This window comes from Cryptomeria japonica, chromosome 10 (genome assembly GCF_030272615.1).
Source record: "Cryptomeria japonica chromosome 10, Sugi_1.0, whole genome shotgun sequence".
Lineage (NCBI taxonomy): Eukaryota > Viridiplantae > Streptophyta > Pinopsida > Cupressales > Cupressaceae > Cryptomeria > Cryptomeria japonica.
In genome coordinates this window covers 119,257,660-119,401,838 of record NC_081414.1, presented here as the reverse complement: position 1 = coordinate 119,401,838, position 144,179 = coordinate 119,257,660, and the positions used below count along the sequence as shown (strand labels likewise).

The 144,179-nt window shown below is 35.6% G+C and overlaps 5 protein-coding genes and 1 long non-coding RNA gene across 16 annotated transcripts; 3 read left to right on the top strand and 3 right to left on the bottom strand.

The window, feature by feature from the left end:
- Positions 1-37,349: 37,349 nt before the first annotated feature.
- LOC131072628 (protein argonaute 1) lies at positions 37,350-99,416 on the bottom strand. Of its 10 annotated transcripts, none has more exons than XM_058008856.2 (24): positions 99,193-99,416; positions 98,971-99,094; positions 98,358-98,671; positions 98,066-98,262; positions 91,855-92,004; positions 91,613-91,746; positions 90,965-91,098; positions 90,768-90,865; positions 90,517-90,649; positions 90,295-90,411; positions 89,848-89,955; positions 89,687-89,746; positions 54,831-54,953; positions 54,492-54,651; positions 54,260-54,381; positions 54,032-54,169; positions 53,770-53,912; positions 39,320-39,382; positions 39,018-39,081; positions 38,655-38,841; positions 38,475-38,548; positions 38,180-38,274; positions 37,886-37,917; positions 37,350-37,780 (listed from the first exon to the last, which is right to left on the bottom strand). In XM_058008856.2, exons 3-24 carry the CDS (start codon positions 98,553-98,555, stop codon positions 37,584-37,586), a joined length of 2,727 nt encoding a protein of 908 aa, XP_057864839.2. In that variant the 5' UTR covers positions 98,556-98,671; positions 98,971-99,094; positions 99,193-99,416; the 3' UTR covers positions 37,350-37,583. The 10 variants fall into 10 exon arrangements, with proteins under 10 accessions (XP_057864839.2, XP_057864844.2, XP_057864843.2 ...); XM_058008861.2 differs by having other exon boundaries at positions 98,358-98,588; XM_058008860.2 differs by having other exon boundaries at positions 98,995-99,094.
- Positions 41,333-42,305, bottom strand: LOC131072630 (uncharacterized). Its single transcript, XR_009112733.2, has 2 exons — positions 41,874-42,305; positions 41,333-41,732 (listed from the first exon to the last, which is right to left on the bottom strand). It is a non-coding gene; the product is annotated as an uncharacterized LOC131072630 (long non-coding RNA).
- A 25,189-nt stretch (positions 99,417-124,605) lies between the features above and the next one.
- On the top strand, positions 124,606-125,698 carry LOC131072626 (probable carboxylesterase 17). Its single transcript, XM_058008852.2, has 2 exons — positions 124,606-124,990; positions 125,080-125,698. Exons 1-2 carry the CDS (start codon positions 124,974-124,976, stop codon positions 125,696-125,698), a joined length of 636 nt encoding a protein of 211 aa, XP_057864835.2. The 5' UTR covers positions 124,606-124,973.
- LOC131072624 (probable carboxylesterase 17) lies at positions 125,599-127,347 on the top strand. 2 transcript variants are annotated; one of them, XM_059213661.1, is made up of 2 exons: positions 125,599-125,712; positions 126,072-127,347. In XM_059213661.1, the coding sequence occupies exon 2, from the start codon at positions 126,177-126,179 to the stop codon at positions 127,110-127,112; it is 936 nt and encodes a 311-aa protein (XP_059069644.1). In that variant the 5' UTR covers positions 125,599-125,712; positions 126,072-126,176; the 3' UTR covers positions 127,113-127,347. The 2 variants fall into 2 exon arrangements, with proteins under 2 accessions (XP_059069644.1, XP_059069643.1); XM_059213660.1 differs by having other exon boundaries at positions 125,672-125,771.
- Positions 127,348-132,926: 5,579 nt separating this feature from the next.
- On the top strand, positions 132,927-134,186 carry LOC131072625 (probable carboxylesterase 17). The gene has a single exon (XM_058008850.2). It carries the CDS (start codon positions 133,065-133,067, stop codon positions 133,998-134,000), a length of 936 nt encoding a protein of 311 aa, XP_057864833.2. The 5' UTR covers positions 132,927-133,064; the 3' UTR covers positions 134,001-134,186.
- Positions 134,187-136,063: 1,877 nt separating this feature from the next.
- Positions 136,064-139,304, bottom strand: LOC131072627 (ras-related protein RABA5c). Its single transcript, XM_058008854.2, has 2 exons — positions 138,648-139,304; positions 136,064-136,725 (listed from the first exon to the last, which is right to left on the bottom strand). The coding sequence occupies exons 1-2, from the start codon at positions 138,958-138,960 to the stop codon at positions 136,421-136,423; spliced, it is 618 nt and encodes a 205-aa protein (XP_057864837.1). The 5' UTR covers positions 138,961-139,304; the 3' UTR covers positions 136,064-136,420.
- Between the last annotated feature and the right edge of the window lie 4,875 nt (positions 139,305-144,179).

The following is a 144,179-nucleotide window of genomic DNA, read 5'->3' as shown; positions in this document are numbered from 1 at the left end:
TATGCAAGTTTAGTGAGTAAGCTTTGGCACGAACCAGATGGTCATGTCAATTCAAGGTAAATGTAGTAGACGAACACTCAACTTCTAGTGATAGGACTACCTACTCAATTTCTTTAAAATATGGTGTTTGTTGAGGTTATGCCCTTGGGAAGCACCACCAAATTAGTTTCCTTCAGGTAGAGCCACATGTGTTAAAAGACACTTAGATTTTTTTCATACTGACATCATGTCATTCTCAATTCTTCCTTTCTAGGGGCCAAATATGTTCTTAGATTCATTGATGACTTCTCCATATATACATGGGTATACTTACTTGAGTGTAACAATGGTATCATTAATTCTTTTAAGATCTATAAGGTATTTGTTGGGAAGCAATATGGTCTTTTTATCAAGATTATATGCACAAACAATGGGGGCGGTATGTTAATTAGGAATTTTGAGACTTTTGTGATGAGCATGGAACTTAGCATCAACTTACAATTCCCTACACCCCTAAAAGGAATGGTATAGCCAAGAGAAAGAACATATTACTACAATAACTAGCTAACTATATGATTTAGTCTTGAGAAATATGGATCCTTCCTTTTGGTTTGAAGCAATGAATTGTGTCAATTACATTCATAATCGAACACCCGGATAAGGCATTATGGCATTTGACTCCTAATGAGGCATGGTCCCATGTCAATCCTAGCGTGTATTTATTAAAAAAATTTGATAGTGAGGCTTGGGGATTTATTCTAGATACTCAAATGAAATCAAGGGAGAGGAAAATCCAACCACTCTTTTATTTTGCTACTTTGAGGATGTTAAGGCATGTAGGAAATTTGATCATGTTTCCAAAGAGGTATTGTTTTGGCAGGATGCCTAGTTTAAAAGGCAATATTTTATGATGGACTCTTCATCACTAGCTTCTCCATTACTCCCTATTCATATGTCTTCATCTCTTGAGAATTATTTCCCTCTAGAGGATGAGGATGGTGTCCCAATACCACAATTAGCTCCACTTATACTTACTCCTAAGGGGGCCCATGATACTATTGATACAATTGGAGATTTGATAGGAAATCCTTCTAATTTCCATTATTCTCGTTCATAGAAATCTGGTTTTCTTTTTGAGTCATTCCATTTTAGATGGTCCTCAAAAAAATTCAAAAGTGGTAGGTATTCCTTAGTGAGACAAAGCTATGGAAAATGAGTCTTCATTGATGAAGAATCATATTTAGGATCTTGTTCCTCTTCCTATGATAAGAAAGTCAGTTTCGTGTAAGTTGGTGTACCACACCAAATATGTTGCAAATGGTTCCATTGATAAGTATAAGTCTCATCTTGTTGCAATGGTTTTTCACGAGTCAAAGGCATTGACTATTATGAGACCTTTAGTCATGTTGCCAAGATGGATTCTATTCATCTTGTACTTTAACTTGTAGCTTTACAAGGATGGTTAGTCTATCAAATATATGTGAAGAGTGGCTTCTTGCATGGCGATCATCATGAGAAGATCTATATGGAGAAACCATAGGGTTTTGTGTAAGACTTTCAATGGGTTTGTAGGATTTATCATTCATTATATAGTCTCAAACAAGCCCCTAGGGCTTGGTATGATAAGATGGGCACTTTTTTCTTTCCTCTAATTTCAACCATTGTTATTAGGATCCCATAGTGTACACTCAATGATAGGATGGTGATATTTTGATCCTCGTTTTTTATGTGGATGGTTTGATTCATATGCGTAGTTCTTCTTCTATGATCCAAAGTCTTCAAGAGCATTAATGGAACAATTTGACATGGCTTTCTACATTGTTTTCTTGGTTTACAAGCCATTCGTTCTTTGGATGGGATTTTTTTTTTTTAGAAGTATGTTGTTGACATTATTTAGAGATTTGGCATGATTGATTGAAATCCTACCCCCAAATCATTTCAATTAGGTGTTGTATTGTCTTTTAGTTGTTTTACTCCTATTGATGCTACATTATATAGGCAATTGGTTGACACTCTTTTGTACTTCATGAATTCTCATCCTAATCTATCTTTTGTGGTTGTTCACATCTCTCATTTCTCTCATGATCCACATTAGTGTTCAAAAATTGTCAAATGTATTTTATAGATACATTTGAGGTGCATCCCATTATGAAATTCATTATACATCAGTAAACTCACTAATTGTTGGCTTCACTAATACATATTAGGTTGGTGATGTTAATGATCATAAGTCTACTTCTAACTTTGTTTTTTTGCTTTGGTTACAACCCCATTACATGGTCTTGAAAAAAGTAATCTTATATTGCATTATCATCTACAAAGGCTAAGTATTGAGTTGCATTGTTAGCTAGCTAGGAGGTTTTTATGGCTTCATCAATTGCAGACAAAGTTTATTTTTCCTCTTGATGATCCCACTATTATTTGGTGTGACAATCAAAGTAACATTCATATTTTTCACAACCTAGTGGAGTATCAAAATACTAAGCATATTGAGATACACTTTCATTTCATTTGACAATATATTCAAGGTGGTTTTATCACCTTGGATTGCATACATACAAAGGAGTAGGTTGCAGACATTTCACAAAGCCTTTAACATCACCTAGTTACCTTTCATTGCATTTGATGCTTGGAATGAAGGAAACTGTCCTTGTGGGTCTTCAAAAGGCCTTCCTTTCTTCAATTTTTTTTTATATTTGCATCTCTTTTTTGGAGAGGATTTTTTCCCATGAGGTTTTAATATTTTCTTTGATTATGAGAGATTATTATTTATATACATGAGTACCTCATCAAGCCTTGGTAGTCAAGACCCATTCTTTTATTTTTTTAATTTTCTTTTAAAGGATTTTGCTTCTTCCTAACCTTCACTTCAAGGGGTTTTAGTGCTTTCATATTAAGGAAGCATGTTATATTTAGGTTAAGCTCACTTAGGGATTCTTGGATCTATTTTAGTTCCCTAATTATAGATTAGGTTTTCATTACTTTTTCTATAAAACAAGTATTTTTTCTTTTGAATAATATAAAAAAAATTCTATGTGACTCTTGTTTGTTGAAAGTGTCTTTGTTTTATCTTGGAGGTATGCTTGTGTTGCAAAATTTAATACTTCTTGTGATTACCACTTCTATAGACTCTAACACTCATATTCTCCCACAACCACCCATGTTTCTTCCCCTTTCAATTATTCTTCCCTTCATCTTGTGGTTACCACTTTGATAGCCTCTAACACATGTTATCCCTCAAGTGATCCCTTCCTCCCATTCCTCCCTATATTGTCACCACTACCTATTCCTTTAATAGAGTTTCACTTACTACTCGTTCTTCCACATTTAATCATACCCATGTACCTATCGGTGCCATCTATAGCTAAGTTTCTCATAACACCTAATCATAGGCAATTTTACCTTATAGTGTGATTTCTCCTTCTACCGCTATGTCTTTACTTCTTACCAATCACCCTCTCTATAGTCCACTCATTATTTTATATTATCCTTATTCCACTACTATTATCACTTCTACCTTAAATACACTATTGAATAAATTATCTTCAAATTGAGAATAAAGTCAATGATATGTCTACTATGACTCTATTACATACAACTATACACATCACACCTTGATTTGAATTATGCTACGGAAAAGGAGATCATAGTGTGCATTTAGAATCTTATGATACTACATGTCTAGATTTTGTATATATAGATAAAATATTTGTTAAATTATTTTCATGAACCTTTAAGTAACTATTTCATTCAATGATTTTCCCCTTCAATTCTTCATTATATTTATTTTTTTATGAGCTACCCACAACTTCATTATGGTGTTTTTGTGTAACTATGTGTCTTAAAATAATTGTAACTAATTCGATTAAATTTATCTAAGGGCACAATGAAATGAACCTATTAATGGTTGTGAGTTATAGTCTATCTTTCTTTAGGGGCTCATTCTCCCCATCAATGATAATATGTACATGAATAGATTTACTTCTTGTCTAGATGTGTGCTCATATAATCAATATTGAATTAAAGTTGGCTCATCTTCCCATTTTTCTTAAAATCCATTTTATTCTTCCAAATTCTAAAAGTTTCATACCTTTTCAAAATATAATAATTCTAAATAAAAAAGGATAATGCGAGTTATGTGGCTATTACTTCCCAAGGCAATATTTTAAACCGTATAGTTTTAAGAAGTTTAATAAGTTACAAGATACATTATAAATTGTACTTCAAATTTTGTTGAGCTCCAATTTAATTATGCTTCCACTTCCATGTCCATTAAATATAACTAGAGATCTACCTAAGAATGTAGAATTAATAAGCATCATACCCAAGGTTGCATGGCTTTAAAATGGGTACAAGATTTGATTCGTATAGAGGGTGTCACTAATCCAAATTTATCAATACAAAGTTATCCCTTTCTAAGTAATGTTAATAACATGATTGCATCGCATACACAAAATTCTTTTACCATTGCACATGCACAAGCTGAGAAAGATATTATGGATAATTCTCAAGCATAATCACATGGATTCTTTGGTAGGTATGAATCACTCAAGAGATATATTTTCTTCAAATTCTACTCAATTGATTGCTTTTCATCCAAAGAACTCAATACAATTAATATGGTCCATTATATGTGAATGGTAACATACATAAGGAGCTTATTGTGGCATTGCCGTTAATAATTCAAATCAATTGAACATGTACATTGAATAATTCTCATACAATACTCACATTCATTCAAGCACTCATATGCATTTAGGGTTAGCTTCGAAATAAACTATTGTTATACTGAATAACACTTTGGATTGCTTCATTTTACCTATTAAATTGAGTCCTAAAGAGGTAAACATGCGTATTTTTTCATGTTTTTTCTTCTTCAAATAGACTATGGTTGTCTTTTTGTTGTGCACCAATGTATTAAGAATGTTTATATGGGAAAAGTTATTAAGATTTCAAGAAATCCTTATAAACCTATTTAGAGATTAATCATTTTACTTTGGATACTTACATAAATATACCCCTAAAGAACCACATCGATTGAATATAAATTTATAATGTGTATAAGAGGTAATTAGGTGTACAAATAAATAAAAAGGACAAGTATACAATTACACATTATCATACTCAACAATATTACCTCATTCCACCTAGGAAAGATGAGAGTGTTATTTTTCTAAAACCCACATTTCACTTGAGCACTTCATCATCAATACCATAAAAAATGTCATCATTTAACAAATGCAAAATCTCCATGGAACCTTTCCAAAGAACAAGAAAAATGACTAAAGATGGATGTTTTGTCAATTCCACCAGTTAATGTTTTTAGAGTAACAATTTACAGCAAAAGGAAAGTCGTATAATTAAGGAGGAAAAGAATGTAATTAAGGATGAAGAACTTGATGTTAATCTCTTGGATGGTGATTTCTCTAATTTTAATCCTTGATTTTTTTAGCTTTCTTATGCATTATTTATTTATGTAATTATATTACCATTTACTTTTCTCTTTTCTTGTGTGTTTTGACACTTTAGCCTCTCTTTTTTTTGTTTTTGTCATTTTTATGATACATATTCTATGCTCACATTACCTATAATATCATGTTTAATACTTTATATCCCCCAATTGGAACATATTTCATTTTATTCTTTTATGTTCGACTCCTATATCATTCTATGTTCCATGTTTGTTACTTATGTTTTTCTTTTTAACTTTGATATGTTCATACAAGCCTTTTTTGAATATAATGCCCTCATATGCTCCATGTTTACCACATATACCTTATTACACCCCTAAGTGACATGATTTACGTTTATCATGGTATAAATGCTTCTCATGTTACATAGTATGCTATATATTTATGACATTTGCATGTTTTCATATGGTTATTGTGCTTCTATCATATAGTTTCATGTATATAATCCTTACTCGCATGTATAGATCTCTATTATATGTTTATTATCTTTAACCATTCTTATATACTTTAATTGTATGTTATAATCCTTGTTATGCTCACATCTTTTATACCTGAGTTCTTATATTATCCAAATCTAGCATTTATAGTAATCTTTATTATTTGCCTAAATTTGGGGCGAGGTTGGGTGGCATATTACCTTGTCACATGCTTTCACAAATATATCTTGACTGTGTCATTCCATGCTTATCATGTGATATCTTTTATCAATGTTGCATGCCTAGTCACAATTATATGTTTTTTCTTTTCTTTGATTCCTTGCATTATCTACATGCATCCAATCAAAAGGCAACATATCAGTTTATAGTGCCCCTTATGTAAGTTATAATTTATAGTGTTAAACTCATTGTCATTCCCATGTTGTAGGGAAATTTCTAAATCTTTCTATGTGACCAATTTCATTTTTTTCTTGCATACTTAGAGCTTCTTCTCATATCAAGCAAAATCTCTTCCCTTTTTACTTTTCTCAAGGATAAATTATTTTTCTAGCGAGTTGAAGTTTGTTCTTATTCTGAAGTTTGTCTAATTAATTAAGTAATTATTTAATTATTTAATTAAATTAATTATTCTTCTAAACTAACTCAATCATCACATTCAACATTTCTAATTGTCAAAATTATATTCTTTTAATCAATTCATCATTTAACCCTTTTTCAAATATTAATCAAATATTATTTATTTAATTAATTTCGATTATTTTCCTTAATTAAATAATCTTTATTATTTAATTTATCACATTTCTAATGTTTAAATAATTTAATTAAATTAATTCATTCATTCCTCCAAATCCCCAAATTCAAATTTCAAATAATTCCATTTAATTTCATTTCTCCCAAATTAAGATTTCACCAAATCTGAATTTCAGTGAATTTCAATTAAGTCCATGTGCATTTCAGCATTCGAAAATCTCAATTTAAATTCAATCAAAATAAAATTGAATTTCAATTCAATCTCCTACAACACATGTTGAAAATCATAATTGATTGATCAAATTAGTTGACTTAGCTCTCCAATCTCCCCTTTTCACTCCAAATCACTTTTTCTGACTGATCAATCAGTCCACTTATCTCTCCAATCCATTCAGTCATATCCTCAATCTATCCAGTCAATTGGCTAATCTATTCAGTTCACTATCCAATCAATCTAGTTGAATACTCAATCAATGTAGTTAACTACTCAATCAATCTAAGTTAACAAATCAATCAACTATGTTAACTAATCAATCTAATCGGTGAACTCCCAATCAGGACTTGAGTTCAAAATCTCTCCCCATCTCTCATGAAAATCTATATAAACAACATCAATTTCTCAAATCAATCTAGATCACACTCTTCAAAACAATTGTCTACTTTATGCAGGAATTTCGGTGCAACACCTGAGAGCCACCTTCATACACAATTTGGAGAAGAACAATGGAAGCAATAATGTGGAATAGGGAGTTTAATTAGGTTAGATCTTTTATTTCTTGCATTTATTTCATTGTCATGTTTTAAATCAGCTTGATTAGTTAAGGATCTGTGATCGTCCTTATTTCCTAATTAGCTTAGTTTTATGATTTCAAGCATGAAAACAATGGTGAACCTGATGTGAACTAGCCTCTGATTCTTTTTTTTGTGATTTGCAAGTGTCGTACAAAACAAGAAAAATGAAGTGTGCACTTGTATTGACAATAATTTGCAATTGCCATTATTAATGCACAATTGCTATCATTCTGATTCACAATTGCTTTAACTAATGCGCAATTGTAGGGAGAACCCAGAATTTCAATTTTAATTGTCATTTTGGCTTTATTTGCATTTGCAAGATTAACCCAGAAAGATCTTCCAATTCTAGAAAATTTGTTTCTTGTGCATACAATGTCTTTAACCCCATGGCAGGCATTGCAACTTTCAAAATTTCAGGTGCCAGGGGGAGGAAATAGCACAAGAGACAACGAAAAGCATATCAAAGACTTGTTAAGGCAGAAAAGAACATCCAAGAAATTTTAGCATATCATTGAATATCAGCGTACTATAGGCAAGATCTTGAAAAAGTTCAAGGTTTATGATGACATCAAAATTTTAGCCTGTCTTACCTAGAATGAATTCATCGAAAGCAAAAATAGACCTCTCTTCTGTTTAAATTAATTTTTCAAGTTCAATAAGTAATGTGCAATTGCTCTATCAGTAATTCACATTTTCTCTAACAATAATTTGCAATTGCTTAGATGGTAATTCACATTTGATTACACATTAATCCGCATTTGCTAGTATGTTAATTCACAATTGCTTAGATAGTAATTCACATTTGATTACACATTAATTCACATTTGCTAGTATGTTAGTTCACAATTTCTTAGAAGCTAGTTCACACTTGTTGGAAAATGTTAGAATGTCTCTCTTTCATTTTCTCTTTGTTTTTTGTCAGTAATTAGCTTTGTTTCTGCAAACAGAGAGGTCAAATTTGTAACCGAGAGTAAGAATTAGACTGGAACGCCCACCATGTTCTAACAACCTTTTGATTTTCTTGCAGGGGTAGCTTAGACAGACTTTTATTTGGTGTTGTCAAAAAGATCAAACAAACATTCGTCTTTTTATTTCTTTATCATTGCAATATCGGATAAAATGAACATCATGTTTTTTGGAGAAACATCTCCAAGTAGTATAGACAATTTTGTGATGAAGGTTTAAAAAGAACTTTGTTTTCTGTGTTTTCAAGGTGGTAGGCATATGCTCTCCCCTTAACTGGGTGACAAAAAAATCTAGACCCACCTTTTTTATGCTTTCTATCAATCTTGCATTAGGATAAAACCTTTAGAAGTCCTACCTCCCAAGTAGCCCATAAGGCCAAGTGAGAGGGAACGACTAAAGCCAAGTAATCTGAGCCACTATAAAATAAATGTGTTTGCAATGAAAATTGTAAGCAACAAGTGATACATGCTATCATAACAACTTTATGCCTCCCTCAATGCCTATATGGTATGAGAAAATATGTAGAGCATAACCTCTTCAGACTGGGAGACCTCCTTAACGAAGCGTAACATGTTGTTGATTATGACCACTTGAACGGAAGCTTGATTAAATACGTTAGGATCTAGAGGCCAAACTGAGTCAGTAACCAAACACTTATACTATCATAGTGCAAGGTTGGGGAAGAATCTTCCCCCAAGACACTCACCATATATCTCCCAAGATAACGCGTCAATTGAGAAGCGATCCTCTTTGGTTTAATTTCCGGATTAAGACAAAAAATGGGCGCACCTTAGGGTGTAACAGGGCTGTTTGAGCTTACAGAGTATCAAGATGTGGGTTGTGGTAATATTTGTAACCTTTTGACCTTAGGAGAGTCTACTTGATGTGCTATTGAATGACAAAAAAATTATCAAAAACAAATGAGGTTTTGAAAAAGATCTCAACATCCACAAGGGAATTTGAAAAAGTTCCTTAAACAATGCTCTCTCTATGTCATTTTGTTTCTTGATGTGTCTGCTATGTCTTTTGCTACATTTCACCAAGTTCAAACATTTAAAAAATACCAAAAACAAAGTGGAATCTCAATCAAGTCTTGTCAACCATCAACAAAGTCTCAAATTTCAAGAAAAACATCAAGTATCCACAATCAACAAGTTCAACAAAGTTGCCACATTCAGAGAAATGGAGAACATGTTACTTTTTATGATCTTAGGTCTTAAACATTCTCATTTGTAGTCCAAACCAATCAAGCAAACATCATAGAATGGCGTTATGCATTTCGTAGGGAAAGTGAAGTATTCATCCCTTCCATTCTTATTCTGTCACCATCCATAGAGATTTTAGCTCAACAAATCAAGACTTAGCAACAACAAATGAGAGACATGACTAGTCCTAACAACCATAGGGATTAGTTAGAGAAAATGATGAGGCAAGTGATAACTAAGAGGGAATCATTATCAAGCCAGCCTTCCTTATCTTGTGAGACCATTTAAACATGCCAACCTTCATTCTTTAATAAAATCGCTCCTACTTCAGTTCAACCAACATTAGAGTCATGTCAACCTTATTTTTCTTTCAACCCAACATATCAATCATACCAATCACATCAACCCAACATTCAAACCCCTTTCAACCAAAGTCCAAAACAACCATATCCATCCACCATTTCATCATCCCTTGAAGTCACACCAGAGCAATCCACACCATCTCTATCCAATAACATAATCTCCCAAGGGCTATCCATAGTACAAATCCAATCTAACTCAATTCATGATGCTAGTTCTTTCCATGCTTCATAAATTCAAGATCCAATGCCACCATATATTCCATTTCCAAGAAAACCCACTTTAGAGAGTCCCATTCAAAATCCTTTCTCATCAGGCCAAACTATTGAAACCTTCCAAAAATATCCCATGCATATCCAAACTTCTTCCTCGTGTCAAGAGGATAATCCAAAATTAGAGGAAAATCAGGCATGAAACAAATCAAGATCAAGAACAAACCCTTCCATCCTATCCAATTTTTTATCAAGACCCCACCGATCAATAATCTTATGATGATCCCCTCATTCTTTTCTATTCCTTTCATAATAACACCCTTTTATCTCAAGAGCAAAGAGTTCTTTCAAGTCCCATCCAACATCCACCTCCTAAGCAAGATTCAGGAAGGACTCAGGAATGTCTGGAGCTGTGTGCCAAATTGGGCATAAATGTTGGTGAGGATGACTTTAATAAAGATGTAAATAACTACAAGAAAACATATGCTCAGGGAGTGGGTAAAACAAAAGGTAATGATTTCAAAGCTTATGAGAATCCCTTGTTTGGTTGCAAAAGGAAAGATCATGTGCAATCAAGTGCACCACCAGTCCAGCAAAATTCACATACTCATAATCAGTACCCACCCCTTGGTCAATTTTATAACCAACATCCACCCCCTAATCAGTTTCAATATCAACACCAGAATCAATACCCTCTTCCTTATCAAAACCAAATACCCTTGTATGGTAATGTGAACCAAAACTTTGGGAATCCTCATGGAGGGCATGGACTGATAAATATGGAGCAAATGAGGCAGTTTGATTTTTCAGGAATGATAGTATACCCATATCCTATCCCAAATGAAATCAGGACAGCGATACCAAGGTTCACAGGAAGTAATGCAGTTTCAGGTGAGGCTCACTGTAAAGCCTTTGACGCAGTAATTGAGGATTTTGGGTTACCATATGAAGATGTCAAGATCAGGTTGTTTATGCAATCATTAATAGAGGATGCAAGAGATTGGTTTAGGACGTTGCCTGACGCATCCATTAGAGATCTTGCAGGATTCAAAGATTTGTTCCTTGAGCAATATGGAGACCATAACAGCCCTGAGTTTGCTTTGCACGAAATCATTAGTATAAAAAAGGAGCAAAATGAATCAGTGATATATTTTAACAAAAGATTTAACAGGGTTTTAAACAAAATCCCCAATAGGATGAAACCAGTGCCTGAGGTGAGCATTTTGTATTATATCAATGCTTATGACAGTAAAACAAACTATGAGCTAAGAACCAGAAATCCTAGAGACCTCCGGGATGTTATGAAGGATGCTATTATTATAGAAAACAACAGAAAGGCTGCTGGTAAAGTTGGAAAGAGAGAGGATGCAAGGTTATACAATCCTAGAGCACCCAAGGCTAATAGAGATGAAGATAAGCTTGACAAAGTTTTAAATGCCCTGAAGGATTTATCTGTAAGAGTAAACAAAACAGAGAAGCAGCAATACTACCGTCTTGAGAGACCTAGACTACATGACATGCCTTATAACACCACATGGAAGGATGGAAAACCAGTAGACAGGAACCACAGAGACAATCAACAAATTCCAGATCCTTTAAAAAGAACAGTAAATTATACTCAAGACGATGACATGTGGTGTTATGCTTGCAATATGCCACACGCTTCTTCTTTGTGTGCAGTAGCAAAAGGATTGCAAGAGGAAGAGGATAGCTATGAAGAACATGTGGATGATTCAACTATTAATATGATATCATTTAGTCAGGAAGGAAGGTCAGATTCTATCAATATTGATCAATGCTCTGTCTTGCCTGTGACCACCAGCAAAAATGAAAGTGTTAAGCTCAGAATCCCTACGGAGGAAGAAAAAAGAAAAATTACAGCTTATGCTGTTGCACAAGCAAAAAGGACTTATGATTTAAGGAATAGGGTGGTGAATCCAGAGCAAGGTAAACCTACTAGTCTTTTTATGAAAGAAACTAATGAGACACTCAAGCGAACGAACAAAGGAGCCATGATTAAGGAGGTTGTACCGAAGAATAACAAGAAGGGTCCTAATGTTCAAAAGGAAGAAACAGTAAAACTCCCTTCATCACAACACTCTACCTCATTTGATATCTCAACTGCATTAACACAATTAAAAGTTTCTGTTCCATTGATGGAAATAATGAGGTTTCCTGAGTATAGAGAAAAAACTTTGGAGATGATTTCAGGTGTCCAAGAAGAAAAGATTAATGAACAGAAACAAGAGGTCCCAACAAGTGACAACAATGAACAAATGGCTCCAGTTATATACTTAGGGTCCACTATAACTAAAAACCCAACACAAGTAGACCCATTTTATCTCACTCTGGTGATAAACAACAAAAGGGTGAAGAACTGTATGATCGATTCAGGAGCAGCCATAAATGTCATGCCTATTGGGGTGATGAAAGAATTAGGATTGGAAGTTGATACTACCTTTGGGAAGTGCTATGCCATGGACAATAGATCAGTCCCAGTGGTTGGTATCATGAAGGATGTAGAGTTCAGATTAGCAGCCTGTCCAGAAGCATCATATAAAACAGATATCACAGTGGTGGATGTTCCACCAAACTATGGAATGCTGTTGTCTAGACAATGGTCGAATATGATTGGTGGATATGTGCAGCTGGATTTATCCTATGCTACAATTCCAATAAATGGACAGGAAATAAAAATTGACAGGGAACCTCGGTCCACATATATCATAGAAGACATGAAAGAAACAGTGAACCAAGTATGTTTTTTGCAAACTGATATGGACAACTTCCAGGTACAGTTGACAAAACCTAAATTTAAAGAGTGGATCCCCATTGAGTCATGTCTAACTAAAAAGGATGGTCAGATATGGAAAATGTTCTTTGATGGGTCTTGCAGCAAAGAAGGGAGTGGGGCTGGAATCCTTTTTATTTCACCCACAAGGGAAACTTACAAATACTCTTTCAAGTTATTATTTGAATGTACAAATAACATCGCCGAATATGAAGCTCTACTCACTGGTCTTAACATAGCAGTCAAACATGGAATCAAATTGTTAAGTGTCTTTGGTGATTCAGAACTAATAGTCTCACAAGTAAAGGAAAGATATGCCTCAAAACACTTAAGACTGAAACAATACAGGAATGTTGTATGGGATACCATGGAGCTTTTTGATGCTTTTCAGATAACCTGGATAGATAGATCAAAGAACATCATGGTAGATTTTTTAGCAAATATTGCATTAAAAGGCAGTGATGTAACGCTAACTGGGATATCTGAAGTAGAGATGAAAGTAAGACCATCTGTTCCTGATAACTTGTATAATTGGCAAGTGTTTCAAGATGATGCAGATCTGCTGAACTTTTTACAGTGTGTTGATCATTATCAGGCTCAAGCTATAAATTTTAATGACTTTGTGGAAAAAACTGAAGGTAAGGAAACTTTATTTGGACATGAAATTATACAACTAAAGTCAAATAAATTACCAAGAGGCCTAGTGGCATTAGAAAGAACTTTTAATGCTCAAGATGTGATTGAAACCAAAGGGTCAGCTATTAAAGAGAGTGATGTTGAACAAATCAACCTAGGAAATGAAGGAGCCCCTAGAAATGTTTTTATTGGAAAAAAATTAACTCCTGCTATGAGGCAACAACTGATAATGTTGCTAAAAAGATACAAACATGTGTTTGCATGGTCTTATGAAGATCTCAAAGCTTATAGGGAAGATCTCTTTCAACATGAGATACCACTTAAGCCAGAGGCTAAGCCATTTAGGCAAAAGCAGAGACCTATTAATCCTACATTGTTACCAAAAATGAGGGAAGAAATTATAAAGATGAAAGATGCAGGAATAATTGAGCCATGCAGATCTCCACATGGGTTTCTAACTTGGTACCAGTCAGGAAGAAAAATGGGGATATTAGATTATGTGTAGACTTTAGGAATCTAAACATATCATCTCTAAAGGATAACTATCCATTGCCAAATATGGATAACATGCTGCAGAAGGTAACAGGGTGTGAGTTGCTGTCTATGATGGATGGATTTTCAGGTTACAATCAGGTGAAAGTTAGAGAAACTGAAAAATATAAGATAGCCTTCACAACTCCATGGGGCACCTATGTCTATGCACGAATGCCATTTGGATTGACCAATGCTGGAGCTACTTTTCAGAGGGCAATGGATGTGGCTTTTGCAGAATTGATTGATGTAATCATGGTAGTATACCAAGATGATCTGACTGCGTACTCAAAGAAAGCTGATGATCACTGTGAACACCTTGAAAAGATATTTAAAAGGGCCTTAGAATATGGGATTTCCTTGAATCCTAAAAAATGCCACTTTGGTGTTGAAGAGGGAAAGTTACTTGGACACATAGTATCCAAGGAGGGAGTAAGAATTGACCCTGAAAGAGTAGCAGCTATTAATGAGGTTCCCATCCCCCGAACTATCAAAGCCATTCAGTCATTCTTGGGACAAATTAATTTTGTGAGAAGGTTTATTTTGAATTTTGCAGACATAGTGAAACCTATAGTAAGGATGTTAAAAAAAGAGGCCCAGATAGATTGGACTGAAGAAGCAATTGATTCCTTTGTGGCAATCAAAAGGGTAATTGCCGAGGCACCAGTACTAATTTCCCTAGATTTTGGTAAACCTTTTATGATATTCTCATTCGCTTCTTGTCACACTCTAGCAGCAGTGTTGTTACAGAAAAATTCAGAAGGGTATGAGCAGCCCATTGCATATTTTAGCAAGTCTCTGAGCCCTTCAGAAGTAAAATATGAACTGAATGAAAAGCAGGCCTATGCTTTGGTCAAAGCAGTGAAACAATTTAGACCATACTTAGTAGGGGCTGAAGTCATTGCTTATGTCCCCAATGCAGCAGTAAAAGATATCTTCAGACAAACTGAGGTCACGGGCAAAAGATGCAAATGGATCAATCAGATACAAGAATTTAACATTGAGCTTAAAATTTCACAGGTTATCAAAGGACAAGGGCTGGCCAAACTCATGACAGGAACTGAAATTGAAGAGTCTGGTGTGAATCAGATTGGATGGGAAGAAGCTAACTTCAGTATTGAGAAAACAGCATGGTACACTGATATCATGTATTACCTTAAGCACTTAAAATGTCCAGATGCTATGACCGATAGTCAGAAGAGAGCTTTGAAGCTAAAATCAGCAAGATATGTGATTATCAATGGGGACTTATATTGGAAAAATAGAGATGGGATATTGTTATTATGTCTAGACAGCTACCAGGCAGACAAAGTTCTTCATGAAATGCATGATGGGGTTTGTGGTGGCCATTTCTCAGCTAAGACTACAGCACATAAAATATTGAGACCTGGATATTATTGGCCGTGTGTCTTCAATGATTCTTATAGATATGTCAGAAAGTGTGAAGCTTGTCAAAAGTTTTCAAACAAAACGAAGTATCAAGGATCGCTCCCATTGAGGCCAATGTTGGCTGAGGAACCATTTCAACAGTGGGGAATAGACTTTATAGGGGAAATATCAGAAAAGTCCAGTGGAGGACACAGGTGGATATTGGTTGCTACAGACTATTTTACCAAATGGGTGGAGGCAATACCTACCAGACAGGCCACTAGCAAGGTGGTGATAAAATTCTTAATGAAGAACATTATTACTAGATTTGGTGTTCCTGCAAGGATCATCTCAGATAATGGCATGTCCTTCAGATCAGAGGAATTCAACACTTTTTGTGAAGAATATGGCATTAAGATATCACATTCTTCTCCTTACCACCCCCAGGGGAATGGGCAAGCTGAATCAAGCAACAAGAATATCCTAAAGATCATTAAAAAGATGTTGGGACAGAACAAAAAAGCATGGGATTCGAAGTTGAATCTTGCACTATGGGCAGACAGGATAACTGTGAAAAAATCCACAGGAAAGTCTCCATTTGAATTGGTTTATGGCAAAAGGGCCAGATTACCTTTGGATAATCTCTTGCCTGTACATAGATTTATGATTCAAGAAGAGATAGATGTTGAAGATCCATCACAGGAAAGGATAATGCAGTTAGTGGAACTTGATGAAGTCAGGGCAGAAGCTCAAAGGCAGAATATCAGGATTCAAAATCAAATGAAGAGGTTGTATGACAAGAGGACATCAAACAGAAAATTTTGTGTAGGAGACTGGGTTTTAATGTGGAATGCCAGGAATCAAGACAAAGGCAAGCATGGTAAATTTGAAGCCTTGTGGATCGGCCCATATGTGATCATAGACAAAAAGGGGGAGGATTCTTATTTGCTTCAAAACGCGACAGGGGAGGTCCAAGAATTGCCAGTACATGGGCAGTTCTTAAAGAACTTCTTCTCCTGAAGCATTCTATATCACCTGTACAGTAGATTAGGATCCATTTCCATTGTAAATATCATCATGTTTGCGTTAACTAGAGATTCTGGATTCTTGAAGACATATTCAATATGCCTCCATCCTCAGTCAGAGCCGCTGTTGAGCACTATTTTTGAAAATAAAAATATATAAAAAATGTATGTTTCCATAAGCATGAAAACTAATGGATATTTCGACCAGCAAACTGTATCGAGCATTGCAGAGGAAGTTTCATCGAAAGAGGTGTTTTCATCGACACAAGCACCAAGCAAAGGTATTTCGGCAAAAGGTTACCTTCGATGAACGTAGAAAACCACTCATCGATACTCTAAGTTTCATCGAAAAAGTAAAAACAAAAAGGCAAAGGGGTGATTTCGAAGGAATGTCATTACCGAAGAAACTCAAAAGGCATTCATCGAAATACAAGTTTTCATCGATGAACGTAGTGTCGAACAAAAGTAAGGCTGTTTCATCGATAAAGAAGGATATCGATGAAAAAGGGATATCGATGAACGCGCATAGGCCTTCACCGAAGAAAGAAACTCATCGAAAGTATGACATCGATGAAACTTGCGAGCGACTTATCGAAAAAGGGGTCTATCGATGAAAGAGTGATTTCGATGAATCTTTAAAGCGGCCTCTCGACATGAGCTTTTCACCGAAACAATAATATCGAAGAAAATGAGCTTTCGATGGAAGATTCAAACACTCGGCCGAAGATAAGGGTTTCATCGATAACTTGAGATATGAGCATTTTGAGCGCACTGTACTTCCCGCGAAAGAGTTAAAGGCCCAATTGAAGAGTGTCACATCTGCAATTAAGTTTAAAACACTTGAGTAGCCGTTGTAGATGCAGAACATTAACTGTGCACAAGTTGCCCATACGATTACAGTTGAACTGAGTGAATTTTCGTAAGAATCAGATTGATGCTAAAAGATTGAAGGCTGCGAAGAACCTGCAGAGACTTGCAAGCGATAACCAGAGAAGTTGAGCATTCACCAAGTAAGTATTGTCTCTCTTATTTTACTGTGACTATGGAACCTTCATCTTTTTCTTCTAAAAAGAGTAGAAAAGGAAAAGAGTTGAACCCTAAAGAGAAGCCCAAAAGACAGAAGAAAGAAGGGAGAGCTCTGACTCAGGACTTATTAGACCAGTGTCCATCGTCTAGTGTAAGGTCAAAAAAGATCAAAAGTGAAGAAGAAGGATTAGAAGACAGATTTGAGAACTTAGGAGACATTTGGACTGAGATAAGAGGGCATGAATTATTTTTGTTTTGTTACAAAAGAAGGGATGCACCTGAACCCATAAGCAATCTATGGAAGAAGAATTTAGGCAAGTTAGTAGTCCCAAATGTGTTTGTAGATGTAGAATTAATGAAAGCTCTGGTAGATTGCTACAACCCAAGAACCAAAACCATATGTGATTACAGAGGGAATACATTAGTAGTGATTAATAAGCAAACTATTGATATGGTTTTTGATTTGGACTGGGAAGTAGAGGAGACTATCGACATGAAGAAACTTTCACAGGAATTCTTTAGTTTGGAAAATATCTACAGGACTTGGAGGCTACCTATTCACAGGCCAAAAGTGGGTGGGTCATTTGTTCAGTTTGGCAAAAATGACAAGGTGTCGTTTGATGTCAACCACTTCCATCCATATTTCAAGTATACGTATTATGCTGCAACCCAAGTACTAGGCCTAGAGGCTCATCCACTCATGGATATTGGGGTTATGGTTCTATGTGCTGATATACAATCAAAAGACCCTAGGTCATTTGATTTTGCCACTTATGTTGCAGATGCCTTGAATCATGGGCTGGAAAAATTGAAAGGAGACCTTGTGAATGTTCATTTTTCATTATACTCCATGTTAATGCATATTCTTTTCTATTGTGGACAAGAAATTAACTTCTGGCCAGAAGAGTTCAGCATTAGGTCTTATGATAAGAACGGTCTGAAGAAGCCGGTTCAGTTGTGGGTATCAGCATGGGACCAGAGGTTTATGAATAACCAATATTGGCATTTTCAAGAATACTTTGTGAAACCTCTCAATGCGGCTTTTGGATAGCACAGGGATTATACTTTGTCCCCTGAGATCAGGAGGTTCCTCAGGCCAAAGGATTTCTCTCCAGAATCACAGATTGAACATAATTGGGGTGATTGGTATTGCCAGGATAATCACACAGAAATAAGGGTATTTGGATTTGAAGGACGACCCCACATGCTTCCAATTACGGTACCAAACAGAGTGGCTAGCTTGGAGATTATAAGGCAATTGTCTATTGCCAGTGCTAAACATTTAACTGATTTTGGTAAACAATCTATTGTTCCAGGTTTATTAGTTTTCTCTGATTTCATTGTCAAAAGTTCAAAGAGTTATCATTTATTACAGAATAAATTAGATTACTATGGCATGACTCTGAGTGAGCCTAGGGAGAATTTTGATCCTGAAGGATATATAAGAGCTGCCAGAGCCTCACAGAAACTCAAAGCTGGGATACATATGGCCAAAATGCCAGATGACCTAATTAAGAACCTTGAACAAGAGGAGGCCAAAGCTTTAAAAGGAAAGAGTGAGTTAGTCTGGGAGGCCTACAAATGGAAAAGGGCAAGGGGAATGATAGATGGAGACCTAATTGGAAATCTCTGAGATCCTCTGGAAGTAGCTAAAAGGCTGCTTCAACATGAAGCAGAAATTATGCACAGAGTGCCTTCGCGATTCCTTCATTTTATTAATACTGAGAAGGACAGTCAGCCCCTAGCTCACATGTCACCAAAGTCGACTGCCAGTAGTATCCCACCTGATTCTCCTAGAGAGGATTATCCTCCTGGTTTCGAAACAGAAATGAACATGGACACAGGAGAAATCAACATCAAGGATGTTGTTGACATAAGAATGACTGAGCATGAGGACTTCGTTGCTGATGATGGATTCGCCTCCTCTAGGGAATTCCTTTCATTTTTATACCAATACAAAGGGGCTCATGTCAAACGAAGCATGGCTGGAAGACCAGAGGAGGAACAGATGAAGAGATTACAGGATGAAATTGATGTCCTCATGAAGGACATGACTCCTGAAAAGGGGAGGAGATTATTAAAAGAGGCCGGTGTAATCATCTTCTCTGGTTGGGATATCAATTCGGCACTTTTATTTGATGGCTTCTTAAAAAAACAAGATTTGAATCAACAAATGTTGCCCCAGGAGATAGACAAACTGTTCCTAGGCTCTGGATATGATCCAGACAAGAAAGCTCTCCTACAGTGGGCACTATATCCAAAGGGGAAGAGGCCTATCATTGTGGATATAGAAGAAACCTTTGGGCATCTCATGGTTCATCAGGTTGGAAAGACTGATCCTAGGGTCACTGCAAAGCTCAACCTGGATGTTGCAAGATTGAACTTGGACCAGACAGAGTTTTTGGTCAGAGAGAACGTTACATATAAGGGACTATATGAAAAATCCAAGGAGGAAAATCAGAAGCTGCAGGCAAAGGTATTTCAATTAGAGACGGGGACACCTATCAACGAATACACCTCATACCCCGCAGGACACAGCTTGGATGACGTCTCTGATGCTCTGTACTGGAAGTATCAGGCAGAAAAGGCCAATAAACGCGCAGACAATGTCCAACAAAAGATGGACAAATTGGTCAACGACATTATAGGACATCGGTTTAACACCATGCTCTTACAGGTCGAACCATATTGGACAGTTTACACTGGAACGATAAAAGCGCTAACAGAGCATGAACGGTTAAGAGCACGATTGCAGGAAGTACTAAGCAATGTCGATACCATGTCACCAGAGGAAAAGGCTGAGGGAAACGCGTATATGGACAATCATGTCAAACTCGAGGATATGCTGAGGAGAGACTTAAAAGAATTAGATGATGATAAACCCGTTGGAATGCCTTCCGTCTACAAGGAAGGAGAGGTGATATCCTTGGAGGATCTACGAAAAGAACTCATCAGCGTCAAGGATTGGGCCTTGTCAGAGATTGATCGGGGTAAGGATATGGCCCCTACTGTCAACCAGATAATATTCAAGTATCTGTCGCTGGGGGATGAATTGAAGAAGCAAACTCCTCGAATCAAAACATTCAAAGACGATGATTACATTCATCATTTGGGGCTCTTAAATCTCTTTTTACTTAAGTTTAGAAATTACCAAAGTTAATGATTAATATTGTAAAGGGTCGTGTCTCTTCGTGAAGAGCTTTCATCCTCATATATATATGAGAATGATTTTTTGTAATGCAAGGTGATAGATATTAGATAGGATTAAGAGCGAAAGAACGACAGCCTGTAAGTCTTCTGTGTACGAACTATAATGGAATACAAATCTTGATCAATTGTTTCCCTGCATATGTGTTGTGGATTATTTCATTTTCTTTTGGCAATCGTCTGTGATATTGTCTGATAAAGATAAGGTTATTCATGTTCTTAAGATCAAATCTATGCTTTATGTTATAATGTTGCAATAAAAGTTTTGCTCGCGGATTGTAATTGTTCCTTGCAAAGCTTAATTGACTGGTCCCTTAAGGGTAGGGTTAAATTCACTCAATCAGCATATAGTATAAGCATTCATTTGGTTTTAACAGAAATAGTAACTGACAGGTTCATAAGGGATGAATTAAAAATTGTCTCACAGATTCGCACCATAAGTCCTGAAGAAAATTGTAATGACTCTGCAACCCAATTAACGAAGAAGGCACTGGCTAAATTACAAATTACCCTCATCATTTCTTCATTTTGACAGCTATAGAAGTAATTAAGAAACATAAAGCAAACAATTATCATAACAACAATCTTGAACTCGTCTGCTATATCTCCATTCAAGGAACTCATGCCATTTCAAGATCAGGGGATATCAAATTAGGATAACATATCTGCTATAAAAAGCACCGTTTATTGGAGACATTCAGTGAATAGGTATACCCGCCTAGGTCCTGCAGAGCCTAAAGTGAGAGAGTAAGCAACCAAACAGGTTCACTCTACATGTTGGCCAAATCAATTGGAGGGTTTAACCATAGGGACTGGCATTTCCTTAGAACCTATCCAACCTATTGATTTGAGACCCAACAACTTCCATCCTTCCTAATAATTTCTTTCCAAGTCAAAATCCCTCCATCCCCTCATTTTCATGTCATAATCCTCCATGTTCCTCACAAGATTCCCTCTCAAATGAGCTTACCATTTCTCCTAGTGATCCCAATCCCTCTACACAAGTTGTTCATGAACCCCTTATCAAGGAAATCACCAATCTAGACCATACTGCAGAGAACAATTTATCAATGATTGTATGTGCAAAATTTTCACATGCTAATGTAGTGACATAATCAAACATAGCACTAGCTAATGAAATCAACACCCAAATTGTTTCATCATCTTCTTCAAGCACAAGCATAACACCAGCTAATGAGATCAACACTTGGTTGGTTTCATCATCCTCTTCAAGTGTATCAATAAAACAAACATAACACCTGCTCATGTCACAACTTCGGAACTAGAATCTATTTGCCTCATATACCCACACTTGAAAGACTGGGGGAAAGAAGATCTATCATAGTTGGTTTGAAAATAATGAGGCCATAGCAGAAACTGTACATGAAATACACTCAGCTGAATATCCTATTGAAAAAGACAGTTTTATCTAACTCTTCAAACAAAAACCAATGAACTATCTACATAAAATTCATATCGACCCTTTGAACAACATGCACCTAAAAAGATATTACATCTAAGGGATGGGTTCATTTAAGTTTTCAGTACTGCATTTGCATATTTCTTTATTGTATTGCATCACATATCTCCATTTCAGAGTGCATCATAGTTGCTTGCATATCACCATTTCACAACATATAGCTACATGTCATTATTACTTTCTCATATAGTTGCATCAATAAAACAAGGTGATTGTCTAAATCATTCACTTATCTGCATTGAAAGGAGAGAAAGCGGTCTCATTTCCTAGATACGTGTTCATGAAGTTCTTAGGAGGTCTTTAGTCATTTATCTTCAACATCACCTTGTGATTAAGCTTTATCCATGGGTGTGTAGACATTTCACTATTGAGTCTTATTACCCAAAAATCTATCAATTTCTATATCTCACGTACACATTAATCAAATAGCTCTAAGTCATTATAGATACCAAGTTGGTCATGTAGCTAGTGAAAAATCCAATATTTTGCTTCAGCACCACTGTAATCGTCATACCCAAGTAGGTTTCATTACTTACAAGTCAAGGCAAGAAAATAAAAGAAAAAATGTTATGCCAATATCCATATCAAAACATCAACGCAAAAGAGCAAAGATATATAACTGAAATATCATGCAAAAATGTGCAATAAAATCTTGACTAAGGGAACATACAAGTAACTCCATCAGGGCTATGGACGCATGTTGGCAGTGGAGAAATATTCGAGAGATTACAGTGTATAACCTCATCGGGGCTATAAATGTCTGATTGGAAATGAGGCTCTATCCAGGATGCTTTTGAAGTCAGAATAACTCACGTAGCTAGCCACATAGGATTCCAAGAGTCTTTAATGGTTATAAGAGTAAGAATAAATTCAATTGCACACACATGTGCAAAAGAGGATAAAAGTTTCAAGAATTGATGGAAAAGTTTTATACGCCTTCATTCATAAATATTAGTTACATATTGTGTTAGGTTGGATGGTCTAAGGTTTTTTGAGAATGGATTGAACTCCTATCTCTGAAATGTTTCACACCTTTAATCCAATTAGTGCATTTTAGAATGAAAGATGCATACAATCATCCTTATTCGAATAAGAATTGCATGTTCATCATGCATCATGCATTAGCATAACTCATATCAAAAATTCATTATCTCCATATGCATCTCCTAAATCACCATGTCATAATAGGTCTGCATATTGGGGCCATAGCTGAAAAAATCCTATAAATCAGAAAATGATCCTGAAAATAAAAAAATCAATATCTTTTTAGATGCATATTGTTCATGGGGTCTGGGATTTTTGTGTAGGTAGTTCATTGATTTGTGTTTGAAGATTTGGATAAAACTTTCTTTTTCAATCACTAAAAATGCTAAAAATCACAAAAATGTCATGAAAAAATCCTTAAAATCGTAAAAATATATATAAAAAAACATCAATAAATCTTTAAAAAAAACCTAGAAATCATAAAAAGATCCTGAAAAACTACCAACAACATTCAAATACGATCCTAAACAAATACCAAAAAATCAAAAAATTCAAAATCAAACAAAAACATTGAAAAATTCAAAATCAACAAAAAAACATCGAAAAATTCAAAATCAAACAAAAACATAAAAAAAATTCAAAATCAAACGAAAAAATTGAAAAACATCAAAACTCAAACAAAAACATCGAAAAATTAAAAATTACCAAAATCCAAAAATATCGGAAAAGCTCTTTGAAAAATAACTAAAAATCAGAAAAACAAAAATCGAAAAACAATACATCAATCACAATTCAAAATAAATTATCCTTTGTGAATGACAAGCATTTCAATGGACAAAAAACACAAAACAAATCAAAACATTGAGCTTAAAAAATCATGTATCAACAGACAAACTACCAAGCTAGTCTACAACCTAACCGATCAATGCCTATCAGTCGTCAACATCCTTATCAAACAACATGTCTTTACAGATACATCGTTCCTAAAACAAGTACTTATCAGATATCATGTCCTAATGGATACATCTTTCCTACAATGGGCATCCTATCAAACAATCATCCTAGCAACACTTATCCTTGGCAAGAAGATCGATATGATTGTTGGCTTGTATGGTCAAGTTTGTCTTATCTTTCATTGATTTATCTTTTATCGATTTATGTTAGATCATGTTACTATACTACTCAAGGATGTCCACAAGTGACTAGAGGAGTCGTGATGTGTTGGACATTGTTGTTGCTAGGATATATGTTGTTGTCATTGATGTCAATATATTCCTGCTTCGGTGATTGCAGATTGGTTCATTGTGATTATGGTTTGGTGTATGGAGTATCTTTAGTATCATTATATTCTTTTGTACTGGTGTTGGTAATCCGGGAAGCTTAATTGATCATATCATATGATCCGATTTTGTAGTTTGTTTATCTGATCAGTGCTTTGCAGAGTTCAGTATTTCCTCCGGTATATTCCAGTGTAATTAGATCTTGTGCTGAGATTTTGGGATATTGTTTAGGATGGTCTTGTGTATCTTCATTTCAGATGGTTCATGATCTGGTGCTCCGCAAGTTATCTTTCTTCGTGACAATTTTTGCTATTTGAGTGTTCTTGAGTTACAGATGTTGACAGATGAAGATTTGATAAGTGGTGTTGGTGCAGTTGTTACTAATGATTCTTACATGCTTTCTAGTGTTTCCTAGTTGTATCTCATTTGTTTGGATGATTCGCATTCATCGTTGTTCGAGTTTTTGATGTTTTTGCTAAATCAGTGATGTTCTTCGTATTATGCGATTTTCTTGGTGGTGTAGCGTGTTGTGGCTGATCTTGACGTGATTTCTGATGGTGTTGCGTATTTGAGCATTTGATTTAGGTCCATGTTATGTCATGTAAATCATTATATTGGTTTGGTGGCCATTCTTTATATCATGTGATGTAATCTTGTTATTGTGAGTTGAGGGTTTAGACGACCTTGTTGTCAAGGTTGATGAATTGTATAAATAGGTGATTTTGTCATGTAATTTTGGGTATCAAGGTTGTGTCTGCATTATCAGAGAGTGGTGTATGAGCGAACAAGAATTCATCTTTCGGTGTAGTGCATTGGGGAGAGATTGGTGTTGCAGAGCAAACAATTATGCTTAACTGGAATTGTCATTTGTCATTTGGAGATGCTATTATTGTAGTTCATTCATGTCAGATTGTAGTCCAAATCTTGTTGTAAGTCAGTGAGACTTCCCTAAGGGTTGTAGCCTTTCGGGTAATTATCTTTTGAGAAATGAGCTCTAGGCAGTGTGCCTAAATGTATGTGCATTCCCCATTGTAATATTTTCACATACTATTGCAGAGTGTCATCTTATTGTGGGCAGGTTCCAACCATGGTTTTTCCCTTAACCAGGTTTTCCACATCAAAATATTGGTGTTGTGTTTTGTGCTATCAATTTGCTTATCTCTGTTATTGCTACAATTTACCAGATCTATTTTTGTGGTTAATTTTGTAGATCCGATGAAAACTGATTCACCCCCCTCTAGTTTTCCTCCATTGTTATTGCTAACAATTGCTATCAGAGCTAGATCCTCTGGAAGAAGCTTAACCACTTGAGGAGATCTGGGATGGAAACTAAAATTGGAGGTGTTATCTTTAAGAAGGAGAGTCAGAGATTTGATGGTAGTAACTATTCTAAATGGAAGAGTCGGATGGAAGTGCATTTGAGATGTCTTGGAGAAGATTACTGGAAGATTACAAAGAATGCCTATTCTACTCCTCCGAATGGACCGGTTACTATTGATGAGATCAAGGAAGTTGGGCATAACATTAGAGCAAAGGAAGCATTGTTGAGTGCCCTGATTGATTCAGAAATGACAAATGTAATGGGACTTCAGACCGCACATGAGATCTGGGAGAAGCTTGAGACCTTGTATGAAGGAGATAAACAAGTCTAAGTTGCTAAGTTGCAAAGTTTGAAAGGGAAATATCAGATGTTGAAGATGGGAGAAGATGAGAACATAAATAAATTTATGGCTAAGGTGAATGGCCTTGTCCTAGGTATCAGATGTGTTGATGGAACCCTTGGAGAAGATGAAATTGTTGCTAAGGTGCTGAGATCTTTGCCTCTTGCTTATAAACATAAGGTAACTACTATTGATGAGATCCAAAGTAAGACTACTGGGACAAGAGATATGTTGGTTGGAAAAATTGTTGCATTTGAGCTGAGAAAATTTGGTGAATCAAATAGAAAGTCTGAGACAACATTTAGAGCATTTGTATCCGATAAACAAAAGTATGAATCTAAAGAATGCAGAATATCCAGATATGAAAGAGAAAGGAGTGAGATGGAAGAGCAAGAAAGAGAACTTGATGAGCTTGAAACATTGATTGCCCAAAGATTACCTAAGGGAGCTGGTAAGTATGATGGAAAATTGTCTTTGAAATATTTCTCTTGCAATAAGGTAGGAGATTTTGCTTCTAGGTGCCCGAAGAGAATGGCTAAGTATGACAGGCATGATAAATTTGATAAGCATGACATAAATGATAGATATGAGAAGAATAAAAAGTATGATAAGCCTCACAGGTCTAACTGGAAGTATAGGAATTAGAAGAACTGCTATTATGCTGCTGATGAAGGTGTCACAGATGAATAATCAGAAGGACATGAAGTTGTATTTCTTTCCATTAAGGAAGATGGACCGATACCTGTTAATCCCACTAGCTGCACTATTGAGGAGAAAGCTTTACCTACTAAAGTTGAGGAAACAAATGAATGGGTAATAGACAATGGTTGTTCACATCATATGATCGGTGATAAAAGCAAACTTGTGAGTATGAAAAGGTATATTGGTGGAATAGTGAGATTTGGAGATGACAAAGCCCATGTGATCCGTGGTAGAGGTTTTATATCCTTTTATGGTAAGCATAATACTGATGATGTTCTGTATGTTGAAGGTTTGAAGCATAATCTATTGAGTGTTGGACAGATGGTTGACAAAGGTTATGATTTACAATTCAAGAATGGTAAATGCAAGATCCTAAATGCCTCTAGTATAGAGATTGCATCTGGGACTAAGATTGAAGGTAATATTTTTTATTTAAATGTTGGTGAGAAAAGTTGTTTGATTGCTCATATTGATGAAAGTTGGTTGTGGCATAGGATAATGTGTCATGTTAACTTTGATTCAATGATTAAGATCAGTTCTATTCAAGTTGTTAGAGATTTGCCTAAAATTGTTAAGCCTGTTAATCCGATATGTAAAGAATGTCAATTGGGTAAGCAAACAAGAATTTCTTTCAAGAGAAAATAGTATACATCTGATGGATTAATAGATTTTATGCATACTGACCCATGTGGATCTACAAATGTGATAAGTGTGCAGGGAGATAGATATTTTATGTTGTTAATTGATGATTATTCTAGGATGATGTGGGTTGTCTTTTTGAAGGAAAAATATGAAGCAATAGACAAATTCAAGATATTTAAAGAAAAGGTTGAAACTGAGTCAGGATTTAAGGTGAAATGTCTGAGATCTGACAGAGGTGTAGAATTTTGTTTCGGTGAGTTTGATTCATTCTGTGAGAAGCATGGGATTAGAAGACAATTATCTGCTCCTAGAACCCCTCAGCAGAATGGAGTTGTTGAAAGGAAGAACAAGACTGTTTTGGATGTTGCAAGGACTATGCTGATTGAAGAAAATGTTTTGAAGATCTATTGGAGAGAAGCTATTAGCACTGTTGTTTACACATTCAACCACGTTCATATCAAAGGTGATACCAGTAAGACTCCTTATGAGTTATGGTTTGGTCATGTTCCTACTGTGATATATTTCAGAGTATTTGGTAGAAAATGTTATATCAAGAGAGATGATGACATAGGAAAGTTTGATGCAAGAAGTGATGAAAGAATTTTCTTGGGATATTCAATAAAGAGCAAAGCCTACCGATGCTACAACAAGAGACTGAGAACGATAGTGGAAAGTGAAAATGTGAAGGTGGATGAGAATATTAGGAAATAGATCAGATCGTGTAGATATGATGATGGTCAGCATATTGTTCTAAATCTTATTAAAACTGAAGAATCAAAGCAGAATGATCCGGTAGAAACTGTTAATCCAGATGTTGCTGCTACCGATGTAAAGATGCAGGAAGCTGAAAAGTAGAATAATCAAAAGACTCTGAGGTATGTAAGACTAAATCATTCAGAAAATCAGATTATTAGAGATAAAAATAAAGGTGCGATGACTAGAAGAAGGTTAGTTGTTGAAGAGGTATGTTTGATTTCTAAAATTGAACCTAAAGATGTTGAAGCTTGCAAAGATGAAAATTAGATGAGAGCTATGGAAGAAGAATTAAATCAGATTGAAAAGAAAAACACATAGGAGCGCTATGGAAGAAGAATTAGATCATATTGAAAAGAATAACACATGGGAGAGCTATGGAAGAAGAATTAGATCAGATTGAAAAGAATAACTCATGGGAGCTTGTGCCTAGACCTAAAGATAAGAATGTGATTGGTACTAAATGGATATTCAGTAATAAATTGAATGAAGTGGATGAAGTTGTCATAAATAAAGCAACACTGGTATGCAAAGGATATTCACAGAAAGAAGGAATTGATTATGAGGAGACTTTTGCTTCGGTGGCCAGACTTGAAGCTGTTAGATTGTTACTTGCATATGCTGCCTATAAATATTTCAAGGTATATCAGATGGATGTCAAATCTTCCTTTCTGAACAGTGACCTTGAGGAAGAAGTCTAGACATTGAGCAACCTGATGGATTTTTATTATCAGATGATGGAGACATGGTATGTAAATTGAAGAAAGCTCTTTATGGATTGAAACAAGCCCCTAGAGCCTGGTATGCTAGATTGGATAAGTACTTATTGAAATTGGGATTTAATAAAGGGACTGTTGATAGTAATTTGTACTTTAAGATTGAAAATGATAACATCTTAATTGTTGAAGTCTTTGTTGATGTTATTATCTTTGGAGGTGATGATGGCTTGACCATGAAGTTTGTCGGTGATATGCAGAAGGAATTTGAGATGTCTATGATAGGTGAGATGAAATTTTTCTTAGGATTGCAGATTTCACATATTGGAAAAGGTATCTTTATATCTCAAACTAAATATGTGAAGGAATTGTTGAAGAAGTTTGGGTTAGATGACTCCAAACTGGTTGGAACTCCTATCGTGACTAGCTGCAAATTATCTAAGAATGATGATTCTCTAAAAGCTAATCAGAGTTTGTATAGGTATATGGTTGGTGGACTGCTATATCTTACTCAGACTAGGCCAGACATTATGTGCATGGCTACTAGATATCAAGCTGATCCAAAAAAGAGTCATGTCACTATTGTTAAGAGAATATTCAGATACTTGAAGGGAACTGTGGATTATTGTTTGTGGTATCTGAGGAACGATGATTTCATGTTATGTGATTACACTAATGTTGATTGGGCTGGTGATGTTGATGACCAGAAGAGTACCTCTGGTGGTGCTTTATTTTTGGGTAAGAAATTGGTTTCGTGGGCTAGTAAGAAACAAGATTCGATGTCCTTATCTACTACTGAAGTTGAGTACATTGTTGCTGCTAGTAGCTGCACTTAGGTGGTTTGGATGAAGCAAATGTTGAGTGATATCAAAATTATCTATGATGAGCCTATTGTCATTTACTGTGATAATTCCAATGTTATCAACATGTCAAATAATCTAATGCAACATTCAAAGACTAAACATGTGTCAAACAAATATCATTACTTGAGGGAGAAAGTCAATGAAAAGGAAGTGAAGTTAGAGCATGTGTCTACAAACGAACAGATTGCTGATATTTTCGCTAAGCCTTTGCCTACAGATACATTTGTTTATTTGAGAGCCAAGCTAGGGGTATCCACCCCTCCTGATGAGAACTAGATGCATTGAGTTGCATCAATCTGGTGGACTTCACAGTCTTATCTCTTTATCTAGATTGATGAGTTGGTGTTTCTCCTCTGGTGGAGTAGTCTGGTTATGTGTTTAAGGGGGAGAGATTCATGATTTGCTTATCTATGAAGGAGAGTTTGGTTTTCTATTTTAAGATCTTTGACATTATTGTCAAAGGGGGAGAGATGCATGTGAAAAATTATTTTATCTGCTTGATCTTAGGGGGAGTTTGCTGAAGATATTTATTTCTTTGCATTGATTGTTTTTCACATTCATATGTTGCCATCAATACCAAAGGCAGAGATTGTTGGACATTGTTGTTGCTAGGATATGTTGTTGTCATTGATGTCAACATATTCCTACTCTGGTGATTGCAGATTGGTTCATTGTGATAATGGTTTGGTGTATGGAGTATCTTTAATATCATTATATATTTTTATACTGGTGTTGGTGATCCGGGAAGCTTAATTGATCATATCATATGATCTGGTTTTGCAATTTGTTTATCTGATTAGTGCTTTGCAGAGTTCAGTATTTCCACTAGTATATTCCGGTGTGATCAGATCTTGTACTAAGATTTTGGGATATTGTTTAGGATGGTTTTGTGTATCTTCATTTCGTATGGTTCGTGATCTAGTGCTCTGCGAGTTATCTTTCTTTGTGACAATTGTTGTTGTTTGAGTGTTCTTGAGTTACAGACGTTGACAGGTGAAGATTTGATAAGTGGTGTTGGTGCAGTTATTACTAATGATTCTAATGTGTTTGCTGGTGTTTCCTAGTTGTCCTGATGATCCGCATTGATCGTTGTGCGATTTTTTGGTGTTTTTGTTGAATTGGTGATGTTCTTCATGTTATGTGGTCTTCCTGGTGGTGTAGCGTGTTGCGGTTGATCTTGACGTGATTTATGGTGGTGTTGTGTATTTGAGCATTTGATTTAGGTCCATGTTATGTCATGCAAATCATTATATTGGTCTAGTGGTCATTCTTTGTATCGTGTGATGTAATCTTGTAATTGTGAGTTGAGGGTTTAACTGACCTTGTTGTCAAGGTTGATGAATTGTATAAATAGGTGATATTGTCATGTAATTTTGGGTATCAAGGTTGTGTATTTATTATCAAATAATGGTGTATGAGCGAACAAGGATTCATCTTTCAGTGTAGTGCATTGAGGAGATATTGGTGTTGCATAGTAGACAACTGTGCTTAACCGAAACTATCATCTGACATTTGGATATATTATTGCAGTTCATTCCTGTCGAATTGTAGTCTAAATCTACTTGTAAGTCAGTGAGACTTCCTTGAGGATTGTAGCATTTCAGGTCATTATCTTTTGAGCAGTGAGCTCTAGGCAGTGTGCTTGAATGCATGTGCATTCCTCATTGTAATATTTTCACATACTACTACAGAGTATCATCTTATTGTGGGTAGGTTCCCACCGTGGTTTTTCCCTTAACCGGGTTTACCACGTCAAAATCCTTGTGTTGTGTGTTGTGTTATCAATTTTCTTATCTATGTTAATGTTGCAGTTTATCAGATCTGTTTTTGTGGTTAAGTATGTAGATCCAGTGAAAACTAATTCAACCCCCCCCCCTCTCAGTTTTCCTCAATTATTGTTGCTAACATGATGAGCATGATCCTTTTCTTTGTTTGTTGTTTGTGGTGTGAGCCAATGAAAGTTTGGGGCAATAGTTCTAGTGGGTGTTTGTGATTGGTACATTTATTCAACAAGTATCTAATGCAAAAATTGAAGTCGAGGATATCCATGCTTGTGACTATCGCACATACCTCGACCCTGGCGCTATTCCCAGAACAGAGGGTTCACTCCTTGTCTGCTACGTGTTTGTTTCTTGCAATGAGATATCTATACATCTTGGATCCTTATACCTCAATGTACTAAGCTTCATTGTTACATAATAAGGCTCAATGATGATAAAGTGTTGCACTATGAATAATGGCAAAGAAGAGTATCCATCACCATCATTCACTATAATCATCAATCATATCAGTTCATTCCATCAAGATTGACTCGTGTATCATCATTAATCATATCATTTCATTTTTCTCATCTCATCATGTTGATTCTATCTCAAAGATCATTTTCTCACCTAACATATTCTACTATCAATCATTTCATTTCAATTTCTATTCACATCTTTCTAATTATATCTCAAATCATTTCCTCATATCAACTATTCTATCTATCAATCAATTATTCCTCACCTTCATCATATTTCATTATTCATCCAGTTTTGATATATCATTTGTCTTATACAGGATATGTCCTTCCTACAACCAGATATGATCATCTATCATTTGTCTTATACGGGATCTATCCTTCCTGAAACAAGACATTTTGATCATCTTTGTCTTGTACAGGATGTGTCCTTCCTAAAACCGGACTTTATCTTTATCAGATCAATCCTATCAATCAAACCAATCTGATCAATCCCATCAATCCTACCAATCTTATCATTCAGTCAATATTTAAATCATTCTAAACATTTCTTATTTTCAATCAAACACATTCGTGTCATCAAGTTAACCATTCTTCTTTTTTCGACATATCATTCATGTCTTCAATGCACAATCTCTCGAGGGTGCATTATACCCTAATATTACCAAAGCAGATTTTTTTCATTTTCTTTGAAACGTCGCTTCAACATTGTCTCAAAAAGGGGCAAATGTAGATACCTAAAAATGTCTTACTAATCATTGCTATTTATTCGTCTAATTAATTAAGTATTCATTTAATTATTTAATTAAATTAATTATTCTTCTAAACTAACTCAATCATCACATTCAACATTTCTAATTATCGGATTTCTATTCTTTAAATCAATTCATCATTTAACCCCTTTTCAAATATTAATTAAATCTTATTTATTTAATTAATTTTGATTATTTCTCTTAATTAAATAATCTTTATTATTTAATTAATCACATTTCTAACGTTTAAATAATTTTATTTAAATTATTTAATTAAATTCATTCATTAATTCCTCCAAATCCTCAAATTCAAATTTCAAATAATTCCATTTAATTTCATTTCTCCCAAATTAACATTTCACCAAATTTGAATTTCAATTAATTCCATGTGCATTTCAGCGTTCGAAAATCTAAATTCAAATTCAAATCAAATTGAAATTGAATTTCAATTCAATCTCCTACATCACATGTTGAAAATCATAACTGGTTGATCAAATCAGTTAACTCTTCAATCTCCCCTTTTCACTCCAAATCACCTTTTCTGACTGATCAATCAGTCCACTTATCTCTCCAATCCATTCAGTCATCTCCTCAATCTGTCCAATCAACTCGCTAATCTATTCAGTTCACTATCCAATCAATCTAGTTGACGACTTAATCAATTTAGTTAACTACTCAAACAATCTGAGTTAACAAATCAATCAACTCTGTTAACTGATCAATCTAAATCAGTGAACTCCCAATCAGGACTTGAGTTCAAAATCTCTCTCCATCTCTCATGAAAACCTATATAAACAACATCAATTTCTCAAATCAATCTAGATCACACTCTTCAAAACAATTGTTTACTTTATGCAGGAATTTCAATGCAACACCTTAAAGCCACATTCATACACAAATTGGAGAAGAACAATGAAAACAATAATGTGGAATAAGGAGTTTAATTAGCTTAAATCTTCTAATTCTTGCATTTATTTAATTGACTTGTGTTTTAAATCAGCTTGATTAGTTAAGGATATGTGATCATCCTTATTTCCTAATTAACTTAATTTTATGATTTCAAGCATAAAAAAACTAATCATTGCATTTTCTTTTTTCTATTTTACATTTTTTTGATAGTGTAAATTGTGGAAGGATTCAAAAATGTTCTACATACTTTACACATTCATATTCTTTTGAAATTTTAAAAAATATTTAATTTTATTATTAACTAATTATTTTAGTTTGACATCCATTTACCTTGTAATTTGTATACACATCAAAGAAATAATTAACATACGAGTTGCATATTCTTGATCCCATCATCACTCATTCTCAAAGAAAATTAGATTTTGTCCCTAAATCCCCTATTCATTGGGATCATCGCTCATTCCCAAAGAAAATTAGATCTTGATCCCTAAATCCCCTATTCACCTACTTGAATGACATTTTATGTATTAAATTGACCTGAATTCCCATATCAAGCAAATCTTTCCTTTTGCTTTTGTCAAAGGATAAAAAAAAATTCTACATATATATAGGCAATGAGTACGACCTATAACATTTAGAATAGAACCGACTTCAACTTGCTAGAAAAAGAGTTTATCCTTGATAAAAGTAAAAAGGAAAGATTTTGCTTGATATACCAATTTAGGTCAATTTAATACATCCAATGTTGTTAAAGTGAGTGAATAGGGGATTTCTAGGGATCGGGATCTAATATTGCATTTTTTGATACAGTGCTCTACATACTTTACACAAGTTCATATTCTTTTGAAATTTTAAAAAATATTTAATTTAATTAACTATTTATTTAGTTTGACATACATTTACATCAAAGTAATAATTTATATACAAGTTACATGTTCTTGATCCCATCATTACTAATCCCCAAAGAAGATTAGATCTTGATCTCCAAATTCCCTATTCACCTACTTAATGATAAAGAAGATTAGATCTTGATCTCCAAATTCCCTATTCACCTACTTAATGATATTGGATGTATTAACTTGACCCAAGTTACAATCACAAATTTGAACCTTTAACTTCCAAGTTATTTAAATTTCAAATTTGCATTCTATTGATTACCTTCTACGAGTAATTGTGAATAGACCCAACACACTATTGAATGAAATGATATTGGTTTGTATGATATCTTGTATATAGAGATATTCATTCATATTAAAAACATCTATGAATTCTAAAGGACTACTATCAAAAGAAATTCCACAAGTCATTTAAGAGATCATCATAACAACATTATCAAAACTTTACATCAGTATATATCATCCTTGCCTTATTACATATTCCTTATTTTAAAGTTGAATTAATCCAACCAAGGTTCTATTTGAGAACTTGACTCAAAAACACTTTAGAAACCCTCCAAATACGCATGTGAAGAGCACTAATCCTCACTCAAACTTAGATACTAAAAGGTTGAAGTTAGCAAAGTTTAAATAAACTATAGCAATTCATTCTTGTGGGTACTAATCTAGTAATGCATGCCAAATTTGATCTATAACTAAACCAAAGCAAAGTACAATTTGCTTGTCAAGGCACTCATCTAATCAAGTTCTAAATTTGCAATCATATAGCAACTCAATTCCCTACATCTTCAACATCATTTCCCTCTAGAATTCACGAAGTTTATAATTAATTATGCCAACTCATTATTGTGAGTACCAATCTAATCATTGCATGCCAAATTCAATCTACAACTAAATCGAAGCAAAGCTTTGCTTGTTGAGGCAATCATCTTAATCAAGTTTCTAGAATCCACAAAGTTTATAATTAATTATGCCAACTCATTATTGTGAGTACCAATCTAATCATTGCATGCCAAATTCAATCTACAACTAAATCAAAGCAAAGCTTTGCTTGTTGAGGCAATCATCTTAATCAAGTTCTACATTTGCAATTGTACGTCAAATCAGATTCCCTACATCCTAACGCCATTTTCCCCTCTATAACCCACAATCTAACTAAGCATTGCATCGAAATTCATCTGAATTTTGTAACATTTCCAATCTCAACTCCTAAAATCTAAACCTTTTACTATTAAGAGAGAAATCTATTGTCAAACTAAGCATTACATTTAAATTCATATAACTTTATCATTTCCAGTTCCAACTCTTAAAATCTTACTTTATTATGTTTAATCATTTGTACTAGGTACAAAGGATTTCAATCATATTATATTATCATTAAATCTATCAACTTTTCAATTGCATCAAGAAGCATTTTACAATGATAAATAAAACCCCTTAAATTTGATGTCCATTTTTAAAAATCAAATAATTAAATTAAAAAATCTAAATGATGTCATTTAATAATAAATATAATATTAATGATATCAAATTTCCACAATCCATGATTTTAATCAATGCTGAATTTCTGAATTAGATTGTGTTCATTTTTGCATCAATATTTTGGATCACTCCATGGTTCATCACCAAGATGATAGAAAGATGATGATGGATCATAGTGTGATCCAAAACCTTAATGCATTAGCACACAATCTAATCTGAAAATTCAGCATTGATCAGACCTAACATGACCACAACTTTATTAGATTTGAAAATCAAATAAAAGAGTAACAAAAATAATAATATAAAATATATTGAAAGTATTGCTTTTGAACACAGATATGCTGCATTTGTTGTTTTATTGCTATAGACGAATAAATTCTCTCAAAAACAAAAGTTTCAAGTATAGAATTTGATAAAAGATAATTCAATAAATAATTCTAAAATAAATGTCAAAATGATATTAATATAGAAAATAAGATAATTTTTAAATAATAGCACTTACCTTAAAAAAATTTAAATAAAAAATAATTTGTTTTCTTATATTTAAAAATAATAAATAAATAAATGAAAATAAAATATTCATAATTGTAAAGTAATAGAAATATATTTTTTTTAATGAAGTTATATAATAACCACCTCAAAGGTGATCACTATATCGATAATAAAATTGAAATGACGAACCAGCGTACATAAATTTGAACCCTTCATCAGGTAGTATGGGGGAGGGGCCACGCTCAGCAAACATCATTAAGCATTTTATCGTCTAGAAACCATAAACTAGAATCACTAAAGCATGTAATGCCTTGAAAATCGCCCAAAATGCTTTGACCAAATGTGTCATTAAACATTTTTTAGAGTACGAACAAAAACTATTAGGGCATTTTCCTCTCAATAGACTAGTCAGCCAAAAAGCTCCAGTAAAATGCGTCCTATTTGAGAAAAACACATATTTTAGATTTTAATGCTTCTGAAGAAAAAAAAAGTTTACCTTAACAAAGGGCCATATCTAGATTAATTTTAGATGTTCAGGCTTCTGAAGAAAAATAAGTTGACCTTAACAAAGAGACTTATCTAGATTAATTACAAGTTATCGAAATTAAATAATGTAGGCACTAAATGCATGAGCAAATCTACATAACAAAGTTAAGGGCAAGGAAGATGGGAATGTTGAAATATTAAAAGCTAAATATGGAAAATAATTATAAATAAAGAGGCATGTCTTCAATTATAATTTAACGTAGAAAAGCCAACATATCGATTTTCTATTGCAATGCAGAGAGGAATACAGCAGGAAAACATATTAAAGCTTGAGAAATAATTACAGGATATCAGCATGCTCGTCCTGCAAAAAATGCAAATACAAAAAACCTTTGGAACCAAAATTTTCTGCCTCACTTTTTAGAGTTTTCTATCGTCCTGTCACAATGTAACATTTGGAACCAAAAAAGATAAGCCGGGCCGAACATTATATGAAAAACATTGAATTCTTGATGCGATCGTGAATAGGAGGCAATGGCCTTACAAGAGGCCCCCCAAAAGCTTGACTTCCGGCACTTCCCGACATGCTTCCACCCCGAAAAGACCCACTCTCTGAAAGGTTTTCTGAATCAATCCACACACGAGCTCGCTTTGCAGCTAAGTGCGCATAGTAGCATGCAGGCACTGCCACAGAAAAAAATCTAGTAAGCATTTCAAACAATATATATTTGCAGAAAACAGAAACAGTCGAGAAATATAGTGCATATGGTCAGGGATGAGAGCATAAACCTATTGAAACCGACCGAGTGCACTTAACATATCTGAAACAGAGCCATGAACAAAATAATATTAACGGTTAACTAATGTAACATACACAAATCGGAACCAGAAGCTTGTTAAAAAACATTTCAGAAATTAAAACAGTTCCACAAAATAGTTAATATACTTTCAAACAATTTTTTTAAAAGATTGCAGTTGCAGAAACAAAGAAAACAGATGATACTTATGTTTAATCATAGGGCATTGCAACCCATCAATGCATTGATAATTAAACTAACATTAAAAAATCCACACTCCACTCACGTGAAACAAAGGTCGTTGGTCAATTTTTGAATTGCATCAGGTGAAAAGCCATTTTCATCCTTGAGTACATTGTAGTGAGCTGGCTTACTGGTGCCCTGCACGTTGGTCACAAGCATATTACAAATTCAGATAGAGAGGAAACATTGACATGATTACTGCAAATAACAAAATAAAAATATTAACATAATTTGAATAAGTTAAAATACTTGGCAGTAAAGATCAAATTAGAAGGGTACCTTTCTATGTATAAAGATTTCAATCAAAGTTCAACTTGTTATGTTCAAAGACGACATACCTTAATTCCCGCATGACTGCATAGATAGAAGTCAAAAAGTTTTGGTTGGCATATTACATCGTCTACAACAGTTCCTGTAGTTGTCAATACAAAATTAAAGAATCAGCTCGCATAATTGTTGCACTCATAAAATCTGTATCACTAAACCTCGTTGCAAAGCTCTAGAATAATATCTTTTACCAGGCGGAATATTTCCATTTCTCAGAATTGGGGGCTTTTCAGTAGTTGGAAAAAAACGTGTGTGATGGCGTTTCTGGACCACTATAAATGTAACCAATGGTGATTTGCCTAGTCTAGGCTTTTTCGATGATGGCCCTTCATCATCTCCTGTTTCAGGTTGTTCGGCCCACCCCAGAGCTTCAAAAGCCTGAACAAACACATATGAAGAGATTTCTTCAGTTAATATTTTGTATAATTTATAAGGGAGCAAAGTAAATTGACTATAGTAAAATAGCTTTGATTAAATGCCCCAATTTGGTATGCTTACGTACATGTCTAATCTATCCGACAGTGAACATTTACAACATGATTATGAAAACAAACCTTTTTCAAGGCTCCCAATTCATTGTTCAAAACCATCTCAAACTGACCATCACTGACGCCGTCCCTGACTTGGAAAAAACACATTAAGATCAAATAAAGAAAATAATAATCAAACTACAGTACAGAAAAATATTTATCTGCTTGTTCCACAATCAGTAATATGACTTCAGAAAGAAATAGCCCATAATTATTGAGAATTCAATTAAAACACCTACATTTTTTTCACCTTGGACACATGTAAAAGTACCAGCATATCATTCTACATTATAATTTCCAAAGTTAGACAGCTATGTATTTCTGACCTGTAATAAAGAATACGCTCCGGCTTCCTGTTGACCCGCTCTTGAAATAAGGCTAACAACTCCCTTCAATGGAAAATGAAAAAGGATGCAAAATAAATTATTTGGTTTGAAATAATTTGAGAAAAAACTCCAAAGATTAAACCATAAAGGCAAAACAGTTGGCAAGAAAAATCGACATTCAGACATCATTAATATCCACAATATCAGAAATAAAGAGTGGTGGTTATTTCGTTTGGCCATGCTTTGTTTTTGTTGCTTGCATTAGCTGTAGACACCTTCACTATCCACAAAATCAATAAAGAACAGCGGTGATTATTTTGTTTGGTCATATTCTGTTTTTGTTGCTTGCGTTAGCTGTAGACACAACCAGTAAGTTCCAAGTTTTATGTACTCCAAGTTTTTAGATTAATTAATCTCTACAAAATTTACTGGATCCTAAAAATTGTCTCTTCCAGGTCAGTTTGGAAAGCATTAACATATACAGGAATTAAACATTGCACACAAATACATCTAGTATATGCAAAGAAAAATTAATTGTGTTAAGATGCCTACAATTTCGAACCTATGAAAAAATAAATATGATAAAAGCTTAACATTGATGCTTGGCTAGTGCCAATAAATCATGACTGACTAACTCTGCGCTGCATCATAAAATTGTATGCAAATAAAAAGTATATGGAACATATGGAAGTACAACATAGTATCCTGGTTGCATAATGCCAGACCTAAAATCCTAACAATATATGACAATACTAGTGCAGCTTATTTATCACAACATTTCAAATCAAATAATGATAAATACCAACAGTCAACGGTACCCTTCAAAATCTTAACATTGGACCACTCTGCTGAAACTCCAGAAAGGACAACACTCATGATTTGTTGCCAAGTTTTATTTAACAGAATACAGATATGGACTCTCACTGAAGCATCTCCAGATAGATAATTCTCAAGATAGGGACCAACTCTCTGAAAAAGACGAACATTCTCAAAATAAATGCCACTTTCATGCAATTGCAAATTAGTAAATCGAATGATAACTTACCAAATAATTTGTGAGTTTTAATCTAACAACAGAAGAAAGATAGCCTCTCACTAAGGCAGAATAAGATACAAATTCACAAAATATCTGCGTTACTCTGTACTTAAAATTAGCCCAACATATTGTGAAAATGCAGTTCAGGTTTAGTACAGGTCCAAGACAGCTCTAGTTTCACCCATGGTCCAACCTGGGTACATCAAGTCTCCTATGGGTTTGTTGCTTTTAAAGCCACTAAGGTTTCAACATTAAAAATCAATTATCTTAATCTAAATCACCAAGAGAATCTGCTGCCACCATATAAATCAGCTACTTCGTGAAACAGTGGAAAGAGGGTGCCAATGACGAGTCCCCACAGGGCATCTATGCATCCAAAAGCAAACTCATTGCCAAACTGCAAGCTCACAAGAGACTGTCAGAAACCAACAATTCGTCCACCCCTGACTGATCGTTGGTTAATGTTTTATGCTTAGGATCACTGGAATGATGCAAAAAACCCAAAAAAAAATCCATCCCCATAGTTGGAATGTCGAACCCAATGGCTTCCATTCTAAGCTGTTGATCTTCATGTATATCATATTTGGACAAATTTTCCTAATGAATTTGGGAGCCAATGAATTTCCATATTGTATTTGGGTAAATTCTGGTCTTCATTAATATTTATATATATTAAGCTTGCACAATTTCTTCTATCCGAACAATATTATTGTTGATATTGAGACCAACAAATTAAGTGTATAATATTTATAATTTTATTCAACACATAATTTAGTTAAGTTTTGAGAATCTACCATGCATATTGATGTTCATTATTTTGTGTCAATCACTATATATTTTTTGATAACTATTTTTTGCCAATATAGAGAGAGAGGAAGAGAGAGTAATTACCAAAAATATATATAAACCAAGATCCAATTCTTGTTCGATGCTTGGTTCAAATTCATTGGTTGAATTCATGGATATAGACAAATTCGTTATTAAAGACACAATATTAAAAAATATAATGTTAAATAATAAATTCAACAATCGAGTTTCAAAGTCATGTCTTCAAAAACATCATCATTGACGTTACAAGATATACAAAGATTTGAAGAAACACGAGTGTCACCACCACTCACACTAAAAGTGTGCTCTATCTAGCTCCTCAAATTCCATATGTTGGAAAGTGGAAACTTTCAAGTTAATATGATATGGCTCTATATCCCACAAGCTCATGTCCCCTTCCTTGTAGCCATGTTAACTGTGTAAAGGCAATGCAAGTTAGAAGCATGTACACTAAGTACTCTTTATTCTTTTAGTGCAAACTGTTGCTATCCACTAAGTGGATGGAAGAATATGCGCTTTAATTCTGCTCAGCTGCAAACAAACTTGAAACTTTTGAGACAATGTGTTAGATAGTACCACCACCTAGAGCATACAAAAAAATCAATGAAATCCACATTAAGAGTCTACAAAATGTTGCCTTGTACCCTTGATGCAATCTTCAATGGCACAAAAAGAATCTCAACATTATACCATTTTGGACTCAATGCGAAGACGGATGTAGTAAGGTGTTTGTTACGTTCCATCTCTCTTCAATAATTTTGTACTTGTTTGAAGAAAGTTTCTTCGAGATCTTACTCTCATTTATGATGGTCTTCATCTTCTGAACCACTGAGTTGTTGCCTGATGGAAATATTGTCACTGATGTCAAATGAATCTGGTGATTCATAGAGATTGATGAATATATTATTATGGAGATCGATGAACATATCGAACTACTATGCTTACATCATGCCTCATCTCATACAGTGAAAGCGTAAGTTAAATGATCAATATAGTCTAAGTCTGATCATATGTATGCTTTACAGTCCGATTATTTTCAGTAAATGATACAGCAGTGATTAATTTTCCAAGAAGATGAATACTAATAATTAATAGCATTCAAGTTGATTAAAAACAAAAATGTGTTGATCAAGATCAATAAGACAATCTAACTTATGATCTAACAAAAATGTGTTTTTATGATCTCCTATGCTAAATCTGTATGTTAAAGAAAAATAAAAGGACAATGATCTCATTATTATATAAATACAGTGATAGAAAAGATGCAGCGATCTGTTTACAATATGTTTGACTTCAGCAAACGTTGCCCAGTTCAAGGAGGTTCGGATAGAGCTGAAACAAGTTTTATTTGTAAAGACAAACAAACGTGCATTGATCAACATTAAAGAAAACGGTTCATGCTTAAAAAATAAAGCATTACTATGGTGTTTTTATTTTATAATAAACAGATTTATGTGCGAAGACTCATTAACCAAGAGTTGCGTTTTACTTTGAAATAATACAATTTGTTTATTAAAACAAATATACAATACCAGAAGACACGTATTTTTGAAAGAGAGATACATTCTATGAAAAAAATTGAAAGATATAAAAATGGGATGTAATTTGTGGTGTGATGTTGAAGAATGTGTGGAGTATAATAAATCTGAAATTATTTCAGACTGAAAATATTGGAAAGAAATTATGCTGATATAGAAGACAAGATCTTGCAGAGATAAAGGAGAATACTTGTATGAAAGAGAAGGCAGAATTTGTGAAGATAGAACGTATATGTTAAGGAAGGTTCTAGATAAATTCTTGAGGCATATATGTGGCAACATGCTGTGATGACTATATCAGTTTAGAGGCAGTATTATTTGCTCATTCTAAAGTGAAAATTGTGACCAGTTTGGTGACTGATTTTAGATCAGACTATAGCAGAATTATGTATTGAAGTTGATGCCTCAACTTTGTGAAATTGGAGCTTCATTTGAAGGGGTCCGTGCCTCTTATAATTTTGTGCTTATGAAGTGGTAAAGTTGGTGCCTCTTGTAAGTTGGTGCTTACGAAGTGGAGGAATTGGTGCTTCCCGTGGGTTGGTGCTCACAAATCAGACTAGGGGTTGGTACCTCTACAAACATTGAAAAAGAAATTTATTGGCATTTACCGTGGTTTTCTCCCTTTTTGGGTTTCCACGAGAAAATGTGTGTTTATTGTGTTACTTGCAATGTGTATGGATTATTTAAGTAGCAGCATAGTTTTCAAATCATTCTAAGAGTAAAAATTTATTAATATATCGATTCACTCTAACCCCCCCACACCCCCGCCTCTCAGTATATTCTTGTGCTCTTCATTGCCGTCATATATCTATCCCAAGCAAGGCTTATCCATGTTTATTTAATGGATTATACTCAAAACAACTTCCTAAAACTAAGTAAATATTCCACTTATTCCCATCATCATCTACAATCATCTATATAATCTCTTCAATCTCCACATACATCTTTGTAATCCAATAATATGTTGGCAATCTTTTGTAACATAAGATTTAGAGAGTGGACAAGAAGTTGTCCAAAACATGTGTGACAACCAATAAATCAACCACTCTGCAATTCCTTGAATTTTTCATTATGGTGTGTTAACAAACTTCAGTTGCATGAATGACCCCAAACGCATGTATGGAGGTTAGAATTTGTTGAATGTCAAAAGGGGAGAAGGATTCCCACAAGTCACACCCAGAAGCAAGTTAACACAGCATATACATGAAAGAAAGCCACAAAACATACACTTACAATTAAGGTAAGAAAACATATACAACATGCATAAGTTGTAGGAAGGCAAGAATGATAATTTCAATTCATTCTAAGGCCAATGGCCAAACTTATAGTTGCAGAAATGCAAGAAATGTACAAGTCTTCAAGAGAAGCGAAAGAGCATAAGAATAGCTCAAGCCAGCAAGGAGAGAACTCTTTACAATGAGGCTTAACAGCCTATATATAGAGAACTAGTTGCAAAGAAGAGACCCATGGTCAAGGAGGGGAACCCTTGACTTTGGCATGCACAGAGGAGGAATGTAAGTCAGGGGCCTGAAATGGTGTACATGCAAACAACCCGCCCACACTCTGACAAAGCAATCCCAAGAAGATAAGTACTTCAAAAAGGTGTATTGCCTCACATTTCAAAGTCAGAGCATGCAGTCCTGACATGAAGGTAATCAAGTAACCATAAATAAGTATGGCCTTGTACGCCACTTGATGGCAATCCTATAAAAAGCATTTAATGCGTCCTTGTAGTTCCATGAAAAAAAGTAGACAAGTTGCAAGGGTTGGTGGAGCATTAAAGAGCCTTGAGTGCTGATCATGTCATTTGGAAGTGTCACAAGTCGTCGTAAGTTGGAAGTCGAGCCCTACCGCAAGGGGAAAGACTTGGAAACCTAGGATTCCGAGGTCATGAAGGCAAAGACTTGGGAGACCTAGAATTCGGAGATTCTGAGGACATAAGGCATAGACTTGGGAAACCTAAGATTTTGGTATTCGGGGGTCATGAAGGCAACGACTTGGTAAACCTAGTATTCCGAGGTCATGAAGGGAAAGAATTGGGAAACCTAGAATTCCAAGATTCCAGGGTCATGAAGGCAAAGACTTGGGAAACTTGGGATTCCGGGGTCATGAAGGGAAAGACTTGGTAAATTTGGTACTCAACAAGACAACACTACTTCATGATCATTGGCTTTGTCCTCGATCAACTAGGACAACGCTGGTCCATGGAACATATCTCTGATCGATTCTCACTGATGGACCAAGGGTGTCATAAAATGACAACGGATACTTAATAGTTAGATTAAATATTATAATAATAGTTAGATAATTTCAACATAACTTTGCCATATAAAAAGATAAGAGGTAAATAATAAAAAAATTAACATACAAATGCTAATTTATAATTGTAGGTTAGTTAATAGTTAGATTAAATATCACATTAATAGTTAGCTGATTTATATCACATTAATAGTTGATCATTGGCTTTGTCCTCGATCAACTACGACAACGCTGGTCCATGAAACATATCTCTGATCGATTCTCACTGATGGACCAAGGGTGTCATAAAATGACAACGGATACTTAATAGTTAGATTATATATTATAATAATAGTTAGATAATTTCAACGTTACTTTGCCATATAAAAAGATAAGAGGTAAATAATAAATAAAATAACATACAAATGCTAATTTATAATTGTAGGTTAGTTAATAGTTAGATTAAATATCACATTAATAGTTGGCTGATTTTAACGTTACTTTGTCGTATAAAAAGACAATTGTATTTATGAGAAAAATTAGAGGTTTTATAAGCCATTGCATTGTAATGAAAAATCAACTTGAAAATCCCAAATTCATTATAACATTATTTGCATACTATATTGATTCAATTGCTTTTGTACACCAAAGGAGGGATTTGGTTCTCATGGCATAGGAGGGATATTGACAATTTCAAAGGGAAGTGAACTCTTGGAGGAGAGTTGTTCTCTCAGAGGAGGGATTTTGACACACTTGGAAGAGTTGTGGACTCTCGAAGGAGAGTTATTATCTCATTGTGCAAAGAAGATGGGATGACGTTCCTTCATTGCTATTCCAAAAAAGCATTTTTTATCTTCCCATCGAAATAGCCAAAATGGTGCTTTCTAGCTTATGTTGTGTACCAATGTCTACCATTATAAATGAAGCAAATTAGTCAACCTACTAATTTACAATGTATGAGATAATAAGTGCTACCTAAATCGATTAAATATATGTTACCCTTTGCTTTTTTCGAATTCCCCTTACCTTGAGAATTTGAGAAGCAAGAATACCAAATAAGTCATGACAAACATGTTTACAAGGCTCGTACTTGGCAAGTTGATTTTTTAATCAAAGTCAACCGTAAAACTCCACAAGGACTCAATAATTGAAAAAAAATAAAATATAAAGATTTTTTAAACATTTTGAATGCTTTCATCATTCAATAAATCACCTCTAAAAACATAATAAACTATTCAATCGGAAGGTACATTGATCATGTAAACAACATAGTAAAAAAGTGTATTTGAGTTGAAGGAAACAACATTTTTAAATATAAAAATATTATCAAGTGTACAAACCCATGGATAATGATATCCACAACATCAACAAGATCGACATCATAAATCATGTCAAGTAGTCATAAACTATGGTAGAGAGGAGCCTATATCACTTGCCCAACATCACTGGCTCTATGAGAGTTGGAGCATGACTCGATATAAAGATTGATTTGACAAGCCAAAAGTAGGACAAGATTCAACAGGCAACACTCCAATTGCAATATAGAGCAAAGGCCCCCCCACCAAGGCCATATTTAGCCCTTTGAGACCACACAAACCTTCATAGTGCATGTTGTTTTTCAAAATAAGCTTCAAGAGTCCAAACTCCAAAATTCACAAAACGCAAGTGTCTCGATACCATTGAGCTTTTTCTCAAAAGGATCGTATTTTAGCTTTAAGTGTTCTTGTTTTGTCCTTGTTTGAGCTAGTGAATGAAATATAGATCCTTTTTAAGGTTTTCAGTTTTACTTTTTTTGCTTTTCCATCTATATTCTAATAGCCAAGTCTGCAACTCAAGACTCAACGAGTCTAAACAAACTCAACAAGGATCAGGTCCAAGCCTCTAGAACTCAGTCAACTCTCCTTGCCTTACAACTCACCGATTCTAGCAAATTTTAAACAAATCTTATAGCACCAATGACGAGATGTTTGCTTGATGGATGGGCCAAAATTCCCTAATATCCAATATATGTACGAATAGAATAAACCTTTGAGGTAGGGCAACACCATAGAATGCTTATGGAAGGAGCCACCCCAAGCTATATTGCCAAGAGATATCAAACACAAAAAATACTTTGCATATCCTTACAATTATACTCACCTCTTAAAATAATAATGGAGAGGTAAACCACTAAACTTGATGATGTAGGTGGCCTACCCATTACCTAATTAATTAATTATTCAAGCAATCCATATGACCCAAAATAACTAACTCAAGAGATTTGTGTCGAATGAGCATGTCCATCCACCTATATACATTAAAACATCATATCCTTGGGTACTGTTGTCACAAAAGTTTGCACCCTTGCTGAACTATCAACTCAGCAACCTCGGGAAACATGGAAACAACCCCAAAAGTGTGGGACCTTGCGCAATGGGGTTGAATATACGAAGAAGTCCACTTCCTTCTCAACCCTAGTGCAAGTGTTGAACCAACTCAACACTCCAAATTGTACTTCTAAACATATCCTAATAGCTGGCAGCAGAAAATGAGAGAAGGAAATGCTAAAAATGAAAGGAGGTGATGCACCAAGATAATAGATCTTCCTCTCCACACCCCGAAATGACACAAAGAATCAATTGAAATACCCTAGCTTCAATTGCATGAATGACCCCAAACGCATGTATGGAGGTTAGTATTTGTTGGATGTCAAAAGGGGAGAAGGTTTCCCACAAGTCACACCTAGAAACAAGTTAACACAAGATATACATGAGAGAATCTCCGGAGAAGACCACTTCCTTCTCAACCCAAATGCAGGTGTTGAACCAACTCAACACTCCAAATTGTACTTATAAACATATCCTAATAGCTTGCAACGGAAAATGAGAGAAGGAAAAGATCTAAATGAAAGGAGGTGATGCACCAAGATAATAGATGTTCCTCTCCCCACCACGAAATGACACAAAGAATCAATTGAAATACCCTAGCTTCAATTGCATGAATGACCCCAAACAAATGTATGGAGGTTAGGATTTGTTGAATGTCAAAAGGGGAGAAGGTTTCCCACAAGTCACACCTAGAAACAAATTAGCATAGGATATACATGAGAGAAAGCCACAAAACATACACTTATAATGAAGGTAAGGAATCATACACAACATACATAAGTTGTAGGAAGGTAAGAAAGATAATTTCAATTCATTTTCAGGCCAATGGCCAAACATACAATTGCAAAAATGCAAGAAAATATACAAATCTTCAAAAGAAGTGAAAGAGCAGAGAGTAGCTAAAGCTAGCAAGGAGAGAAACCTTTACAATGAGGCTTAACAACTATATATAGCAAATAGGTTGTACAGAAGAGACCAATGGTCAAGGAGAGGAAGCCTTGACCCTGGCGTGCACAAAGAAATGTCAGTCACGGAAGGTAGGGAGGTGCACAGACCTAACATAGTGTGTTTGCAAGCAACTTGGCCATACCTTGACAAGGCAATCCCAAGAAGAAAAGTACTTCTAAAAGGTGAATTAACTAGCACTCCCAAGTCAAAGCATGCAGTCTTGACATGAAAGCCATCAAGTAAACATAAATAAGCATGGCCCTGGACTCCACCTGATGGCAACACTACAAAAAGCATTAAATGTGCCCTTGTAGCTCCATGAATGAAAGTAGACAACAAGTCGCAAGGATTTGTAGAGCACTAAGAGCCTTGAATGTTGATCACATCATCTAGAAAAGGCTTGCAAACTGGAGATTTCAGGATTCTAGGTTCAAGGAGGAAAAGGCTTGGAAAATAGGAATTTCAGGATTTCGAGTTCAAGGAGGAAAAAGCTTGGAAACTAAGAATTCTAGGATTTCGAGATTTCGGGTTCAAGGAAAAAGCTTGGAAACTGGGAATTCGAGGATTTCAGGTTCAAGAAGGAAACTGCTTGGAAACTAGGAATTTCGGGATTTCGAGATTACGAGTTCAAGGAGGAAAAGCTTGGAAATTGGGAATTCTAGGATTTCGAGATTCCGAGTTCAAGAAGTAAACAGCTTGGGAATTGGGAATTTCAGGATTCCGAGATTCCGAGTTCAAGAAGGAAACGACTTGGGAACTGGGAATTTTAAGAATCCGAGATTCCAAGTTCAAGAAGGAAAAAGACAACACTTAGCACTCCATGATTCCATTGGCTTTGTTCTTGATCAACTGGAGCAGCGTTGGTCCATGGAACATATCTCTGATCAGTTCTCATTGATGGACCAAGGAGCTCATAAAATGACAACAGGGACATGGCATGCCATCTCTCCTTGACATATTCCATCCCTGAATCATGAGAAGTAGCCAAATAGTAAGATTTTTGTAAGGCATTACAAATATCAAACCATACTTTACCATTTTTGTTTGATAGTACCTAGATACAAACCTTGATCCACATGTTGGTGTACCACTCTAACTCCAAGCATTGCATAGTAACACCTCTTCTACCTCAAAGAGTCAACTTCAACAATGCCACATTGTTTTTGTCACTATTTTGATTCCATGCAAATCTATGATGATTGTGCAAATTCCATGTAGTACTATGCATCCATGATTGTTACCTCACAATAATGCCAATGTCTATTATATATTGCACCATTTGCTATCTCCAAATATTATATGGATCCTTCACCCTCTTTGCCACTTGTTTTGTTGGCTCGTAAGAAAAACGTATTTTTTTTCCTTTTCCATTAAACCTTGCTTCTCATGTTCTTTGTCTATTTCTTTATGCTTTTTGTAGTCGACTCTTGGAATTTTTTCTTTATCTTATACTACACATTGATAGTTATTGTCCAAGAAGAACATCTAACCCATCCATATCCAAAGCATAAAATTTGAATACAAAACATGTGTCCACGTAGAGCTCCAAATCCTCCAGAAGTTGAATAGCATTACCCACTATTTGATTATCCTCGATTTTCTATGCTTGTATTTGTAGTTGTTTGGCTGATTCCATGTTGATAAAATTATACTCTTTGCTCGAGTTTACAAAAGCAACAACATTTGCCTTTTGAATACATCCACGAAATTTAAGGATTGAATCTTAATTCCACGTTCGAGCTTAAATGAATGTAATTTTATCATCCTTCTCTACATCATCCATTTCATTTTCATCCCTTTTTATGTTTGTTCCTCATACTCATCCTTATCCACTATTGTTTACATTTGTTACCCAAATATATAATTAAAGTTGTCCAATTTCTCCCTCGAAAGGTATAAAAAACAATAATCACCTCCATGTAAGAGCTGCTCATCAAATGACTATGAGATTGCTCTACAAAATAAGCCCCCCTTTTGAATTGGAACCACCCTTCTCCACCATTACCATTTCGATCAAACATAGGTACCTCCATTAAAAGGACATCTAAAAAAGTTCTTTCAATAGATCACCCTTTCTACCACTCATCAATGACCAAGCTTTCAGCAAAACTAATTCCAAAATGAGAGGTGTCCCAAAATCCTAAAATGCAAAAATCCAAACCCCAAATGAATTTTGCTGAGCCTTTCAAAGTGCAAATAGATCAAAAAAAACCACAAATTCTAGCATGTAGAACAAATTAATGAATAAACACTAAAATCATAATAGCTCACTCAATATTGATCACCAAAAGCTGAAAATTGGAGTGTAGATTCATTGAATCATTCACCCACTTCAATAAAACGAACTGCTAAAAAGTTCAACAATTAGTAAGGTATAGGTAAATCTTCAAAATTACGGTTTGAGGTCCACACATTAAAACTCTCCATAGCGATCGAATTATTAAACCATCAAGAAGAAAATATACTAGATTGGAATTACCACCAGCAGGAAGGCTAAAATGAAATTTTGACGAGGCTTCAAAAGGTAACCCAAGAGAATAAGGGGCAAGATTTATTATTCGAAATGGTAGGGGTGTAGTCATACAAGCTGGATCAATAAAGCTCCCAAGAGGAACAAACAATGAGGCCAAATTTGCAACCCTATAGAAAGGAATAAAATGGCGTATGGACAACAACATCAAATGCATAGATGGGGATCCAGTGATCATTATAAATCCAATAGCCAAAAAGAATGCACCTAGTTGGAAATTATCAGCATGGGTAGACAAAATATATATGTTTCTGGAGCAGATGGAAGATTACTCTATATCACATATCTACAAAGAAGCTAACATAGCAAATTTATTATTTATAAATGTGATACATCATAAATCCAATAGCCAAAAAGAATGCACCTAGTTGGAAATTATCAGCATGGGTAGACAAAATATATATGTTTCTGGAGCAGATGGAAGATTACTCTATATCACATATCTACAAAGAAGCTAACATAGCAAATTTATTATTTATAAATGTGATACATCATACAAGGGATACAATCATTTCGAACATCAAAACTGCATGGCATACTATAGGAGATCATTGCTACAAAAGCAGCAATTGGAGGAAATTAGATAACCAAGATTACATTCAAAATATTAAAGATAAACACATGATTAATAAAGGGAACTACCCCCCTATGTAGTATTAACTTAAAAATAAATTAATCAATTAATTAAAAAATATTGAACTCTAAATAGACTATTTTAAATATCTAATATTATATTTAAATATTAAGAATATAAACTTAAAATATGAAATTTTAATATAATATTGTATTAATAAATTAAAAATATTGACCTTTGAATATAATTGTATGAAATATTTAAATATTAAAGTTTAATTCTAAGGATTAGCACTATTAATCGCGGGAGAGAAGGTAAGGCAAACATGAGTTTCCAATCTGTCCTAGATTCAAGAGGGGAACTTCCTCAAAGAAACATCAATGATGAGAGGAAGCCTACACCTAGACTGGGGTGACAGCTACCTACTACAACAATCCATTTGGATGCCTTGTCATTAATTAAGGCACGAGCTTTTTAATTTTAAAATAAAATTTGCAGGGTGTGTTTGGGAAGGGCTCCCAACTGTTTTTGGATTTTTTACAGCTGAGTTTAGGTTCATCCAAAACAAACCTATAGTAATTTGAATGTCATATCTGTCCCAAACCCTAATAAGTGCAAAAAAAGTCTTAGAAAGGCTTTTTTTCATATATTTTACATTAAAAAATAAATACTGCACCTTTTTATTCATACAAAAATGAGACAAATTTCAACAATTTTTCAATGATTCTTTGAAGTCCACCAAATTCCAAACTTAATGGCTAAAATTCAACGAACCTTGTGACTTAGAAATAAACACTTAACATCATATTGATCTTTCGCAGAAATAAACACTTAACATCATATTGATCTTTCGCAAGACCTTTATGATTCTTTAGAAAAATATTCCAAGTAGGCATTATATCTACATAAGGTGAAAAACTAAGAAACCGAATAGCCCAAGAATGTCTTCAATTATCTAAAACAAACATTGGCAACCAGGGCAAAATGCTTCCAGAAAGCATCCATCAACATTAGTAGAAAACATATCATTAGTTACTTAGCCTGGGTACGTGTACCCAGCTGCCCTAAAACAAATATTAAAATGGAGGCAAGAACAAAGAAAGAAAACTTGTGTTACACAAGGATGCATCCCCACACCTCAAACCCGTCCCCATTCCCTAAGGCATTTTGGGGACGGGAGAACTCTTGGGGACGTCCCCTAGCTGTCCCCCCAACTCAGAAATTTCGGAAACATCCCAAAATGTTCCTAAAAGTGGCAACGACCAGGCATCACCTGACGAAAAGCAATTTTTTATAAAGTTTCAAAAAGAAATCGTTCGTAACATTAAAAATGGCTGTTAAATATATCACAACGACACTATAACAGCAGTATAACATGACAACATCATAAAATCAGCAATAAAAATATCATCACAGCATTATAAAAGCAATTAAATTAATCATGACAGCAGTTACAGCAACAACTGTAGAATAACAGCAATAAATACATCATGATTTAAATTCATAATTAATGATATAAGTTATATAAGAGTTAACACTAACAGTAACAATTTGGACTTTTAATTTCACTGTTCAAACTTCAAAATTCCCGATATGGTGTTCGAGTCAATTATTATTGTCAGTTGAAAGAGAGATTAAAGGTTGCATTTGACATGCTTTGGTACAGTATGGTATTTTGCGAGAAGTACAAACTAAAAATTTCCTTTAACAAATTTCAAACAATTATTTCAACAATGCAGTTCGCATGCAGACTTCTACAGACATCATTTTACATCATTTTAACAATGCCACGTTATATTGCTGCTATTGAACTGCTATTCATTAACTTGTAGAAATCTCTCTCTATATATAAATATAATGTTTGTATATATATGTATATATAACTAGCATACCTATCTTTAGAGAAATATAGGTTAAGTACCCTGAAGATATCATATTTGTTCATTATTCCACTTTTAAAAAAATATAATATTATTATATTTTTGTTCAAATAATGACCAAAGCAAAAAATCAGCAAATCATCATTACAAAGATATCATATTTGTAATCTATACCAGATGTTATCTATACTCACTTTCATATGTATCTCAATTCCTTTGACATTGTAAATGACCTGTCTAAAGTTTAAACTACATTCACAATAGAACTGAGCATTATCATCAAGCACCAATGCCTTCACAGCAAACACGTCACCTTTCTTATTCTGAACAACAGTTTCCACAAGAAAATAATTTTATCAAATACGTTATAGATTCAAGAAGGCTCTTTCAAAATAAATGACACGGGATTTCCAGCTCATAGTCAAATGTAATAGTTGCAGTTAAACCATTGCTGAGTATTAACAATAAATATAGAACATTATTAAACTAATTTGGTATGGATAAGCAAATACTTGAAACATCCTCCTGTTTGTTTGCGGCCCTGCTCGTCCTCTTTCTCCCAGTATAGATCTTCAAATATTTCCGACCCTCGTTTTTGTGTGCGAACTATTGCTTCATACTTAGAGAAGGATGGCCAATCCATACTTGCAGCAATCTTTTGACATTATTGACATGAAATAACTTTCCCGTTAGAAGTTCTTTGGGCTATCACTAAATTAAGTTTTAGACAACACTTCATTATGAGAAAATAAAATTTGTGATGCAGATACTTACAGATAAAATTGATGGACCACTATCATCTCCAACCCTTGAATGTGAGATGTCAGCACCAATGATTAACGATGGTACTTCTGATATGAGAGGTAAAGTTTTCCTCTCCTCATCAACCAATAGTGAATTTTGTCCACCAAGCTGTTTAAAAAGAAACGTCAAATCATTCCAAATTAAGACCAAAGATGCTATTAAGATACAAAAATTATTTGTTTCTGATGGAACACCCACCTTCGCATTTATTTTTAATATAACATTGGCAATGTATTCAGGTTTACATTTTTTCACATGTTCCGCCAAGCAACACTGGGTCCAAATGCCCAATTCCAATTCACAAAGCTTCTTTACAGAAGCTACAGTTGATGCCAAAAATAAATCAGTATCGAGTTCCATTGTGACAAACCATTTTGCATTTGGTGATTAAAAAAAAAGATCTAAATCTTGAAGAAATTACATTACAAACCATATAGATGCTTGTTGTCTGTTTGGGGCATAATGCACACAAGCAGTTCAAGAGGACTCTTGTTTTTATCCATACAAACCCGCATCTGATGTCGTACCACACCGTCAACATTGCGATTTGGCTCGTCGGCATATGGTGCTGACATCTCAGGATTCATAGGCTGCAGACACAATTCAAGTACCATGATAAAATTTAACCTCAATGACAATACCCAATACACATTCAATGCCAAAGGTTGGCTCAAGCTGTGCAAAAAACAGCCACTTCTACAGAGATTAAAATACATTGTATACGGTTCATATGTATATGTGGTATAAAATCATGCCAACGTTGACTTACCACACCATATTGCTTGCAAAGGTCAGGTAGTTTTTCACAAAATGTTTGAACTGCTCCACGGGGAAGACCTTGAGCAAAGTTTACCAATGACCAATGAGAAATTTTTGTGCCCTTAAATATCCTCTGTGATACCAAAAAATAAGCCAAATCAGATATAAAATATGAATGACAGAGCCCGCTTAAACAGATAAATCATTACTAACATTTAAAATATTTTATCATTCCACTTTGCATTTGAAAATACTTCTCCATTGGCGTTCACAGCAATGCAAGATAATAAAAAACATGTATTCATCCTCAACTTCAATGATATCAAAGTCTAATTCCCAAATTAGATTTTTCACACTCAATAATCAGATTTCAAGAAATAGGTTATTTTCACCTATGTTAGTTTTCTGCAATAGCCATAAAGATTTTTCACCCTCTATGCTTGGTCTTACAAAATATGAAGAACCGATCCTGTACTTTCTTGGGTAAAAATGTAAATACTTGACAAAACTGAAGTACCACTTCCACTGTATTAATATCTTAAATATAAAACTGAAGTACCACTTCCACTTTCATATCTTAAATATTAATATTTATATTATTTAGTAATATCTCATATTTCATTTATTATTGAAGTCAATAACTATAAAAGGCAGCGCTTGGTATAAAAGACGGTGATTAGTATCAAGACTTAACGATCGATGCATATAGAATGAATAGAATACTGATCAAACATTAAACAATATTTGACTAACAAACTGAAAATATAAATCAGTATTTTAACAGCCACAAGTTGACTATTCAACAGCCACGATTTGCCAGATAAACAAATCAGTTAATTGTGAAGTGGCACCAGTTTAGGAAGAGACTAGTCTCTTGGAAAACCACATACTAAGTCAGAAACGGCAAGGTAATAAAATACGATTAGTCAGTAGCAAATCTGATATTAAAGGTTGTGGTTATAGTTAGTAATAACTTTCTAAATAAGTGTGATTAAGAATTAACGGAGAGTTGCATTTGTATGAAGAGATACATTCCTTCAAAGGATTGTTGCTGTTTGAATAAGTATAAGATATCATCTGTGATAAAGGAGGAAGGGGGGGAATTGTTGTCAGGCACAGCACCATTATTTACATACCACCAAGGAACGAACAGACACAGTAGTTATTACCATCACTATAGGTGACAAGAAGAAGACCGACAGAATAAGTATACAGTTATATCAGACAGAGTAGAAAGATATTTCATAGGTTACAGACATATCAGAAACAGCAGGAAGGTATTACACAGTATACGATCATTGCATAACTCCTACCCTAATATCAATACATAACAAAGATATTGCACCATATCAATTTGGTAAGGATTTTAGATATTACAAATTCTGAACATCATATACACTGTACCGAATAAAGTTGCAGAATATATATATATATATATATATTGTTCCAAATGTCAATTACGTCAAGTTAAAAAATAGATATATTCATATAGCGGATTGTGACTTATAATTCTTATTATAAGTGGTATTTATTATTATCTATTTCAAGGTTGGTATCAATTACTAAAAAAAAGTAATCACGTGTGAATAAAATGCTAGTTAATTGTCTCCACTCCCTAAGAAATTAAATAGGGGACATTACAGACTTGGTTCGTCTCAGTCTCAGCCTTCCTAAGGACAAAAAACCCTCTTGGAGAAGATTGGCTCTAGCAGCGAATGATCTATCCTAGAGAGATATTGTTCAGGTATTTCACAATGCATTCAAAGATTGAGGTTTTCTAATTTGTGAGCTATTCTCTTGAAGAAGGTGCAAACAAGTTACAAATTAAATAAGTGTTTGCTGATATTCAGAAGAAGAGGATGCCATTCCAGAAGTTTCCTTTTTAGGGTGCTAGAGATTTATGAACATTGAAGATCATCTCCTGTTGGTTTTGGACGCCTAAATTGGAAGCATTATTTTTTACTTGTTATGCCAAGGAATTAGTGCTTTGCCTTGGGCAATTTTGAAATATAAACTGGATACCATACTGCAGTTAAGGTGAAGAAGGAAGAATGTGGGCTTTCCTTACCACCTTGGTTATCTTGTATGTGGGGTTTGCTTCTGTGTGGCAAAAAGGATATAAGCAGTGATGACTTGCTTTAAGGACATAAGCATATTGGAGGGTTTGGGTGTGTCAAAAAATTCTTCCAGATGTGGTATTCTGTCTTTATTTCCCTTGCTCATTAGTTCTGAATTGAAAAGGATTTGAGAAGTTGCAGAGTATACAGTGCATGCTAACCAGTTTGCCCTAGTCTTTGGAGTCTATGAGCTGAGCATATCTTGCAATGCAGTTAGGAATTGAAGATTGGTAAGCTACAGCAATAAGGAAAGCTCTGTTCGAATCTTTTGGAGGCATTTTTTCAGTCTGCAACATCATTATTTTGACTGCTAAAGACATAGGTAAACTCACTAAAACCTCTGTAGACATGAACAGCGTATTTGCTCATTGATAATAGGCATATTGTTAATATTTTAATATCTGATGTAAACTTCTGTCATTCTAATGTTCAATCAGCAATCTGATAATGGATAAATATCTTCAAAACTTGATTGTGTTTTGAGTTTTCCTTTGTCTAAGCAAAGTGGAAAGTTTACAAGGGATTTGTATTTATAAGCTTAATTGCAAATGATACAACAAACAAATAAACAAACATCATCATCTTGAAAATCTGAAACCACTCACAAGAAGATAATGAATAAAAATCTTCCAAAATTGAATGTTTTTGAGTTTTCGTTTGCCTCAGCAAAGTGGCAAGTTCACAAAGGGATTTCTGTTTATAAGTTTAATTGCAAATGATGCAACAAACAAACAAACAAACATCCTCATCTTGAAAAACTGAAACCACTCACAAGAAGAATATCTGCAAACTGCTTGTTAAAATGACATGAAAAAGAGTGCAATCAGTAAAGTTGCCAACTGTTTGACAATATACCTTCATATTTGGGTGGGACAAAGAAGTGCAAAAAATTGGTGCAATGTCCCTTTTAGGGATATTCTATATTTTGACCTAAAAATCGCAAAGTTCAATTAAAATAAGAGATATAATACAATTAAGAGTATACATTTACCATTTCAAATGTCTTTAACAAAATTAATTCTGATTTAGGTCCTGCAATCATGTTAGTCAACACTTGAGACCAACTATTTTCATATGGGTTAGAAATCCATTAATGTATAATTGCTAATATTATCAATAGCACTATATATATATATATATATATATATATATATATATATATATATATATATATATATATATATATATATATATATATATATATATATATATATATATATATCTGTTTCTGCACATCACTGTCTGCATAACTTCTTCAGCATCTTTATGATTATTTCCATACAGTTCACGCACACACACACAGAGCAAATGTATACCAGACCATTATATTCTGCAGTTACTTCATATAATATATATATCCTCATACATTCTGAGTGTTTTCCATGCTGTGATAGAAGGAAGAGGGTTTGCAAGAGGGATATGGTGACGAGGCATTCCTCTATGGTACGCCACATCTATGAGGGGACCAGATGGTCCCATGAGGCCAAGGGATACAATGGGTACTACCCCTGGGCCTAGAGGAGATGGTTTTCAGGACACCCTGTTGCAACCTCTCTCTCCTATCATGATGCATAAGTACAGGGGGGACCAATCATAAAGGGAAGGAGAAGGTTGGCAAGATGAAGGGATAACGGAAAGGGGGCACCTCACTGGGTAAGCCACCCCATATGGATGGCATGGGCCACATGAGGCCAAGAGGGATGGTATATCCACTCATGGGCCCAGGGTAGAGGGTCTGAAACACCCCCATTGAGGTTCACTTGAGCCTCTTAAGACATTTAGAGTATTTAATGGATGAATCACAAATTCTGTTGCTGATTTTGATCTAAATATATATAAATCATTTCTTAATAATGCTGCTGTGAATTCACTAATCTGATCTCTATTCTGCTAATCTGATTATTGTTCTCCTATGATTTCACAAATCTGATTTCCAAGATTATTTTTGTAAGAAGTTTCTAATCTGCTGCAGGTATTCAAATGGGGAGAGGTATTCCCTAAATCCACTTATCCATTTGGAAACTAAGAAATGAGGGCAAGCTTAGGCCATACCAATCAGGAGGCATTACAATTAACCTTTAAGGTTCATACCCACAATAATAGCAAATTAAACCAATACAATGTAATTGAAATCCATGATAAATGAAGCTCCGACGTCACCCCTAAAAGAGACCACTCTCCCACTAAAGGTTTCCCTCCTTTGACTTTGGAAATCAAAGGATTTTTGTCTTGTAATCTCCACAATTGAACACAACTGCTCAATATGTTTCCAAATTGATCCGTGTAAATGATAGGTGATGCCCCCTAATGGACGTGTTCACCGTTTTTATATCCACTACTACAATAACAACTCAACAACAATGTGATTCTACACCTGCACATTTAAACAATGATCTTGGGGAAAAGAAATTCAACCTAGAGAAAGCTTGGTGCCAAAAGATGGTCGACCAATAGTGGCATTGCATGTGCTAGGGATTTGGAAAGAGAACAAAATCAAATGTATGACTATCGAAGTTCAAGGGTTGAAAATACCACAAGATTCATATCAGGACATCGATAAAAACAAGTCCATAAGTTTGCCAAAAACAAAGGAAAGAGTTGGTGAAGGACGGATGGCATGACAAGACGGAGACAAGGCACAATAGGATGGAGAAGTTTGAAACTTGAATAGAAATAAGTTAAAAATGGAGTTTAAAGTAAACACATACTCAAAAGGAAACTACGACAATTATCACAAACTTATAAGAATATACCTCAAAAAGACTCAACTAAATAAAGGGGAAGAACACAACAAAACAAGACCAAGAGAAACACAAGAAACAAACAATTAACCTAATACCTACATAATTAAATTAATTGAAATCATCACACGGCATGTCTACCCCACTCAAAATTGCTTGTTCTCAAGCAAGTGCAGATTTGGATGCTCCAATATCTAAGGGCCTTCCCAAATTGCATCTTCCATGTGGAGATCTCTCCATCAAACCAAATATTCCTTGGTGTTTTTGTTTCTCAATTTCATCACCCACACATCCATGGTTGCTTTGGGAATCAAAATCAACTTGCCTTCTTCATCTAACAAAGGTAACTCATATGAAGGTACAATATGCTTTTCAAGTGCTCCTTTAAGACAAAACACATGGAATGCATTGTGAATCTTACTTCCCTCTAGTAGCTCTATAAAAACAAGACTTGAGCATTTCAAACTCACTTGCCTTTAAACAAAATTGTTTGTATGGTTGCAATCTCACAAACACCATGTCTCCAACCTCAAATGTTCTCTCAATCCTATGGTGTTTTGCATACACCTTTTGTTGAGAATGAGACCGCTAGAGATTTTGCTGAGTTGGAGATAATTCTTGAGTGACTTCAAAATGGCTTAGCTTTGTTTAATCAAATCATTAGCTCCCAAGACCCTATTTTCTAATAAATGAAGGTCAACAAAAAAACTGAGCTTCATACTCATAAAAAGCTATGAATGGCGTTATCTTGATTGACATGTGATAAGTGTTGTTATCACAATGCTCCCCATGATGAAGCCATTTGATCTATGTCTCTTGCTGATCAACAACGTAATTTCCCAAATACTCTTCCACCCATTTTTCACAATCTCAATTTGGCCATCTATTTGTAGGGCCGTATACATCCTATCATAAACTTTCTTATGTGAAACCGCTCATCTTTTCCCAATACTTCACAGAGTCAGCTTGCCTTGATTTTTAGAAATCAATCAACATTTGTTCACAAGATAGTTGTAGTACCCACTGATTACAAAATATTTCCATTAACTCCTTCTAAATAAGTTTTAATAAAGAACTCAAGTTCCATTTTCTTGTTCATTCACCCATTGGATGCTTCACCAACTAATTGATAACTTCCAAAATAGCTTTGGTACTCCCTCAATATATATATATATATATATATATATATATATATATATATATATATATATATATATATATATATATATATAATTTTCCAGTGAGCCATGCTTCAGCTACATCACCTCTAGTGGTTCCTTCATACTTTAGAGGAATGACTTTCCTCATGTCATGGAATAATTCTCTTGCAAGATCTTTCCTTGTACTAATTCCTTCTCAAGTTTGTGATTCATCTTTATCATGATCACTTCTTGTGATTGTTCATGATTATTAGCATTTTCTTCCTCTTGCCTTTTTCTCAAGGTTCTCAATTCTCTCTACTTTCGTTTCATCATAGCCAAAATTCAATCTAGTTTTGGCTTTGAGTTTTCCACATCTTGGCCTTTCTCTTGGTTAACCTCCCAGTTGGTTCTTGCCCTAATCATTTGTTTCTCTTGGAGGTCTAATATTTCCAAAAAGTATAAATATTCGATCATGAAACTTTTTCACGAGTTTTTGCCTTATCATGATTTCATTTACTCTCATGAGTATTTCAACTATCCTTATATTTTCATAGAATGACTATTTAGATAGTCAAGGAAAGAATATCCCTCGGATTCACTTTCCGATACATGATCTAGTGGAACATATTCCTCAGATTTGCATTCACACTCGTGATTAAAGATAAACGTCCTATAGACTTATATTCAAATACATAATCGTGGGAAATATATCCCTATGATTCCCTTCAGACAATGTGGGTAAACGAGGGTCCCTACAAAATCATGTTATGACCAATACTCCATTCCATAGGCATTTCCCTGGAAAGTGGTCATAATTGGTTTCCTCTATGGTTTTGACAAAGGCTTCTTTTTCCTTCTTGCCCTTAAGGTAGTGCTCATTCTCAATTACTGACTTCCTTGCAATCATCTTGAGACACACCATCCCGGCATAAGAATTCACAACATTATATTCTTTTAATGTTGGAGGGAAAGAAAAGCGAGCTCATAGGCTCCAGTGCTAAACCTGGTAGCTCTGATACCACATGTAACATCTAACCCACAAGTAAAAAGATATACATTGCCAAAATACCAATAATAAATTTTTCTTTTCCTTTTGAATTCAAGATACATAATTGAAATAAATCACTTTTCATTTTCATTCATCATGAAAACATATACAATGTCATATTCATAAAAATATAAATGCATTTACAATATCCTTTTCAAACTTCCATTTGCTTTAGGAATATTTGATTACAATAAAGCTTCAACTGAGCTTAAAGAGTACATAAGTAAAACATACATACATCCTCAAATATCGGCCGCCAACTACATGAGGAAGAGCATCACTCAAGCGCTTTTCCACTCAACCAAGACTTTGACAATCCCATGTGCCTCTTCTAACTAAAGCGGCCCGACCCTTCAACGATGAGTTTGGTTTGGTAACCTCACAATATAATATAGCCTTTTGAGCATAGTGTTGTGTCCTACATAACTAAAGCTACCATACATAGGCTACAACCTACATGTATGACGTTCCCAGACTAGTATGTAAACCTGGATCACAATGAACTGACAACGTACACAGTGGCAACCTACACTACTAGGCCTAAGAATTCACACCCAGTACTTCGAGTGAGAGTCGTAGGTCCACCCACTTCATTGCTCTCTTTGGTAAACTGACCATTTAACTATCCCATATTTATCCCATGTGTGCCAATACGAAACATTAGGTTATCCCCAACCCTGGTTAATCTAACCCTAGATTACCAACTCATTCCTTCCTATATTCAACTTTCACATCGTAGCATAGTATAATTATGGTAAGCTGACCATTTATCTATTCTCATACCTTTCTGATAAGGTCAAATAATATTATGACTATCGAGGTTTATTCCCATCCATGGATTAACCTAACCCTAGGATTAACCAAATTAATCACTCCTATGTACTATAGATACATATCGTAAACTAGCTCTATCTTAGCTATTACATTCATAATGTAAATCTAATCATAAGGATTATCGAGTTTCTATCAACTCCAAAATGTATATCCTATAAGAATCTCAATCATTGCTTTAATAAAGCATAATTAATCACTTACATGAATCTAGTCAAAAGATTACAAATTTCCATCACTCAAAGAATACATTTACACCAAGTAACACAATTCCTATCATAGCTTCAATTGAGCCTATGCAACAACGTAATCTATATATAGCATATCAATATAAAAAGAGGTAGAATACTCATGCCTAGTTTACAGCGACCATGCATTACCGATTCCTTCCTTCATTAACACTGGCTTCACAACGTATCCACTAATGCAAACATTCCCAAGCTTTCCCCGATAGCAACTAGCCCACTTCCTAACAACTCTTGAACTATCTTCTCCTCTCAACGATGATCTTCGAAACAAAGAACAATAAGTAATGGAAAATATTATGGAGATGGATAACTGAGATGGAATGAGAGCAAAATGCAAGAGATGATATAATCTCTAGGCAATAAGACAAATGAGATAAATGAAATGGGATGGACTGGAATACAATTCTCCAAATGAGCTCATCTATTTATACAAAAGTATGAGAGATTTGAGGCTATAATTAAGCTCTCTACTTTGCCACATCTCTCTTACCTATACAATTAGAACTCTATCACTAACTCCAATTACTAAATACAAATCAACTAAGTCTTCCCTTATATTAGGAATACTTATTACTAACTTCCCATGAATATATTATTTCCCTATTAACTAGGTGGATGCCTAGCTGGCCTATTCACATTATCATTCCCTTATATTAGGAATAGCTTCTTACTATATTCCTACGAATTAACATCTTTTTTTTTTACATACCTAAATTCCACTTTCTATTCCTAGCAAAGTGGTTTGAATAGGTTTGACCACGACATTTTAAAAACATAGGGCTTGTTATCATTAACATCCCTTAAAAAAAGGGGGTCGATAACCAACATATGGCATAAAACACTTATGAGCCTCCCATATATTAGGCGCTCCTCTTTATTTAGAAGAACCACTCTCCCACATGCTAGCAAGGGTGGCGGCTTGTACATAGATGTTGGCCCTATCTTAAAGGTGGACTTATAAATACACAGCACTTTACCATAAGTGCTTCCCTATTGATGGGTTCAATGCATACTACAAGGGTCGCGCTAAGGTAAACGCGCCCCTTGGACTTGGTCAAACATAATAAAATGCAACCCGATTAAATATACATATATATATATATATATATATATATATATATATATATATATATATATATATATATATATATATATTAATAAGGTATTAATTAATACAATTAAACATTATAAAGATATATATATATATATAAAATTACATATACATATATATAATTAATATATCGATAGATAGATATTAAAGTATAAAGACTAAAACCATCATAGAGATTTAATCCAACATTTCAAACAAGGATATACAAACTAAGACATATCGGCATTTCCATTAATCATAACCAACTCGACAAAAGGCATCATATCTCTACCCAACTAATCCAACTCAACTTGGCCAACTAGGTTGTGAGTGTGTGATAGCTCAATAAGGCACATATATTAAGATTACCGAACCAAATTCCTCTCCTAAGTGATACTCTTCCTCCCCTCTGGAGGATCGTTCATTTCCTGCATCCAACTCAACAAATTACAACAATAGTCAGCTGTTATTAAAACATCAGATATTCCATCTTTAAATATTCAAAATATAAGAATGATTTCACATTCATTCATTCAATTTCCAAATATATTCAAAGCATATTCGTATGCTTACAGTATTTTAACCAAAACAAGTAAAAGTAAATAGTAATGTCAAAATGGGGTGTAACAAGCTCACTAGCTTCTCCAATTTGTCAAATGCTTGTTGTGCAACCTCATTCCATGCGAAAGCTCCCTTCTTTGTTAGATCCATTGAAAGAGCGGCCAATTGAGAGAGCTCCTTTAATAAATCTTCTATGGTAGTTGCAAAGGCCAAAGAGTCCTTGCAACTATATCATTGTCTTTGACAAAGGCCAATCCTAAATCTCTTTGATCTTCTCCATATCCACCCGCACTCCATTCGCACTTAGGATGTGCCCCAAATCAAAATCCATGTCATGGCATATTTGCATTTTTTGACTCCTTTGCAAAAACAATCTATATTTCCAAAATTTCTAACACCTCATCAATATGTCATAACTCTCCCTCCTATGTCTTGTAGATAAGTATGTCATCAAAGAAGATAAGAACAAACGTTCTCAATTGCTTGTGGAAAATTTGGTTCATGCTTGAATGGAAGATTGTTGGGGCATTTGTCAAACCAAATTGCATTACCAAACAATTAAATAGTAGTACCATAAAATTGTCTTATGAATTTCCTCCTCTTGGACTCGAATCTAATGGTAGCCCAATCTAACATCTATGTTTAAAAAATAAACTGCTCTACGAAGCTCATCTATCAATTCATCAATCTTGGGGATTGGGTATCAATTTTTTGTAGTCTTCTTATTTAATGCTTCAGTGTGCCATCTTTCTTCACTAGAACTATAGATCAATTCAAAGCACTTAAACTGGGTTTGTGCCCCAATGTCCAAAAGTTCCTTTATAACCTTTTTGATCTCCTTATGTCTCCTAGGATGGCAATAGAGAGTAGCAATGACAGTATTAGAACCTTCCTCCAGCTCAATGACATGCTTAAAGCCTCTATTTGGCAATCTCCCTAGAGTGATGATGTTTAAGTATTTGTCCTACTTGTTCAAGATATTTTGTACACCCATACGATATGTTTTATCATGTTCAAACAAGTTTGGCACGATCAACAACCACTAAGTTGCCCATTCCTATGCAAAATACAATCCTTGTTGCTATATATGTCATCCCTCAAAGTATCACTTCTCTCTCTTCAAAATGAAACTTCAGTTCCATCATCTAGAAATTCTATGATGTTGCCTAGAGTGCAACCATTGTGTACCTATTGTAACGTTTTCACGTATCGCCCCATTGCAAATGGAGAACCCTCTTTTTGTTGGCTAGGTTAGGTGTTTTGGTTAGTCTAGTATTCGCTTGACAACATTTTTGTGGTCTTTAGCCTTGGAATGAGAAGGTTTCGTCTTGACAAGTCCAAGAGTGAGTCTGGGATTGAGAGAAAGGACTTGAAAGAGGAGGTTGCAAGATTTATTGCTTTAGTTATTACAAGGATGGAAATGCAAGGTCTCCTTGCAATTTCGCCCAAATACTGCATTTAACCTTTGTATCCTTGAGTTGCACTACATAGTTGCTTAAACTCCTGAATGTCGAAAGTGGTTGAGTGCTAAGAACTGTACCTGAGCACTGCAAAATCCCTAAATCTTACATGAAGCGCTCAAAATCCCTATTCCTTGCATGAGGACCCCAAAATCCCTAAATCTTGCATAAGCAGCTCACAATCCCGAAATATTGCATGATATCTTGCAATACCCGATTTCTTACATGTGATGCCTATATGTCCGATTCCATGCTTGAAGTGACTTAAAATTCCAAAACCCTTGTGTGAATGCCTTATTATTTCAAGAAATCATTGAGTAAGGAGTTAAAATTTTCAAAGAAAACCAAAGGAATGATCAAAATTCAGCATTCATCAATCAATGCATAAGCAATCTTAAAATCTAATTTCTTACATGAAGTTGTGAAAATCCCAAAACTTTAAATAGAGATAACAAAATCCTGATTTATTACATGTTGAAGGCAAAATTCCAAAACATTACATGGGCATTTCAAAACCCGAAAATCTTTACCTAACTGCTGATGAAACCCAAAATCAGTACAAGTGCAGAGCTGAGGTATAAAATGATTGATTTGTATTGCTTGTTGATGATGATACCACCGCCTTGTTATTTTATGATGGAGGAGGCATGTCAAAACATGAAGTGGGCCGACCTTAACCAAGGAGGATGCAATCAAAACACGGAAAAAGGTGTAATAATGCCCAAGGCTGACCTACCTTAATGACAAGCTAAATTGTGTGAAAAGGTGAAATGTTGGCCGACCCAGACTAGTGGAAAATCAATCCAAATGTATAAAACAAAGAAGCCGACTTGATGTTGGAACAATTTGAAAATCGCTTGGAGAAAAGTAATAAAGAAAGATGAAATGTTTGTCGACCTCTTGAAGGTTATGCAAAGTGGTGATCAATCATTCTCACCAATTCAAATCAAATTCACTCAAAGGAGAAATAAGGAGCAGACCTGTGAAAGCGCAGAAGGTTGAACTTCATCAGCTATCATGAGGGTGAATGTGAAGGTGACTTAAGCCACAAGACAAAAATCTAGTCAAATATTTGTGAGCACAAAGTGTTGATGATCAAGGCCAACAAGGGAGCAGTTGGAGAGGAGTTAAAATCAGTTTCTACAGCAGAATGTTAAACATTTCCAGATCTGAAATAAGAATTTCAAGGGGCAAAAGTGCTATTTCCAGACTGAAGGGAAGTATTTGTGGAGCAATCTTGTGCGAATTAGTAATATTGTTTTGATATCGTTCCACACAACATGAATCTGTAGTGCAAGACTTGAACATTCATTCATCATAAGCCTTTTGCTTGCCTTGTATTTGCATATGATTACGATCTAAAGGCATTTGTCCTTCTTTTTGTCAAGAATGATTGCAAAGAATGGTGGACGAAAGGAGATCAAGTCATGCAAAAGTGGATTTCACAATGCAAGGGAGGAGATTACCACATTTAAGATAGTAGCAAGGATGAGCATTGCAGAGACCTCACCAACAACAACAAAAGGGAGATCAAAGTCAAGATCCAAGATCCAAGGAAGGTGAAGATGTTTCAACCACAACAAGAAGGACATCTCAACATGCAAGGAGCTGATGTCACAACATAAGGAAGCACTTCAGCATGTGAAAGAAAGATCAAAGCAATGCAAAAGGACTTGAATAATCCAAAGGAGGATTCATCTCAACCATGCACGGGAGGATTCATCTCAACCATGCAACAAGAGTTTCATTGCAAGCAGAAGATTTTACAACAATCTTGAATTTCCTTCTAAAATCCAAGATAAAAATCAGTACAATAAGGAAGTAATCCCGGCCAAGGACATCATGCATAAGTGATGACAAGATAAGGACAATATAAATGTGAATGGAGGATACACTTGCAACAACCTGTTGTGACCATTTCACACATCGCCCCATTTAAAATGGGGACCCCCTCTTTTTGCTCGTTTTTTGCTCGCCTTTCGCTTTGCTTTTTAGGGTTTTGGTAGTTTGTTAGTTGTCCGGATTAGGGTCAAGCCTTAGGGTTTACTTTTCGATCTTTTCAGGCCAGAGTCCAGTCAATCTTGAGAGCTTTTTAAGCTTCCTCTCGTAGGATGCAATTTTGAATGGAATGAATTCGCCAGAATGGTCTATTTTCAATTGGAATTTTGAGTGCAGAATCTTAATTTGTCTAAGTGTTGATGATGAAATGTGAATTTTGTCCAATTGAGTGATTTTGACCAAATTTTGAGTTTTTTGATATTTGATCCTGGGCATGAGGAATGATTTGTTTTTGCCTTGTGAAGTGATTAAACTTGTGAAATCATGATATTTTGGCCTGTAGGAGCAAAATCGCTCCTGTCCCTCAGTGAAGGACCGGAGCTTGTTTTCAAAAGTCTTACTGTCCCTGCAGGGTCAAGATGATTTTTCAGATGGAAATGGTAAAGAAAGGCGTGATCTTTCCGTTGAATATAAATTGAAGAATTTCACGAACACAGAAATGCCTCAGGAAGCAAATCGCTCCTATCCCTCAGTGAAGGACCGGAGCTTAAAATCAAATATTGCTTTGTCCTTGCAGGATTTTAACAACTTGACGATTTAAAAAGGTCCAAGGAGATGTGTTTTATCAAATGAATATAACTTGAAGTGTCGTCATGAAGAAAAATGAACCAAAAGGGAAGAATCGCTCCTGTCCCTCAGTCAGGGACCAGGGCGAAATCCATTGTAGCTCCCGTCCCTCTCCCAGGGACCAGAGCGAAATCCTTCATAGGGCATGTTCTGGGCAAAGATCAAGCAAGTTTTAAGTTTGAAGGCAAGAAAGGAGGTGAATTGAACCCGTTGAAGACAAATTGAAGATTATCAAACACCAACAAGGGACCCAAATGCCCAAGTTCGCTCCTGTCCCTCAGTCAGGGACCAGGGCGAAATGATGATTATTTTGCTTTCTACCTAAGTTCAAGACACTCCAAGAACGAAGTACTAGGTGGCGAGGATGTTTTAAGGCGTCTCAATTAAGGACGAAGTTACAAAGACCACTAAAATGAAGGATTTGCACCAAGACACTCAAGTTCGCTCCTGTCCCTCAGAGAGGGACCAGAGCGAAATCCTCATGAGGCTCTAAATTTTGAAGGATTACCAAGCATCAAGTATCCAAGGAGATCAAAGGGACTTTATTTTGCACGATGAAAGCAATTGCAAGTCAATAGAAGCAAAGACAAGCTCAAAACCTTGAAGTTCGCTCCTGTCCCTCAGGCAGGGACCAGAGCGATATTGACTATATTGGCCAAATCTCTCAAAAATCACGTTAAGTCAAGGTTATGCGAGATGATAAAAGGTCCAAGGTGTCTTTTGAAGATGATATACAAAGGTTTTAAACGTCAAATGAATACCAATTTGAACAAGGAAGCTATATCGCTCCTGTCCTTTGGACAAGGACCAAAGCGATTTTTATTAAATCCTTCATTTTCCTTCAAATGCATGTCGAAGCAAGGTCGCACAAGATCAAGATCGTCGTTTGGAAGCGATGAACGAAGAACAAAGGTTGAAAGATGACAAGTTTTGACAAGAACATGGAAATCGCTCCTGTCCCTCACCAAGGACCCAGGGCGATATTTGCTAAAACACTTGTTATCCTTCGAAGATCATGTCAAAACAAAGTTGCAAAGGGTTTAAAACGTCGTTTGGAAGGCAATGAACGAGAAGTTAAAGGTTAAGTACGAAGAATGTTGGCTAAAACACAAGGATCGCTCCTGTCCCTCTCCAAGGGACCAAGGCGATAATCCTCCAAACATCGAATATGCCTTGTAGGAGCCAAGTAAAACAAGCATGGAATGAAGAAATAACATTATTATTCGCCTTATAAAGAGGATTGGTGATTTTAAAAAGCAAGATCAAGGAGAAACTATGAAGTTCACTCCTGTCCCTCTCCAAGGAACCAGGGCGATATCACATCTAGAGGCACTCCTTAGCACAAGCAAGTCACTCAAGTTTGAAAATCCTAGCAAAAACGCCAAATTCAACGTAAAGATGAAGATTTTGAACGTCAAAATTGCAAGAATCAAGACCAAGTTGATGGATCGCTCCTGTCCCTCAGTCAGGGACCAGGGCGATGAGGTTTGCACTTATCCACTCTCCAATTTTGGCGCTCAATCAAATATTTTTGAATTTATTTTAAATGCTAAATTCGATAAGCTTTGAAAATTCAATTAAATAGCATTTAAAATTTGCGCTAGAACATTAATTAATTATTGCCTTGTAAAAAAAAAAAAAAAGATCGAATTTATTAATTAAAAAACGATGGCATTTAATAATTAATTATTAATTAATTTAAAAAAATTAAATGGAGTGCTTGGATTGTGAGGTCGGCCCTTGTTATTTATTTAAAAATCATTTTATTTGCTATATTTTGCCAAGGTCGGCCTAGTGGTAATTGTGGTATGAGCGCTTATAAAGGGGAGATGAAGATTGTTATTTTCACATTCTCATTTTACCATTTCAAGTGCGATTTGAGGAAGACAAAAGGAAGTGCGAACCTTAGTTTCATTTGTGCAAGTTTGCCAAGGATATTGGAAGATCACGTTAAAGACTTGAAGGGTGGCGAAGTTGCTAACTTGAAGAGGAAATCACGTTGAAGCCATCTAATATCGATTTTGCCTAGGCGATTTTATTCATTTTGCATTTTTGTGTTAGCTCTCAAGAAAGTTATGGCGATATTGATTTATTGTTTTGATTTTGAACATTGATGGTCATAGCTTAAATTTTGAATTTTGAATTTTGAATTCCAGTTGCTCGATCGTTATTTAGGAAATGATAACTCAAAGACTTATCATGAAGTTTCCTAAAATTAATCTAATCTATGTTATGCATTGCAATATCTAGTTACTTATTATGAAATGTTGTGTAGGTATGGCGACACCGAAGGCGGGAGCATCCACCAGTCGTCCAGCTCTCATGAAGGAAGATCAAAAGACCGAAGAAGTGGAGACCAAGATCGTGTCAAAGTGGAGCAACATTGGAGATACTAACTTGGGCAACTTCAGCACGAAGAAGTTTCGAGATGTCCCTTACATTGGCAAGCCATCACCTGTCGCCTGGAGGATAATTGAAAGTGGCATCATTAAGGCGGTCGGCTTCCCTCCAGCAGTACAGTGTCATGAGTTGATGATCGAATGTGCTCGTCATTATGATCCTCAATCCAGAACGATCGTGTCCAAGGAAGGAAACACTTTGGCTTATCTTTCAGAGGAAGCTATAAGTGAAGCTTTCCATCTTCCAGAGCACAGAGATATGGTCTACAAGAGCATAGAAGGAGCCAGGTCAATGTATGAAGATGATCCAGATGCTTGCCTAAGCATCATTAACAAGAACTGGTTACTCAAGAGTCGTCCTCGCCTGAGCAAGGTACCGAGCACACCACACAGGATTGATTTCCAGGAGGAGTACAAAGATTTGATTACAATGGTCAACCGAGTCACAGGAGCCCCTCAGGCTTTTTACTTTGAAAAGTGGATGTTCTACTTCATCCAAGTGATAGTTCAGGGTAAAGGAACAATTCATTGGGCTAGAATGATTAGCCATTGCTTAGACGTACAGTTGAGGAGACTCAAAGCTACCAAGTCCTTCCACATGAGTTCATACGTCATCTATGCCTTGATCAGGAGCTTCGAGTACGCAGGATTACCTCACAGAGGAGTGATTGGAAGAGGACCCGGCGAGGTCAGAGTTTGTGATTCCTATGTTCACTTGCATCATCCGCCAGGAAGCAACTACAAGTTAGTTAATGATACCTTCACTATGAACATCACAAGGACGTTGCAAGGCGGGATTCACAACAGATTATCTCAGGATGCACAGGAACTAGTAAAGAGGTACGGTGCTTGGTTTATCCAATTTCCGAAGTTTACTTATATCAGAGTTCATGGATGTCCTTCACCTCCATACATGTTGCCAAGATATCCGACAGACAGAATTGTGTTACTTGAGGTAACAAGACAATTGGCAGCTTATGCGAAGGCATTCAGACACAAACATGGAAATGGAGTTCCGGTACCTATCATATTGGGCAATTCAGTTGAGGTATGTCCTAATGCTTTAGCCATGGATGACACAGAGAAGGAGTTAGCTTTGTATTCTTTTTCATTCTTTGCCTTGAGGGAGAACTTTGATCCACATGGATATATAGAGGAGACAGTCGGTAGGAAGTTTAAGCATGAGTTTCAGATTGAAGATTTTATGATGAATCTCTTAGACGATCTTGAAGTAAAAGGAAAGATGCATTCTAGATTGCCTTTGGATTTCATCAGGAAATGCAAGATTTACAGAGTGGCCGACCAAGCACAGGACAGTGGCAGACATCTCCAGTCATCCTATGACCGAGAAAGCAAATCAATAAGGTTAGATTGGAATGAGCCCGAGGTCGTGGATCTAGATGCTTTGATGGCTCCAATCTTGTCTTGTACTCGTAGATGGGTTGATGTGCAGCATCAGAAGTTGAGAGAGCAAGGCATAGCTATGACTTTCACTTTGCAAGAGAAGCCAGCCGAAGGTGGAGCTAGTGTAAGCGAAGGTAATCCTAATCCCAGAAATGCAAATGAAGGCAACCTTCGAAGTGCAAGTGAAGGCGATCTCCATCCAAGAGGCTCGAAGAGGAAGGAGAGACTTGGAAAGAGAGAATCTTCCAAGAAGAAACAAGAGGCCAGCCGAGATCGTTCATCCGGTACATCTTCTCGACAAGAGAAAAGGACACTTGAAGTGGAAGAGTCTATGGAGTCGATGGTTCAGAATGATAAAGAAGGACAGGTACCTCAAGGGTCGCCAAGTGGATCTCTCCAAGATTATGAGTTACATGAAGACAAGAACAATGACGAGGTAACATCTCCTCACAGAGAAGAAGAAATATTGCATAAGGAGATTCAGGTTAGAGAGACAAGATCAGCCATCCCAGATTGGTTGAAGGAAAGATTAACAAAGGTGATTGTGATCGAGGACGAAGACAATGTGATTGATTTAGAGAGCCTTGTAGGACATTCCCAGGAAGTGACAGAGAAGAGAAAGGCTCCCAAGATGTCTAAGATGATTAGAGATGAGACTGGATCCAGAAAATTACAAATAGCTACACCGGCAGTAGACAAGTACGAAGGTGAGATCCTAGCAGAGGAATATGATATAGAGACATTTGAGCTAGGTCCATCCACAGTCGAGCAGACACTAGATGATGCCACAGATTCATTTGAGGCATTGAAGGACAAGCTTAGAGAAGAAATGGAGAAGAGTAGAAAGCTCGAGAGAGAGAGAGGTGCATGGAGAACGTATTTCAGCCATCTCAATCAGCCTTTGGGACGTCAGGATCCAGCAAGATCACCTATACAGGCACTTCCCCTTCAATCAATTGGTGAAGCAGAGAGATTCAGGAGTATGGTCCAGCGTATGAGTACTTGGATGGATAAATCTCATACAGTTGCCTTAGAATTTGCAAGATCACCTATACAGGCACTTCCCCTTCAATCAATTGGTGAAGCAGAGAGATTCAGGAGTATGGTCCAGCGTATGAGTACTTGGATGGATAAATCTCATACAGTTGCCTTAGAATTTGCAACAAGGATGATGAAGACTATTCATAGGGCTATTCAGGTTCTTGAGATCATCCACAATTTGATGATAACGGTAGCCGCATTCGCTCATACCAAAGATGTTATCATTCCTGTCTTGAAGGTAATTAGACAAACATCGAGGAAGGTCCTAGCGCAGGAAAAGATTATGGATGGAGGACCTCACAGTTTACTTCAGTGGTCAACCTTACTCCAGATGAAGGAAGTTCTCTTTGAGGACATCAGTACTAGGTGCAGTCATGTTGAGGAGGTGATCAACCCGATCCAGGACAGAGTATTTGAGGTACTGCGTACCATTCTTGGCAGGAGGATCGAGGTCGAGACAGATGTGGATATGCAAGAATTGGAGGATAGAATCAAGGTCATCTTTTGCAAGGACGTCAATATCACAGATGAGCAACAGGACCAGATGTTTGCTACCATGCTCCTGATTGAAAAGACTAAAGAACTTGAACTTACATGGGACGCAGCTCTTCTAGATGCATTTGATCAGGTCATCCACTTGGAAGAAAGAATGAAGAATCTTCCCGAGATTCCAATTGCTGAGATCGAGGGAATCGTATCAAGATTCATTGCATATGCTAAAAAGGAGCATTGGAAAGGGAATAAGATTCTAGATGAGAGGTTGTTATAGATGACATGGCACCTTAATTGTCATTGGTCTATGTCTCCTAGATTTTTGTGCCAAATTTATAATTGGCTATGCATTTAATGTTGTGCAATAAAAGGGGAACTATTTGTAACAAACCCTAATTAGGGTTTAGGTGTCATGATCTTGACCGTTGATCTGCTTTCAATCTGGACCATTCATTGTAATTGAGGATGCTATTTATACCTTCATTTTCATTTCATTTGTAATAGAGAAGAGAGATAGTTAAGAGATTAGAGAGAAAGTTTGATGTATTAGAGAGATTAGAAGCAATTTTTATTTTTTGTAGCAAGATTGAGTTTGAGGAAAGGAATTCAAACAATTGTTGTATATGATGACTTTGAAATCAATGAAATATTGAAGTTATGGTGTTTTGTTGCAACTTTCTTGGTTATCTTCATGGTTGTTCAATTCATTTGAATCATGCTCAATCAAAGTAGTGTGTTAATTTGAAGGACATAGTGTGAGACTTGATCTTTGGTAGGATTCGCTTTCCATACCACTAGCTTCTTGCTGATTGTAGGAACGCCTTGCGTGGTCAACTGGAGATATTTGAATCACTTAACCTTCAATCATTATTGTATCTTGGATATGTACCTTCGTGGTAATGTCTTTGATCTTTGATGCATTGAAAATCATTTGTTACCTTAGAAGATCGCATCAATTTCAATTGAGTTGTTATTTTATGGCGAAATTGAAGTTGGTAGAATCTTGCCAAGTCTTGTCCACATGAAGTCATTCTTAGGGTTAGATTAGATTAGACCTCTTGCAAACCCTATCCTTTTGTTATTTTTTGAAAACCTTCTTTAGTTTAGTAAGACTTTCGAAGTGTAAGGCCCCTTGAGGACACAGCAAATCACATCATACCGCTGGTGCTTATCCACACGTAGAGACCCTACTAACCAGAACATTGGAGTCATCCTAACTGATCCTTCATGCGAATCTTCAGCAGTTAGAGACTTTATTCAAGAGAGGATAAGATGCCTTTGGGTATTTTATTCTGTGTATGATTGTGTACAAAATACACGTCAACACAACCACACATGAAGATCAAGCATTGGCATCAGGAAGGCGACAAAAGAAGAAGATGAATAGCATGGAATGCATATCTCAAGCAGATAGTTTCAAAAGAGTTAATCAAAGTTAGATGATGATACAATTTGGGAATATGACTCATTACAATCAATCAAAAAACCACATGATGATGTTGGGTATCAAGAGATATTGCTTCTGATGAGGTATAAGTCTACATGGCGTGCAAGTAGCTGAGATGGCGACAACTCACCCCCATCCATCAATTAATCATGACAAGTCAAGGTGTACAAGTTTAATGTACCTAACTCATTAGCAACTACACATGTGGAGGGCACTAAATTTAATGTACCTAACTTCATTTCTTATTGGTCCTTCACCTAAAATGACGTGTATTTAAAGCAACATAATGATCTCATTGGTCAAAGAGGAGTTAGTTGTAACTAACCCTAATTAGGGTTTATTGTTAAATCTTGGCCATTGATTCCAAATCAATCAGAGCCATCCATTTGTAATTGAGAAGCTATGAAGGGCTTACTCTCCTCATTTGTAAAGGTTAATAGTTCAATAGCAAAAGAATAGTTAGCTAAGTAGGAGTAGAGTAGGATGGAAGACAAAAATTGTTGCCAAGGCTTGACACAATAAACATACTATTTTCATTGAAGATATGGTGAATTTTTGTGTTATTTCAACATGTTGCATGGTTTCTACTTCTTAGGTTTCAATTTTAGTTAAATTTCATTGATTTTAATGAAGCAATGCGATGATATATGATAAATTCCTTAATTCATACTTTTTGCAGTTTACTAGAAGTAAGCTACAATGCAAAGTTAGTATGAACCTCATTGTTGCTAAGTTCGATTGTGCGTATTTGTTCAAGTTGCACCAGCATTGGTTATTTGAATGAATGGTTAACCATATAAGAATCTTTCATTTCCTTGGGAGATTGCACAAGTTTTGTGTAGTTGTTATTGTGACGAAGCAAAGCTTGGTTTGAAGGAGTTTGTCTATCAAAGCATAATCCATTATCATCATTGTCCTTAGGTGTTAGCATAGATTAGTTTCTCTAAACCTTATCCCTTTTGATCTTTGTTTGAGAGAAGTTAGTTTGGAAGTTCCAACTGCAATTCATAAACATAAGTCCCTTTGTGATACCAACATATCACATCATATCAATTTTGTCTATCCATTGCATTGTCAAGACTTGACTAAAGAAACTTGTTATTACCTTACTTGATCATATCATTTAGCATATAAGGTTTCCTTGGCATATTATTGTGTCCGAAGTGCATAAAAAACACATCAACAATACCCAAGATCATATTTGTGTCTTCTATGCTAACAACATAAATATGATCTTTCATATCATATCCTCCCAAATTAATGGTCAACTAAGTGATCTTCCTAGTGCATTGGATAGCGAACCCATCAACCACCACTACATTGGACCCTTTGAAATCCTCTATTTTGAGACTTCACTTCACCACCAATCCCTTGTCTATGAATTTACGAGTAGCACCACTATGAATGAGTACAATAATCATTTGTCTCCATAGAATCCCATGAATGCAAAAAGGATTGTACCTTGGAGAACCAAAATGTGTAGTGAGAGTACCTCTCAAAATTTCTCCTTCCTCTTCTAATTTGTCCTCTTCTTCAATATTTGATTCGAATTCTTCACTCTATCGTTCAAGTTCTTCAAATATTAATTCATCTTTAAACATTCTCTCATTGTAATGCACTTGTCCTTTCCCAAGAAATTGATGTCCAAGTCACTATAGATCCTTGAAACTGAAACATAACTTCTTCCTTCTCAACTCGTTCTTCACCACCATGTCTAGCCTTGATGAGAACTTCTTGGACATTTTGTACATTTTTTATGGAAAGGCTTTTTTGGAAAGAAAGTCTTTGTCTAAAACTTATTCAATAGGAAAGTCTCCAACACATAAGCCTGCTCGATTTACTCTTGTAGGCAAGGTCATTCAAAATCTTTCTCCACTAATATTTGTTAACCCTTGAGAGACTCAATTAACCCTTCAATGAAGAGCATAGTCATCCTTCTCTCTGTGATATCTAACACAATTACGTACAACTTCTCAAAATTTGTCACATAATTCTCCATTGAACCATATTGTTGGAGTTGAGTCAATTCTCTAAAGTAAACCTCAAGATCTTTCTGATCAAACCTCTCAATTAATAGTTTGTTGAATTCATCATATGAGTTGATGTATCCATGATTCTGAGTGCCTAGTATGTGATACCACCACTTATGTGCAGCTAGCAAGCTTGATTGCCTCATCTTTAGTCATAGGTCTATAAGACAAGTACATATTCAGCTTTTCAACTCACACAACCATGTATTCCATCATAAGGAGACTCAATTTCCCTAAAGCTTGTTGTACATCTCTCTTAAAAGGCTTGTGGTTTAAGATCAAGTCTAAGGCCATTTCAAGACTTCTTCACATTCATAAATTGGTGACATATCACTTTAGATCTAGAAGAGCTCTATACTATACATGACAAGCCCTCGTTCCATCAACCAATGAATTCTAAGCTTCAAATGTTGAAACCTCTACCTCTTGAATTGGTATAGAGGTTAGAATTTGTTGAATGTCAAAAAGGAAGAAGATTTCCCACAAGTCACACTCAGAAACAAGTTAACACAACACCTATGAGAGAAAGCCACAAAACACACTTATAATGAAGGTAAGAAAACATACACAACATCCATAAGTCGAAGAGAGGCAAGAATAATGATTTCAATTCATTCACGCCAACGGCCAAACTTACAATTGCAAAAATGCAAGAAATATACAAGTCTTCAAGAGAAGTGAAAGAGCAAAAGATAGCTCGAACTAATAGGGTGAAAACCCTTTACAATGAGGCTTAACAAACTATTAAAGAAAACCGGTCATAGAGAATAAACTAACAATCAAAAAGGGGAAACCTTGACTCTAGCGTGTATAGGAGAATGTCCGTCTGAGAAGATAGGGAAGTGGCTGGATCAAACATAAATGTGTGTGCAAGAAACTTGACCATACCCTGACAAGGCAATCCCAAGAAGGAAAGTACATTAGGAAGATGGATTGATCCATAGTCAGAGCATGCAAACCTGGCATGAGGACCATGAATCAATCATAAATAGGTCACCTTGGACTCAACTTGATGGCAACCTGCAAAATGTAATAATTGTGCCCCTGTAGCTCCACGTATGAAAATAAACAAGTTGCAAGAGTTGGTGAAGCATTAAGAGCTTTAAGTGTTGACATGCCATCTAGAAGTGTTGTTGATAATCGAAGGTCGAGCATCAAGCCTTCAAGAAATCATCGCTAAGGATGAGGAGTCGAGAACTCCAAAGTCCGAAAAACCGAAAGGACCAAAGAGGCAAGAGAAGAATTATAGGATTCGAGATTTGGGGAGACGGGCTAATGCTTACTCTTTGTGTAAGGGTTATCCTGGTTCCCCAAAATCCTAAATCTTACAAACAGAGGGATTTCAAGCTTCAAGAGAAAGGTTGCCATCTGGAAGTGTTGTTGATAATCGAAGGTCGAGCATCAAGCCTTTAGGAAATCATCGCTAAGGATGAGAAGTTGAGAACTCCAAAGTCCGAAAAACCAAAAGGACCAAGGAGGCAAGAGAAGAATTACAGGATTCGAGATTTGGGGAGACAAGCTAATGCTTACTCTTTGTGTAAGGGTTATCCTAGTTCCCCAAAATCCAAAATCTTACAAACAAAGGGATTTCAAGCTTCAAGAAAAAGGCTAACGCTTACCCTTTGTATAAGGGTTAGATTGGTTCCCCAAAAACCAAAATCCGACAAAGGGATTTCAAGTTTTGAGGTTCGAGAAGACAAGCAAACTCTTACCAAAAGGGTGAGAGTTAGAATGGTTCCCCAAAATCTGACAAAGGAAGATATTTCAAGTTTCGAGGTTCGAGGAGACAGGCCAACTCTTACCAAGGATAAGAGTTAGAATGGTTCCCTGAATCACAAAATTTAACAAAGGAAGGGATTTTGAGTTTCAGGGTTCGGGGAGAAAGGCTAACTCTAACCAAAAGGGTAAGGGTTAGGCTGGTTCCCTCAAACTTGAAATCTGACAAAGTAAGGGATTTTGGGTTTCAAGGTTTAAGGAGACGAGCTAACAAATACTAAAAGGGTAAGGGTTAGACTAGTTCCCCAAATACTAAAGGTAAGATGCAAGGATCAAGGGAGAAGGCTCAAAGTCGAACACATGACAAAATAACACTTAAGCATTTTCCTGATTCCTTGATTTCGCACTTGATCAACTAGGACAAAACTAGACCATGGAACATATCTCTAGTCAGTTCTCATTGATGAACCATGGGTGTCATAAATTGTCATGTTGATATTCAATACTTTCTGACTAAGCATGGGATGGTGTTGTTGAAGTCAACCTACATAAAAGTTTGCCCATTTTGGATGGGTGATGGATAATTTGAGAAGGATGGGACACCATGAAAGGCAAATAAATTGTCATCACTCTATGGTCAATAAAAATTTAGGCTTACAATGTTAAACACTAAGCTTGCCGCCAAATGAGATAACTTCAAAAAAGGGTTTTACTTGCTAAGAGTCACCTACAAAACATGATGGGGATGACTATTGATGTTAAGCAAAAAGAACCATGGGGCTTGGAATCCAATTTTGAGGCTATTGTCCGCAATATTCTAAGATCCTATCCTATATCAGTAGCGACCATGATTAGGTTTTCCGTCACATGGTGAAGGCATTCTCAATTTATTATTGCTATTAGAGCCTTTTTAGTCATTGTAAGATGGATTCTTGCATCTACATATTTTATCTTGGTCAAGAAAATTCACATTTGCAACTGTTGTACTATGTTCCAATTGCTTATTTTAATGAACCCATGTGTTGGAATCTTTCACGACTAGCCATAGACCTAAAAGGTTTGGGAAGATCTCTTTGCTTGATATTTTGTATCGGAGGTTTCATCTGTTGGGGTTAATAATTAGTAATTACCATCATTCCAGCCTACATATCATTGTTTTGGAAGTAATTTCAAGTAATATGTCAATTGAAGTCGAGGATTCCTAGCCTTTGGGAAAAGTATACCTCAATTTGTAACTTCTAAAGGAGAATTTCCAATCACATGTTGGGTGAATTTCCAAATGATTATCAAGTTGAAGGCATTTTAGTTGGTCGAAGAAAATTTCCAAGAGAATTTTTATGTTGAACAAGAGAGTTCAGAATTGCAGGCAAGGTATGATGTTTCTATGGAACAAATTAGATAATTTCATGTTTTGAACTGATAATTTTTTTGTTTAATGCTGATTATAGGAAACCTCATCCAATTTAAGTCACTAAGTGCTAATATAATATTCTGCCCTAGTTATTGCTGATAGAGAGGAGATTCCAAACAATATGACTGTTACAGCCATTTTCCAGCTCACATACAATCCAATACATGCCATTTGTCAAAAGGTACAGCTTGGAGTATCATGATAAGAACTTTTGGAGTCCAAGGTAATCATTATAACAATAATATAGAAGAGGTGAGTATAGTTGTCAGCATGCATTGGTTATACTTATTTGAGAAGCTCATTCCTAAGCAGATCAAAAATGGTGCAGGGTAAGCATGGGGAGGCAGCATCAAGCTTGGGATGTTGTGCAAAGATTCACATACAAGGATGGAGGAGGGCAACTATTGACAATCTCATACCACCCCAGGAATGCGGGAACATACTTGAGGCAGCCATGTACCATGCTTTCAGCCCCAATGTATTGTCATAATCATTATTCGCCCCTATACCACTTCAATACAATTAGTTTTGCAAGGAATTTTAATCATGAGGAACGGGTTATGATTCATACTTATTGTATAATGTCCCCTAATTAGTTATACTTTAACTTGACCTAAATTTGCCCAAATCTAAAATAGGTAATTAAGTTTAAGGGAGTACCTTTGTATACTATTTTCCTGCAACACAAAATTATAGAGCACATATGAAGTAATACTTATAAATTGAAACATATATAAATGAATTAGATTGAGTGATACAATTCTTTAATGTATTAATTACCATTAATATTATATTTGTTAAAATATCAGATTGTAAGTTAGTTGCCATTCTTTATCATCCAATTCTTAGTGCGCTAGGGTAGGCTAGTTGGATAGGGAGTCCAAGAGACCCTCCTGTATACTGTTTTCCTGCAACACAAAATTAGAGAACAAATATGAAGTAATACTTATAAATTGAAACATAGATAAATGAATTAGATTGAGTGATACAATTCTTTAATGTATTAATTACCATTAATATTATATTTGTTAAAATATCAGATTGTAAGTTAGTTGCCATTCTTTATTATCCAATTCTTAGTGCACTAGTGTAGGCTAGTTGGATAGGGAGTCCAAGAGACCCTCCACCCTAGGCCCAAGAGTAGATGCTACATCCCTCTTGGCTCCATGTGGCAGCTGCTAAGCATCCATCATGGAGTGGCGTACCCAATGAGGTGTCCTATCACCATTCCCCCTACACAACCACCTCCTCTCTTAAGCCCAAGAGCAGATGCTTCGTCACTCTTGGCTCCATGTGGCAGGGGTTAGACATGCACTATGCAGTGGCGTACCTAAGAAAGGGTTTCACATACATTAAGCAATGAGTTTGCAATATAAGTCTTGTAGGGGTTACAAGTTCATTTAGTTTAACATTATCATACTATCATACTATCATATTGATCATAATAGATCACATAGTATGAGCCAGAAATGAGCAGGTTGGAGAATACATGCAGTGAATGATCATAACAATGATCTGCTATCAATAATAGTATGCAGGGAATATTACCAGAAATATGCACAGAACTTCATACCAGAATATAGTCTTAACCTAACAATAGTTGCAGTTTCAATCTCTTTATTATGTTCACCTCTTCCAGCATTGTTCAATGTCTTTCCTTTAAGTGGTTGTTATGCTGTATAAAAACCCCCGATTTGCATGGAAAGGTGGTGACTCCTCATATCATGTCTTTTGCCTTAACCAATTAATCTACTGCTGATTATCGCACCTGATCAAGGATTATTAATAATACTTGTAAATGTAAACACAATTCTTATCATTTCATTAATCCATTTGCTAATACGCTAAAGCTGCATTGACGTATATTAAGATCTCTGCCTGGATTGGTATCGCTGCTCTGCAATAATTAAATGCGCCTTTCTGTATACTGCTTCTTGTTTTTAGAACATCTTATGCATCGGCCTTATATATGCCTTTGTTTGATTGTGGAGACTGTCTATAACTTCATAACAGTTCTGATCTGATCTGATTGATGGTGTTCTCACTGGATACTTTGATTCCTTTCCTTTATATCTCTCAATGAGAGGGAGGGGTCACCTCTCTTCATCATGTATGCCCTTTGGCAAAAGACACACCTTTCATCATTAGCACCCTTTGAAAGAGTGCAACTCTTAATTATTTCTGCCCTTTGAAAGGGACACAAGTTTCCACAATCAGATCTGTACTTTTATTTAAATCAGATCTGCACATCTGATTCCCCAAATTATCCCCCTCGAATGAGGTTCTCTTCTCCCTTTTATATCTCATTTTTGAGGGAGTCACAACTTTCATTTCATGTCTTTCAACCATTCATAACTTAATTAAAATTTAATTATATTCTTTTATATTTTTATTTTTATTTTATTATTAATATTTACCATTAAATTCTATTTCAAAGTGGGGACATTACATATTGATAGAGCTTTCTCAGTCCCTACACTGCTCACATCTTGATTCTTGCAAGGGAACATCAATTCTACTGTTGTTATATCATTATCATCGATGCAGCCACCATGGTAACTAATTGGGTTAGGTTTCAGGTGAATTGTATCTCTTTTAACTTGCTTCCAGCCCTTAGCCCTTGCACGATGTAATGTGTACTATATCATGGAAGGGCATACATTGGAGTCTCCTAGACAAGGCTATAGAAACTTACAAGTACCAAGAGGTGCAACAAGAACTCAACAATTTGTCCACTAACATCATGGCAAATAGAGCAGAACAATGTTGATTCAAGTTATCAAGTTATTGTACTTATAGCTGAAACTCAAAAGGTTGGCATGATGGTGCTAGAATTCAAGTTTGAAAGATATCTTTGACCAAAAGAAAGATATTCCATTTGAGTTTGTAGGACACTTTCGGATAGGAGACATTCCAATTGATAGGTATGAAAACCAGGATGGTTAAGCAACACTTCGTTATTCATTTGGCATGGCAGTTTTCCCTAATTTATCATTGCTTGTGGGCAAGCAATTCCAATAAGGGTGAATTGCCATGTCCTTTTTCATTCTTTCTCGTAGGATAAAGGTGGACCAATGGAAAGCATTATAATGTTATTTTTAGTCAGGCCCATCAAACTTAAGTTTAAAGGGCAACTAATATAATAATAAATAATAATAAGGATTAAATTAAATTAAGTTCAAATAAAAGCATTTTTTATACTTCAAGAGATTTTGGATCCTAGTGCCTACATTGAAAAAAGTATTTAATTATTTTTGTTGATTTTAAGTAATCAGATTAGTAATATAGAATGGAAAATCAGAATGCAAAGTAAATCGTACACATAACACACATGTACCCTGGGAAAACCTCCCTCTTGAAGGAAAAACCCAGCAACCAAAAATCTAGATTAGGCAATAACCAATTGAGTTTACAACGACTGTCAGCAAATATGCACAGAACCCTAGGGCAGATAGCAATCATAAACATATCTGCAATACAACTGTTGCTGTGACAAGGAAGATGGCAGACTGAGGTTGCTGTCACAAGGATGATGTTTCACCGATCCTCAGATGATGTTCGCTGCCCCCTTTAGACTAGTTCGCAGTCCTTCAAGCGAATTCGTTGTACCTTGATAAGGTTCGCTGTCCTCTAAATGTAATTCGCTAACCTCTGAGTATAATTTGCTGATCACAAAGAAGATAGGGATTGTATTTCCTGAATGTGTGTGTCAATGACATTAGTATATTATATATATATATATGAGACTCTAGCCATCAATTTGCTTTAGGTCGGCTAGGAGTCTAATAACAATGCAAGACATAAAGTGGCGCCAAAATCAAATAACCCCACACGTTAGGATAGGGCAGGGTTAATCCACACGTTACATGAACCGCCTCACTTAGGGCACGTTAAACACAAGATGTTTAAGCCTTCTAAAGGCCGGTAGGGCTATACACACGCCAGGTGTGCTAGGTAGGCCCTAGAAAGGGCTCCGACCTATAGCTACTTATAACAACACTCCCTCTTAGCTAGGGAGGAGACCTTCACAAGATCTGAGATTCATGGCTGCTCCTATAAACAATGCAAATGAATACAATCATCATGACTACTCCCATGGATGACGTTCACCATAGCTACTCCCAGGGGGTGAACAAGCACAAGTGCATCATGGAATTTCTTCCATAACATCCATCCTGCCTACTCGCAGAGGATGGAGGAGGGCTTTCACCTCAAACTTCTCCTAGAGAAGAGTGCATCACCACCATGCCTACTCGTAGAGGGTGGATCCACCATACATACTCGCAGAGGGTGGAACGAGGGCTCTAACCTCAGACTTCTCCCAAAGAAGAATGCACCACCACCATGCCTACTCGCATAGGGTGGATCCACCATACCTACTCGCAGAGAGTGGAACGAGGGATTTCACCTCAAACTTCTCCCAGAGAAGAATGGATTACCCAAAAGATGTAGCTTCCTTTGAAGCTGAAAGAAACTGGGTCCCTTTGAGCTTGACAAGCTCCCTCTGAAGCTAAAGATGTCAAGCTCCCTCTAGCATTTCCTCCTTTTAGAAAAGGAAGTCTTCATTTGACCTTTGCTCTTCCTGAGATGTCCCTATACCAACTTCCGCAGAAGAAGCAAGAGGAGTAGACCTGAATTTGCAATCCTGAGCAAAATGACCATACTTGTCACACTTAAAGCACTCGATGTGAGATAAGTCCTTCTTCCCTTTTGATTTAGGGGCAGGATCTAAGTCTTTGTCTCTATCCCACTTCCTTTGCCTTTAACCATATGCGAAGCAAGTACTTGATTTTCTACATCATAATGATCATGCTCAATTCCTCTTGCTATCAACCGTGCCTCTTCTTGTATGCAATCTGCTCTCAAACGATCAAACTTGGGAAGCTCTGATCTTGCACTAATTCCTTGAATGTAAGACTCCCAAGATGTCGGAAGACCATTGAGAGCAAGCATGGTCAAGTCACTGTCATCAACAACCTTCCCAATGGATGAGAGTTGATCTCTCAAATCAGAAATCCTCATGAAGTAAGCTATGACGGATTCACCTTTCATCATCTTGATGTGATGAAGTTGTTGCTTCAAGGCAAGGGCACGGCTGGTGTTGTTGATTTCGTACATCTCTTCCAATGTCTTGAACATTTCTTTGGCACTCTTCAGCTTGGAGATGATAGGTACAATATGATCCTTCACGGAGTCAATCAGCATTCTTTGAGCTTGAAAATCTTTCTTCCTCCATGAAGTCTTTTCCTCTTCTGCCTCAAGTTCAATGGATGATGATAGGTACAATATGATCCTTCACGGAGTCAATCAGCATTCTCTGAGCTTGAAAATCTTTCTTCCTCCATGAAGTCTTTTCCTCTTATGCCTCAAGTTCAATGGATGATCTCTCCACAAAGTCTGCAAGATCACTTCCATTCAATGCACGCATAATTCGAAATCTCCATGACGTGAAGTTGGGTGCACCATCCAGTCTATCTTCAACCCTGAGACAGTTCAACATTTCGAGTGGAGTGATGAGAACAAATAGGAAGAGGAGGAACAACTACAATTAATCTGATTAATCCTAATTCGAACCAAGCTCTGATACCATGTTGATTTTAAGTAATCAGATTAGATATATAGAATGGAAAATCAGAATGCAAAGTAAATCATACACATAACACACATGTACCCTGGGAAAACCTCCCTCTTGGAGGAAAAACCCAGCAACCAAAGATCTAGATTAGGCAATAACCAATTGAGTTTACAATGAGCTTCAACACATGAAGCTTTCAGCAAATATGCACAGAACCCTAGGACAGATAGCAATCATAAACTTATCTGCAATACAACTGTTGCTGTGACAAGGAGGATGGCAGATTGAGGTTGCTGTCTAAAAGATTGATCTGCTGTCACAAGGATGATGTTTCGCTGACCCTCAGATGATGTTCGCTGCCCCCTTTAGACCAGTTCGCAGTCCTTAAAGGGAGTTCGCTGTGCCTTGATAAGGTTCGCTGTCCTCTAAATGTAATTCGCTAACCTCTGAGCGTAATTCGCTGATCACAGAGAAGATAGGGATTGTATTTCCTGAATGTGTGTCAATGACATTAGCATATTATATATATATATATATGAGACTCTAGCCATCAATTTGCTAGGAGTCTAATTACAATGCAAGACATAAAGTGGCACCAAAATCAAATAACCCCACACGTTAGGATAGGGCAGAGTTAATCCACCCACGTTAAACACAAGATATTTAAGCCTTCTAAAGGCCGGCAGGGCTATACACACGCCAGGTGTGCTAGGTCGGCCCTAGAAAGGGCTCCGACCTAGCTACTTATAACAACAATTTTCACTTGCGAAATTCTTCATTTTAAGTTCAAATTCGATCTCACTTAAGGATGGAAACCCTTGGTTGCACACATTGAAAGTTTAGGACAAAAACCCTTGCCTCTTGCATTGGCAGTTTTGTGTCAGGGGTTGCATGGTGTACTAAATTAGAGTTTATTGTGCATGATTTCAGATTCAAAATTAAGAGTATTTGCAAGCAAAAAACTGATCACCGATTTTCAGGGCTGTTTTCTTTCCAGGAAACCATAGATTGACAATTTTAGGATCGTTGGAGCTGTGTCTACTTGAGAGATTGATTCATATTTATTGCAGATTTATTGACTAGGATTGATGCACTGCACTTTCAAGATAATATCATATAGATTGAAAGTCCATTGATTGTCCATATTTTTTGCAGATTTTTGGACTAGGATTGGTGCACTAACTTTCAAGAAAATATCATATAGATTGAAAGTCAATTCAACCAAATACACCTCCATGAATGCATGCTACAGGTGCCTCCGTGATTGCTGGTTGCTGATTCCATCACCCCAATATTGAGCAATCAATATTTGACAACTTCAAACCCTTCTTCCAGCCACCGTACACCTTCCGTTTGTTGCTGTGCATTTCTGCACAGGTTTGAACGGGTTTATACAGCACAATAACAACCATACAAGTTGCAATCATAGTCATAGTTTCATGCATTGGCAGTTATCATCTATTCCACGCAGTGTGTGAGTGATTTCTGCCTGTTATTTGTGAGGTTTTGTCTTCAGTCAATATAACAGCAACATACTAATTAGTAATTTGTCATTGAATAAAATATCATATGGTGAAATTACAAACTTGTCGTATCAACTACCTGTAAAATCTGACCTGAATTTTATTATTCACTGAGAAATTTGAAGGGATTTCCAACAATTTATGGTTGTACCAGCATTACAAATAGTTTCAGTTGGTTGTTTCTGTTTAAAATTCAGACAAATACAAAGGACCTTCATAAAAATACAAATTTAGGGATATCACAAGATTCACAACAATTGTGCCACAACAGGAAGAGTCCCAGCCAAAGAGCGCAACTCATGTTTTCTCTTCAACAATTAATCCAAAATCCCTTGCATAACTGACAAGGGCAAAAGTGTAGCTTCCACAAATGACTCAGCAACCCAGTTGAAAGAAAGATCACAAGGTGGGCATTCAATCTATTTCCTCCAAGCAATGTGACTCCTCTAACCTGGAGGTTCATAAAAAAACTTCAACAACTAAAATATCTCAATTAACATGATACTCATAAAATAATAAAAAATACAAGGGACAAAGGGGCAATCAGTCTCAATAGGATACTCATAAAATAATGAAAAAATAAAACGGACAAAGGGGCATTCAGTCTATTTCCTCCAAGCAATACTCCTAACTTAGAGGTTCACATAAAAACTTCAACGACTAAAATATCTCAATAGATATGACACTCATAAAATAATTAAAAATACAAGGGGCAAAGGAGTATGGTCAGCTTAATAGACCTTCAAAGCAAGACTGCCTCCAAGATGGCATGTAAAAATATTTATAGACAAACCTTAGTAAATTGGGCACCAAGCAGCCCTGGTAACAGGATATCCAAACACCAACCATAAATTCTATTGGCAAAAAAAGGGCTTTCTACTAGATTCATTGCACCCACATAATACCCAAGACTGTGCAATCTAGCAAGTGTATTCTAGCAGGCATTGCTAATAAGAGGAAAATGTCTTAACATCTCCAACACTATCTCTATAAGCTAGAAAATGACAAGGCCAAAAGAAATGCCATACCACAATTGAACCACTTGTGGAAGACCCCAGGCCAATGAGCATGACTTGAATTTTTTCTTCAATTATTACTAAAAAGAATTGCATCAAAGGACCAAAACTGTTGCTTATATAAATACCTCAGTAAAAATAATCAACAAAGTGACCGTATGGCTTACCTCCGCCAAGCAATATGATTCCTCTAATTTGGAGGTACACAAACAGCTGTCAACTAAAATATCTCTATAGATATGGAACAATAATTAAAATATAAGGCACAAAGGTTTTAACCAATTTAATAGACCTCTAGAGCAAGACTACCTCCAATATAGCATGTATAAAAATCATTTATACAATTGGCTTTGATCTAATTATTTGTATAAGCCTTTATATTAAACTTCAAACAATGGGGTACTTGATAATCTAATTATTTGCATAAGCCTTGATATTAAACTTCATAATGGACTGGTTGATAATCTAATGGGCTGCTTGATATTTTCATGATGGACTGCTTGATATTAAACAGTCCATTATGAAGTCACATTAAATGTAAATAATCCTTGATATTAAACTTCAAACAAGTGTTTTCTACTAAATTTGTTGCACCAGAAGAAAGCTGTAGGAAATTGTAGAAAATGAATCCCCATTTAGTGCATAATTGCTTAAGGCTCACAGCCATAGATACACCATAGAGACCACTAGATGATTCGTATAATAACTTTTTCTCCCACTTCTCCTGTTATCTCTCTTGTAGAGCCCTTATGGATCATTATAATCAATCTTGCACCAATCAACTCTAGTGTAAAAGGGTAAGGCTTCTTGGCATATAAAAATATCATCACCAATATACCAATATCAGGCTCACCAATTAATCAAAAAAATAGATATTTTCAATTTAATAATGTTCCTACAAAATACAAAGATCATATATCATAAGCAAATAGGAAATTCTTTTGCATACCTTGCCTCTCATATTCCATGCACCATCTCTTGGATTTTCCTCTTGTGAGTTATACCTAATCTGAAATTAAAAGAAAACATTTTATGTTCTATCATATGAAGTAAAATATTTGATATTTATACAGTATTACACTTTATTTTTAAATTCCCTGCAATATTTACCCTTGGTGGAGGTAACACCCTTCCTTCAACTTGTGTCATTAAGTTGTTGATTAGAATTCCAAACTCTGCAGCATCATTTCTTGATGCATCTCTCAACTCCTCTCCGATCTGGAAGGTTATATGTTAAACATAATAGTTTTTCTTCAGGTAAACTTAAATTTCTAGAAAATAAATAATAGCATGTTCACAAATATTAATATAATCCATACACACACACACACACACACATAAAATACAAATCAATATGTATATGTGTGTGTGTGTGTGTGTGTGTTTGTATGTGTGTGTTTGTATATATATATAAGTACAAATAATGCCCCTTACAACATTTGATAAACTAGTCTCAGATATTTTTCCTTTATTGAAACAAAATTTGTAAAGCAGTCTAATCAATGTTACAAAAGCAAAGCGCCTCAAAATTCTACCACCAAAAACTCAAAAACTTGCCTTTCTAGTGTTTTCTACTCTTTTCTGTGGATGCAAGCAAGTTAGCTTCAATACACCTGAACGTTGTTGGTCATTCAAATTTTTCATATAAGGTTGATCCTTTTGAATACGACAAAGCTGTAATCAACAAAACCCATCAGATAACTTTGGGGCATTGAAATAAGATATTCTAAAGTTCTTGCACCACAAACCAACTAGCTTTCCACAATTTTGAGGAGTTACCTCAATGGGAATGTATCTTTTCTTATCCTTGCTACCAGCTTCAATTGCTGGAAATCCTCGAAGCCCAAGGCGTATATTGTACTGCTTTTGGAAATAGTCTGTAACAGTCAATTGCTCCCCATTGCTATCAAATCTGTTAAAGAGAAACAAATATAACTAACTACACACCCCTCAAGCAAATCATCGAGCCATCAGATATAGAAGAAAATGTCAAATAAAAGTAGAATCCTTATTAAACAGAATATACACACGTTAAAGCATCCACAGGCACATCAGTCAAGCTCTTAATGCGATAGCCACGTTTGATATGAGTAGTTTCTACACGAAGACCTTTCAGTAACTTTTTCAACTGCAGGAGAAATGAAGCTGTGTTTAAAATTAAGTCTTCTACTTATAACTGGCAAAAAGTAACACAGAAAATAGAGACATTTATTAATTGACAACATACTCTGGATCGATATGAATCACCATTAGAGTCATTTCTGGACAATATGGCATTAACTTCTCGAGGATCCATTCTGAAGGCATTGCCAATGAAGTGAGGCAAGTCCGTAGGCTCATAGAAGGGAGTTACAGCAATGTCTACAGAGATTTATCAAAACATTTTATGCATCAAACCAGCATGAAAATTAAAAATAAATAGATAAGTTTTTGAAACCATTGTAATTAGTAATCATGTTTTTAAAGAAACCTAGATTCAGGAGTCAAAAAATCATAAAATACACAAAAGGAAATAGAAGAATTAAAGAATCAAAAATATTTTCAAAGCATGCCATCTATAAGTAACTTTCATTAAATAATAAATATACATTATGGTATAGGAGTTAGGACAACAGATGCAAAATATATAAGCTAACTAAAGCTAAAAAACTATCAGTTTGAATCAAATCAGTCCTGTTTCTGATAAATAAATATATTAAACAGCACCTCAAGATTAAACCCTATGTCACAGACAATCATTAAAAATATGGAGGTATCTTGGTTTTTCTCTTCCCATTGGTGACTCTTGTCAGGTCACACTACAATGCTTAGAAGTTATACCAGTTCTCAAAATAGAAAGGCCAACAAGAAAGGTACAATCAGGACAGAGTCGTACCAAGATTCAAAGTTAAGAGATTATTCTGTGCAGGCCTAATAGACTGATAGAAACCCCGATAGGCCACCAAGCCTCCTTGTAGCTTCTCTACCCCAAAATGCTCCCCATAAAATGACCTACCCTTTTCAATAAAGCTGCCAAATCACAAAAAAATATATATATATAAGCAACCTGTAAAATTTTACAATAGACTTAGAAGTTAGTCGAGTTACAGACACAATGAGACTTTAAAAAATGCTTACGTTCTGAATGCAGCTTGTCGAAGAACCACATCCATAAGCTGCAATGCTTCTTGTGGAAGTGGTACAGGATCCCCTGCAAGATATTGTGCTAGATTTCTAAGGTTTATCCTGTTTGCCTGTCTAAATACAACACGATATTTACCACCCCTCCTGTCCAAACAACAAAAGAAGTCAGCCTACATAGGCAACCACATAGTTCGAAATCCACTAAAGAAAATACATGACGAAAAAACAAGGTAAAAGTTTCTTAGCATCAAGACCATTTAAAGGGAAATCTAAAAGGAGAGTTTACATGTGGATTATTCATTAAAGTCCTCAAAAACACTTGCGAGATTCCTGTATCATATCCCATATGATTATCCTTTATTTTTAAATATATTCTGGTCATAAGTGCATCCTGATGTGACTCTTAACTAGTTATAACGGGCATATCTTACATCTTTAAGCTAAAACTCTTAAAAGACATACTATTTGACACAAATTGGAAATGAAATTTCGGTAGCAGTGGGAAATGAAATCTCGATTACAGTTCCTTCTCCGGCGCTTGCAAGTTTAGTTCAGCCTCACCACCACCTTCCAATCTCATGAGGATCACTTCGCACATACTTATATTATGAAATTCATTAAAGGATACGCTACTGACGGTATTATGTAAACTGATGTTTGCTTCTTCCAACCAACTCAAATAACAGCCTGTAAAGAAGATGGCTGAATTTCTTTTTCCCGAATGCATTTTTATTTTTTTGTCATATCAACCATTAAATATGGAACTCAATTAAAATTAGTTTAATATGTGATACCTGATCTTTATTTGAATCATAGATGGACTACTCGGCGAGTAGCAAAAACTCACCCAGTCGAGTAGTTGCGACTTCTACTCGCCCAAAAACTTGCTGAGTTTTTGGCGAGTTTTTGGCAAAAACTCAGCGAGTCCGAGCTAAAAACTCGGCCGCACCAGCACAAAAGGAAAAAACATCAAAAGTTCATTGCATTTCATTTTTTGAGCTGGGGTTTTTGGTGAGAAGGGGGGAGAGTGACCAGCAAGGAGATTTCAAACTATTCTTGCTCATTTCAAGTGGATTTGAAGGGGATTTGAAGTGATTTTTCAAGGAAAATCAGATTCCCAGGTTAGTTTGTTTATTTTTTTTCTATGCTTTTTTAAAACAATTTGTTTATTTTTTGTTGCATTTAAATGAATTAGAAATGATTCCTAGGTAGTCTAAATCCTTTCTAAGTTATTTGCACAAGATTTAACACTAGATTTGACAAGTTTTGTTGAATTTTTCACAATTTTTTTGAAGAATCTCTAGTTTTCAAAAAAAAAATCAAACCCTAATATTTTTTTTAAAAAAACTTTGAATGATGTCTAAATTTATTTAAACTAATGTAGATAGTTTGCTAAATTGTTTAACTAAAATGTTAATTTTCTTTTTCAATTTGTATGTGTAGGTTAAGTAAGCATTAATCATGGCAAGGGAGCAATGGCCACTAGATCCATGCCCATCTGGATATATAGGCACCAGTCCTAAAGGTGCTAGAGATGGGGCATGGAGGTATGCCTATGAGGGACCCGATCCTGGGTCAGTTATACGCATAAAGTGTGAGAAAATACTTCATGGAGTCATCAACCGCCTCAAATACCATCTTGCAGGAATAGACAGGCATGATGCTAGAGCATGCCCTGGAACCAATGAAGAAATAAAAAGACAAATGAATACCCTACTTGTAGTTGGGGAAGAGAAGAAATTGCAAAGGGAGAGGGCAAAGCTAGCCATGAGATCAGCCATAGCTGAATCTCAAAGTGTTTCTGTTGACATTGAAAAGGAACAAGAAGCACTTGAGGGCATAATGGGCTCTCGGCGTGGCCCACGTGTCCGCAAACCCACCACCACCTCGCCCATCGCTTCTACTTCCTCTAGAAGAGTACTTGGCACTGTTCCATCATCACGATCAGGGTCCATAGGTGATTATTTTGTGCCCAGGAACACACCTAGAGCACAACCATCATTAGAGGCCACTGGATGGAATAGGGAGGTACATGAGAAAACCGACATTGCAGCAGCTAATTTTTGGTACTTCAACAACATTCCATTCAATGTGGCGGACAATCCTTATTGGCTGAATTTGGTGACTGCTATGACAGTTTCAGGAAAGGGGTACAAGGCCCCTTCTCGCAAGGATTTGAGTGGGAGGTTAGTAAATTACTACATAGTCCACTTGATTTCATTTTTAATTATTTTTTAGATTTTTTGTTTATTAAATCAAAATTGTGTACTAAGACCTAATTTCACTTTGCTCTTACAAGTTGCTCACAAATGTAGTTGCTAGGGCAAGAGAAGTGATGGAGGAACAAAAAATTGAATGGGCAAATTATGGCTGCACCATTCTTTCTGATGGGTGGGCAAATGGCAAGAACCGCACCATCATCAATTTTTTGGTTGCTTGCAAGGAGAATGTAGTGTTCTTGAAATCTGTTGATGCCTCCAGCAAGGTGAAAAATGCAAAAACATTGGCTGGAATGTTGGAGCATGTCGTCATGGAGATGGGGGTAGAGAATGTGGTGCAAATCATCACAGATAATGCAGCAGCATATATGTCAGCAGGTAGAATACTTTTGAATTATCACCTTTAAACATTAGCAATATTTTCGTTTGTTGTGGCTTTGTTTTACTTGGTTGCATATTTCTTAAGAACAAATTCTTCTTTTGCAGAAAGAATCCTCCAAGAGAGGCACCCCACTCTTTTTTGGACACCTTGTACAGCACATGTCCTTGACCTTCTTTTGGAGGACATAGGAAAACTTGAGTGGGTGACTCCAGTTGTGGAAGATGCAAGGAGGATCACCAAAAATATTTACAATCACTCTTGGTTCCTAAATTTGAAGAGACAGCACGCCCAAGGGAAAGATTTGGTGAGAGCTGGTGTCACAAGGTTTGCAACGATTTTCTTGACGTTGCAAAGCCTTCATGCTGCATTGACTTCTTTGAAACAAATGTTTGTGAGTGGAGAATGGCTTAGCTCACCTTACTCAAAGAAGCCTGAAGGAGAGGTTGTCGCATGCATAGTCTTCGACAGCCAATTTGCACAAAGGGCTGCAGAGATTGTGAAGGTAACTTCAAAACTTTATTTTTTAAATTTTTTTTATTCAAGTCTCTCGTTACTATTTGTAACTTCATTATTTAATCTTTTTGTAATTTGTATTTTTCAATTGTAGGTGTCAGAGCCCTTGGTTCGAGTTCTTCACTTGGTGGATGGGGATAAAACCCCAATGGGATATCTCTATGAGGCCATGGATAGGACCAAGGAGTCTATCAAAAATTACTACAAGAAGGAGATAGACTCAAATTTGATCCCATTTGGGAAATTGTTGATAGGAGGTGGAACAATCAACTCCACCAACCCATTCATGCAGCAGGGTACTTCCTCAACCCTCGTTTTAGGTTCGGAAGTTCTTACTCAAATCCGAATGGAGAGGTCATGGAGAGCCTCAGTACATGCATTGAGAGGATGGTACCCGATGTTGAGGAGAGAGACCTCATTGTGAGTGAGCTCCAAAATTATGAGGGAGAAAGGGGTAAGCTATTCTCTTCAGAGCTGGCTAGAAGAGGAAGAACCACTCAAACCCCAGGTATAACATTTGCCATTTGGATTTTGGGATCTAAAATGATTGATAAATTATGTTTTCTCTTTTCTCTTTGCTTTCTAACTTTTCCATTTTATTTATTTTGCAAATTGGAAACACCCCACATCTCAAAAAAATTGCCCTCAAAGTCTTATGTCAGCCTTGCAGTTCATCCAATTATGAGCACAATTGGAGCTTGTTTGAAGCAATCCACACGAAGAAGAGGAGCAAGTTAGCGCAGAAACGTCTCAATGACCTTGTCTTCATGCAATATAATCTTCGATTGCGCGTAAGGAAGGTAGAGGAAGTAGGTGGTGGTCCAATTGACTTCGATAATATAGATCTTTACAGTGATTGGACATCACAGGAGCAACCTCCATTGTTTTCCAACACTAACATCACTGATTTGTAGAGGCGGGCTATGGAGGAGGGGGGTGGATTTGGGCCGGATGACATTGATGAGGAAGTGGAAGAGGAAGAGGAAGAGGATGAGGATTCATTGCCAGTGCCAAAAGCAGGTGGAGACATAGCTTCATCCAAGATGGAGGATGAGCCAGCCATACCGAGCGAGGTAGCTTCCTCAACCCTCGTTTTAGGTTCGGAAGTTCTTACTCAAATCTGAATGGAGAGGTCATGGAGAGCCTCAGTACATGCATTGAGAGGATGGTACCCGATGTTGAGGAGAGAGACCTCATTGTGAGTGAGCTCCAAAATTATGAGGGAGAAAGGGGTAAGCTATTCTCTTCAGAGCTGGCTAGAAGAGGAAGAACCACTCAAACCCCAGGTATAACATTTGCCATTTGGATTTTGGGATCTAAAATGATTGATAAATTATGTTTTCTCTTTTCTCTTTGCTTTCTAACTTTTCCATTTTATTTATTTTGCAAATTGGAAACACCCCACATCTCAAAAAAATTGCCCTCAAAGTCTTATGTCAGCCTTGCAGTTCATCCAATTATGAGCACAATTGGAGCTTGTTTGAAGCAATCCACACGAAGAAGAGGAGCAAGTTAGCGCAGAAACGTCTCAATGACCTTGTCTTCATGCAATATAATCTTCGATTGCGCGTAAGGAAGGTAGAGGAAGTAGGTGGTGGTCCAATTGACTTCGATAATATAGATCTTTACAGTGATTGGACATCACAGGAGCAACCTCCATTGTTTTCCAACACTAACATCACTGATTTGTAGAGGCGGGCTATGGAGGAGGGGGGTGGATTTGGGCCGGATGACATTGATGAGGAAGTGGAAGAGGAAGAGGAAGAGGATGAGGATTCATTGCCAGTGCCAAAAGCAGGTGGAGACATAGCTTCATCCAAGATGGAGGATGAGCCAGCCATACCGAGCGAGGTAGCTTCATCCAGGATGGAGGATGAGCCAGCCATACCGAGCGAGGAGGCACAGTCACACCCACTGCAAACTTATAGGACTAGACCCTCTAGTTCTACCTCTCCCCAAGTTTTTGCTAGAGCTGGGAAGAGGAAGTTGTAATCGTAATTTGTAATTATGTATTTACTTTTGGTTTTACAAAAACTATTTACTATATTGCTTTCAGGCTTCCAGCCATCAGCATTCCTCATAAGGATGCGATTTTGTAGACAATTCGCATTTAAATATATCTGGAATCAGCTTGTTTCTTTTGTGTTATCATTAATTGACTCATTGGATGCATCTTCTCATTAAATTTTGCAAAAAAAAATGCATTTTTTATTAAATTTAAGCGTGTTTTTAAGTTGCAGAGTTTTTCCGAGTTTTTCCCGAGTTTTTTTTTTTTTTTTTTCGAGGGGCTTGGCAAGTTGAGCAGAGTCGCGAGTAATCCAACTATGATTTGAATAATTCAACTCAATTACCAGCCGTAAAGAGAGACACTGATTTCTGACTTTTTTCCATTTAACAAGGTGAAATATTTATAAGTTATGTATGTATAAAGGGCAAGGGAAAAAAGAGAAACTAAAAACCTGAAAGACTTAAAATGCAGAAGCTTAAGAATACTTACACGCCCACAAAATCACAATAAACAAAAAGCCTGAAACCGTTGAATGCTATTTACGATATGTATGAGGAGAAGGGAACTCAACCTAAAGCCCAAAAACTTTCAGTACCCGTCATACATTTTGACTCTTCTCATATTTTCTTGTATAACTTGGCTACAGATATTCTTAAAAAGCATTAAATCGTATCTTCGGCACGTGTTTAAATATATTCTGGAAAATATAGCTGATACTGCTTAAGATTCCTCCAATTTAACCCAAGAAACACAGCAGGGCCAGAAGACTTTCTCAAGTCAGCATCATTACACGACATTTTCACCTTAATCTATAATGTGGCAAAACATTTTTAAAAAAATTGCAAAGCCTCAAAGATGTGCAGAGCTCAGATTAGATTTTCTTCCCCTAAAGAGAGGATAATTTTGAGTTCAAGTCTTCATAATCGCCCTATTCATGGATATCATTGCAGTTACGACAAATCCCAGAAAAAATCCACTCGATACGAAGCTAAAATTTAAAATATAGAGCATTATAAAACTGCCAATGCTTGAAATTAAGGCATGTGCAGGAGAATAGAAAAGTGAGAAAATAAAGTATCTGACCTCCTTAAATCTCCCCCCTGGCCATCCGATAAGACGACCTCAAGCTCCACAACATTGCCTAAGGGCTGAGCCGTGTAGAGACTTTTATGTCCGTCATATGCAGGTCTGGCATTATTCAAAGTCTCGGCCTGCTGCTTAAATGTTTCCGCTATAACACTGAAACTGCAACCCTTAGGAGGCTCCGGATCAATGTTAACCTGAATACATCGAAATGCGTACATACTCAAACTAGAATAAAAATTTAACCAGCTGCGTTAAGTATTTAATAGAAGAGGCAAAAACATTCGCTTACATCGTAATGGTAAAGCTCTTTGTTCTCAAAACGAACCCTGTAATGGTTGGCTAGGAGGTGAATTCTATTACCATTTTTGCCCTGCCCGGGTCGTGTGGCTAAACTGAACTTCACGTGAGGAAGAGAAGGAACAGCAGGCGGCGGAAGTAGACGCGTATCCGCAGCAGCGTCCATTGCTGGGCCCGGAGGATGCTCCATTTTTTTCAAGTTACCAAAACTCGAACCCGCGACCTATCCGCACAAATTTAAGTGCTCAAAAAGACAGCAAATTCTGAAGGAAACTTTAATACACCAGCAAGCATTGAACCCTCGACCTACAGAAGCACATTTTTGAGAAAATGCAAATTATTAACGCCAGAGCTTTCCTCCCACACTAATCCAACAAAAAAGCACAACGAACTAAGTAACTTCACAAAGATAACTTGACGGGGCAAATTTCAAGCCAGCCTTTTCGCCAACGGTAGTAAAAAGCGGAAAAATAAAGAAACAAACGAGAAGTCCAGGCATCATTTGCACATGTCAATTTAAAGAATTGAAGCAACGACGTACTGCTAAACTTTTACATGCAAAGACAAATCTTCGGAAAAATTAAGAGCGAAAGATCTACAAGGACCTCAACAAGATCCGAACACAGGACCTAGAGAAACCTTTATACGGAGCCCACAGAGAATCGAACCCGCGACCGAATGAAAGAAGTTTGCAAACAGTATATCCCGGAACAGTAGCAATCAAGCTTCCTGCCATACAAATGCGTCAGCCGTTAAGATTCTTAAAGAAAAAAGGGGTCAAAGGAGAAAATAAAAATTTTCCTTGGTTGAAATCATGCAAAACAGACCTTAGTGTGCTTACTCATCAAGTGACATAAACTAAAAGAAAGCAAATCGCTGGCTTTATTCTCAATGGCAAACAAGACGATGAGTCCCGATTAAGGCCGTTTGTCTTCCTCTGAATTCAAAAGTTTTTTACGGCGATTTACGAGGGCATTTTGAGTCCCGATTAAGCTGTTTTTCAGTAATGGAGTGTGAGGGCGTGCAGTTCTATACTATCGTACTCTTTTTAGTTTTCGGCGGCGGAAAAACCAAAATTTATTCCATTGGCTAATATGGGTGACAAATTAAGTAATAATAAAAACATTTAAACACAGTTCAGCTCATAACTTTAAGCCACGTATACTAAGACCTTCTGTGGGACCGCCACGTGTTTGTACCACTACTATTTTTTAGCGGATCAATTAAAAATGTGTACGGCCTTCTGCGATCCGCCAAATTGGAGCTTTTTCCATCAGACTAGAGGACCTCCACAGGTATTTGCCTAAAGAGGAATTTCGTGTCGGAGATTTTGCATGGAACCGGTGTCAATGCACTCCAAGCTCCCTCCTTGCATGTGTGGAATTTTGTTTTTAATTAAGTGAACGAAACGCCCTCTAAGGGATGTTGGGCAAAGTGCACCATTAAAAAATATGATATCTTGTCAAGCTTTAATAATCATTTTTTATTTATTGTTAGTTGTGCCCACTATCTAATATACTAATTTTTAATAGTACTTGACATGATTGTAATGAATGTGGATTAATGAGCACTGAGGGTTAATTAATTATTTATATTAATTGTTTGATATCAAGGTATTAGATTTTGAACTTTATAAATATCAAATTATTTTTTCTTAAGGGTGAAGGGCACTTTCATTGGAATTATGGGAGTTGTATCATATTATTTTTTTATTTTTATTTTTTTGTTGTGAAAAGTATTGTTTATATTTTTATTTTGTGCTTATTTTTATTTTATTTTTTTTTATTTTTTTTGTGAAAAGTATTGTTTATATTTTTATTTCGTGCTTATTTTTACTATTCACTTGTGTAGGCAAATAATTAATTTTATCTATTTTTAAAACAAAATTTAATTATCGAAAGCTAGCATATTCTTTGGTTCATGAATATTATTAATTGTGTGTTCTAGACAGGGTAAAGTTGGCTTATGTGCGATGTAGTAATTACATTAATTATTGATGGTGTAATTATTTATTCATCTTGGATATAATTACGCTTTACTTAAGTTTAATTAAGTACATGCACCACATTGTAGTTTGCATATGAGACACTTAGGGAGATGAGCTACATTGGGAGTGTGTATGTAGGAGAATTTCCACATTTTTAGGGTGTGATCTTGTTATTACTCTTATCACATTCACTTATTGTGGAGTGATAATTCCACCTTCGGTGGGTGATCCATCTCATGTGGAATATTTTACTATTTCTCCTACCTACCCCCACCTACCCTTGCATCTCATTGAGCCACATGTCATCATTGTGTGCTCTTTTGTCTCTTAGTCTTGCCTTTATAAGCAAGCTCATCTTCATTGTATGTAACAACTTTTAATGATCCAATTGATCAGTATTTTGCATCTTGATTTGAATACAGTTTATTCTTATCAATTTATTTGTCTCTCTTATTGTGCTATCAATTAGACTCTAGATCTTGGCAAATTTACACAATTACATTAAATGCATGTAAATGTCATTTTGTATGGATTACTTTGCAACCTTTCGTTGAAGAACTTATCTTTCCTTATCCATTGTCTCTGTGCTTTCAAAAATGCTTACTAGTTTGAGGCATATAGATTGTTTGTGGACAGAATTCAACAGTAATTTCTATCTTTGGGAGTTTCAAAAGTATTTATAGTTGCAGAACAAGGTATTTTGTTAGCTTCTTTATATTATCTCAAGGGTTTTTTTATTGTCACTTGCTAAATTGTGAATGGTCGTCCATCATGATTCCCCCTCTGAAAACCGGTGATTTTTCCTAAATTTGTGGTCAATAGCTTTGATCATTGTTTGCTCTTTAAATGTGTTTAAATCTCAAGTAAATCGTCGAAAAAATGTCCCATGTCGTGCATTTTTCTTCTTTTAGGGTACCCCTGCAAAAAAGCAGAATGCAGTGTTTCAATTTACTATCATAGATATTTATACTATATGTATTACTCTGCAATCTTTCATTCAAGAATTCAACTTTCCTTCTCCATTGTCTTTGTGCTTTTAAAAAATCTCATCGGTTTAAGGCGTATAGAGTGTTTCTAGACAGAATTCAACAATGTTTTTTGTTTCTAGGAGTTTCAAAAGTATGTGTACTTTGTTAGCTTCTTTGTATATTATGTTAGGGTTTTTTTTATTGTAACTTTAGTGCTAAATTGTGTTTAGAAATCGTGAATGGTCGTCCATCACGATTTACCCGCTATGAAAAATGGTCATTTTTTCTAAATCTGGGGTCAACAGCTTTGATCATGTGTTTGCTCTTGAAATGCATTTAAATCACTGAAGAAATGTCCCACGTCGTCTGTTTTTCTTCTTTTAGGGTTTCTCGTGCAAAAAAGTAGAAGGCAGTGTTTGAGTTTGGTTTAGAATAATGAATTGTTTTTTTTATATACACCAATATATAACAAAATTCATATCCTCTAGTTATTTGTGTCATTAGAGTTTGTGAGATAGCCAATTGGCTAGTAAAACTAGGTAATTTGTTGTTTGAAATGCACAAGTTTTTGATGGGAAGTGAAAATTTTCTATTTCAGACTAAAATGTTTAGAAAAACTCGCATAGAATTTTTATTTTTATTCTTTTATTAAGGGTAACTAGGAACATCACCAGCCCAGATGTTGTGTTTTACACAAATATGTATGCCACAGTTGTGTGTAGCTTCATTCTAATGTAGGAATTTGAACTTGGGTTACTCTTTCTTTAAATCCCCTTGACAAAAGTTTTTATTGGATAAAGAGAATATGTTTCCACTGTCCATTATGGGTAAGTTAATAATTCTTCTAAAACACCCATGTCAATGGAAACTGAAACTCAAGAATTCCAAAAAATTGTTCATCTTTCATTAGTTCTTGAGAATGTTGTTTACAATTTTTTTTATTGATTTGTTTAATTATTCTTTGGTGTAACCTTTGGTTTATATGGTGTATACGATGTGGTACAATGGAATGAGCTAACCCTTCTTCCTATCATCATGGTGCTAGTGGCCTATGAAAGGTTAAAAGTCTAGCAGTCACAAACTTTAGAATCTTTAATGTTGGATTGGCTACTTTTTAGAAACAAAGATTTCAGCTGCGCAAAGTCAAGGAATCACGTAAATTTTTTAGGGATGATTTATGTTATATGACAGTTATGGACTATTTGTTGTATTGTTAGTTTTTATAATTTTTTCACATTTTGGTTGTAACAATCCTAAAAACATGTAGCATGGCCAAAGATTTCATTATACTTTCTTTACATTTTGGTTGTAGCAATCCTAGAACCATGTAGCATGGCCAAAAAAATCATTCTCAATTAACTGTAAAGTGCAAATTTTAATGGAAAGATTAATACATGCAAAAAAGTAGAAGGCAGTGTTTCAATTTACTATTATAGCTATTTATACTTATTTGTATGTATTACTCTGCAACCTTTCGTTCAAGAATTCAACTTTCCTTCTCCATTATCTCTGTGCTTTTAAAAATTCTCATCGATTTAAGGCGTATAGAGTGTTTCTGGACAGAATTCAAAAGTATTTTTTATTTCTAGGAGTTTCAAAAGTATCTATACTTTGTTAGCTTCTTTGTATATTATGTTAGGGTTTTTTTACAGTCGCTTTAGTGCTAAATTGTGTTTAGAAATCGTGAATGATCATCCATCACGGTTTACCTGTTCTAAAAAATTTTGTTTCATCATGTTTAAGGTGCGCTATTTCCTCAATTAGTTCTTTTTCTTTGCACTAGTTTAACTTTAGTTCTTAGCCTCTCTATTGGGGCATGGGTGTGGACAAGTATCTATTCATGTTTATTCTAAAGTATTTTTTGGGATATGTAATGAGGCTTCTTTTCCAAGTTGTGAGTTCATCTTATATTATTTTATGGAATGGCGCTTATAGCCTGCATAAGGGAACCAATTAAACAATTATCAACAACAACAGTTTTTGATAATACATAAGCTTACTTGTAATATCTCAACATTTTCATTTATAAAAGTCATAGATGCATTACTGGTTAATTCCCTGGAGACTAGTTAAACAACTATCTACTCAAGTTTATTCTTCAATATTTATTTGGGTAAGTAACGAGGCTTCTTTTCCAGGTTGTGAGTTCTTCTAATATTATTTTATGGAATGACACTTATATCCTACACAAGGGAATCAGTTAAACAATTGCCAATAAGAATTGTTTTAGATAAATACATAAACTCGTGATATTTTAGCATTTTCAGTTAGAAAAGTAATAGAATGCATTACTAGTGACTTCCCTAAAGAAACTGACATCCATATCGATATGCTTTTGCTATTGGTGTTGCTTCAAATATCACCAGGCTAAATATCAGGTTCTATTTTTCTAGATCTTGCTAAGGAATGGTAGTAGTATTACTCAGGGTCTTGAGCTATACCTAACTATCAAAAAATTTACATTATATAACATATGAAAAAGATATAAATTTAACATACAACTAACCATAGATGGAAAACTTAGTGAGTATTCAGCTGAGTTTTCCTTGTGACTTTGCCAAGTTTTCCATTGAGACTGGCAAGTTCTTGGCACAACCTTGCCTGAGGATGGGATAAAACAAATACCGCATAATTTTTACTATTTTAATTCATTTTTTGTCATTTTATGGTCTTATTTTGCCCAGCAAGAGACATCTTTGTCTTTTATTGATTCAAGGGTCATGTGACATATGTAATGCAACTTTGGATTAAACTAACGTGATAAAAAATGCATTGGAAAGTTATATCATACACTCAAACCAAATTGTGAACCATAAGAAATAGAAAATTTTGTTTTTCAGTGTCAAACAGTCTATGTAGAGGCATATTTCTATGTTACTTGGATACAACATTGAATCTTTGTCATTCTTGTGCTCAGGGATCTCCTTATTCCAAGGAGCAGGTCCAAACATGTCATGACATTTGACATGGACAACGAGTTAGAGTAATTATTGTTTCATGTTCGTTACTGTTACTTTGTAATTTGTATCTTGAACTTCACGAATAATATAAATATTAGACTATGGATGATTGTTGTTATATACATGCATGTGAAACATAACCTTTAGAAAACTTAGCACAACCAAAATAAATAAATAATAGCTAAATTCACTAGAATTTGGTGGAATCAGTTTTGCATGGTCCATGACTTATAAATTTATTTAGAATTCATCACTTAATCATTTTTGTGGCTCTTGAAAATACAATAAGTCATGAAACTAGTGATGGGCAAAGCAACAAACCTAAATTTATTTACTATGCCTGCCCTCTTTAGCACAGATATTTGAGAGAAAAATAGAAGTTGTTGCATATTTAGAATCCAACTCAAAAATAAGAGTTGACGTAAATGCTCTCAATATTGTATTCTTATGTGGTCTATAGACACGAAGAAAACATTTCCATGCACCAACCACATGTTTTAATTGGCATTTTGATGATAAAGTATATATCAAAGACATTTTGATGATAAAGTATGATCATTTTTTTCTTTCAGCTTTTATTTCACATTCTAATAATGGATCATGGAATTTGATCCAAAACATTGATGCAAATGAATCTTACACAATTGAATTCAGAAACACCATAAATAAAAATAATATAATTTTTTTCGAGATAACCAGAATGGCCAAGGCGATTAGCCATGCACACATAAGGATTAATTGTGAGCATAATGTAGTAAGATTCAAAAATTCCATTGAAATGTTTATTATCCTCATTCACAAAACCAACATGGTTACACCCTAATAAAACATAGGTGAAACTTACATGGACAAGGTATACTTTTCAGATTGCTTCATTAGTTGAAACAAGAATAACAACTTCATCTTTATAAAAGCCATTTTTGCAATAATTATATTGGATGAGGTGACATTTCTTTGAGGCATTTTCTCAAACAATTCACGTCCTTGCCTATGCTTCCCATTTTGCATACAATTCTACTAGGGTGTTTGTAGATTTAACATCTTGCAAACATCCATGTTCATTCATGCTTTAGCAAGTTAGAAGGATGTTGGCAAATGTTGTGAAGATTGGCTATACACAAACCAATTGTATTTTATTGAATGTTTGCATGGCTTTTGTAACAAATCCTTTATGTCCATGTCCCAAAATCATTGCATTCCATGAAATCCCATTTCTCTTACAAATTTATTCGACAATTATTGAAGTCTATGAAACTACATTTTCTCTGAGTCATTTTGTCAAATAGTTCCCATGCCTTGTGCATGCTTCCATATTTTGTATACACATCTAGCAGGGCATTTTCAAATACGACATCTGCAAAAAAATTTCATTTAAATTAGGCTACAGATAGTTTGTTGCTTGGTTGTTTGCTTATCCTTATTGTTTTCTACATATGTTATCATCTTTTTATGAAAAATTTATAGGCTTTTATTCACATGTCATTGATAATTGTCTAATCTAATTATATATAGTTATTGACATGTTTTATCTTTTGCAATGAACAAAACCAAGTACAAGTAGTTACAAGCAAAAGGAAGAGTTCAAATCACAACCAATTACACTTGATCTCTGAATAGCTAGGTGCAAGGCAAGATTATTAAGTCAATTTCTCTAAATTTTCCTATGTCTCTGTATTCCCTTTTATGCAATCAACCTCCTCTTACTTTTGTTTTGGCTTTGTATTCCTTTTTAATGTTATATGTTCTCATCTTTTTTAAAGTTTTTTATAAGTTTTTCTTCATATATTATTTTCAAAGACTATGGTTAATTTAATATTAGTTTCAAAAGATTAAATTTCAGAACAAAAATAATTGTGACACCAATTATTACTGAAGTTTGAAGAAATAGCAATTATATATATGTAAATTTAAAGTTTCAAATATTTATTCTCAATAATGTCATATGTTGTCATCATATTTTCTATTTTTTTTAAGTTTTTCCTTATCTGTTATTTTCAAGATTGTGATTAATTTAAGCATTATTGAGTACTAAAATATGTCTCTTTTTGCAGCGAAAAGAAAGGAGAACTATTTATTGTGAACAAAGACAAGGGTTCACATAAACAACAAGTCGAGTCCATTGTCACACAACCTACTAAGAGGTAAGGCTATTGACTCATTTTCCCTTTTCCCCTCTTTCACCATTTTCTTTGTCTAATCATAACGCACACAATAGTGAAAAAAAATATACATTCCTCCTTTACTCTTATATAAACTGTCTTAGTTTCAAAAGATTAAATTTCAGAATAAAAATAATTGTGACACCAATTAATACTCAAGTTTGAAGAAATAGAAATTATATATGCAAATATTTTTTTGTTCTAAGATATTGTAGTCACAATATAAATAGTCTAGCATACGAAGACAAAACGTAAACACCAAAAACACAAGGTGACACCAAGTAGCAAATCAACTAAATTTGCAATCATTGGTCAATTGTAGGATCTCGCCTCCTACTAATAGACACAAAAAATTGCGTACTCGTCAAATAAATGAAAAGATCAAAAGACAAACTAGAAATTATAGATGTAGACAAATACAAATGTACAAACCAAATTCAAACATGCAATATATACAATGAACTATACAAAGAAGGACTATATAGAATAAAGATTTTTCAACACAATGTAGGGGATTGTTTGTTTGACTCGGTAGAATACCTTCTCAACCATCTCTACACATCAATTGAGCTACAAAACAAAAATATTGACTACTTTTTAAGTTGCATTGCGAAAGGCAAAATAGACATGATCAAATCGTATAGATATGAACTAGACCATCATACTCTACATGAACTACACAAAGTACATGATCCTGAAACATACCTATGTAGAATGTGATTATCTGCAAAATCAACTTCAATTGATAAAGAGATAGGATTATGGGGAGACGTATTTTGTATATGATGGTTGTCCAAGTGGCTAAATACAAGTATGCCTTTGGTTAGTAACAACAGGCAAAAAGTACCCCCATTTCAACAAATCAGTTGATACATAATCGTACTCTATATTATTCCACGACACAAATCCGCTAAATGGACACTTTGAACCACTCTTAAGATTTCAAAGACAAAATCTCAATCAACAACAACCAAAAGACTACACTAACTTTAAAAAAATGATTAGAAATAATACAAAATACACAAGCATTGAAACTGCAAAAAGATAAAAGCTAGAAAGTAACAACACACCTTTGATTCAAGAGATCAAAGAACAAAATTTGATCTCTAAACCAACAATAAGATTCCATCACCTTAAGAAATTGATTAGAAATAATACATAAAATCAACTTGTCGATGCAATGAAAGGTGAAAATGAACAAGACACTAAAACCAACTCAAAACGCAAGCTAAAGCAAGTGCACCATGATCAAACACAAATGTCTATGAGTAAAAAAAAATTGTTCTCCCCAATAGAAATTTATGAAAAAACAATTCAGGACACGCCAAAACATGCATGTGCAATTTGTCAAATGCTACATTTCAGCAAAGACATTAGAATATTCAAAGATAAATAAAAACAAATGTACTACAAATTAGTATAATTTGATCATCAGATATTGACAAATTTCATTTGCAAAGTATGCCAACTCGCATTAAAACAATGCACCCTTCCAAAGTATGCCACACCACATAATTCTCTCTTGTTGTAATTACCTTATTCTCCACGAGGACGTCAATTCTGAAATCCTCCATTTTATCCCAAAGAGTTATACTTTTTTCAATATTCTCAACCTCTTGAGATAAAGAAGTTTTAGCACCTTGCATTTGACTTTGGATAATTTAAAAATCAGTCAACAACTTAATCATTAAATCTAAAAGATGGGAACCTTCTTATTTCAATTTAGCAATCCACTCATCCACTACTCGACCCTTGATGCCCACCCGTTCCACATTCTTGAGAACCTCAGTATCCATTGAGGAAACAATTGGCTCGATTTCCTGGGAATATTGTGTGACTTTGAGAAGCACACTAGTTAACTGCTCACATTTCTTCTATAATTCATTATTTTCATCTCTTTCTTGATCAAATCTTCGCACCAAAGAATTGAAAGCAGCTTAAGAATCTAACTTGACACTTTCATGTGTCTCCACTCCAAGTTCTATAGTCTGCATAGTATAATCCCCAGGTTGTATATTATCCTTATCCTTGTATGAAGATGGCACCATAACCTCAGCATATTTCCTTTTGGTAGTCGGATCTACTAGTACTCGAGAAACAATCTTCAACTTTTTAATACTTTTGGATTTGGGAGGAGCCAACTGCTCAAAATCAAATTCATCTGGTGAAATTACCCATTTCTTTCTTTTGGGTGCTACTACATCCTTCCATGGTGGTTTTTTTGTGTGTTAGTGAATGGATTTGTGGATTCCTTCTAAGTATCAATCAATATTTGAGGAGGATTCTGACTTGAAGTTGCGATAGTTATAGGAATCATTGGTATCAAGGTTGTGGTGTCCAGTGGTATGCCAGTTGATGTAGCAATAGTAGTCGCTATTGATGCCTCCTTTGAAACAACTATGGATGGAAAAGTTGATGGTGCACTAGTGGTAACCACAATACTCACATAGAGTGGAACTTCAACTATGATTGTTGTGGAAGGTAAAGGCACCATCTGTTGTTCTGGAAATGCTTGCTCCATAGTTTCAGTAAAATCCAAAATTAAAGATTCAATAGTGGATGAAGGAATATCATCCAAACTGGAGAAATTAGACAATGTAAAATATTATTGATCACCCTCTGGTTGTGGTATTTCCATATTCAACTCTTCATCATTATATTCCTCATCTTCTTGATCTGAATCGAATTCAATAGAATGTATAATAACCTATGTATGAGTTGATACCTGTGAAGTGGTGGGATTATCGCTCTCACCTTGATGAGTTGGTTCTTCAACCTGTATTTCCTCTTCACGAGGAATTTCTCCTTCTTCTGGTTCTTTTTCTTTCATAGTTTCTTCAATAGGTTGTTGCTCTGGCTCCTTTGTTGGTGTCTCTTGTACTACTGAAGAAGATTCACCTTTCTTAGACCCTTTTATTGTGAATTTAATTTTAGATCATTTTCCCTTAGATTGTGTCGAAGGGATTGATGGTTGTGTTTGCACATTTTCTTTGCTTTTGGTCCTCATTTTCAGCTGTAGTTGTTTTACCAACTGGACCATCATTGTTATCATCATCACCGGAACTGGCAGGAAGTTGTTTCATCCTGATCTTCTTCTTTAATAACCATGCATTAGTATTGGCCAAAATAGGAGAAATTATTTGAGTAATGGATTTACTTTCCTTTTTTAACCATTGAATAGGTAGTAAGGGGGGATCAATAATATTTCGTTCAAAATAGACTAGGTCCACTATGTCATGGGTATCCTCCATGGTCATTGGGATTTTATCCAAATCCAGATTTTCAATTTGCTCCAATGTAAGGCGACTAAAATCCATTTTCCTCACATCCTCTTCATCCTGACAATCAACCCATACTTCTTCAAACCTGAATATATGAGTGTATCTTCTTTTGAGTTTATTCTTCATTCCAGGAAAATCAAAATTATTTCAGGCTTTGAATCTCCTCATAGTGTTCCATTGCATATCTTCTTCCATATTCTTGGCCTTGGGATTGGTCATAATTGAATATCGACCAATAGATTCTAGAAACTTTAAGTCAATCTTATGAGCCTGTGACTGATTTTCATGTACATAGATCAATTGCCGACATAACTCCATGAGTATAACCTTATCAGATGGATATCTTGGTAAAATGAAGGTTTCTCGTGTGAAACATCCTATGTAGATGTAAGTGAATGTGGGAACTTGGAAAAAGACACAACCAAAATGAGAAACCTTACTGTATGTTGCTTCTGAACGTCTCTTCTTCTGTAAGTCCTTATCAAACATACATTTCCATACATCAAATAATGCATCATCATGGACCCTTTTGAAATGACTTCCTTGATTATTGATTGTGAGCTGATCATAATAATTCCAAATAGGCACTAACCTCCTATCACCCTTTGTAGAAAAACCTGGTTATTGCCTCATAGAGGCGGCTGCATATACAAGGTATGAGGTCATGTATAACTTTAGTGTTATTTTGACCTCTTTCAATTGTGCACAAAGTGCATCACTTATCTACTCACCCCAATCTATCTTGGTAGCTCCTTTTCTGATTATATTCATATAATAACACATCCTGTTTTGAAATAATGATAATATTTTAAACCCTTTACTTGTGCCAACATGGTAACCATATCATTATATTCCTCGTTGAAATCACTTCTATGAAAATACTTTGGCCATCTTGAAGTGGTGGAATTCCTAGCAGAAGAGAGAAAAACTGTATTAATCATTTTCTAACACTTTGCTTCATTTTTCTCAAAATATTCTCGAGCACTTTCCTAAGTAATGTCAGCTAATTCCTCAACTGGAGAGCCCTTGAATACACTATTGAAGAAAACACTGTCTAATATCATAACAACATTATGGTCGACATCTTTTACTTGTCTTGTATTTGGATCAAAATGATCCGCCATTGCAAGTACAAAGTCTGGATCATGAGCTGAAACTGGGAAGGAAGCATATTTGTGTAGCTCCAATTTGATCAAATTCGACAAGTGTGAAGGAGCTTTCTCAACTCGATAAATGAATTGTTGCATATTTAGATGACTGATTTCTGTATCCTTTATCTCCTTGATATTGGAGTCAACTTAGCTTTCTGGATACATGTTCAAGTATTTATCATACTTGTACTTCATTTTTTTTACTTATGGTTTGTTCGGTGAGGATTCTAATTGACTTGAGGAAGGCTCTGATTTGTCTTGAGGGGGCTTTGACATTTGCAAAATACTGCATCCAACACCGAGGATTAGCGTTTTGAAAATCATTGTCATAAGAAAAGCAAATTTTATCAATTGGATCAAGAATCCGGAGCTAAAATGGACTTGGGGAAAATATTTTCAAAAACTGGCAGGTCAGAGAAAAAAGTCTGACCTATCAATTAGAAATCAAAATTTGCACATTGGACTTTAAAGTCCAATGTGCAAGGGGAAAGCACTAATTAAAACCCGACCTGTCAGCTAGATAAAACACGGTTGACAAGTCTGGTTTTAAAACCCGACATGTCAACTAGAGAAAACTTAAAGTGTGAGCATATCGGACTTTAAAGTCCGATATGCAAACAAACAAATAAAACACATTTTGCTAACACGTTGGGTTTTAAAACCCGACTTGTTTAGCAGAATGATAACGTCTCCTACATGTCGGATTTTAAAATTCGACATGTAGAAAGGGAGAAAAAATAACAACTCGCATGTTGGGGTTTGAAACCCAACATGCAATGGCAGAAAGGGAGAAAGGAAGAAGAAATTAGGGCATCGGATTTTAAAATCCGATGTGCCCTAATTTCTACAAAAAACTTAGAAGAAAACGGAGAAAACCCTATCCGAAAATAAAAAAGAGCATGCAAAAGAAGAAGAAAAACCTGAAAATAAACAAACCCTACCTCGAAAATGTCTATCGACAAGAAGAAGAAATTCGTCGACATGATCAAGAGCAAATCGTGAAAGGAGAGCCAGAGAGAACGCGAGAAACAACTTAACCAACTAAAAATGAAAGTAAACAAACTAAAAACCAAATAAATAACCCTAAAAAATACAATATTGAGGACATTAATGATAATGTGCACCATGCATGTCGAACTTTAAAGTCCAACATGTGGGAAAAACTCCTTGCAAGTCGGACTTTAAAGTTCAATATGCATCTCTTACCTAATGAGACCACACATCAGACTTCACATTGGAATTTAAAGTCCGATGTGCAATCATATTTCCCTGCAAGCTGGACTTTAAAATCTGATCTGCATGAAAGATTTCCCTGCAGGCCGGACTTTAAAGTCCGATCTGCAAGAAAGATGTGTAGTTTCACCCTAAAAGCACCCTACAGGCCTGACTTTAAAGTCTGACATGCAGGAAAAACTGCAAAATCTAACAACTCAAAAATGACAAAAGCAAATGATGAAAACTAAAAAGCGTCTAATTGACAATGTCGATCAACCTCTCCCAGAGGATGTGAGGAACCAAACGGACCAGTTTCGTAGGGTTGCCTCACGATATTAGCCGTGCTAAAATCGAGGACAACACATAGTTAAAATAAATACAATACTAAACACGATACAATATAAAACACAAGGCACATTCTAGCCACTATATGACACTCTTAAAAAGTAATATAATCTTTAATTTTAAAAATAATGGTGAAATATTTGATCGACATCTTTCTTTTATTTGTATTTTTATATTATATTTTATCTATTATCAAATTTTAATTCATAATTACAAGTTGAATCATAATAAAATATCATAATTTGATTTGTTGTGGAAAATATCTCCTAGTGATCGATTTAATACAAGAGTGTTTTATGTTTCATGCTTGCAAATTAAATACTTTCCATACTTAAACATTATAATATATGACTCCAATGCGTTCGTGTATGCCACTCTCACTACAATACAAATACAATTTAAAACACAAGGCATATGCAAGCCACTATATGAGACTCTTTAAAAATTAATATAATCTTCTTCTTTTTTTATCGGTGATATGGTTTATTTTATTATATTATGAAAATAAGCAGTACATTGTCAATGAGGATTATCCTCAAACATCAACCCACCTTATAAATCCACCCAACAAAAAGCAGATGTCAATACCACCATCCAGTAAATCCACCGACCCACCACCCAAGATCCAAGTTACAGTTTTTCGAGCTCAAAAAAGGCACTTGTTACATCATTGCCATACAAAAATTAACTGGTAGAGCTAATTTCATACGATACTATTGAAGTAAACAGATAAAACTTGAAATTTCTAGCACGATTTTAAACAAAACCCATGAACAAAGCATACAAAAAATAGAGATACCCGGGATCAAGTCGGGTCGTTCTCATCCTACATCCTCCTCTATCACGGCCACATCGCTTGTCTCTCCGCCCATCCTGTCTCCTCCTTCGCTCAGGAGAATCGCCAGAGGTGTGTTATTCTCCACCATCTCCGCAATCCCGTGTCTGGTCTTCAGACGTTGCCTCCTTCCACCTACTTCCTCAACCCTTGCCTCCACACGGTCCTGCCTAATAATCTCTTCCAATTCCATAATTTGCACATACATCTTCAGGGCCTCCCATCCTCTTCTCACTGTCTCTTGAAACCTGACCTTCACCTCTTCTTGTCATCTAAGGAAAGGAATATGCATATGTTTTCCCCTAAGTTCTCGGTGCTGATCCAGAATACCTTTAGCAACATCAAACCCCGGACCCGACACCACACACTCTAGCAAAGACTCCAAATTATCCAAGTATTCATGCGGTACTATAGCCTGCATTACCCTTTGAACCTTCACACACAAGGAGTCCAATTCAAGCCCCCACGCCATGATAAGGGAATAGATGTTCGCCCTTATCTGGTACTTGTGGCCTATTACCACCAACTCTTCTCCCAAAACCAACTGCACACCCTTTAGAAACAATGGTTCCTTCGAACGGAACATGTTCATCAAACATCTCTTCGAAACCGACCCCAAGAATGCCAACATCATTTGGTGGTTCTCAACATGAAGTTGGCCTCCATTACACTCGCTGACCACAAAAGCCACCTTTCTCTGTCAACAAACTGCTTTCTCAGGGTTACTCCCACCAGCCGCATTGAATGGACATTCATTCCCATTACTTCTATTAATGAGTTTATCGCAGCTTCTGGCACCGTTGCAGAGATAATCGACATTAATTACCAATGTTAGCCAAGTCGGCCTAGGATCTCGAGCAGAGAATAAGAACATAGTTCTCACACGCTTCATCTTGCTCGTTAGTACTATCTAGTATAGGTCGTTTAAACTTGCCATTGTGTTATGGCATCATCTCTGCCCCACCACCTCATCACACATTTGTCTAGTTCGCATGCCACATTTGATAAAAGCATGAACTAAAGCATTCCCAGCCCTTCTAATATGAGATATACGAAAAAATCTTGGAAATTATTCAATTTTGAGAAAATCAATGCTATGAATTTATTTAGTCTCTAACTCGGGGTTACTCCTTTCGTAATTGCATCCACCACTACCTTGGAATCTCCTTCCAAATGCACTTTTGGAGCCTTCATATTAGCGGCCAATTCGACTGCTAATAAGGCGGCCTGCACCTTTGCTTCATTGTTAGTCTCGTCTTGTAGTCTTTTCGCACCCTTAAAAGAATCCCATCCTCATCGCGAGCAACACATCCCACCCCTGAAATGCCCGTGTTACCCCTAGATGCCCCATCAAAGTTGATTTTGATCCACCCCTGCTCCAGTTTAGACCACACTTCCTCCTTTTGCCCATTCTCCCCACATGAAGGATGAACCCTAGAGAACCCATGAACGGGTTTGAGTTGAAACAACAACCACCGAGATTGGATAAAATTATCTTCCATACTGAAAGGATGTTTCACAAAATTATGACTGACTGTCGCCATTAACACAACTTCAGAGATAGCCCTTTCCACCCTATCACACAATTTTTCCATATATTCTGCTTTGTCCTGAAAAATTCTCCTATTTCTTTCTTTTCATATTTCCCACAAAACTATTAAAGGCGACACAACCCATATGCTAGAAAAGGCCGACTTCCTACATTCAGAGAACCAACTTTTGAACAGATCCAATATCTTTTCCAGAAAGGGAATTTCCCATCCCAATTCACTTAACAGGAATTTCCACACTCCTTGAGCCCAATCACAATGTAGCAATAAATGTTCCAAGGATTCTTCAGTTCCCTTACACATAATGCACTCAAAGGGACCATTGAACCCTAGTCTCTTCAACTTGTCTGTCATCAATATTCTCCTTTTCAAAACTAACCATGTAAACACCATCGCCTCTGGTAAACATTTGGAGCTCCAACAGAGCTTGGACGACCACTCGTTATTGATCTCAAAATTTTCAATAAGTTTATAGCCCACTTTAACTAAATAATTCCCAGATTTTGATCTGCACCATTTTGGGACATCTTCATTCGGGCCAAGGTGTGGCTTATATTCATCTAGGATCCCAATAAAGGAAGATTTTAACTAAGGAGATAGCGGCAACAAACCAACACCCTTCCAGTCCCATTCATCCACTCCATTCCTTCTCATTTTAATCATATAGTCCCCTACTTTAGAACCCCAATGAGCCTTAGCCACTTGTCTAATGTGAGCTACATCCCTTCACAAGGACAGGGAAGGTCTTCCCTCCCATGAATCAGTCCAAAAATTTGCTTTCTCCCCATTCCCCAACTGCCATGTGAGATTCTTTGTAATCACCTTCCTACTAGACACCAGGAAATTCCAAATCGTCGATCCTCTCGGAGGGTCCCGATTTGTGAAGATTATTTCCCTGCAGTTTGAATCCAAATATTTATGTTTTAGAATTTGCACCTACTTTTGGTCTGGTTTTTCATACAATTGCCATATTAGTTTCACACCCATCGCTTTATTCAACAAGCTCCAATTTCTTAGGCCTACACCTCCTGACATTTTTGGTTGGTATACCTTATCCCATGCTGCCAATGGTATCTTGTCTTGTTCACTCTTACCATTCCAAAAGAACTTTCTCATAAATTGGTTGATGCTTCTAACAACTTTCTCTTGAACTTTTAAACACATCATAGAGTAAATAGGAATTGCAGATACCACTGCTTTCAACAACATTAATCTACCTGTTGAAGTGAGCCACTTACTCTTCCAACCTTCCAATTTATTTACATAGCTATCCATCAATCTATGCCGCATACTCGTCTGAATAGGCTCCCCCAAAAGTGGGGTCCCTATAAACCTTCTCGGAAGGTTTCCAACCTTAACACCCAAGATCCTAACAATCTCTCTCTGCTTCCTTATATCCGTATTGAAAAGGAAAACATCCGATTTGGACCAATTCACTTGTTGGCCTAACGCAGTAGAGAAGCATCTAGTGCTTTTTGAATGACGCGAGCTTCTTGAAGCAAGGCATCACCGAAAAGAATTGTATCATCAACAAATTGCTGATGAGTGACCGGGTCGACACCAGCCATAACCTATATCCCTTTCCATTGACCTTCACTCCATAAATGTCGAGTGAATCTTCCCAGTACCTCTGCTAAAATAGTTAAAAAGGAAAGGAGATAGTGGATCACCTTGTTGCAAGCCTCGTGACGGTTGAAAAAAGCACTGTGGGCTCCCATTAACCAGTACAGATACCCACGGTCCATCAATGCATGCTCTCACCCAATTTATCCAATGGAAGGAGAAACCAAACCTTTCCAGAATCCAGATCAAGAAGCCGCAATCTACCATATCATAAGCCTTCCCAATATCCAATTTGATCAGCATCTGCTCGACCTTTGCTTTCCTAACTGTGTGTATGGCTTCATGAGCTATAACGATACCTTCCATAATCGATATCCCTGGAACAAATCCACTCTTCTCTTCTGATATAATCAGCTTCAAAAAGGGTTTCAGTCTGTTCATGATGACTTTTGCTATCGCTTATACAACACATTACATAAAGAAACTGGTCTGTAGTCACCAAAAGAACTCAGTCTCTCAACTTTAGGAATCAGGGCTAAAAAGGTACAATTTAATTGTTTAGCTACTTGTGCACTTTCTCTAGCCTCTTCCACAATCACCCAAACATCAAGGCCAACCACATCCCAAAACTGTTAGTAGAAAAAAGCAGGAATACCATCTGGCCCTAGGGCCTTATCTCCCACCATCGAAAGAACTGCTTGTTTTACCTCTTCAACAAGGATTGGTCTGCATAATGCTTGGTTCTGGATATCTGAAATGATGTGAGGAATGTGTTCCAATAACTGATCTTGCTGCTGAACATTCAAGCTTATATCCTTTGCCAAGAGTTCATTAAATAACTCTACCGCTTCCTTGTTGATATCATCCGCCTTATCCAAAATAACATTCGCCCTTCTCTTTATTGATGTCACTTTGTTCCAGGATCTCCTAACCTTCACCGAATTATGGAAAAAATTGTATTTCTATCTCCTTCCTTCAGCCAACCTTCCCGAGACTTTTGTTTCCAATACACCTCTTCTCTAGCTAGGATTTTATTATATCTATATTTTAGGTTCTTCTCCATGTTATAAATATCCATTGTCATGCCATGATCCATGATATCCTTCTATAATTCTTCCAATTCTACTTCTATAGAATCTCTATCCACAAAAAATGTTCCCAAACTTGAGCCCGTTCCATTCCTTCAATTTCCCTTTGAGGAACTGTAGTTTAAAAAAAAATTAGAATGCCTTCGAACCATAAATTGTCGGGGCTTCTGCCCACTAGGATTTGATTAAATCTTTGAAACCATGCTCCCTTAACCATATTTTCTCAAATTTAAAAGGACATCAAATCGAGACACTATCCAAACATACCAAAAGTTCCACTGGAAAATGATCCGATACAATAGTCGGTTTGACCCCAACTTCGAAAATTAACGGCCTGGTAGCCCAGTTACCACCCAAAAAGAATTTGTCTAACTTCTCAGCAATATGATCTCCCCCAAATCTTCGATTGGACTATGTGAAGGTTCCTTTATTAGTTCTTACTTCTCTTAGACCATTCTCAGATACAAAGTTTTAAAATCCTACTTGTGAAGCAGTAACACCAACGTTCCCTCCTTTCTTATCTGTCATAGCCAAAATGGCGTTAAAATCCCCCCCAATAATCACTAGTTCCTGTGATAGATTATTCAAGATCATAGATAATTGTTTCCATATCTCCAATTGCAGGTTATCTTTCATCGAACCATACACATTAATAAGGAAGAACCACAATTAAATCTACATTAATGAATTTTGCACAACTGCCATGCTTGAGAGTTAATGAGTTCCTCCACCTTAACCAGAGAAGGATTCCATAGGATACCAAGTCCATCCGAAGAACCAACAACACACGAAAAAACCCATGTTCATGCCCTCCAAGCTCAACTTTGTCTCTTGCAAACATACCAGATCCAGTTTCATCTACTCAAGACCACGCTTGATCAGACGTCGCTTGTCAAGGGCATTGCAACACCCGACATTCCAACTTATGAGTTTCATTTTTCTTCAGGAAGGGGCCCTCCCTTCCCTAGTGTGAGTTTGCACTGTCCTTTGGCATTTCCTGCCATAGCAATCTGGATCTTGTTTGGCTTCCTACCTCTTGACTTCTTTTCCCCTAGAGAGGTTTTCAGAAGTTGAGAATCAGTTTGGTTGATGGTTCAACTCTTAGTAATATCCTCTTCATCAAAGGCCCCCCAATCATCCTCCTCATCATTCCAAATCGTATCATTTGCATCCTCTTCACAACCTATCCTTTCTCCATTATTCATGCTAGTGTGTTGAGTTTTTTCCTATTGGGTATTTTTCCTCGTATTCGGCTCCTGCTCAGACCCTACCACTCTCGCATCCAATGCCTCCATAACAACTTCAACTTTATTTAAGGCCTCTTCCACTAGGTTAACAACTTCAATCTAGCCTAAAGTCCTATCGACACCACTCGATATCAGCACGTGTTCAGTTCCTATATTTGTCCCATTAACCCTGGTGTCTTGGGCCATCATCGTGGAAGGTGAATCCCCATTATCCAAAATCTTTGTCTGCCTCGTCACATTCTCTTCATCCGTAAACTTTGCCACTGTAGCTTCCAGTGAAGAATCCATTGCCTTACCCTTAGGACCAATCAAACACACCTCCTTTGAATGTCTATCCTTATTGCACACAATGCATCTTTCCAGTTGGTCTTCTACCTCAATTTGTTGTAACCAGCATCTTGCGTTTATATTTATTTCTAACCATGCAGGAAAAGGAAAATGAGGTTTCCACCCAATACATATTCTTGCATACATGCTAAAATCCTTTTTCTCTATAGCCTCGTCCGACTTAATATAAAACCTTAGCTTATTCCCAATCATTTGGAAGGTCTCTTCATTCTAGTATTCCCTCGGGAGATTATATTGACGCTGCCAAATGGGAACTTCTTCCAAAGGGGCCTTAGTAGGGTTAAAGTTTGGCTCCCAATCTTTGATAAACATATGTCTAACTCCCATGAAAAATGACCCATTATTTAGGACCCAGTTCTTGTCCTTACTGTTCTCCATGATAACCAAGAAGAAGCCGTTGGGCATTGTCTTTATATCCACCTTAAAAGGCCATTTCTCCTCGTAGCATTGCTTCACACGGCTAAAATCTGGCCAATCCCCAATCCATTTCATGAAGAAACCCTTTTCCCTTAAGAATGCAATCGAATCATTCCAACTTTTGTTGTCTAGATAGAAAAGATAATTTTTGAACTTCTCGCGGTTTAGGTTTTACCTTCTCCAAGGGCTCCGTTCTTGGGATCTTCTTCGGTCTCCACTCCTTCTCATGGACCTTCTGCCAATCTGATTTTGCTCCGGACTGACTATTATTGCGATTGTTGAAGATTCTTTGATGATCATTTATGGGTCTTCGAAAATCCTGACTCCATCCACCTCTTTCCTTTCTACCTAGAAACGATACGAGGGCTCTGTTCTGATCCTCCCAAACCCATTTAGGTTTTTTCCATGAGCGGAATCCTGGATTTGCATAGTACTTGGGCTAGTCGTTTGGTCGAAAATCTCTAGGTTGCAAACCTAACCTCCTACACATCGCCATCTTCAAAATTTTATCATTAATTAATATAATATTTAATTATGAAAATAATGGTAGAATATTTAAGAAACATCTTTCATTTATTTGTACTTTTATATTATATTTTTACAATTCTTTAATTTTAATGAAAGATAAAACAAAAAATATATTTTTATAATGTATTCTAATTTTAATGAAAGGTAGATATTTTTACACTGAAGATGTTCCTTATGACAAAAAGAACTTTCACTTGAAAATCGAACGATCTTAAATTGAATAGAAGCGTGCAAGATGATGAAATAAATCTTGTTCGTTTATTTTTTCCATTTCCATCAATTACTTTTTTTACCTATTTTTTGGGTTTTCCACTTTATTCTTTGTCTCTCCATTTTATTTCCATCAAGGTTTTTGGCTTTCAGCTAGCAAATTAATTATTATTATTTAATTTCGCAATGTTTCACATTGTTCTTTTTTATTTTCCCTCATTGGATGTACGTACAACCACTACTTGTAAAAACATGGGAATGAATTTGTCTGATGAGCCCATGCATCGGTGTCGTACCTTCTCTATCATCTCTTCACAACCCTATCAGTACATTCTGGGCAATAAAATAAACTTCAAATTTGTATACACTTGACTTATGGAGTTCACCTTTATATGAAAAAATAAATTGGGCATAATACTTCTAAAATATACTTCACATTTGGTTTATGTTTCTTTCCAAAGCATTCACTATTGGGCATATATCATTCATATTGGTTTACTTGACAAATGAAAGTTAACTATATACATATCAGATCATTCTTGTAAACTTTCATTTGTATTGAAGCATTCACTATGAAGTAATTAAATTTTATAGTTTTTAATTATATATTTGCCTTTATTTTAAATATTGATTAATTAAATATAATTAAATGAGAAAGGTATTTGATATGCATTCATATAATTTAAATTGGTTATCTTTAAAATATAATATAATATTACAATTTATAATTAATAGATAATATATATTTTATATAACACAAATTAAATCATATATAAATTATATTATGATACATTAAAACTTGTAATAAACACTATTAATTAGAATACAAATTAAGTTATATATAATATAACGACACTTATATTCAAATATCCCCCCCTCTTTCTCTTTACATCTATTTGCATCACTCTCTCCCACATAATTTCTCCCTATTTCCATCTCCATCTTTCCATCTCTCTCCCTATCACTCCCTCTTTCTATATCTCTCTAATTCTCTATCCTCTATTTTTCTCCCTTTCTCTCCATCTATTTATATACATCTCTCCCTCTCCATCTTGATCTCTGTATCTCTCTAACTAACACACACTCCTTATTTTCCCCTCCCATCTTTATCTCTATGCCTTTCTTGCTCTCTCATACTCAGCACCCTATTCCTCCCTCCCCATCTCTATAGCTATCTATTTCTCCACTTTCTCCTCGCTTTATTACTTATCTCTGCCAATATCTCTCTCTCTCTCTCTCTCTCTCTCTCTCTCTCTCTCTCTCTCTCTCTCTCTCTCTCTCTCTGTATCTTGTTATCTCTATATATATTTCTTATTCACTACATCTCTCCCTTCATGTCTCTTGCTCTCTCTCTCTCTCTCTATCTCTATATATATATATATACATATTCCTCTCTCTACCTTTCTTTATATATCACTTCATATATCTTTATCATTCTATAGATCTCCATCCCCCCTCTTGTTTTCTCCCTCTTTCTATCACCATTTCTCCCCCTCCCTCGTCATCTCTCCTTCCATGTCTCCCTCTATATATATGTATCTCTATCACACCCTCTAGCTTTCCCAAGTTATATCTATCTCTCTATATCTCCTTTCCCCCTCTTGTTTTCTCCCTCTTTCTATCACCATTTCTCCCCCTCCCTCGTCATCTCTCCTTCCATGTCTCCCTCTATATATATGTATCTCTATCACACCCTCTAGCTTTCCCAAGTTATATCTATCTCTCTATATCTCCTTTCTATCCTTATCTCCCCCTCTCTATCCCTATATCTCTCTCCCCTATCATTCCCTGTTTCTATCTACTTCTCCTCTCCCCTCTCTTTGTTTCTCTCCATCCCCTCTATCTCTCTCTCCATATCTCTCTCACTCATATACACACACTCCCTATTTGTCCTTTCCTATCTTTATTTCTATCTCTATCATTTTATATTTCCCACTTTCTATCTCTCTCAATCTCTCTATTACTTGTCTCCATCACCCTCTTTCTCTCTCACTCTTGCTCCTTCTATCTTTATCTCCTTTATCTCTTCTTTTTCTTCTTCTTTTTCTGCTCCCCCCTCTCTCTCTCTCTCTTGACATCACTCTTGCTCACTCCCTCCCTATCCCCACATTTATCTTGATGCTTTGCAAAAGGGGAAGGTTAGCCAATGATAAATAACACACAACCACAAGAAACCGTTAATGTTAATCAATCAAAAACTAATCTAAACAGGCATATCAAAAGAGATATCAAAAACATGACAAAATATCTAACTAAGAAGATAAATATGACGAGGCATCTCCAAATGCCTCCTAACATGCTCTTGATTTCTTCTCCTTTGTTCCTCTCCTCTCCAAGTTCCAAAATAGTGTAGCTCTCAGCAGCTTTTTGCACTATGGATGCTTATGGAGGATTGAGATTGAAGTATTTTGCTCTAAATGTGAATTAAAAAAGCTAATACTAAATGTTATTGATGCTAAAATGATTTATTTTATCCAAGATGACAAGATATTAGTGGTTATGCTAAAATGCTCTCTTAAAATGCCTATAGCTTAAATGCATACAAGTTTTCAGGATCTGGATTATGAAGAAATGGGCTTTATTTATAGGAAAAAAATGGAGCAATGGATGGTTGAGATTGAGCAATCTCAACAAGGGTCAGGATTGAATGATTTCAAATCCATGTGAGGGCTTTCAATCCAATCTCAGGATGACACGTGTCAATGTGAGATAGGTTGAGAGGAGAGGGAATAAGCATTAAATGCTTGACATGACCTTGGGAGTTAAGGTCAATGTTAGTTGAATGAATAAACTCTTTATTTAAAGAATAAAGCTTTTATCCAATGGATAAACATGGTCAAAACAATAAATACTTGAGGAGACAAGTTGAATTAACCATAAATGGTTATGCAATAGCCATTAATGGTCATGTAAGAGCCATTAGTGGTTTTGGAAGACTTTGGAGGTTAAATTGTTGAACACACAAAGCATTAAATGCTTTTCAAAGACTTTGAAGTCTTTGAGAAGTGACTCCATGTTGCTTAGGAATGTGACAATAATTAGGGAATGGATTAGGCTAATTAGGAAGGGGTTAGAAGAATCTAGAAAGGGATTAGAATTGCAAGTGGGTTTGGTGGGTGAGGGAAAATAGGATTTTTATTAAAATAAAATTTGTTTATTTCAATAAATGTGTGCAAGTTGCATTTGTAGGAAAATGCAAGTTGGGGGGATTTTAATGATTTAAATAAATGTTTTATTTAAAAGAGGAATATGGGATTAAATGAAGTAAATATGATTTATTCATTTAATTGATTTGTGAATTTGGTACAATGAATTAATTAAAATAAATTGAATAATTTATTTAATTAATAGGAGAATGTTTGAAGATGAATTAATTAAATATTAATTTAATTAACTCATGGCTAGTGGATTTTTAATCAAATAAATAACAAATATTCATTTAATTAAAATGGACATATTTATGTGACTACATATCTCTCTATTTCTCCCTCGATCTCTCCCTATTCCCCCTATCTTTCTATCTTTCTATCTATCTATCTATTTGCCTCTACCTCTATCTTTCTCTTAATCTCTCCCTCTACCTCCACCCATTTCTCTCTATCTCCCCCTCTATTTATTTATCTATTTCCTTCTATTTGTCTAACTCCCCCCCTCTCTCTATATCTCTTTATATCTCTATCTCTCTATCACTCTATCTCACCATGTATATCTCCATTTCCCCCCCTCTCTCTCTCTCCTTAATTGTCTATAGTTATATCTCTTTTCCTCTATTTCTATCTCTCCATATTTCCTTTTCCATCTCTTCCTCTGTCTCTATCCTATCATCCTTTCATCTCTCTACCTCTATATCTCTCCCTCTCTCTACTCTATCTTCATCTTTCTATCGCTCCCTCTCCTTCATCCCCATCTCTATCTCTATCCCAAATCTCTACCTCCTTACCCCTCTTTTCTCTCACACTCTTCCCTCTCTCTCCACCCCTCTCCTTATTGCAAACATAACACAAGCCTATTTGTAATGGAGTTTGATTATCTTCCTCATTCAAAGGTTTGGTTTTAGTCATGTTTGGATCCCTATAAGTGAAATCATAGTTGATTCAAATTAAGCTATCACTTCTTTAGAGATATCTTTGTCTCACAAGCAACATCATTTTCCAAATGACCTACCAATTGACCTCATGTATTGGACAAATGTATGCAAAAAATAGACAATGTTTTCCCCTAATTGACCTTCCACACCTTTTCGGTGTACCCATTGCACCTTCCAAGGTGCGATTGCTAGTTAATATTATATTCTAATTTTAATGGAAGGTAGCATAGAATAAGACATTGTTTATAATTTTATATTAGATATTGAATATTTTCTATTTTTTTTTGTGGAGTAGGGTGAGTGGAGTCCGAAAGTAACTTAGGAGATTGAAACCAAAAAAAAAACCTAAGGAGATTCGATCCTCCGATCGATTGTTGCTCAAGTGCAGGGCTGCAGATTTTTCTATATATATTAGATGATAGTTACAACAAATTACTGTGGAAATCATAAGAATGGAAGTTGTGGAAAGAGTAGGACTAGAAGGGCAGTTGAAAATCTATTCAGATGGCTCTGTGTTGCGCCTTCCACATCCTACCACGCCTGCCTCTTCAAACTTTACAGACGGTGTTGCATCTAAGGACGTCAGCGTAAATCCGGAAACCGGCGTCTGGGCTCGAATATTCAGGCCAGAAACCGCTTCTGGAAAATTGCCAGTCCTGATCCATTTTCATGGCGGCGGATTCGCGGTTTGCTCCTCAGCCTGGGCATAATTCCACACGTATTTTCACGCTTTATGTAAAACTGCCGACAAATTAATCATTTCGGTGGATTACAGGCTGGCACCAGAGCACCAGCTGCCGGCGGCGTACGACGACTGTACGGAGGCCGTGGAATGGATCGCAAAGCAGGCTGCGGGGCGCGCAGAGTCCCCGGAGGAGTGGCTGTCGCCGTCCGTCGTGGATTTTTCCAGGTGTTTTTTGGCCGGAGAGAGCGCCGGAGCGAATATTGTTTACCACGTCGGACTGCGGATTGCTGACGTGGACGTGAGACCGTTGGTGGTTAAGGGACTGATTTGTATTCACCCCTGGTTTGAGAGCGAGGAACTCACCCAGTTTGAGAAAAGTGCAGAGGGATTAAAGTTTGTACAGCTGTTTGATTCGCTTCGTAGTATAGCTCTGCCTGTGGGGTCCAGCAAAGACCACCCGTTCATTAATCCGGCGGTTTTGCCCCTGCAGCCTGGTTTGAAATTACCGCCGGTTTTGGTCGCCGTTGCCGGGAAAGATGAGCTTTACGAGAGGGGCGTGATGTTTTATGAATATCTCAAGAGTTGTGGGAAGGAGGTGGAGTTGATGGAGGATGAAGGTGGGGTCCACAGCTTCCACGTCATGCTTCCTCAGTATGAGGGTACTCCGCGTTTTATTCAGTGGATTGCAGATTATGTTAATAATCGTTGAATATCAAGTTTGTGGTATGATGTGAAAGAATAACACATTTAAAATTGTATTTCTGTGTTACTTCTACATACACGTAAGCTAACTATGGTGCTGGTTCTTGATTACTTAATTACATTTTATCGCAGGGTTTTTATGGACTAACTATAATTTAATGAAGAATGTTATGTTAGTTTATTTTAAGCAAAGAATGGTTTTGGTTAAAATGTTATTAATTTGGGGTAGATATGAGGATTGTATGATTGAAGAGAATGGATGCCGATTGTAAAATTGAAAAGAATGGATGAAAATATTTTGGGGAGTTTAAGATAGAATAGGATATTATTTATAATTTTAAATTATATTTTTTTAATTTTCTAATTTTTATGGACGGCAGGGTGATTGGAATCTAAAAGTAACTAGGGCTTTTGAGTGCAGCGCTACAAACTTTTGTATATATATTAGATGATAGTTGCTGCAAATTATTGTAGAAAGCATAAGAATGGAAGTTGTGGGAGAAATAGAAGGGCAGTTGAAAATCTTTTCGGATGGCTCTGTTCTGCGCCTTCCACATCCCACACTGCCTGCCTCTTCACACTTTACAGATGGAGTTGCATCCAAGGACGTCACTGTAAATCCGGAAACCGGCGTCTGGGCTCGCATATTCAGGCCGGAAACTGCTTCTGGAAAATTGCCAGTCCTGATTCATTTTCACGGCGGCGGATTCGCGGTTTGTTCCTCAGCCTGGGTAGAGTTCCACACTTATTTTCACGCTTTGTGTAAAACCGCCGGTATATTAATTGTGTCGGTGGATTACAGGCTGGCGCCAGAGAACCGGCCGCCGGCGGCCTACGATGACTGTACGGAGGCCGTGGAATGGATCGCAAAGCATGCCGCTGAATGGGCAGAGTTGCCGGAGGAGTGGCTGTCGCCGTCGGTCGTGGATTTTTCCCGGTGCTTTTTGGCGGGAGAGAGTGCCGGAGCGAACATCGTTTACCACGTGGGACTGCGAGTTGCTGACATGGACGTGAGGCCGTTGATGGTGAAGGGAGTGATTGTCATTCACCCCTTCTTTGGGAGTGAGGAAATGAGTGAATCTGAGAAAAGTCCAGAGCTGGTGAAGAGCGTAGAAAGATGGAAATCACTTTGGAATATAGCTCTGCCTGTGGGGTCCAGCAGAGACCATCCGTTTTGTAATCCGGCGGTTTTGCCCCTGAAACCTGGTTTGAAATTACCGCCGATTTTGGTAGCCGTAGGAGGAAAAGATGGACTGAAAGAGAGAGGTATGATGTTTTATGAATACCTCAAGAGTTGCGGAAAAGAGGCAGAATTGATGGAGGACGAAGGTGGGGTTCACAGTTACCACGTCATGGTTCCTGAGTATGAGGGCACTCCACGTTTTATACAGCGCATTGCAGATTATGTTAATAATCGCTGAATATGAAACACACAGAGTTTGATGTTTGATGTGCCTCCTTATGATAAGATGTCTTTAAAATTGGTAACATTTATCTATGTTACTCATGCAATAAGTGTAGGGCAAGTATGGTTCTTGCTCATTAAATTTTATACTCATGCAATGAATGTAGGGCAAGTATGGTTCTTGCTCATTAAATTTTATAATAGGGGCTTTTGTAGATTCAATATAATTTAGTTAATAATCTCTTGTCTAAGGCATATCCCTACAACCCATGGGGTCCTTCTTAGGTCATATGGCGCTTTGTCCTTCTTAGGTCCTATGCATTTTAATTGGACCTCAGTGGTCTAGCTAATAGGTATTTGATACCTTGACAAACAAATGCAAAAATAGAAGAAAACATTTATAACTTAAACCATTTAATCTTGATGACAAAATTCATTGACTTTAAAACATTTTTATTTTATTTAGAGCAATGTAGATTATTCTACATGGTTGGAAGAACGAGTTTACACATCTTTGCATAAAAAATCTATAAATTCGTAGATTTCAAAATGAAAATTTAAGAATATAATTGACAAGATTAATTTTGAGCATTATTTTGTAATTATGGACTCCCTGTATATGGACACACAGGAATACTAAATATTTTCATGAATAGATCACATTATTAAAATAAATGTGCTAAAGCATACATCTAAATCTTTAAAAAAGTGGGTAGAATGGGATCATACTCCAAAGAAAAACTAGCTAAACCAAAAGTAAAAACAAACACTTTTGACTTTAAAACAGAAAAATCCATCAATTGTAATACTCTGAATGTTCACAAGGGAAACAATTTTTTAAGCTACAATATTAACTAAACAACATAGAAGACAATAGCCTTAAATTACAAGTAATACATCAATGTTAGCACAAGGGTCTTACTCATCATGGATATCCCATCCACTACCCATCAAGTCTATACATTTATCCTTAAGTTTCTACCCATAAAATTAGTAGTTGTTTCATCCTCTTCATGGACCTCCTACGTTTAGTTTTGAACAAATCTAGGTGGAGAAATAGCAAGTGCCAACCAAGAGATTTTTTGTAATCGAGAGTGGCTCACCCATATTGACCTTAACATAAAAAATTCTATTGTTAATAATTATTATATAGATATAGGTTTGTTGAATTGAGTAATTTAATTTTTCCTTCCTCAATCCAAGCCCAAAAAATAATAATAAAAGTAGATTACCTTGATAGTTTTTGGATTTGACTATAATGAAAAAATTATTTACATTGTCAAATCCAAAAAGTATCAACCTAATCTATAGTGGATTATAAAATTTTATGCTTTCAAACAAGAAAATTAGTTTTTTTTTCGGCAGGTTCCTACCTATGTGGGGGTAGGATCCTTCATTAAAACAAAACATCATTACATCCATTTCAGTATGACAATAAGCCCTTCACTGAGCATATTTGTCCTCACTAATTGAGGAGCGGAGAATAAATATCCGTTACAACCAACAAATACAATGAAGGGCTTACAATCATAGTCCAGAATGCCCTTTCTAAATATTTCCAGCCCGTTGGCCTTCGATTTCCCCTCCACTACTACCTCTGGCTTGAAGACTTTCACAATCTCTTATGTCGTTGGTATGCTCCTAAGACCATAGAGGATAGTGTGCAAAGCTTCCCAGTACCTCTCCTTCGCTATTCTTCCAACCAAATGATCCACCTTAGTCGTCTCACCAATACTATCTTAAATCCATCATCTCCTTCATCTATTTTGGGTCCTCATGTCTCAAAAGCCACATTTTATCCTCCATCTAATTTAAAATCCTCTCCTCCACAACTCCACCACCCTTCAAGGTGTGTGCCAAAGATGATCTTCCCACCATCCCCATCCATTTATCCACAAGTATTCCAAAACCCCATCCATTATCCAACATCTATTTTCCATAATCCCATTCCTTTAGTCCAAACTTTTGCATAAACACCTATCCCCCTTCATCTTCCCTCAATTCCATCTCCTCATCCATTTCTACCAACATCTATGAGTGTACCTCTAGTTATCTTGGTTCCATATAGCACATCTAAGAGATACCATCAGTGGAACTAGATACTTGAGTCCTCCCTCCATCTCCCTTTCATGCATCCACTTATCTCCATCCACTTATCCTCATCCTTATTCATTCAAACTATTCCCCAAAAATTCAAAAAAAAAGAGAAGGAAAAAAGAAAAAAGTAAAGAGAAAAAAACATCCAATGGTGAAAACCACATCTTGTGGCACCTTGGGTATGTACCATGATGAAAACTTGGTAAACAAGCATCATGAGTAATCCCCTCATCCTCTTGCACTCTACACTTGGGGGAAAGCTTCATCCATTCTATCCTCCATCTACATCCTCCATACCCCTTATCCTATATCCACATCCTATTTAAGTCCATCCTCATTTCCTATCTTTGATCTTGACTATCTAATCAATCTATCCTTCATCCAATATCCATCATACTATCTAAGTCCATCATCTTTACCCATATTTGATCTTGACTATCCTATCCATATCCTCCATCTCATATTCCTCAGCATGCCTAAACATATCCTTCCTACCTTTGATCTTGATCACATGCTAGAGGAAAAATAATGTAAGTGCATGCTTTTTAAAATGCAAGCCTAAGTTCCTCCTCCATCCATATCTATTACACGCTATCCTTCAATCTCTTACATCTTTATCTGCCATCCTTCCCTCCTTCATTGCACCACCTCTACTGTGGGGCATTTTACTCCTTTGCAACATAGTCTTGGGGTCTCCATCCTCCTATCCTCCATCCTTTAGTCCTTCATATCCTATCCATATCTATCCATCTCCTTATTCCTCCATATCATATCCAAGCAATCCCTCCATCCCTCCATCCTTTTACCAAGCCCTGGTTCTCCCTTGTCATTGGTCCCAATCCATTTATCCTATATCCACACTCCAATGCAATCTAATCCTATTTAATCATTTATCCGCCTCCCATCCTATCCAATCGATTTATGATCCCCATCAATTTGAGCTTTTCCCATCCATCTAAGCTTACCTAGATTTGTGCATAATCCAAACACCTATCCACGATGTGTTAACCAAATCCAAGCAAAGATCCTCTTGACTAGCGTCTCTCCCAATCAACTTAATCTATTGCCTATCATCAATTTATTCTATCAATCAATGCCCATCGAGATGCATCCTTCCATTGCTTGGAAACCTATCCAGATCCATGTCCTACTCTTGGCAAGAGATGTTTGTTGGCCAAACGAGTCATTTTCTTTAATGATCTTTTTACTTTGATTTTATTTTTTGTCCTAGACCTATACCTATTCATGGTCGTCTTGATCATTCTACATCTTGGTATGTCTAGGTTGGTGTATAATGGGGCATAGTTTTTGTGGTATGGTGTGTTTGCGGTTTCTCTTGTACGATCCAACAAGTCTCGTATTTGCACCATCACGGGTGTTTGCGAACTTGTGTACATTGAGATAACCTATTGTTTGAGAGTCTAGTCCACGCATTGAATATTCATAACATTCTGATTCCTATAATCAGTGGTGTCGATATCCTTTGCCATATCAAACCTAGGATTGCTCTTCACATAATGCATAACAACAATCCCATCCTCTTCATAAGCCTTACATTCAACCCATTCTATCCTTTTTCATTCCATCTTCCCTTTTCCCATACAACTCTAGTTTATTCATTTGCCTCATCCCTCCCCTTTTATTGTTCATCCTTTAGTCCTATCCATTTCGAGAGCACACCCATGATCTTGGAACCCGCATGTCCTCTCGAGGGGGCATACCACTACTTCCTTGTCATCCTTCCTCAACCCACCAATGAATGGGGCATCATGCTACTAGTCCTTAGCTTTTCCTATCCACTATGTTTTATTCTTTTTTGTAATAACATCACTTCATGTTGCTATATCAAAGAGGGGCAAAATGTAGACACATAAAATTAATTAAATTAATAATTAATGAATTATCCCTTTATTACATGATTAATTTAATTAATCATATTATCCTATTATTATCTCTAAATTAATTAAATCATATTTAATTAATTACCTCCTTTCTCCTACAGTTAGTCTTAGGGAATATTTCAATCCCATTCTTAATCATAATTAGTCAAATTAATTATTAATTAATTAAACTAGTTTTGTGATTCCTACAAACCCACCTTTTAATCCCCTAATTAAGCTAATTAACCCAAAGCCTAATCCCTGTTAGTATTTATTCAATTTTTTAAATGCTACACATCTACCTAGGTCCACATGTGGCTCCACATGTGACTCACAAGTCAACCTACCCTTACACATGTTATAGACATGCCACTTTCACTAGCCCTCTCTCTTTTCAACATGTGACTCACAAGTCACCTCATAGCCACCTTATTTTTTACACGTCATAGACATGTCCCTTTCATGAGCTTCCCCATGTGTGCTCACACGAGCACACTCTACTTCTCCTTGTGACAAAGTGTCACAAGGCTAAGCCTTCAAATCTAGGACCACACTCCCTTTTAATCTCAACCCTTCACTTGACTTCCAATCTTGACCATCCATTGTGGATCTCTAAACTCTATAAATTGAAGCCTTTGTTCATCCCAAATCATCCAATTCATTTAACATCCTTATGCTAACCACTTATCCATAATCATTGCATCCATCATGTTGCCCTCTTGAGAGCATAATCATTATCATAACACCCTCATCATGTCAAAATCCCTATCCACACATCTGTATGTTGTTATGCGATTGTGATAGCAATCCACATTCAACTCCATCAATCTCCCACTCTTCATTAGTCAACCTTGGAGCAACGAGGTTCGTGATGACGAGGAGAACAAGGAAGACTCATGACAATGGGAGCATCATGAGAGTGTCTACTCGTCCATGTCTCTTATGCTTTATTTTAATCTTCCTTGATAATGCTTTCATATGGTTTAGTTTTATATATTGACTAATCTTAACTAAACCAATTTGTTGGTGTTACAAATAAATCAATGCATTATTAAAACAAAACAAAAAACAAAAAATGGTTTAAGAAAGAAAGCCCATGTGAACCAAAAAAACAAAAAAAAAATGATTCAAACAAATTTATATATATATATATATATATACACTTATTATTAAATACTATATTTAAAATTTTAATACTTTAATATTTGAATGGTTTCAAATTTAAAATAGAAGTTAAGGGTTTTTATTAACATAGTCGTACACTTCACCACTTTTTGTCATTGTAGAAGCCCCTATACCTAATGACACAAATTTAGAACTAATCTAAATAAATGATAGAAACCCATATGTATTTATTTCCCTCTCTCTCTCTCTCTCTCTCTGTATATATCTACCTTTCTCTACTTGTCTCTATATATCACCTCTTATATTTTTGCCATCTCTCCCTTTCTCATTATTTCCCTCTTTCTATCTCTTACTCTCCTCTTCTCCTCTTCTCCAACTTTAGTGGAGATGTTATTTTATTACTCCAAATAAAATAGAACCCTTGCCACTTGTCTCCACTAGATTCACAGCGTTTAGCATGCAAGACTCTTCTATTATAAGATATCTCTCAACATATTTTACATATATTTTTTAAATATATGTATACTAGTTATATCTCCCTAGCTATCTATATATTGCGTTTCTTGTTTATTGGATGAGGTATGGAATATTTAAAAGGCATCTTATTTTATTTATAGTTTTATATTATATTATATTATACTATTTTCTAATTTTCATGAAAGTTAGCATAAAATAAAGTAGAACTTTTATATTATTATATTTTCTAATTTTTATGGAGGGTAGGGAAGGGCGAATGAAATCTGAAAGCAACTAGGCAGGCTCGATCCTCCGATCGTCTGTGCTTAAGCGTAACGCTACAGAATTTTCTCTCTATATATTACACAGATCTTTTTCTAGGGTTATTGTGAAAAGCATAGGAAATAGGAATGGAAGTTGTGGGAGAAATAGAAGGACAGTTAAAGATCTATTCTGATGGCTCTGTGCTGCGCCTTCCACACCCCACCATACCCGTCTCTTCAAACTTTACAGACGGCGTTGCATCCAAAGACGCCATTATAAATCCGGAAACCGGCGTCTGGGTTCGCATATTCAGGCCGGAAAACGCTTGTGGAAAATTGCCAGTCCTCATCCATTTTCACGGCGGTGGATTCGCGGTTGTTTCCTCAGCCTGGGTAGAATTCCACACATATTTGCACGCTTTGTGCAAAACCGCCGGCATACTAATAGTTGCTGTGGATTACAGGCTGGCACCAGAGCACAGGCTCCCTGCGGCCTACGATGACTGTACGGAGGCCGTCGAATGGGTCGCAAAGCATGCTGCTGAGCCAGCAGAGTCGCCGGAGGAGTGGCTGTCGCCGTCCATCGTAGATTTTTCCCGGTGCTTTTTGGCGGGAGAGAGCGCCGGAGCGAACATTGTTTACCACGTGGCACTGCGAGTTGCTGAGCTGGACGTAAGCCCGTTGATGGTGAAGGGAGTGATTGCAATTCACCCCTTCTTTGGGAGTGAGGAAATGGCTGAGTCAGAGAAACGGGCAGAGATGGTGAAGGCTGTACAACTTTGGAAATCCATTTGGAGTATAGCTCTGCCTGTGGGATCTACCAGAGACCACCCATTCTGTAATCCGGCGGTTTCGCCCCTGAAGCCTGGTTTGAAATTACCGCCGGTTTTGGTAGCCGTAGGAGGAAAAGATGAGCTTCACGAGAGAGGAGTGATGTTTTATGAATACCTCAAGAGTTGGGGGAAGGAGGCGGAATTGATGGAGGACGAAAATGGGGTCCATGGTTACCACGTCATGTTTCCTGAATATGAAGGCACTCCGCGTTTTATACACTATATTTCAGGTTTCGTTAATAATCGCTAAATCCACCTTTAAAATCGTTGCCTCTTACTTCTATAGCAAATGGAGCGCAACTATGTTGCTTGTTCAGAATTAGTTAAGTTTTATTATAGGGCTTTTGTGGGCTCAAAATGATTAGTGGAGCATGTTATTGTGTATTTATTTATGCAAAGAATGTTTTGTTTGTCAGAATACTATCAATTTTGAACCCAGTAGCCTCGTGGTATTAAACCCTTTGCGGTTAAGAACCATGGTAAAGTTTTTTTTGTGGTTAAGAACCATGGTAAAGAATTTTTTGTTTTCTTTTAATAATATTTCGCAGGATAACATGATTCTCAATTGACCCAATTGCCTTTTCATAAGAAACAATCTGTTGATTTTATCCTGTTAGACTTATGACTTCGAAGTTGAAAAAGCAATCCCCCTTAATGTTCTTCTCTAGGTGAGAGTTACTATGATTCTAGGATTATATTTATTTTATTGTTATAGAAATCGAAGTTATTATTATTTTACTTAATTTATTATTTATTATTAAATTATATTTCAAAGGACATTACAGATAACCATGTAGAGTAGCTATTATATGGCAAGTGGGTATATCTTTAGAAGGAAATGGGGAAGGATGACTTATCCTTTGGTAATTATCTGATATGTGTGTGCATGATCGTATGCTTAACCATGTGGCTTAGCTATGGCATAGATATCGGGTATATCTCTAGGAGAAAATGGCATAATATGGAAGGACGACTTATCATTAAAGGTAGGATGCAAAGATGTACAAAACATATGAATAATGGGCGAAAGAGATATGGAAATACAATCATCTCAGCATATACAAAGAGCGTTCATAAGTATGACATCATGAAATTAGGAAAAGACATCATGAAATGAGGAAGAGGCATCAAGAGAAATATCATTACTTAATGGCATGGAGAACTTCCTAATGTATTTAAAGGTATGGCCACGAAAAGGAAAAAATGGCAAAGTACTAAGGAACATCACCTCTTAGGCCATGTAGGAGAATAATAATAAAAAATCACTTCAATTAGCACAATAAAACACAAGATATGTACATCTAAATGGAAAAAAAAAATCCATCAAAGTGTATGTATATAAATATTATGGCACATGTCCTAGCTATGGTTGCAAAGCAAATGTCCATTGTAAATATGATGCACTTAACAAGTAATAATAGGTGATATGACAAAAGAGGTATAATTGTTACCTATGGTATCATTGACTAAGAGAAAAACATCAAAGTACAAAAAGGTCCATGATGAATGCCAAAACTATGAGATATTAAAAATTCAATGAAGATAAGATATAAAATTGAAGATTAAACCTTATACTTAAAGGGTGGAAAGGTAGGTGTTAAGAAAATCTCATATTAAAGTTCAATGAAGATAAGATATAAAATTGAAGATTAAGCCTTATAGCTAAAGGCTAAAGAGTGGAAAGTTAGGTATCAAGAAAATCTCATACTAAAGTTCAAATCCTTGGAAACACGTAAAGCAATAATAAACACTCAAGTGTGAATCCAAATCCTAATTAGATTTGAAATAAATATATAACAATTAAAAAAATCAAATCTAAAATCTTAGAGATGAAATATAAGTGTAAAAAAGTTAAAATCATAATCTAAGTTAATAAAATAACTAAAACAATAATACAAACAATTAATTTACTTTTAGGACATACATATGTTGCAATAATTAATGCTCAAATTAAACATTTGGGTACTTAGCTTGAGTTTAATGTGGATATAACTATACTTGAGTCAAAAGTCCATTCATTATGATGTCAAATTTAGAACCTATTAGACAATTAATGTTGACTAGAAATTCAACACTGTACTATTTCAATTCACATCCATGAGTGCAACCTTAAACCAATGTGCAAAACTTAACCAATGACGCGCTTTTGATTTTACATCATTCCAAGCCTTAAAATGCCCAACTCCAAACGAATATGTTTCAATATCTCCTTAAATTGTCAAGCTCATCCTAGATATCCATATTTTTATCAGTACCTCATCTAAACTGACATGTGATGCAGAAGCAGGGGATTTGCAAACTGAGAAAACACAATTCTTCAAAGTTCCATCCACATGGCCTCAATGTTTTATAATACCATGAAATCAAATTAACAAAAAAGAGACTACAATACAATGCTTTGAATTCATTCAGGATTATTCTGCTCTCTGCTTATAGCAGCTACAACCCATTATCGTAAGAAGCCCAGTTACAGATTTCCACCAAGTCTTCTTTGGCTGCTTCTAAACTGAAAAAAAACTCTTATACAATTGACTGCCTAAATAAACAATATATCTACTTGAGAACCCCATGAACAAAGAACCAAAGAGATTTTTATGATCCAAGATTCTGAAGTGCACCAAGTGAAACCCAACAAAAAAAAAATGGAAGGGAAAAAGAAAAGAAAACTCTTCAGCAGCATAAGTACTTTGACTTGGAAGCATCATCGCCATCAATAATTTTAATCCTGTCCAAGGACAATTCAGATTTATAGGAGTCAGAGTTCAACACTTTTCTACTCACACTATTGTAAACCTCTCTAACCACAATCTGGAAGGCGGACATGACATTTGTGTTATCCAAAGCAGAGGTCTCTATGAAAAAAAGCCCCTCTGCTTCGGCAAGGTTCTTCCCATCTTCCACTGACACTTCTCTAATATGTTCCAAATCACATTTGTTTCCCACAAGCATTCTCACCACGTTGGTATCAGTGTGCACTGCAACACCCCAAAAAAAAAAACAGAAGTTAGATCTGAAGCCATTAGGCGTTACAAAATCAGGTGTTCAACAAACAGTCTAGTAGCAAGTTAACAACATTCATGCTTATGGCTTGAGTTTATGTCAGCATATATATACTCCTAATATGCACCTGTACATTCCTGTGCAGCTTATGAGCCATGTTTTATATCTGCGTATTAAAGTGAAAATTATGACGAGGGCCAAGAAAATGGATCAGGGTTATCCATATTTAAGTATTGTCTATATTTGGGTCAATTTTGTGAATGGTAAATGCAAGGATTGAACTGGGATCAATTCAATTGTAAATTGAAACCCACCCAGAAAGACCAAACCAGAAATTTCTAAACTAAAATAACCATAAAGAATTAAACAAACGAATTGCTGGGGAATTTTGGTTTGTTACTAAAATACGCCACTCCAGGAAAAATCAAAATTCTATCTAAAATATATATCTATACCAGAAGAACACTTTAGGGTAGATCAGCCAATCAAGACATCGAAAGATACATATGAAGATTGCAAGTTTGATTCTCCAAATTGACACCTGCATGAGGCGTATGGAAGTTATGATGATGTGTGCTAGTACTTGCAAGTTTGATTCCCCAAATTGACCCTGCATGAGGTGTATGGAGGTTATGATGATGTGTGTTAGGACTTCACTCCACGAATCCCATCAGATGTTGATTCCTCTATTTTAAGAAAAAAATCTACACATTACCAGATATGAAAGAAAACAGGAAATTGAGTTCACTCTCACAAATCAAAGATACCATGCACAGAGATTATCATAAGCAAAGTTAATACGCCTTGTCAATTGCAGGGAAACGAGAGTTTGAATTAATATGGATAAGATGGTTTTGAATTGGATTTTAAACTAACTTATGGAAAGAAGTTTGAGTACATTTAAAAACTAGGTTGGTTTAAAAATTTCTCATTTAGTACGTAATGCATACAAATTTAATGTCCTGCAGATTTTCAGTCAATAAATTGTTAAGCACCGTTACCTTAGGTTTTTTCAAGTTCAGTTCTCTTGTTGTATATTTTGTTTTTTCAAACTTTGTATCTTAACTTGATTGATTTATGGTGACAATGTGAAACAGCTTATTCACCTTCATCCATTTTCTAGAGTATTTGTACAGATATTATTTGGCACCTATACTAATTAGCAGAGGAGCTTCAACAGTTGGCATTTGTTTTATTGTTTAAACCATTCCAAGCTCCAAATTGCTTTTAGCATATAGCTGTAGACACCTCAACACCAAACAGGATGTACAAATTGATTGTATCTTAAAAACCAAGAGATAAAAAATACCTTGGGACAAGCTTCACGATTCCAACTATAATAGTAACAAAAAATCTCTTTGTTTTACTTGTATTTTGTTTGGAACAATCATTGTCCTTGTTCAAACACTTGCCCCTGTTTTAGGGCAATCTCAAGCTCTGTTACAATCATTGCTCCTTGCTCAATTATGGGTTTCTCCCCAATTCAGAAAGTGTTAAGAAATTTTGAAATTAATAACAGTTCTAAATCTAAGAAATTCTGAAATTAATAACAGTTCTAAATCTACACTATCTTTAATTAGAGCCTTAAGCCAAAAAATATTGCAAATGTTTCAGAATTCTCACTAAGACCAAACATGGGCTTGGATCAAGAACCCCCAAAATGCAATTAATATGAGCAAAATTAACAAAATACTGCTAAAAAACATAGCCAAATTACAAGCCCACACAACTTCCTAAACAGAAACACCATAATCTTACAGAGCTCACCATATACCAAATCACTGCACAAAAAAATTGTATTAAGGCATTACTATTCACCACTGTTAACCCTACACAAAATGCTTCAGAAAATAGAGTTAAAAAAACACAAAAGTTCGTTCAGAAAGAACTCACTCACTCTTAAGCTCTTCAAGCCATCGTGCAACATTCTCAAACGTAAGCCTGCGGCTAATATCATAAACAATGAGGGCCCCCACGGCTCCCCTGTAATAAGCTGAAGTAACAGCTCGGAACCTTTCCTGGCCTGCAGTGTCCCAAATCTGAGCTTTGATCTCCTTTCCGTCAATTTCCATGATCTGGGTCTGAAACTCCACACCAATGGTTGCCTTTGAGTTAGGATTAAATTCATTCCGAGAATACCTGGACAGCAGATTCGATTTCCCCACTGCAGAGTCCCCGATCACCACTATTTTGAACAGGTATTCTTCCATCACAATGCAGAATGTCAGTTTCACTGTTGCGCCAGAGCCAAATCCGAGCTAGATCGGCGGAAAACAGAGCATTCTTGTCGGAAATGGGAAGGATTATGATCCCTTCTTTATTATGAGCAATCGACGGAGCGGTGTTGGTGGTGTTCTAATCAAAAATATTAATTTCTTCTGCATTTAGTCAATCAATGACTTAGTTGTCATTGCACATTGTGTGAATGTGCGCGTTGGGAATCACAGGGCTTCGAAGCAAAATGAAATGATATTATTGATTCATACCTCGAGCTAGAGAAGAGTAAAGGCAGTTAGAGCCTACCATTTTTCTTCTCTACTCTTACTCTTTTGCGGTGGACATAAAACATTATAGATAATTATTAATGTGACAGAATTTTGTTCCCATGTTACATGGAGTAGGTTTAGTGATTTAAGAAGAAAATTAAATTTTGGTTTGTTTTTGATATTTTAGTTTTTAATTATATAATATTGTAGAGGATAAAAGTGTGTACTTTCTACTTTTATCCTTTCATTTAATATTATTTTGTGTGGATATAGTAAATGTTATATTAATATTCATGTTGTATAATTAATGTATTTACTGATTCTAATCATAAATGTGTTAGTTATGTGAAGTCCAATGGATTTGCTTCTTTTTCTCTTCCAGATGGATAAAGTTATGGATAATGTAGTCATTTTGTATTCAATGCTCAAACAACTTCTTTGTTGCTCAATGTAGTCAAATTGGTGAACCATGTAAATCTGGGGTTCCATGTCTCAATTTGTCTTTCATTCTCTATTTATTTTCAACAAATTGTTTGTTTGCACTTAGTTATTCAACAAAATGTACCATTTTATTATATTAAATTCTTTTTTAGGGTTTTTTTCTTCTTGAACTAGGTTGCCCACTCTTTCTCTTGAAACAAAATCATACCTACAATATAATCAATCAATGTTGAATTTCAAATCTCCTATATCTGTACATTGGGTTTTTAAGATTGTGATTGTTTTTGATTAAAAAAGCAGTGAGAACAAGGGCACTGACCCTTTACATAGCATAACTATTAAAAATCATAGTGTAGAAATAGCACTATAACAACAATTAATAGCAACTATCAACAAAAAGGAACTAAGTCTTAAGAAATCAGAAACAACAAAATAAAACAAAAAACAAACTACAAGGATGCCTTGCGCACCCAGTGGCATCCATTTTTACTTGTTAGCTTAAGTATCAATTTTTTATGGACATCGTCATAGATTATTGAGATCATAATGTATTAGCATCTTCTATTGAAATTTAGTTGCAAAAGCTTAATTTAGATTTTATATTAATCTCAATTGTATTAATATTTATATTCAATATTGAACATGTTTTCAAAATTGTTTATTATAAGACCCTTTTTTTATTCACCATGAATTTTCCACAATCATTTAGTATAGTTAAGATTACTTCTAATTTTATTGTGTATATCTTTGCATTCAATATTTCAAATCAAACACGACGATTCTTCATTATTCTTTAAATGTGATCGGAAATGTCAAATACAAAAATATACATGATAAATCTAAAAATAATAGTAACAATACTTCTTATTTAATATATAACCTATCCTTCTAAGAATGTTTTTCATAACCATTAATTTCTCATTAAAAAACAAATACATTTTGTAGATCCTAAATCTGAATATAAAATTTAACCCTAAATAAAACTACTTTGGAACAAAGTATGCCTGCAAGAATACCTACCTACCTAGAAGTGCATGCGCAACTTAGTCGTAGGCTTCCAATCCCTAGAGAGAAATATAATGTTATTTAATTGGTTAATGGGAAAAAGTTGATGACTTTGTCCGTCATGATTTTGTTTGTTGGAGTGATGAGATTTAGACATGTTAATGAAAGGTATGTTCTAGAAGAACCCCGGTAATTATGGATGTTGTTCTATAATGATGGCTCTCCCTCCCTTCTACCTTATTAAACTCCACACCTCACAAATTCTGATGAATGATTGCGACACTAGGCCTTAGGATTGCAAGTGCGCATGTGCATCCTTCACTCGTGAACTCGACAAGATGCCTTTCAATCTATACCAAAAAGAACAATAATAAATAGCGCCTTATGTCCTCCACAATTATTATGGATTTGAAATTAAAATTGTATAAAAAGGTATGACACGGAAATATCATCTCTTTCAATTTTTTGTTTTTTAAATGATAAATATATCTAAATTAGTAATATATATCTCGAATAACAGTTATTTGTTTACTTAAAAGTTATTTTAAATTTATTTTGAATTACATTCTATTATAGCTATATTGTTATAGTCTTTGTCTTTTATGGCAAAGAATAATATTTTTGATTTTTTTTTGCAATTAATAGATACCTTGGAAATTGCGCCATCAAACAAAAACTAAAGATATGCTATAGTTTTGCAGCCATTTATTTTTTGTTATTTTTTTAAAATTGAAAATGCCAAAATAAAAGAATACAAAGTTCCTTTCTTTTTTTTTCTTTTGATTGAAAGTGATATTTTTGCAAGGTTTTTTTTTTACAAAAAATAAAGAAAATTTATTGTTTGACCAATCAAAACATTAAATTTTCATAAATAGATAATATAAAATAAAAGTTATATGTGAACAATCATTCTCTCCTTTTTCATTGCCCTTAAATGTTATTCCCTTCTAGCTTTATCTCATGTAAGAAATGAATAGCTTTGTCCTTGTATTGATGTCTTATGATGGAAGATTTCAATATTAAATTTCTAACTAAAAATTAATTTATTTTAAACAAGAAAAATAATCTATGCATTATTTAATTGACTTATTTTATATTAAAAAGAAAAAGATTTATGTTACATTTTATTATTAACTATAGTTCATTTTAATTTATTTTTTGATAAATTAATTATTCTAAATTTTTATTATAAAATCTCAACCATATTAGTTTTTTCTTATTGTAATATAACAATTGTTATTATAATTTTTCATTATCATCAATGTAAATAATAGTTAATGTAAAATTATTTATTATTATTTTTTTCCATTTTTAAATTTTAATATAAAATGATATTAAACATCGTCAATTGTATTTCTTAACTCTTCATTATCTAAAATATAGTAATAATATTATATTTATAATTGTAATTTATTTATAAAATATATATCTATTTTAAATTAAAGTATTATATGTTCTTTGATTGTTATGCACAACATGTAATATTCAATAAAAAATTACAATAATTATTAAAAAAGACTTTAAAATCTTAAAAATAATTTTAATTATTAAGATTTAAAAAATTAACTATAATTTTTAATTTGAGTGCTTGTTGCAAATTTAAGAAAAATATGTTACTAGGTCAATTTTAAGCCATAATTATTCCATAATTATATGTTTAATTTAATTTCAAAATAATAAATATAATATATAAATAGATATTATGTATAGTTAATTATTAAAGTTTGGTGGATGGATATCATGCAAACATAGCTGATGGATATCCCAAACATAGTTGATATATATGTTTTGAACATAATCATAAAAAGTAATATATATTTTTAACATAGTTTTGGACTTACTTATAGAGTTAGTGAGTTAGATAATATTGCTTTATTTTATTTGTTTTAATTTAATATTATATCGTGTATGTGTGTATATATTTCTTTTTTTTGATAAATTAATTATTTTAATTTTTTATTATGAAATCTTAATCATATTAATTTTTTTTTCTTATTATAATATTTTAATTATTATTATGATTTTCACTATCATCAATGTAAATAATAGTTTTGATATTAAAAGCATCAAAACAAGGGTGTTGATCCTGTAGACAAACAATATGTAGGCAACTTCAACAAGTTGTTAATGAAACATTAACAACATAGTTACAAACCAAAAAATTATATCAAAAGTAGATAAGAATTTTTTTAGCAAGAATCGAAAGAAGGCCAACACCCTCATCTTAAATAGACCCTAGACACCCGAAATTTCTCCACCTTAATAGAAGACAAAGATAGGGGTCATTGCAAACAAACATATTCCAACATTGGATGAGCAACTACGGGTTGTCAAACAATCTCTACCTCCATAGGAGACAATGAAGGAACAACCAACCAAAGAACAACTGTAATCCCAAATTAGAGCTCCAATACCGTATCCACTGAAAAACAACCATCACTAAACCTGCAAAAGCAAAATCCAACTCAATGGGATTATCATGAGTGTAGGTCAAGGCATGGTAGTGTTAGGGTTTCAAGCAGATCTGAAGCAAATATGAACTAACAATTATATGCAGATTTAAATACAAAAGATAAAGAAATAAAATAGGACACATATAACACAAACATTTAACATGGTTCACCCAAAATGGGTTACGTCCACCATACACAGCCGTCTAATCTTTCTTATTATCCAACAAAAATAGTACATCAACATTACAATGCCTTAAGCATCCCAGCCGCTTATAACATGCGTTTTTAGGGCAAAAACAAAGTTGGCCTTTTTAGGGTTTTATTACAATGTTAGTTTTCATCAAAAAAAAAAAACCCAATTTTTTTTTTCTTGGGGGCTCTCGCCCCCGAACCCCCGCTTTTCTCGGGGGCTGCCGCCCCCGAACCCCTGCCCGGCCCGGCCTTGGACCCCGGCAAGGATACGTGCTGAGTGTACAGTACTTTGTTGATCAGTCGCCACATTTCAACAATCTCCCACTTGGAGACTGATCAAGCTCCACACTGAACAATCTCCCACTTGGAGACTGATACTACATGACACCACTGTACATGCAACATTCACTGGATAAAACACTAGGACTCGATTGGTATAAATTCCACAATTATCAATCAAGAAGACCAACAGAAACTGATGAAGAAATCAGCTTCTCCTGTGGAACTGCCTTCGTGAACATATCGACAAGATTCTCACTTGTGTGAATCTTCTCAAGCCGTAACTGACCCTCCTCCAAAACAGTCTGGATGAAGTGGTACCTGAGCTGAATGTGATTTTTCCTTGAATGAAAACCAGAGTTCTTCGCAAGATGAATGGCACTCTGGCTATCAGTATACAATGGGCGATCCTCCTGTGTTTGACCCAATTCCTCCAGAAAACATTGTAACCAAATAATCTCCTTACTGGCTTCTGTAGCAACAACATACTCAGCTTCAGTGGTTGAAAGTGCAACAACCTTTTACAGCCTAGAAATCCAACTGATTGTAGTTCCCCCTATAGTAAAAACATAC

Excerpts from the sequence above, each read along its gene's own strand:
- LOC131072628 (XM_058008856.2), bottom strand. The coding sequence starts at position 98,555 with ATGGAGCATCCTCCGGGCCCAGCAATGGACGCTGCTGCGGATACGCGT. Across the intron at positions 90,412-90,516 it reads AAAGATACATTCCCATTGAG|CTTTGTCGTATTCAAAAGGA; the intron begins GTAACTCCTCAA and ends TGTTGATTACAG. Across the intron at positions 54,170-54,259 it reads TATTAAAAATAAATGCGAAG|CTTGGTGGACAAAATTCACT; the intron begins GTGGGTGTTCCA and ends CTTTTTAAACAG.
- LOC131072624 (XM_059213661.1), top strand. The coding sequence starts at position 126,177 with ATGGAAGTTGTGGGAGAAATAGAAGGGCAGTTGAAAATCTTTTCGGAT.
- LOC131072625 (XM_058008850.2), top strand. The coding sequence starts at position 133,065 with ATGGAAGTTGTGGGAGAAATAGAAGGACAGTTAAAGATCTATTCTGAT.
- LOC131072627 (XM_058008854.2), bottom strand. The coding sequence starts at position 138,960 with ATGGAAGAATACCTGTTCAAAATAGTGGTGATCGGGGACTCTGCAGTG. Across the intron at positions 136,726-138,647 it reads ATGGCTTGAAGAGCTTAAGA|TGCACACTGATACCAACGTG; the intron begins GTGAGTGAGTTC and ends GGGGTGTTGCAG.